Below are 144,179 nucleotides of genomic sequence, written 5' to 3' on the forward strand. Positions count from 1 at the left end.
TCTGTTTAAGGTCTGTTAATGTATCTCATTGCAAGAGGAATACATTCAAACCAACCCTGCCATGGTTTACGTGGCACCATATGAGCTAGCTTCCGGCCCCCCTCTCCGAACCTCTCCGTCCCCTTCCTAGCCACACTGGCTTCCTTGATGCCCCTGTAAAGGACTGGGCCCTCTTCTGTCTCCTGGCCTTTCCGTTTGTTCTTTTTGCAACATTTTATTCACCAAATTTTCATATGACCAGCTCTTTGTCATTTATCAGTGCTAAAGTTACTTCTTTAGAGGCGTTCCTTTCCTTCACTCCTGTCACCCTTGGTTAAAACACCTCACTTCTGTCCTTGGAAGCACTTACCACTATATATTGGGTTGGCCAAAAAGTCCATATGGTTTTTTCCATAAAATAAAAGGCACATTTTTCATTTTCACCATTAACTTTATTGACTTGGATGTTTTGAGTATGCTGGCTAACTCCCATGTGGTAGAACATCTGTTAATTGTTCTCAATTAATGTCTCATTTTGATTGCTATCAACTTCAACTGCTCTACCCAACTGTGGAACACCATCCAGCAAGAAATCTCCAGCATGAAACTTCACAAACCACTTCTGACACGTTCAATCAGTCACAGCACCTTCTCCAAATACTTCACAAATCTTTTTTTTGCTTTTCAGTTGCATTTTTACCTTTCTTGAAATAATAATGCACAATATGCCAAACATGTTTTTCTTCTATTTTCACTATTAAAATAGCTACACAAAAATTCGTTAATTTTGATAGGCTTTTTTTTTTCATGCACACTTATATGACAGCTGTCACAATACAATTTAACAAAAGTGTTTCAAATGAAGTTAAAGACAACTAAGTGCTACTAGAGCCAGCTAACAGAAAAAAGGAAACAAAGTTTTTGGCCAACCCAATAAAATTATCTCATCCATTTGTTGGCATACTCTGCATCTTTCACAGGCAGAATGAAAACTCCCTGAAGGAGGAAACTATCTCCTTCACTACTGAAGACCAGCCCAGTGAAGTGCCTAGCAGGTGAGCACCCCGTAAGAATTTGTTGGATGAATTATTTCATTCAATAGCTATTGTTAGAACACCTCCGATGTGCCACATACTGTTCTAAGTTCTTGACATAATCTGTGAGCAAAGTAGAACAGAAATTCCTGCCCTCAGAGAGCTAATATTTTAGCAGGGAATGGGCAATAACCAGGACATAGTAGGTAAAAATGCAGTGTTTTGTTTAAAGATGGTAAATGTTGCATGGAATTTAAGTTTCTGGGTGAGAACTTAGGATCTTCTCCAGGCCTCATCCTTTTGTGCAGTAAAGTAGAAAAGGCATTTGCTTTGCAGACACTTGAAATCCTGGCTTCTAGCGACGAACTAGGACATTCTGAGCAATTCACCTCTTTGCGGCTCAGCTCCTTCATCTGTAAAATAGAATAGTACCCACCTCACAAGACTGTGTGAGGAATAAATTAATACAGATAAAACACTATCTCATCCCTTCCCAGCCACCCACCCTTGCCCTATTATTCCAAGGGAAGGAGGGCATATGGGACTAGCTTATTCTCCCTCTCTGCACCCTTAACATGCGTGGAAAAAAATCAACTCAACTTTCCTGAAAGTACTCAGCACATCCTTACTGAATAAATACATAGTAAAACAAGTGTATGGGTAATTTAAAAGCACACAAAGAACCAAAACCAATGCTACTTTTACTCAGAAACAATGCTTTTTAAGACAGAGTAGGACATCTCCACCTTTGTTAAGTAATAATCTTCCATCTTTCTCATTTCTTAAGGTAATCTCATTTTTACAGACCCCTATTGATAACAATGAAAGGATCTGCTGCCCATTTAACCTTTGTTATATATCAAAATAAAACTACAGAGGTAATTATTTTATAGGAGGATAAAACATTTATTTAACTGGAAACACTAATGTTTATTTTCATCATGCTGAAGTGTGTGGTTACAAACAGTTTCCAATAAAACACTATTTATAATAAGCAAAAAATAAGTTAATACATTGTAAACTTACATACAATTTCATCAGTTAACAGGTTTAAGAACAAACAAGCCATTTTAAGACTTTGGAGCTACATTTAGTAGAAAACTGCAAACACTCAAATCTTATCAACCCCAAGTAAGACACCAAAGGACTAATCAAGACTCCTTCAAACCAATGACACAAATACATGTTTATTTTTGGTTACAGTCCCCTGCTATGCACAAGACCATTGGAATGCTGGAACAATTACACGTCTGAAAACGGCACGAAGCAAAGCAAGGAGATAACATGCCAGCCTTACAGAAGCTGTCTTGAAAGTGCAAACTTTGCATTTTCTCTTCCTGAACCACTAGGGAAAGAACGGGTACCTCAGACGACACGGCAGGGTCACGAGCATGCTTTCTACACCACACCGGTGGGACATTGACTTGAACCAGGTCTCCATGCCTTTGAAGATACCTCGGGTCCTCAACAGTGAACAGGTTTCAACTAAATATAGTGCAAATCAAATACCGAGGAGCCACACGACAGAACAGAGGCCGCCCTAGGTCGACCTGCCGTTTCTCCACCTGGCACCACACGACACGGGACAGATTGGCACACGGGAACCACCTCTTCTATCTAGGTTTTGATATGGAAGGCGGTGCGGCGCAGCGAATGCAGGGCCACCACGCAGCAGCCCCGGAGCAGGGCTCCGATGTTGTAGACGGGATCTGTCCCCCCTCTCTGAGTACTGAATGCCCACAGAACGGTGGGGACCACGGGGGCAGCCACGGCCAGGAGATCCACCAGGAAACTGTGGCTCCAGTACTGCCGCCCGACGGCCCCCCGGGCCAGCGGGATGATGCCGTCCAACCTTTCTTCTGCGGCGCCTGCAAAATCCAGCTCTCGCATGAGGCGGTTTGCAGGAGCTTGCGTTTCCACCGTGGTGTACGGGGTCTCCACGGGAGACAAAAGGATGGCTGAGTTTGGATTCCTTGGAGTTAAATCAACCACTAACGCGGAGAGGGACTCCAGGAAGCTCCCTGTGGAGTCGGCCACAGACTCCTCCGGGGACGCTGAGCTCGAGGGACAGGGGCCCTGGAGCTGGAGCACATACTGAACGAGCTCGGAGACCGCAGGGCTGTAGGGAACCACGTCGGTCTGCACGGCCCGCTCCACCACCTCGCCGCCCTCCTCCGGGCCCGCCGCCAGGGGGCGCCCCTCCAGGCCCTTCGCCCCCGCGGGCGGGCGCAGCAGCTCCACGGGGCCCGCCTCCGTGGTGGTGGCTGTCACCAGCTCATCCAACGAATCTGTGCCGTCGGCCACGCTCTCCCCCGCCAGCAGCTCGCTGTCGGCCGCTTCCTCCGTGGCCTGCCCTTCCAGGGACAGCCCACCTGCCATCTTGCCAAAAGGGGCGCTTCGGGTGAAGCTCTTCTCTGGGGAGTCGCACGGGAGGTCCAGGCAGAGCTCATCCCTCAGGGAGCCGCTGTGCGCCATCTCCATGCTCTGAAGGAGGGACTCCAGCTTCTTGTTTTGAATGTTTATGTCCACGAAGTATTTCTGAATGCCTTTGTCTTTATCGGCCAGGCTGCTCCTCATGGTTTCGATGACTTGCTTGAGCTGCTTGATCTCTTTCCTGGCTTCCTTGAGGGCCAGCTGGGCCTCCACCCGGTGGCACTCTTCTTCAATCCAGTCTTCTCTCATCCGGGCCAGCTGGGACTTCAGCTCCACAATTTCCGTTTCCCTGCAGTGAGAAGACGAGCAAGGCTGAGAAACAGGTCAGCTCCGGCCAGGTGGCAAGCCGCTCTGACGCAGAGCCAGGAGCCCACCCCCTCCCCTTGAAACACACAGGCCAAATCGGTTTTGACATTTTTTTTTTCTTTCGCAGGTATTAGCCATGAATGCCCTCCACCCCAACTGTAAAATGGCTCAAATAATCATGGTAGAGTCAGAATACAAAACACTACTATTGTGTTTGCTTTGTTTTGTTTTTTGAGTGCTCACTACATGTCAGACATTGCATTAAGTACGTTACAAGCTTTATACTCTATTCATTACTTAATATTTGAAATTTTCTTATTAGGACACATTAGAGTCTCAGCTTTTATCACCGTAGCCGACCCTTTTATATACTTAGACTTTGTGGAAGCAAAGTTCATTTCACTTTTAATCACCTATCTAAGAAAGCAGAATTGTTCTGATCATACTTCAATGATAACTTTTGTTTAAGTCATATAACTCTACATATTGCAAGGACTTTGTGATATGTTGATTATTCTATCTCTTCTTAGGTAAGATGATAGTTGGTCCATCCTACACTGAAGAGAATAGATCCTCTTTTCTTATATCTTTCACAGGACTCTATTTCAAGATCTTAGTTGGAAAATTTTCCTTACATATAATTTCTCCCTATGTCCTCATATTCTCCGTAGATAGGTAGACCAGGAAGTCAGGGTCCTTGTATGTACGAAGAGATGTTAGTGTCACTACTTTAAGTTCAGGCTTGAATATTCTCTAGATTCACTGCCTTCATACCCCCCTCCCACGGCTGCTCGAACCCTCCCATGGTTTCCTCAAATCCTAAACCAAAGATGTCCACAGAGTACGGTCTGACAGCAACCTTACCCTGGGTTCACGGCTACCCTGGTCAGAGCTCTGCTTGGCCATCCTAAAGTGTTCCAGGGAAAACCATCAAGCAGAGAATCTGGGCTGCTCCAAGACGCCAAAGGTCTTCTCTCCAAGGTAGGATCTCTTAAGCATGGGGCTGCTTTGTTTTGTTCTGTTTTGACCTTAGTACTTGGCCAAGAATAACGAACCTCTTCCTTCGGCACAGAAATAGCTTGCAGGGATCACAGCGCACACAGCCAGCCCCTCTCTCACAGAAATAAACAGAGGTTAATAGAGGCTCACTGTGTGTGACCCATTCTGCGGGAAGTGTGGCTTGTTCGTCTCAGTGTTCCTGCCATTTAAAAATAGTCAGGCACACACCCAGCTCCTCACATCAAAGTGGCACACACCCAGAAAAAGCAGGCGGTCCCCTCCACCCTGTGTGTGCGTGTGTAGGGGGGAGTGTCCTCTCAACGCCTCAAACAGCCAACTCTTTTGAGAGAACTGATTTATGAAATAAGAAAATGAAATAAAATCACACTTCTTCTTTTCTATTTTTCTAGAGTGTGGTTTCATATTTCATTTTATAGGAAGGAAAAAATTGTCCTAAACCACCCAATGCCAGGACTGTGGGTTCACCTCTCATGGAGCCGGCGCTCAGACTCCTTCAGCTTGGTCTTCAGGTGTCTCACCGTCACCTCTTTCTGCTGCAGAGGAGTCAAGTACTGCTCTGGATTTGGGGGCTTGACACCATGGTTTTCACCACAGGACATGTACCTTCCAGACCGCCTGAAAAGGACAAGTCATGAAATGTTACTTTTTGCCCCATTTCTTTTTGTGTGAAAAGAGACGTGAAGGTGCAGAGAATAGCTGGAGAAGACATAGCAGCAGTGGGTTGGGGTCTTAAACCTCAGCCGCATGTGACCTCACTGTGCACGGGGACAGAAATACACCTGCCAGTCTCAGGATGTTCATTACTTGGAAAATCGGGGTGCTGTTTGTGGAGGGCGACAGGGGAGAAGGATTCTCCGTGGCTTCCCAATGGCCTCACACAGAAGAATGCACAATTGTCCGTGGGCCTGCCTGTCAGCTCAGAGTAACACGCTCTTATGTGAAAGGACAATGAGTGGGGGCAGGGAGGGAAGGGAGCGAGATGACCTAACTTTCCACACAATGTGCCCTTAAGATCCCGATTGTTATTAGTTGAATTCAGATTGTTCTGGAATCAGTCCCCGGAGTGAGTGTGCTGATTCGGTGGAAAGTTTCCTCCTTCTGACGGGAGTGAGGCTACACTATTCTCCCCAGAGTGTGTTTTGTAAGAGAGGGGCCCCATGTTCTGCAACAACACCCCCCCCCAACCCCCAGCTGGAATCCAGCCCCCCTCAGCCCGGCCCGGGAGACGGGCTTCCCTCCAGTGAGAGCACTGACTGATGGAACAGGACACCCGGAGGCACAGGGCTGAAGAGGGAAGGCTGGCAGCTTCTTCCCTGACTCTGGACCCCACCCAAGCCACTGCACTCGCCCTGTTCCCGCTGCCCCTGCGCTCCGTCCAAGATGGCCCAAGTCCAGTTCCCAGTCCCCTTGTCGTAGCCTGTTTGGATGTGCAGTTCCTTCTTTCTGCCTCCTTGATCCCTCCCACCCCCCCACCACCAAGGACTAACTAATTCCTTACTTGACCTTCAAATCTCATTTCAATTTTACCTTCTCAGCAAGACCTCCTCTGATCCCTCCAGACGTGAGAGGGACCACCTGACCACCTTTTACATATGCATATACTTGCAGAATCATCTTAACGTGTGTTTTAAAAACTTTATTGATTGACTGATTTTAGAGAGTGAACGGGGGCGGGGGGAGAGAGAGATTGATTTGCTTTTCCACTTATTTATGCATTCATTGGTTGTTGATTCTTGTATGTTCCCTGACTGGGGATGAAACCCACAACCTTGGCATATTGGGACAACGCTCTAACCAGCTGAGCTTCCTGGCCAAGGCATCTTAATGTGTTTTTGTCATTAGATGAGTAAGGCCTTTCTTCTTCTCTGGGCGGTACTCACAGGGACCATCACTGTTGTTCACTGCTCTGTTCCCAGCACTTCACACAGTACCTGGCACAACGTGGTACTCAACACACAGCTGGTGTTTGAACAAACACATGAATGACTCCATTTTTCCTCCCTGTCTCGGCACTACTTGCACTGCTGAAACTTACAAAAGACTGCGGCTCGTGTCTTTACTGCAGCAGCCCTTAAAGAATTAGCTGAGTGTGAGAAAGAACAAAGGGTCTTATTGCAGAAGAAGGCAGTGAATCAAGGGTTGCATAACTTTTTTATTTATTTATGTTTTTTAAGAAAACTTGCCAGGTAGGACAAACGAGGAACCATGAATTGAAAGCTCTATCAGTACACACTCACCTCATGACGGGGCTGCAGTCACTTCCTTTGTAAGAGCCGGAGTTGCTGCTACTTGGAGAAGAAGGGGCATAGCTGGGGTGGGTGTTAACAGGGCTCAGCTGATTCCTGCACAGCATGGACAGCAGGTCCTTTTCCCGGGGGGATGGCGGGCTGTTGCCAGGTTTGTGCGATGAAGCTCCGTTGCTCCGCCCATGGGGACCTCGACTGGGGAAAAGCATGAAAAAATGTTCAGCCTCTTGGGGCTACAGGTGCCCAATGCTAATGCTTTACTCCTTAGAGCTAGTTACCACTAAGGGAATCCGACTTACAGAGTGGAAAGAAGCAATATAATTCCTGGTGCAACCTGCCCCGATGCCTTCCTTCCCACCTGTCCGATACTTTTTCTCCTTGTGACGTCAGCACAGGTCATCTCACCTCTGCTGTTCTTTTCAGTGGTTTCTGACCGCAAAGTTTGTTTTGGATTAAACCCAATTGCCCGCGAGAAACACAAACTGTATAAATATTGATTTGGTTTAAGTTCATTTTGGAGGCTGTTGTGAAGGTGTGGTTTTTGTTCCAGGACACCTGTTTCAACTTTAAAGCTTGCGTTTGGTTCCGGTTGGGGTAAGGGAATTGGGGTGGTTCCTTTGGAGGATGGGAGGAAAAAAGGGTTGTCCGTAAAGAAGGAGAAGAAAATAGGACAGATAAACATAGTCTACAGAAATGTATCGAGTCCATAATTTTGACCACCTATTTTTTCCCCTCCCCAATGACTTAGCACTACCTTTACCATTTAACTACTGAAATGTTGGACCAGCCACTTCTTCATTGCCTGCTCTCGTCTTGCCCCCCTAGCAAGAGGCTGACGCTGTGGCTAGAGTGGCCTTTTTGAAATGGGATTTGAAGATCACGGCCGTCCCCAAGGCCACTCACTGTCTCCCCACTGCCTCCACAATAAAGGACAAACTCCTTAACAGGCTCCCATCCCACTGCCCTGCCCTGCCTATCCTCTGCCACTCCTCCCCCAATTCCTGCCTTCCAAATGACAGTTTCCTACTGATCCACGCTCCCCACTATCTTTATATTTTTAAATTGATCATTTTCTCTGCCTAGAATGCTTTCCTTCTGCTCCCTACCCTAAGCCTCGGGGTACCTCCTACTTCGAAACTGGTGGGAACCTGCTCCAAGCAGCCATCTCTGGATTCCTCTTTCTCTAGGTTGGTGTAGGTGCCACTCCTTGATGCTCCCTAATGCCCTGTGCAAACCTGCATCGTGAAGGTTACCACACTGCCCCACAACTGCAGGCCTGCTTGTCTTTCCCACTGGACCAGGGCATGCCGACGGCAGGGACATAGCCTGGTCTGTATCCCCACTGCTGCCCGGCACATGCTAGGTGCTCCTACATGACTGATACCTGAATTAATTGGATTTACGTCTTGGCATGGCTACCTCTCTGGAATTTAGGCAAGTAAGCCACTGAATATATGGGGACATAGAACAACTTCTCCTGTTCTCCTCACACAGTAGACTGTGTGTGAGTGCACTCGATAAGTTGCGAAGGGCAATTCAACCGCAGGGTATTACATTATAGAATAAACTCGTTGGGACTTCCCTGTGAGTCTAGCACCAGAGGAAGCATGTTGAGAATGTCAAAATTACCTAAATAGGATAACAGTTCTGGGTCAGGAAGGTTTCTGGATGATGTTACAAGAAAACAACAGGGAACAAGACACCTTTCACAGAGCAGCCCTACTTTTCGACAATCCCCCCCGACCGCCCGCCCCACGCCATCTAATTATAGCTGCACCCAACTGACACATCTCAATGAGAAACGTGTGTAAGTGGGAATATGAGAGCACATGTGGGCATACTTGGCTCCATAACCACAATTACTTATTGAAAATCAAATGCAGTTTCAACTAGCCATCAATCCAGTGACTCACACATAAATGTAACGTCACCACGTTTGAAAGTTAAAAAGTTCTTTCCTTTTGAAGTCATCCAAATGGACTCTGCCTCCATTTCATGAATAGGGGACACTTTATATAGAACAGATGGGTGGATGGCTTTGTGACAAACCAACTTGAGGAGCTCGGTGGTGGGAGGCCTTGGAGGAGCTGAAAAGGACATGTATCCTGGCTTGGATTCGCTTCTCCGTGCTGCACTGCTAAGTCTGGCACCAACAGACCTATTTCTTAATGTGGCTGTGGGAAATCTGGAGGATTAGCCAGTGCAAGAGAGGAAGTAAAGAGCAATCCCTAATTTTGACCTGGGGGATTCTATTCCGAGTTAACCTTCACCAAGGACCTTGTGTGACCCCAGCCCTATTCCCAATGCTTCATGGACACTGTTTCACTTAATCCTGACCATCATGCTATCTGGCTGCTACAGTTATCATCTCCTTTTCTTATTACATTGGTGTAATCATTCAGTTAAGTAACTTAGGCTCGGGGAGGGGAGGGAAGAAAAACTGGCCCAAGGACACACAGATGAACTGGGAATGAAATTCAGGTCTTTTAATTCTACAGAAATGTCTCCTACTTTACACAAATGGAATACACTGGGGCTTGTAAACAGGTATATTAGGTACTGGCCTTGTATGTGGTTATTACTGGAAGAATTTGCCACTGACTTCTTTAGTGTGGCATGTGCTCTAAGATACAAATTAACCTAGATGTGGATTTCGTAAGAACTCATTTGCTATACAGAATAAAGCAAAAACTCTTAAGCTATTAAATATTACTAAAGTACAATAAAATCTTCAAATATATTTTAGGAAATGAATTATTAGACTGTTTGCAATAACTTTTACGAAAGAAACTACATGCTTAAAAATATCTGTTCTGTTCCTTACATTAGTTTAGTTCAAAAGCTAACACATGTGGGCACAAAGTCATCATGGTTGATGATAAAATATTTTCAAAGTAGAACCAGGGATTCCATATTAGTCACAGCTGTGAACAGGCAAATCCAATGCCACCCTCCTCAGCCCACCCTAAATCCCCTGGTTTGGTGGACAAGAATGAAGTCCACAGAGGGGAGGTAGAATTCTGCTGCCCCCACCCCATTCCTGCAAGCATGAAGATGATACACGGGAAGTGAGAGAAAGGGACAAGTGAAGGGGAAACTTCAGAAGGGGCCCAGGAATTTCTATTCCCCAGCCATTGCCCGATATGCTAGGTAACATTCTTATCAACACCATCATCATCACCATGATCATTGCTATGGGCTGAATTGCGTGCTTCCCTAAATTCATAGGTTGAAGCTCTAACCCCCCCAGTATCTAAGGATGTGACCATATTTGGAAACAGGGCTTTCCAAAAGGAAATGGAGTTAAAATGAGGCTCTTAGGGTGGCCTCTAATCCCGTTTGACTAGTGTCCTTATAAGAAGAGATTTGAACACAGACAGAAGTCTTGGTGAAGAAACGAGACAAGATGGCCATCTAGAAGCTAAGGAGAGAGACCGCGGAAGAAGCCAATCCTGCTGACACCTTGATCTCATACTAATAGTCCCCAAAATTGTGGGACAGTAAATTACTGTTGTTCAAGCCACCTACTCTGTGGTATTTTGTTAGGGCAGCCTTAGCAAACTAGTACGATCATCACAACCATTATCACCACCATCATTACACAGCAGCAGCAGCATGAGGCAGATGTGGCTACTGCCTTATTTCAAGAAGGGGAGACCTAGGCTTGGGCTCTGGGTCTCACACCTAATAAACAATGGATGCTGACCTCGAGTCCAGGTCTCTTGACTCTGAATCTCAAGCTGTTTTACTTTTCACTTCTGTCTGCCTCTGACTAGATAGGGTTTTAGTTAAAGAAAGAGAATCCCTCAGACACATCAGCAGAGTTGGCCTTCTAGAAGAGATCATTTGTAAATCTCTCATGTTTTGTTTTTAAAATCACCTATTAAAAATATTCTCACCAACTCCAACTGTTCTTGTTTTTCCCACCTCCTTTTTACTAAATGTTCCTGCCACCCTTCCTCTCAGGAGCTAATTCTCCACAGAGAAAATTCCTTTATTATAGGAGGAAGGAGCCAATTAAAAAGGTTACAAGCTATTACAGAGTTTGGCATGAACACCGGCCCGTCTAGAGAAGGTGCCCTTGATGCATGGTCCTACAGAACACAAAGATGACATGAAATGCCTGAGCTATTTCATCATAAAAATCTACTCATGGTGCTCTGTGCCCAGGTCAGATTTTTTTTTTTAAGTAAGGATAATAGAACACTGGCTATTTCAGTTTTCCACTTATTAAGCATACATTTCATTTGCACATAATGATATTTAGCTATTTTATGTTTAACACATCAATTTTAAATCACTTAGAGAAATCATCAACTCCAGATTTGAATATTTTCTCTAAGTCACTCAGTATTATTGACATTACTTTGCAATTTAATCATAAACACAAATTCTTTTGAAATGCTTAATAGAATTGGCTTTTTTTTAATGCTTTTTTTCTTTCCTCTCTGTTCTTTGATCCCTTGCACCATGTGTATAGGATACTTTCTTGAATGGATTAGATAAGTGGTTTATTCTCAGAGCGAGCCACATCTGATTTATACAAAGAATGTTTATATTCATGTCCTCTGATCCCAGAGGCACTTTACTTCCAAAATAGATGGTATTTGGAAATAGAAAAATTGTGCTTTTTAACTGTGGACTTCACTCTTTTGTTGTAGATTTGTCTGGCTTCAGCTTTGTTTTTAATAAACTCTACACGGTGGGTCCCAGGCCCACTTGTAAACATCAGCCAAAGCTTCTACTTACCCAAGGGGAATGAGAAATGCTTGCTGACTCCTGGAAATGCAAGATTTTAGAAATAAAACAGTTTTTATCCAGGAAGGGAACTTAAAAAATCATGTAGTCCAACATTTTGTATGCAAATTTGGACACTGTGGCTCAGCACAGTCAAGTGACTTCCCCACAGTCTAAAGACAAATCATCCCCAACTGTCTTGTGGCTCATCCATCGCTTGTTCACTCACGTCTCTGCTCAGAACTTACCCCGTGGCAGAGCTCTCCCAGAACCAGCCTATCTAAAGTACACCGCACACCCCATTACTCTCTTATAGCCATTCCCTGCACGTTCTAAAAATAATTATATCATTTATGTATTTATTGTCTTCCCCTGCTAAAATGAATATAGTTTTCATGGTGTTTTGTTTACTGCCATCTCTCCAGAACCTGTCATAGTAGATGCTCAACAAATACTTGTCAAATAAGCCACTGATGGTAGCGGAGAATCCTATCCCACCCAATGTGAACAGAGGCTCCCATTTCTCCCAGTCTCCTCTCCCCCAATCCAAATAGCATCCGTGGTGACCCTGGTTGATGTTTACTATGCTCCAAACACTGACTTCACACTTTACCAATTGCATTAACCAATTAACCCTAATAATAAACCCTATGAGATGGGTAAGACTACAGCCCTATTTTTTGACAATTACTAAACTAATGTTTATTTTTATTTATTTTTTAAAATATATTTTATTAATTATGGTATTACAGTTGTACCAATTTTTCCCACTTTGCCCCCCTCCACTGAGCACCTCCCACTCCCTCAGGCAACTCCCCCACCATTGTTCATGTCCATTAGTCATGTGTGTAAGTTCTTTGGCTACTCCATTTCCTATACTGTAATTTACATCCCTGTGGCTGTTCTGTCACTACCAATTTGTACTTGTTAATCCCCTCACCTCTTCACGCATTCCTCCACACCCCCCACCCATCTGGCAACCATCCAAATGCTCTCTGTATCCATGATTCTGTCTCTCTTCTTCTTGTTTGCTTAGTTTGATTTTTAGATTCAGTTGCTGATAGATACGTAATTATCGCCATTTTATTGTTCATAGTTTTGATCTTCTATTTTACAGATGAAATAACTGAGGCAGAGAGACGTTAAGCAACTTGCTCAGGGCCTCACAGCCTGCAGGTGAAGCTGGCATTCAAACCAGGTAGCCTGACTCCGGGGCCCCCACACTTAGCTCTTTGGCTCTGTTGACTCTTTCGGTGGTGGCCACTCATGCCTCTGAACTTCATACTTCCTTCACCCGTTCCCCAAGTGAATGTTGGGGTGCCTAGAGGGTCACTACGCTTCTTTCACAAAGATTTTAAACAAGGAAGCTCAGCTGAAGGAATAAAAGGATGAAGCCAAAATCTTCACAGCTAAAAGATAATAGAGACATAAAGAGGAGGTGGGGTGGGAAGTGGGCAACTAGCTTAATACCCAGGTGAGCACACAGGCGAGTGAGGAAGAGAGAGTGGAGTAGACACGGAGCCAAAAGCTGCAAGAGAGATGACATAAGCCACGCCATGTGATCACAGGAGGAAAGGCAGAGAAGAACACTGATTTCAGATCACTAAGAAACAAACAACAGTCGCTCACCGCATAATAATAAAATATGAACGGGCAGTAATGTGGGTGGCTCTAGGGAAACATCAAGTACAGGTGTAAAGCATCTTAATAATTACAGAGCAGGAGACAGTGCCTACTTGCGTGAGGAAGAGGACCGCTTGCTTCCTGCGGCAGACATGTGGACCTCGGGGGCGGAAATGCTGCCAGTGCTACTGGAGGAGCTGAAATCGGCTTCACTACCTGAAAAACAACAGGGGAGACAGGAGGTGAAGGGAAGGAAACTGAGAACACGCCGGCCGGTTCCCCGCCCCACCCCGAGGTCCCTGGCTCCCTGCCTTTGCATCTAACTCAGCAGGTGGCAAGATTCCAGAGCTCCCAGTCTCTTGTCTGTTTTCCCCAAAGCAGGCAAGAGAAGGCGTAAACGCATGGACTTCATTTCATAAACACAGCTTAGAGGCGCAGGAAAGCCGGTCTTCCAGCAGACAGTATGCCAACAGTGACCCACGTGGGGGAGAAATGCACAGGCGCCCCCACCCCCCACCCCCCGCTGCCCCCTGGCCCTGCCGCGCTGTGAGTCTCAGGCTCCCTCAACAACATCAACACACTGGCCCAAACTTGAAGCAAAATGAAAAGTGTGCTTGTCAGTCGCAGAGTAGTTTTTTCAAGAGAGTTTATCTTTGGGTTTCTGAAGTCAAATAGCCAGGCTTGCAGTTGGCACATTAGGGTCTGGAGACAATCACCCGGTGAGAAGCAGCCAGGAAGAAACCTGGGCTCCAGATACCCCTGAGCCAACGCTATCTGCTTATTGACTTTCTCTGGCTGCAGCTGTGGGTTTCCTATAAAAAACAGCCTTAACGAAAAGCAGAAATTAACAATTCCAAACAGAATGAGAAAAGTTTGCAGTGACAGAACCTCTGAATTATAGTAAGTTTGAACTTTTAGTTTTATTTGGGGGGGGGCAGTGGAGAGAGTATTCATTAGTTTACAAAGATCACATTACAATCTTGAGTACAGACTAGAGTTTGCTATGTAATTAGAAACATGTTGTGTGGTAGAATAGTTAATATGAATTTGTTTTCAACAAAAAACTGTAGGTAGTTGTGAAATTGTAATGAAAATAATTCATGGATTTCCTGGGGAAATCAAGGAAGGGGGAAGAGAGAACAAGTGGGAAGAAGAAGCAGAGGATTAAGAATAAAAAGATAAAACTCCATGTGCTTTCAGAAAACAAATCTAGGTGTACAATGTAGTTGGCCTTGCCTCTCAGCTCCTACAGCACAATTCCTGACTCTCCGCTCTAGAACCTAGGCCAGCTCACATTTCTGAGTAGAGGAAAATATGAATGATTTAAATCCCTTGAGTTCCGAACAAGCAGCAAACAATGATTATAATAAAAACTATTTATTGAGTGGCTAGTAGAGTCCAGGGCCTGTAAGAGATGGTTTCTAGTCTTCATATTTTTTAGAGCTTTGTAAAGGCAGACACCAATCTCACTGTTCTACAATTGAGGAGACCAAAGCTGATTTACCCAAAGCTTGTGAGTGAAAAATCCTGCCCAGCACAGAGTCCCTGTGGTACTTCCATGACCCATGCTGTACCCTTAGGAAGGCAGTGCGAAAAGAGCGTCTTGGAAGGGTTCCAGAATAAACTATAGAAGACCATCTCGCCAACTGGCGAGATGAGCCATACTTGCACGATGTGAAGATGTGGCCAGTATGGCCCACTGGGGAACAGATCTTGTCACTGATGGAAACCATCGCATTAGTTTTGCTAAAGGGGAAGGTAAACAACAGCAAGACAGAGAGAGAGAAATCCCTCCCTGGCTTCCAGGACCTCTCAGGAAGTTCAGCCTCTTCTGGGAAAGAGATAAAGAATGATCCCTGAGCACACAGGACAGGACTGAATTTGACTTCCCAGCAGAATTCTGGGAGGATTAGGGTGGCAATTTATCAGGATAGGATGGGCTATTCCTTCTGGATTCCAGAGACTTTGTCTAATGATACAATGAACACTAGAAGATCCCCAGACTTAATTAGTTGCCTCTGAGAAATGCACTGGCTAAACCATAGTATTTACAGTCTCAAGGATTCATGGCTGGTCGTTGTATCTAGTCCTGACAGCCTCATTTAACCAGCCTTTCCGCTAGTAAATTATCAGGTTGGTTATTAAATCATAAACTTGGATGCTTTTCAAAAATAGATGCTGTGGCTACAGCTACCAGGCTTAAGATATTATTTCTGCTCTGGCCAGGTAGCTCAGTGGGTTAGAGTGTTGTCCCAATAACCTAATGTTGCAGGTTTGATCTCCAGTAAGGCCACATAAAGAATCAACCAATGAATGCATAAGTAAGTGGAACAACAAATTGATGTTTCTCTCTCAAATCAATATGTAAAAATTTTTTTAAAATTTCCTAATGTAAAATTATTACTTTGAAGTGCCCAATTTTCATTCCTTAAAAGATACACAGTAGCCATCAATCATAATTTAACTGTTTGCATACAAATGGAAATTCTTAAAGAGAAACAGACAATTGCTGAGAATTCACTCTTCCCTCATGATGCCTTTGATCTGCGGTAATTATGTTCTCTGTACTGAAGGGACAACTTTGTTCTGCACTTTATTGCTTCTGGAACTAAACATATCGACTCATGTATTTTCAGGGCCTAAGATCACTGTGTTCCTGCGCTTTTCAAACCTATATTCTGCACATTTGAGAGAGATTAGAAGGCTCATTCAGGATACCCAGGAGATGCATTCAGGACTATTTGAGTAAAAGGACAGTGAAAAATATATATGCCACTTCTTGACTATTTCAGTGTATGATTTGAAAAAATGTAAACTGTTTCCAGTTTGGTTAATGCAATGTAAAGTCAATGCACTCTATTTAAGGGATACACAGAAAAGTCAGTTTTACTACATCATCTGATCTACTCTCCCCAGTTACTAGGCAAGTTAACTAAAGAGAAGACTGGAGACTTGAAAACCCCCATTTATGTCTTAGCTGACAACAATGACACAGGAAGGAGAGGTGCTCTTTATTCACTTCCTTTAAACAGTGAATGCAATGAGGTTAGTGTTGTGGGTGCTGTAGTTCAATGCTTTTTTTGGGTTACTAAAAATCACACAAAGACAGTACCTAACCTAAAAATACAGGCCCTGAGTCAGACAGTGGGGTTCAAATCCCACCTCTGCTGCTTATTCGGTAGAGCACATTAGGTGTGTTACTTCACCTCTCTGTGCCTCAGTTTCTTAATTGTGAAGGGGTTAAAAAAACAACTTCTATTATACTATACATTTCCTTTGTAGATAATTTAGAAAATAGCAACAGCCCAGACGGAAAAATGTAGTCTATCAATTCCATCACCCCCCAAAAAAACCCACAAAAAACCGCCCAAAACGATAGTTAACCTTTGGATACAACTATTCAGACTTCATACTTAATGCATTATCATGTAACCTAATTGTTTTTCCTTTAACATGTGAGCATCTTTAAAGCATACCACATTTTGTTTCATTAAATCAATGCCTGTGTAGGCTTTTTCCAATCTTCCTACTATTAGTAACAAACACTAGGTACCAGAAACCATCCGAAGCATCTTCTCCATATTAAATCATTCATTCCTCATGACAGAACGGACCCTATGAGGTAGGGACAATTATCATCCCCTCTTACAGATAAAGGCAGGGAAGTTGAGTGACACAAACAAGGTGACACAACTACTAAGAAGTGGAATCAAGTTTGGGGCCCAGGCCTTCTGACCGCAGGGTCTATGTTCTTAAACACAGGCTTGATGTTCAATGGGTATCTTTGAGCATACAAATTTATATCCTTGTCTGCTTATTTCTTTAGAAAAAATTCCTAAAAGTAGAATTTTTAAGTCAAAAAATATGCTCAATTTAAATACCTTTACTATTTCAATATCATTAAACATTAAAGATGTTTTCTATTTTAATATTTAGTAATTGCCCCATTTGCCTGTATGTAGATACACAACTGGGTGTCTCTGATGTCTCAGAGGACTTGACAATACTTGGATGTTGAAGAGTCATGCTTGAAAAGCTGAGAGGAATTTAAAATATGCGTATCCAATTCATCCGCATTCATGCTGTCTTTGTTCCTTATCAATATTGTCTTCCATCAACGGCTGTGGTTGGTGGAGCAGGATTCCAGGACTGAGCAGGCAGGATGAGCTTGACCTTTAAGACACCTTGTGGTGCTAGTTCTGGTGCCTGAGCGTCCTGCAGCCAAAGGCGTTTTCCAACCATAAGCTATGCTCACCAGCCTCCAGAAATTCTGGTGGTTTTTCATTTGGTAGGCTTGCTGGATTCTGTTGAGGGGTGTTACTTTATTCATGGTGCTGATACTAAGCATTCTCTCCATGTGATGGAAAGTCCAGGAATTAAAGAAGGAAAAATGGAAACAAAAAGAATATGTGCAAAAACTGACTTATTTTTTTAAAATACACTGCCTGCGATGTGGTCTCTCAGGACGTTATTAATTTTGCCTGCTTTCAGGATCCTGTGGAGCCCTCATACATCAGTACACCACGGGCCTCTAAGAACAGACCGATCCTGATGTCTACAATGCTGAATGGAGCCATTCTAACCAGAGACCGATGCACCCCAAATCCTTCTCTATCCTTAGGGTGTCACTGCAAAGCTATCAGATTAATTCAGGTTGGCCACCTGTATCCCCACCTCAAATAGAGGCAGCAAATTAAAAAAGAAAAAAAAAACCCCAAAAGCCAGCCCCTCATCCCTTCATCCTCTCGTTCCCTGTCCCCACACACAGATACACAGATCTTTTATTTAAAGGTCTCTAGGGAGGAAAGATGAGCCATTTTCAGTGAAGCCAAGCAGAGCTATCAGGGAGCAGCTGGGGCAGTGGACAGATGTAATTATACAAGACACTATAAAAGATGCTACTCCACAAAGCGGATTCAGAGCTGACCCTTAGCTGCAAAGCTCTGGGGTGCGGGCAGCCAAGGAATCCAAAAAATGCTTCACAGGCCAGACAGGACTTTTGTTTTAGATTTTGCCAACTATTCCTTGAACCTGCTATAGGTGTTTATCTCAGAATGGGACTATTTGATCAAAAAGCCAATCAATTGATTAAAAAAATATAGAGAGCTATTCTTAAATGTCAAGAGAAGTCTTCCTGAAAATTGTAAATGTCACTTCTGTTTATAGCATAATTTCAGAAAAGATTTATTTTCGTTCTGATTGATGTGCAATGAATGAATGGAGTGGCCATAAACATAAAAGTATATATGTATATAAAAACATATATAATACATACATTTAAAAACAAAAAAGAAGTTCAAATTTAAAGTATTTAGAAGTGAATAATATTGTATTGCTAAATCTACATAAAAATAAAACTACTTATGGAAAAATACCAGTCAAAATATTATAAATAGAAAGAAATTATTTACAACATATGACAGGTATAGGGCTAACCTCCATAATTCACCAAAAGCTTATACAAATTTGAGGAAAAAATAGCCTAATAGAAAAATGGGCAAAGGACATGAACAGGCAGATGAAAGAAAAACTAAAAGAAGAAACAACAAATGACCAATATACATGAAAAGCCATACAATTTCACTTATAACATTAAAATGTAAATGAAAGGATTTTTTTTTCCATCAGATTGGCAAAAAAGAAACAAGCCCAGTTTGCTAATACTGGTTCTGTGAAGGGTCTGGGGAAACCCCCTCGTAAGAATTAGTAAGAGTGAATGGAAGCGACATGCGTAAAAAGAAAGCTGCGCTGCCTGGATTCACCCTGCACAGAGGCGTGCAAAGGGACTGCCTAACTGTCCATCCGGAAGGATTCTGTAATCAAGTAAAGGAGTGACATGAACCTGTGCGCGCTGAGTGAAAAGATCCAAAAACATCTAGAAAATCAGTAATTAGTTAAGAAAAATAATGGGCATGGCATGTGTGCTTTTGTGTAAACAAATCTAAAGGTATCATATAACCAGCTCTATGCTTTTCTGGAGGGATTAAAAAAGATCTGTTAATAGTGATTTCTCTTGGGAATGGGGCAGTGAGGTTATAGAGAGACTCTTCATTTTATATCTTTCGGAACCATTTGGCTTTTCTAACCATGTGCATTTACTCTTATTATAAAAATTATAAATAGGAGTCCAGTGTAATTATGATTAGTTTCTTCTTTTAAAAAAAAATCTGAAGTTTTGAAAGTAAAGATGTTCTATAATAAAAATAACTACACCATCTAATGTAGTAGGAAGAGGGCTTTGGAGTCAAGCCACATGGGTTTGAATCATGGCTCTTTTCTCTGTGGAGCCTGAGCAAGTTACTTACTCTCTCTCTCTCTGCCTTAGTTTCCTTATCAGTAAAATGGGGATGAAGATATTAATAGTAAGTACTGTGAAGGGATTGTGGGAATTAGGTGAAACATGAAAAAGAAAATTAGAACAGTGCCTGGAAAATAGCAGACCCTAAATATATGTTAGCTTTTACCATTTCTAGCTAAAATCATGGGTTTGATAGCTAAAGGGCACTTCCTACCCCACAGTAGGAAATACCTTATCCTACTTAAGTTATACATTTTTATAAACACTCTTTACAAAAGGTTGTTTTCCCTCAGCCATTCTGTAGTGGAGACCACATTTCTATTTTTCACTCTGTGTGTGTGCATGCAATAGACTACGTCCAAAGATCTATGGTCCTAAAGGAAACTTCCCAAGGACTCTCCTAAAAATCTCTAGAATTGCCCTGGCTGGTGTGACTCAGTGGACTGAGCACTGGCCTGGGAACCGAAAAGTCGCCAGTTCGATTCCCAGTCAGGCTGCAGGCCAGGTCCACAGTTGGGGCCATGCGAGAGGCAACCAATTGCACATTGATGTTTCTCTCCCTTTCTCCCTCCCTTGCTCTCTCTATAAAATAAATAAATAAAACTTTTAAAAAATCTCCAGAGTCAGAGAGGCCCTGGGCAAATGCACACAGATTTATATCAACGCCATCCTAGCAGAAGCCAGTCCCCGAAGCCCAGTAGCTCTGAACTTCTGAGAAAGGGAGGGAGCTTTGGAGAGGAGGCGCAAGAAGGCCAGCCAGGGGCAAAGACCGCTCCACCTAGTCCACTCCTTTATCTTGAACTGGCTCAACCACCTGTCCTGGCAGAGATATAGGTAAACCACCTGCTGAGAAAGAAAACAGATGAAAGAAGTGATAAAGAAGTTGTAAAGGAATTGCAAGAAAGGAGGAGGAAGTGTAAATCTCTGATGGGGCGAAAGTGTATGAATTTCCCACAGGGACCCAAGATACATTTAGTTTTCCTCTGTTTCACTCCCAGGGGAAATTAATATGGTGGGTGCATTGGCCAGTGTTAGTAGAGCACAAAGGAGAGAATGGGCACTGTTTGACTTTGCGAATGACCACCTAACCTCCCTGGGCCTGCTTTCTTCATTAGGAATAAATAAGTATGTGGCTCTGTCAATTTACCAGAAATGGCCAAGAGGAGAAAGCTAAAGAAGAGATCAATCAGTTCAACCAGAGGCCTATAAGACACCTCTAAAGTTCTCCAGGGCCCCTGGCATGCACTACTCAGTATCACCAGAAGGGGGTGCCAGCTTGTAAATTCACACACTCACAATGTCAACCTAAAGAAGGCGGAGCCCGCCTCTACCTCTCACTAGTTAATGTGTTCTTGGCCAAGTGTTTTTAACCTCTCTAAGTCTTAGTTCTCTCATTTATGTATTACACATGTATATGCGCATGCATATATATGTACATGTGTCCATTTTTAGAGGTTAACTTATTATTTCATGAGAATCTATTGAGCACCTGCCATGCGCTTGACAGGTTCATAAACATTAATCTTATAATTAATATTAATAACACAATGATTCCTAAACCTTACTGTGCCTAGGATCACCTGGGAAGTTGAATAACAGTGCAGATTTCCTGGCAACACTCACGGAAGTTCCAGTTCAGAAGGCCTAGGAGGAACTCAGGAATCTGCATTTTAAATAATTTTTAATAATTGTCAGGAGGAGCACTCCTAAGATAAGAGCACCTGGCCATCCTTCTCTGGGTCCAGTCATTTCCTCAGTGGGAAGTAAAACGTGAGTGAGCAGAGGCTAACGGACATAGGCAACCAAGAAAAAGTTCATTTATAGGCCAAGCACACAGGAGCGAAGAGTTTCATTATAGAGTAACCTGTCTCCTCACAGCTTGCCGGGAACATTTTTACCTGGGCCAAATGCATTTTCAGAGGATTAGCAGGGAAATGAGGACACAGAGAAGGCATAAGTTGTTCAAAACTGGGCAGTTCCAGTCACACTCCTGTGCAAAAACGTTGGTGTGTAAAGCGTGTAGGAGACTTGGCAGTTCATTCGTGATTGGAAAGTCCTCCCAATCCTGTTTGAAAGAGAAGGGGCCCCTACTTTAGAGTTGGGAATCTCAACCACCATTTGTTGGAAAGAAACACCTCTCAATCCAGCCTGCTCTCCCTCTGGGTTATCCCAGCAGCCCTAACATGCTGCCTTTGGTGTGGTCCATGTGTCCATGGCTGATGTGCGCAGTGGCACCAAAGGAGCCTGCATCATCTCCCACACTGAATCAGCTTCGGGCGTAAGACTTTCAGCAGCTTAGCTAGAAGGGAGCCCTGCCCCCGGCCGCCCTTCATTGAGTACATCAGGGAAGGGTTCCACCCACAGTGTCCATGAACTTCATGCACATTGATTATTTTAGGGCCCTGGTAATAGCGCAAGGCAAAACACCCTGAAGAATTCTCCAGACTCTCACACGTTCTTTCTCCTTGATTTCTTGCTGAATATCCTGTACTAAACTGAATTTTGGCCCCTTTAAAAAGCTAGCTGGAGAGCCTACTGCTTCTATTTAAAGAGAAGTGTTTATCCAGTGTTTACCAAAATGAGGTGCCTGACCTCACTTTGTCAGGCAAGAAAACGTAAATCAGGGAAGAGCAGCAGTCGAGGCGCAATGGGGGGTTCAAAGCAAGGGTGTCACTGTGAGGGTGTTAATAGGAGGGAGGAGGTGATGGGGGTGGCAGAGAGAAGTGGAGACTGAGATGCCGCCAACATCTAAAAGTCAGGGCACAGCTAGGATCCGTCTGTGACTTTAAGTACAGATCGTAAGGGAGAAGGAAAGGATGGGCCTCCTTGGAAGTCACCTCTTATTCCATTTTCCTCAGTGACGTGGTGCTGTCTGCAAGCAGTTCGAGACCACAAATGGAACAAAACACCCACTTGTGAGGAAAAAGATGACATAATTTACAACTCACCGCAGAGACATGCAACGAGGGCTCTAAAACACCGTTTTTAAAACTCTCACTTCTGTCCCTAAGTACAGCTTTGTAAATAGTCTCTGAGGCCTAACAGCCTTGACTGCCTCTCTCCGTCCCCGTCACCACCATGTGACAGCCTCCAGGGCACAGCGTGCACATCTGCTGTCCACACACAGGCTCCTTCCCACCCTTGGCAGCCGCACCAGGTGTCACGGTCCACAACCTACACTCAAGGGGGTCCCCAGCTGCTCACTCCCGCGACGTCCTCAGCAGCAGCATTGACCTTCACCTTCACTCCACTTAGCCGTCGGCCAGCCGAGTTCCATCCCTGGACCCTGCCAGCACTCGGCCACGCTCCACTTCTCGCATCTGACATCCTTTCGCCACTCGTCACAAAGCCGGAGCACTGACGCTAACTTACACCTGCCTCCTCCTCCTGTTCACCATTCTCCTGCTTTCTGTTTTACAAAGAATGGCCACATCTATATGTATTCCTAGAAAGTGGATTTGCTTTCTGCTTTTTAAAAAAGAACAGGTTATCATGATATGCATAAAATCTTTGGGGATGATTTCCACTCAAAATAACATTGCGAAAATTCTCCACATAACTGCGGTGCATCCATCTGACTGCTATATAATATTTCATTTGTAGGACTTATACCATAATTTATTCCTTCATTCTCCTGATAGTGAGAAAATAAATTGGGTTTCTTGTAGTTACTCATGTAGCTAGATTTTCCATTCTGATAAACATCTATTTGCATTTCCAGAGGCACAAGTGTCCTTAAGGAAAAAAAAATGAAAAGAGGAAGTCCACTTTTATATAATGTTTTCTGAAGGGAAAAAGAAGTGCTCTGTGGTTCACCTGTCCTCACACTCCTTTCCCTGTCATTGTGACGGACAATCAGTGTTAAAGGCAAAACCAGCATCTCTGCGTTAACCCATCTCAGGTTTAGGATCCAACATGCCTACCGTGACCCTTGGTACCAGTGTTGTTCTGGCCCAGAGTAGCCCTAAAAGATTAGGAAGAACCTGATGTCCTTTGGGTTTGGCTTGGGTCACTCATGGCCTTTCCCCGTAGCTTTGGCAATGAGACCAGCTGACCCAGACTTACCAAATTATGCTGAGGGGGACAAAAAAACCCTGTCCTAGGGCGGGAAGGATAGGGGACAAGTGGCTGCATCCTTGTGAATGTGCGCCAGTGCTTCACGCAGCCCAGAACTTGGTTAAGCACCTGGTTATAAGGCCACACTCTGCAGTGCAGTCACAAGTAAGGGAAATACCTGAGTTTTAAAACAGGCCCTGCTGTTTCAGAGAAGGGGACGCAACTGTGTAAAAGTCTGTGTTAGAGAGAAAGTGCCCTGCTTGAGAAAAGTGAAAGCCAAAGTCAGTATTTCTATCTCTGGATTAGCACCTAAGCATCTAGGCATCAGATCTGATGTTTGGTGCTTCAGAACATCCTGTGAACTTAAATAAGTAGGTCTGTGGAGCAGGTCAGGCAATTACAGGGTAGGTTTTAAACCATCCACTGCTCCTAAACTCACCCGCCATCTTCTCATTCCTCTAAGACAGTCGTTGGCTAAGGGTGGCCCTAAGTGAGCATCATTGGTCCCACCTGGGAACCCATTAGACATTCAGGTTCTCAGATCCCACCCGGACCTACAGGGTCAGCAACTCCGAGGCCAGGGCGGGGCTCAGTACTCCGGGTTTTAACACACCGTCAGGATCTAAGGTCTGAGAACCTCTGCTCTGAGACCCTCTCTGATAGAGACCCCTCATCTAGCAGCTCCCTGAACAGCTGCCGCTGAGAAACAGCGTAGGCTTGACTGCGAATTAAAATAAAGCTACCCACCACCATGCACATCGTGGGGGTCCTTGTTACATGTTTCACATTCAAAATGAGTCCATTTCTTCATTTACTTGGCATAATACTGAGGGTTGCTAACCATGCTTCCTCTAACTGACAATCTGTATTTGAAGTTGTGGTCAAAAAGCAAAGTCCTGCCTTGGAGGGTTCTGAGTTCAAATGTCCGATTTTTCATTTAATGACAGTGCGACTCTGGCAAGCGCGTTACCTCTTTAGCCTCAATTTCCTCACTGTAAAAAGAGATCAAAAGAGTGCCTGTCGCATGGGGCCACTGTAAGGACTAAATGACATGATGGGTACTGGTGTAAGTGCGCAATAAATATCCATCATCGTCCTTGGCCCACTTACCCATATGTTTGGTATGTGTTGGTAAACACTAAGTTTCTCTAAGAATTCTTGCATGTGGGCACCACAAACTGTCTGTGGGTTTTTTTTTTTCAATACTGTGTACGTAAAAAGTGCCTGACTAAACTCTTAATACCAGTGATAAACTTATTACGGGTTACCTGGCTTCTCTCAGTATTGGTCAGAAATGGCCTATTATATTCACACACTTTCAATGTGTTTTACATGTATTCTCACTGCATCCTCACATCAAATGCAGGAGAGAAGTGCAATTTTATTCCCATCTTACAGAGGAGAGAAGGAGGGAACAGGTCCCTTGCTCAAGGTTGCACAGCTCGTAAACAGTGTAGCTGGGATGTGAAGGGCCGCCATTTAGGCTTCAGAACTCTCACACCAATAAATGGATTAAAATATGCCTTAGACATTAATAACATACACCTGCATGGAACTTCAACAGCTGGGAAATTCTGGGTTTCCCATAAGAACATGCTTTGGCAGGGGTGCTGCTGAAACCTTTGAAAATTCATTTGCAAGTCGTCTGCAGCAGGGGCCTTCCCAAGATTGTCACCGCTCTGTTCTATGGAGCGTCACTTAGTGAACACAAGTAATTTGTGAACATTGACCGCACTAGCAAGGAGATGCTCTTTTTTTGGCACAGGGACCCTTGAGGCTGAGGTATTCACCTACCTTCAACAGAGATATTGAAATAAAGAACAAACGGATAGTAACCAAAGGGGCGGGGGGAGGGGATAACAGGGAAAGAGGGGAGAGGTCATCCTGGAACCTGTATAAAGGACACATGGACAAAGCCAAAGGCAGGTAGGATGGAGGGTGGGAGGTGGGGATGGGTGGGGCGGTGGCGGGGAGAGTGATGAGGGGAAATGGAGACAATTGTTCTTGAACAACAATTTTGAAAACAATTTTTAAAAAAGATTGAATCTTTACTCTTAAATGAAAAGTTACCATACTGTGAATACCCCTAGAAGTATTGCTATTTTAAAACATCTAACAGAAGGGGCTCTTCATGGTGTTTTTTCTGAGGACCAGAAAACAAGTGTCACCTGAATTCTTTGCTGAAAGTACAGATTCCTGGCTCATACCCCAAGACCTGCTGACCGAAATTTCTTGGGTCATTCCCATAAGCCACATTTTTTACAAATTGCTCAGGGGATCTTTCACGCACACTGAAGTTTGAGAACCACTATAATAAATAGCTCTGGTTTTAAACGTTTAACTATAAATCACAGCCACCGGCTCCAATCTGTCTGTTTAGGAGCTCCGCGATCTGGCTGCTCCCGCGCCTCCTGAACGCTCCGCCCCAGGCCTTCGTCCTCACCCGCAACGCCCCCTAGAATTATGAAACGGCCACACACTCTGTCCCAGCTGCTCGGTGTGGCTCTGTGCACTCCGCCTTCCACTCTGCTCCAGAGCATAAACCTCACTAGATGATTCCCCCACTGACACCCTTTAACGGCAGCCCGTGTCTTTACGATAAAGCCCGAACTCCCTGGCATCGTTTACAAGCCCTTTGTAATCTCTCCTGCCTCCTCCTGCGCGCCCCAGCCCGCAGAACCACCGCGCTTCCTGAAGGCCGCGCACTGCTCTCCAGATGCTCAGTTTTCACACACGCTGTTCCCTCTACCTGGATTATTGTCCTGTCCCTCTGGGCCACGCTAGCTGCTAGCTGTCCTTCAGGTCACAGGTTGGCTTCCACCTTTAATTCCTTCAGGAAGGGAATGAGGTGCCCCTCCTATACGCTCTCACTCACCCACAATATAACAAGCATTTATTACATTGCACTGCAAGGTCTGTTTGCCATGTCCAAGGACACTGTCAGCTCCTTCAGGGACATTGTATCTAGTGTCTAATGCAGCATTTAGCGCGCGCACAGTAGGTGTTGTCCCCTTAAAAGATTTCAAAGCATTAAAGGCCCCTCTGCTCTTGGCATTCAGCAATGGTTCCCAGAAATGCTCTCTACGCACCCGCCTTCCTCTGTCTCTCCCTTTAGGTTGGTTGACAGGCTGCTGCTGCTGGCAATCAGGATAAATATTCCCTCTGCTCGCACCTCCACCCCATACTCCCAAGTTTCTTAAAACTCATTTTCAGACTAAAACTGAACATGCAAAACCCTGGAAAGACCTTCTGTCTCGTTTATCACTGTATTCCCAAAGCCAAGCCCAGTGCCTGGCATACAGCAGACTGAGAAGAATATTAATTGAATGAGGAGAGAAAGGGTACTGAAAGAAATTTCAGATAGGCTTGTGGAAAGAGCACCGCTAATTTTTGAGAAATCACAAAGGAAGGAGGTAGCAGGTTGGAAGTTGACAAAAAAGTACAGGTTCTCAAAGAAGAGAAAATGATAAATTCTGAAGATCACTACTTTGGTGTTCTTGTCCCGTAAAATTGTAGAAAAGCTCCCTTAATGTGGCAGGGAAGCTCAGCAAGAGTTCACTCATGGCCAGATAAGAAAAACAATTTGCACTTCCTTTTCTGACGGAGTTAGACTTGTGGCTGCCACACACATGGCACGTGTGGAATTCAGTGGGCACTCGGTCAAAACACTTATGAGAGTCACACGAACAAGGTTGGCATGTGCACTCGATGACAGCACCGCACTCGACAGCACAGTTCAGTCCCCGAAGGATTAGGACTAATGGATTTAATGGATTGCCTGTCAACCTCGAGGGAAATCTCTGATAACATGTCACCTGGCTCTGTCCTTGTCCTGATCCTGCTTAACATGCTTTATTAATGACATGAATGAAAACATGGAAGGCACGGTGTTGACGGCAGACTGCATACCACACAAGCCTTGAAGGCACAACTAATACAACGAATGACAGGGTCAGAGACTCATGTTACCAGCCCCTGTGGACTAAAAACCAAATCTGTCCAGAGCTCTCCATCTGCTGTGTCCTTTAATCTTTCCTCTCTGAGACATACAGGGTATAAACGTGGAAGCGGAGGTTCTGAGCAGAGAGGAGATGAGCTCGAATCCCAGAACTAGTAACCAGCAGAGCTGGCTTGTCTAACTTGAGAGCCTGCTTTCTTCTCCGCCCACTCTGCTTGGTGCCTCATGATCAGAATTCACAAAGATCTAAGAATTATAAACCATGATGATATTCATGATACTCAATTGAGCCCATTTCAAAGATGTGTTGAACCCTGCATGCACTAAGGCACTGCGTGGGGGCAGGGCCGTGGAGAGGTATAGTTCTGGTGTTCAAGGCTCCTACAAGGAAATGAGCTGCACAAACAACCAGTATACAGGGCAGGACACTAAGGGATCACAGAATAGGAAGAAATACTCTCCGCGAGGGTGAGGGGAAGAGGGCAGGGGATATGGCATGGGCTGATGCCGCCTGAGACGGGCCCTGAGCACCAGGCAGAATATGGCCAAGTGCTGGGGGTGCGGAAGGGAGTGGACGTTAGGGGGAAGGGAAGCCGTGCACTGAAATGTGGAGGGAAAGAACCCCACAGGGAATGTTTAGAATCTACTGAATCCCTTGTTTAGTGACGAGATGAGAAAATGCAGCCAAAAAAGTGAGTCGTACCCAGAGAGCTGAAGAATGTGGACACTATGCTAACACAGCTACACGGAAACACGGAACTCTGTGCTAAGGGCATTTACAGTGAAGGCAAGAGGGGGCCATGACAACATTGGAACAGGGGGGTAACAGGAACAGATGCTCTGTGGAGACACTGAGGCAGCAATGCCCAGAGGAGGGACCGGAGGCTGGCAGGAGAGACAGGCGACTAATACAGTTCGGGGGAGGGAGGCCTGTACCACAAGGGGAAGCCCAGGCCATGGAGCCCCCTGCCACAGAGCTCTTAGATCTACACAATTCACTGCACAGGTTCAAAGTCACTGAAAACCCCAGGTCACTAAAGGTTTTAAAACAGTAAAAGCATGAAGTAAATTCAACACGAAGAAACGCCACATCTTACGTTATACTCTTGACTGCAGTGCTAATGACATAAAGGAACAGCGAGTGAAGATATGTTTTCCATACAAAGAGCGGAAAAACAAAACAGAAATTATCTCCATGAAATGAAAGGAAAAAAAGCTCTCTCATATTGCCTGAGGACTGTGTGAAAAATTGAATAATCGAATCAGAATGGGTTGAGATCCACACTAGATTTACCACTGTGCAATCAATCTTTAATGCAAATATTTTTTATTTGCAAGCACAAATGTCAATAAAATAGAACAAATAAACTGGGGTAAATTCAGGCCATTTCTGGCATCTGTACAGAGCGTCCAAACAAAAGCAAGTGGAGAAATGGAAGGCCTCGTGGGGTTTGTTTTAATTCAGGCATGTGTTCAAGGAACTAACATGAGCATTGGGGAGGAAAGGGAATCATGAAGTCACAGGAAAGCATTTCCAGGAGAAAGCCTGGCAGCACAAGAGAGAATTCTGGATCAGGAGATGGGCTTGCAAGAAAACAGGTGCAAGGCAGGTGGAACAGCTCCCGCCCTCCTGCCCTGGGGACACCTGTTCAAGGCTCGGGGAACCTAGTGCCAGCCCAGGGAGGTGACTTCACCTGGGCTGCTACACGCCCGCTGTGGCATTCCGGAGCTGAGTACTTGTTGAGAGAGACAGGGAGTTCTGCAAACCAGCGGGGCTTCCAGCAGCAAGCTCCTGCATTTCACCTCATGACATTGTTTATCAGTTGAAAACTGAATTCTCCAAGTTCTGAACACAATGTTTCTGAATGTCCCTCTAAAAAAGTTCTCTACTAATCCTTGTGTGCTTTGTAGCACTTAAAAAGAATGGGGCACACCCATGATTCAATTATGCTCTCTACACAAATCTTGCTCTGAATTTCCATGGATTTGCTTAAGGGAGGCTTCCCCAGGATCTCATCTCAAAGCGACATCTGGCACAGAGCAGTCGGTCCCAGGCCAACCCTCTGCTTGTCCAGCTACTCTGCCCCACCCCCCACACAAGTTAACTTTTAAATTGAAGTGTACTCAATGTTCTCTATTCTCTCCGCCCTCCAGTGTTCTACGAAAAAACCAAAGAAGAATGGAAAAGCAAAGCAGGCCATTATAAAAATATGAAGGCCACTCTCTTTAGGACAGCCGGAGGGTTTGTGTGGTGGCAAAATGCAGGGGAGAAGTAGGAAATGGTAGCTTGGAAATCTCTCCAAACAAAGAGTGTGTGGCTAATTTCGGTAGCCTACAAAAAGCACCCCAAAGAGACAAAAGTAACAAGGCTCCAAATGAACAAACCCACTGAATTCCAATCTCCCTGAGCAGGCAGAATCACCAAAATGTCTCCTGGGCTCTGGGGCCCAGCCATTCCCTCCCTTAGCAGGTCTAGCGGGCACCTGCTAAGTTTTAGGCATGGTGCTAACTATGGAAAACACAAAGGCAGAGAAAACACAGCTCCTTGTTTAAACTGTGCATTGCATGCCAACATATTTTTAGCAACACATTCCTAAGGTTGTAAAATTATGTTTAAGTGCAAAGAAATGATAAAACAGATGTTTCAATGTAGTGTTACCTCTTGGGGGAGACAGAGAATAGGAACTGGGGAAGCCCACAGGCAGCTTTGGTGGGGGCGGGGGGGCGGGGGTTGGGCTGGTGATACTTGAGGTGAAATGGGCGATCGCAGTGTTCGCTTTATTATATTGTGTGGTGTGCATATACATCATATAGACTTTTTCTGCATCACATTAGATACATGTTTAAAAAGAAATAAGGGAAGTATCAAAAATGAATTTAAAACAAAAGATAATAAAATGAGAAAGAAAGAGAGGAGCAAATAAACACATGATCCACGTCCTAGAGAGCCTGACATTCTAGTAGAGAAAGGTCATCTAAAAGATAGTTGTTAAATATAACATGGTAACCATAACAAAAGAATTTTTTAAAAGACGTCTAAGTGCGTGGCATTTAAGTTAACAGGAATGGCATGCAATGTTCAGATCCTCAAGGGACTTTTCACTCAAAGACCTGGTTTTACCCATTTTAAGGGTTAACACAGAATTACTTCCTCTGGACAGCTTCCCAGTCCCCCAAAGGCTGGGTTCCCTGGCCCTTCACTGTGCACCCATGGGACCCTGTACTCCCCCCAGAAACATGTCACACAGGTAACAGGGAGCCCCTGTTTTACTATTGTGTCCTGGTGTGTAGCTGCCAGGCACATCATAAATATTTGTTGAAAACAACAAACGAGTATTATTACTGGGTTCAGTTCTGTTAATTGATCTCTGGGACTAAAGAGACAAGGAAGGGTGGAAATGCTAAACTGGAGAATCCCATCCAAAACTCAAAAATGCCCCAGCCTAGCACGGACGAACCCCTTTGTTGCCCCTGGTAAGCTGGGCTCGGCGGGACTCCAGCAGACAGCACCGCCTGCAGACCCCGGACCCTGCTCTGCATGCACTAGCGCTTCTGAGCCTGCGGCTTAGATCCCTCGCTTCTCCCACCACCCAACGGGGGAAAAGCATTGGATGTCAGGCAGTCGCCCTGTATCAGGTTCAGGCCTAGCCTTTCGAGAACAGCCAGGCCCGCCCGTAGTGCCGGCAGAAATCAGATCCTCCTGGCAGAGGTCCGCACAGCCCGCCTATCTCAGCCGCAGGGGTGAGGACAAGAAGCCAAAGACTCAGGAAGATCCAGTTTCTCTGAATAATGCTGCCGCCACACAAGACGAGGGGCATCCTTCCCTCTGGAACTGCCACGAATGCCCTCTGTTGAAAAAGAACTTGACAAACAGAACTGTGAACTGAGAGCTCAAAAGGATATGACCCACAACTCATGACAGCGGCACTCAGTACCTCATAAACACAACAACTCATGCACCGTCAGACCATGCACCTGTATGACAACAACAACGGGAAGGAAGTGGGGCATTATTTTGGCCACAGACCACTAGAGTATGGGTAAAAGGTCACCATGGCAGTGGGGGTGTCGCTAAGAACTTAATTTTTGCCTTGAAACAAGGCTTATTTTATTCTGGGTAGGTTATCTGAGTGATACTGGATTTGAAATCGTGTTTAGCAAAATATATGTAGCATGTATGGGCATACACCGATTGCAAGTTCCTGGCCTCTAGAGGTCGTGTTTTAAATCACATCCTACAAATGTCCTCCCCTGTTTCCTTTCAAGTGAGTTGGTACGGCCCTTGCTGCACATGCCACGGTCTTTCTGGGGCAAACAGATGGAAGGAAGAGAATATGCCAGAAAGAAGAAATGGAAAATGGTATTGAAATTAAAATGAAGCTGCAAAATATAATCTGGGTCAACTCCTCATGTGTTTGAAAGTCAGCACCGGCAGGCTCTGCACATGTGGCATTGGTTTTGTATTTTTCTCGGCTCAGATGTCACGGAGAATTAGTGCAAAAGGAAAAATCCCAGCATGGGGCCTCTTTTTATACAGATTAATCAATCATTTCCCATCTCTTCCTCTCCCATCATCCCCTAAACTTTCAACTTAATGAAACTGCTCTCATTTCAAAATGTCATTACTGACCTCTGAACGGAAATCCTTTCAGGAAAGAAAGTGAGCTTAAAATGTGAAGCTAGATTTTTAATTGTCACATTTTAATTTTGTTATAAATATTAACTGACTTATGCTATGTGACCTAGCCCCTTTTATGGCATATATCTGTTGCGGTGTCCTACATATCTATTGTGTTACTGGCAGCAAAATTAATTGGCAAACATTTCATTATATAAGTGTATAGAGGTTTAGCAAAATCATACAGCCACACATTTCAAAAGAGAAAACCAATTGTGTACCTCACATTTTGTTGGCTACATTTTCATGTACATCAAGTGCCATCACTATCATCAGAATGCCACGCACAGAGTTAGGTTCTTAGTAAGCATTTAATGGGAAATTTGATAGGCTGAATGGAGTCAAACCAAAAAACTATGCATGCTATTAGTGCCAGTCTCTCTGGACTACATGGCATTGCAAAAATGATCATAATAGGTATGGTAATCATAATATAATAGCAGCTAACACATATTGAATGCCATGTGCCATTGGTTAAGTCATTGATTTTCAAAGCAGCCTTACATCACAGGCCCTATTATTATTCCACTATACAGATGAGGAAACAGTTTTAGAGAGGAGTTTGGGTATCTTAAAGTTGGAAAAAAGTGCCATTCTATACTGGTTTTCACAGACAGACACACCGAGGAAGGAAAGTGGGGCCTTGTACTACAAATAAGGTGAAAAACGTCGGGTTGTCATCAGCATTGTTCCCAGGTCTCCAAAACCATGATCTCTACAGAGTTTCTCATGGATCCTTGATCGTCTGCTGGATGGAAATTGTATTTATAAAATATAAAGGCAAGGCTATGACCTAAATTTGACCCCAAGGACACAGTCGGAGCCAGAGCAGTCACTGGTACATTCACATTCTCAAAGGGTGGTACCTTTCCACCACTGCAGGCAATTAAAATTGAGTCATGACTAACAGTTGGAAAACATGACATTATACTGGTTGCCCTTTGCCTGAATGGCCATGAGTACAGAAAATAAATTTACAACCTGGTATAATATTCTGTGCTTACCCTTTTACATGATCCAAATGAATCGCTATTATGCCAATCCAGTACATGGTCTGTTTTTTGTTTAGAGCTGCTAGATGCCAGTTCTCTACTGTGGACCAGCTCAAAATCTAAGTTTTACAGTTTTAAAGTCATTGAACTGGAACTGAGATTACCATATGTATAATCTTCCTTTTGTTTCTACTAATTAGTTGTAATACCACAGGCATTCATCATTTGCTCAGCAGATGAACATCCCTTTAAGATGACTCATGTATTTTACAACATTGCAAACCCAGCCTCTTACGCTCTTGGAATGTACAGTAAAGAGGAAGTGTCAGATCAAATCAGTTAATAAAAGGAGTACTCTTCCACGTTCCAGTTCCGTGGACATGCAGAGTTTCAGAATTTCTACTGGATGCCACACGAGAGAAGGAAATTAAAACTGGCCGGAGAGATGTGCTCTGAATAATTTCCACACACAGTGCATGCAGCTCATCTTTCTGTGGACGGCGGACATGATCACATGGACAGGCTCTCTCCTGATAATAAATACGTCATGTCTTGGCCTACACAGGGGCCCACTGCAAACTACGGGCAGCGCCAATTAGCATTAATTGGGGCTGTGCTCATCTATTCCCATAGCACACCAGTGGCTAAGGCCGGGCTTTGCATTTACAAATGCAGCATGCGCTACTCTGGGTTAGAAGAGCATTCTAAAATATAAGCACCCGTGGTCATTCTTTTTTTCTTTCGGTTTCAAAGTGCACAGACTCACCTATGACAGGGGATATTGACAACAATATATGTGTGTCTCTTTAAGAGTTTAGTTAGCGACTCTGCATTCAGGCTATCTCAAAGGCAGAGGTGAAAATTTGATTTTAAGCTACAGTTTTCGCCTACCACAGCTAACTCTGCACACACACGCACACAAAGAGCATACCCTCTCTGATCCAACATAATTATTTACTTACTGTGACTAATACTACTTACTTAGAAGGTAAGCTCCGTAGACTTTCATGGCAAACACTGCCTCTGCAAACAGCCTCCCACCCAGGCTGGGGTATGTCTTGTGCAGAAATACAGTGTGTGCAGCTCATTGCTCGGTGGAGTACAGTCTCAGAGTGGGGTAGCCATGGAGACCGAGCCTCCTACATGTGCAGGGCAAGGAAGTTACTCTGCTGGGCACCATAGCAACAGGAGGCAGAGGGAAGGCAAGCCAATCAGGGAAGAGCACAGGAGCTTCTCCCTGGTGACTGCAGCATTTCAAATGGAACCAGCGCCCTCATGAATGGACACAAAGCATTTAAAGAAATACCAGATTGTCAAATAGAAGTAAATGCCTACACAACAGTCAAGGCTAATCCTTTGACGATGTTGGAATAAAACACTTAGAATCTTTCTACAATGATTGTATCACAATGGGCAACTAAGAAATTACATCAAAACCCCACATTCCTAAATTTAATGGCAAGCATGTGAGGCTTTGAGGCAAAGGCTTGGTGTACTCCATGAATTCCAGCTATTTAAATATGCAAGGCACTTCACAGTGCTGCCAGGAGGGAGAAGCAGGCGAGATCCACAGTGCCGAAGGGAGAAAATGGAATTGGGGATTCTCTGGGACAATGGTCGACATTTTCCTCCCAAACAGGTTTGCTTAGAGTAAACACATCTATTAAACTTCCGCCAAAGCCCTCCATTATATCAGCATAGTTCTTACAAAGGAGGCATCTGTGACAAAATAGGACCGATGCAGACAAGGTAGCAAGTGGACATCCAAATGCCTTAAAGTTGTTATTTGAAAACTTGCCTCATCGCTCATGTTATAATAGTAATGACAGCGATTATTTATTGAGCACATACTGTATCCCAGGCAAATACTGTCATTACAAACACAGCTTTCTGCCAAATACTGACAGTGATTTTTGCAAAAAAATATAGGACATGCATGTTTACCTCTTAGTGCTCTGCAGTATTTATGTGATGAATACAGTCTGCTATACAGTGAACATATTTTATGATTCTCACAGCAACCCGAAAAGGCTAAGTATTAATTATTCCTCTGTATTATAAAGGAAAAAAAACCATGTCCTTACATCACAAAAGAAACCCTTCCACCCACTAACTCCCCTTCCTGCACTGCTCTGCAGGTGACCTCATCCGTCCTATTCAATGTCTAAATATAAGGTGAGGTACCCTCCTTCCACAATTACCTCCCAGAAAAGAAATCCCTTTATATTAGTGTCTTTCCAAAGTCTCTTATTATAGAGTTCTCTTTATAATTACCTTCTTTGAACAAAGTCCCCGTTTGAAAAAGACACATCAGTCTGAACTGACCTCAATCAGTGCTAAGCCAGTCCGCCTTGAGAGGTCAACTGCTAGGGCTGATTCTTGTGAAGGGGGGCAAGAAAGTGAAAAAGAGATTTTTAATTATTCCTGTGGTATGACTCCTCCAGCCCTTTAAAGACCAATGGTTAAGTTGTAGAGATCACAAAACCCACATCCCCTGCTCACTGAACTCAGGAATGGGGTAGCTCTGGATAGTGAAGGATACTCAGGTGTATCTAGAGAAAAAGAGAAAAACTGGCTGTCCCCATACTATACACGGATGTTGTGATGATCTGCAATGTGTCCTCCAGGGTCCATCTCCATTCTCCCCTTCTTCCATAATAATAGGTGACCAAGATGTCCTGAGATACAATTGGAAATGACATATGCCCCACATCGGTGTCCTCAGTGAGGGGTCCTTTCCCCCCCTCCTTCTGCGTCAATGATGCAGCTGCCGACCAGCCAGGACCACCCAAATACCTATGTGCTGTTCTGCAAGAGACAAATAAACTTCTACTTAGTTTTAACGTCTGTGTTTGGGTGGGTCTCTTTTTACAGTAACTTAACTCTTACCCTCACAGGGCTTGTCTTGAAAATATGCAACAGACATGGATTCAAAACTGCTTTAGAGCAAACAAATTGGTTGGAAGTGAAGATGGTTTGCTCTGGCAAGGGCAGGTAAGTTGAAAAGTAACTCTTGAGATGAGAAAGACAGAATAAATATTTTTATATTAATATGATTAACGAAGTCAATGTTTCTAAATTAAGATAAAGTATAAATATATGTTTAACTAAAATAACAAATAAGAACCCATCAGACATTGGCTATTTCATTCCTCTCTCTAAAGGTTTACTTGAGTTAGCAAATAAAATAAAACATTTTAAATCTCAGGAAAATGGGACACTTTATATTCTGTCCTATACATTGTATCCCTATACAGGGGGGCAAAAGTAGGTTTACAGTTGCATGTGAAACATCAAGTTTATTCTTATATTATTATTATTTATTGTATTATTTTCTATATGCTCAGCTGTAAGCCTACTTTTGCCCACCCTGTACTTTTCTGTTTTCACGGCCTCCTTCCTAAGCCATGTAAATTCAGTGTACCTGCTTCCAATTTCACCTGCTGATAATCCAAGTCCGGAGTCACCAGAAGGATCCCAAACATATGACTTAAATTATGTCTCCTTTTTTTAGTACGTGTGCTGCTGAAGCGAGGACTATGTCTCTCTTCTTAAACCCCCCCACCAATGGATTCCCACCACTCTAACAATACGGACCTCACCTGCTACCACTTTTTGTTTCCAAAGTCACTGCGCCAGCCCCCTCCCTCCTCTAACCCTCCCTAAGTGTGAAGGAATGTGAATGTGGCTGATTAGCTCAAAGGTCATCTCCCAGACACTCTCCAGCCCCTTCCCAGTCACTGTGTGCTCAGCCTTGCCTTGTTCTACTTGTCACTATCTGAACTTTCCCTGTTTGTCTGCCTGCGTATCAGCCATCTCCCCATGTCAAAGGCAGGTATGAGAGCAGTCATCTCATCTGTATTTTCACTCCAGCCGGAATGCTTGGAGCAACAGTGTCAGCGCACAGTACATGCTCGATACATATGTGTTGCGTGAATAAATGCAAGCTAGTCAGTGTACAGCTGGGATTCAAACCTAGGTTTAGCAGAAACCTTAGACGTGGTAAAGTAAGAGGTTTGTTCTTCCTTTAGATGTATAAGGTCTTCCTTTAAACCTTTACATAGTGATCACCTTCCTGCAATGCCACAAACATTGTAGACTTTGCATCTGAGAATGAAACCCCTGAAGCCAGGTTCCTGAGGTGTGGCCTCACTCAGCCACAACCTGCATTCACGTAGCTTATTGCTGCTACAGGCTTAGGTGGCAGAATACTCAACCGAGTTATCCAAATGAACATACTGTGTTGTTCAACACATAACTTTTTGTCAATAACCCCACAATACACCCCAATGCCACACAACAAATTATAGTGGCAAAGAAGACAAAGAGATCAGGGTATTTATCCCTCAGGCTCCTTACCTGTCAGGGAAAGGGCACAGTGTCTTCACCCACAGCCTGGGAGCTCCCTCCATCTGGGTTCTGGGGAGCTCAGCACGTCTCTTGCCCTGAATGACGTGGAACGGGTCCAAGCTGCTACCAGTGCCAAGCATTTCGCCATACCTTGTGGCATCTCCCTAACTAGGCCCCTTTCTTTATATGCAGACAGTCTCTTCAACAAACCCTTCTCAATTAGAAAGAAGATCACATATTTGCAGACTTACAGCCATTGGTTTATGAGCTTGTGTGTAAAAGAAGTTTCCAAGTTTATTTCTTGTACGCTGGCAGTTGATAAATACGTCCAACAACGGTGTGCGGCCCACCGGAGGGTCTGCTCTGTATGACAGACCTATAGGGCTTTGCTCTCACACATTACAACACACAGGAAGCACTGGGCAGGTGCCCAAATCAGTGGCTAGAATACTGAATGTGCAATAAAACTTAGTGAACCCAGGATCTGGATGGCAGTCATCTTTGGGGAGAAGAGGATTATAATTAGGGGAAAACCAGTAATGGACCATTTGGCAGCATTACGTTGACTGGGGGCATCATCAAAGCACAGATGGGAGAAAGGCATGAGCATAAATAAGTAACCCAGCCCCAAAGATAAACACTAAGTCCACTCATTGCCGTTCAGCTTGATTTCACTCGCCTGGTTGGTCTCTGGTGGGGAGAAGTGATGGAACACACAATTACCCACCACAGAACATTCTCTGCTGTATCCTGGGTGAGGTTTCCTTTTCTCAGGGTGAAAGAAGGCTTCAGAGAGCCATTTCAGTATCTAGGCAAAAGCTCTTGTTTAACTTACTAAGTCTAATGATCTTTGTTTGCTAAAGTATTCATGATATGCAGGCAGCACACAAAACATCTTGGCAAGTAAAGAAAGAACTAGTTCCCAAGTAAGTGGGCAACGCCAAAGACCTTAACATTTCTTTGATGTTCACATGCTCCTAGCTTATGGTGCTGATCTGCATCCAAACAGCCTTATGTGTTCAACTTTCTGTATTTCATTGAAGTTACACTAAGGTTCACTGATTTTGTTATCAGCGATAGCCAGCATAATCTACATATGGACTGTATATGCTAATTTATAAAAATTAATCAGAATTGTTAGGGCTACGCAAACATTAAAGGAAGAGAAATGGGGGGTAACAGGGAAAAGAAGGGGTAGGGTCAAGCCAAGAAACATGAATGAACGGCCCATGGACAAAGCCAAAGTGGGGAAGGATGGAGGTGGGAGGTAGGGGTGGGTGGGGCAAGGGAAATTGGTGGTGGTAAAATGGAGACAAATGTATTTGAACAATAAAAAAAAATTAAGAAAAAATAATTTCTGTCTTATGTCAACAGGTCATTCTCAATTTTCACACTCCTCTACTGCAATTAAAATCAATTCTTTGAAGGCAGACTTTACAACCAGTGCAATGGTCAGGAGTTAGGGGCAAGAATACTTACTCTGTTTAAAATCCATTTACAAGTTGTGTGACCTTGGATGAGTTACTTAATGTTTGTATGCCTCTGTTTCCTCATCTATAAATTAGAAGATAATGATATCCCTTTCTAGCACGGGTATTAGGGTAAAATGAGTAAAGTGCTTGCCTGAGACAGTCAATGCTCAATAAATATTAGCTAAAAATATTTTAAATCCAATTTCAGAGTGTTATCCAAGCCCACAAGTATATGTAATATGTCCTTCCAGATATGTTCATAAGGCCTTCAGTCCCCAAAATAGGGCACAGCCTTTATTAGAGGCTGGGCTTTGATGCTGCAATCGCTCTGATAGCAACTACAAGCTACTAGAAAAATACCGTAATGCCTTGCCAAGAATGCAGAAAGTTTCCCCAGAACCCAAATCTTCTCTGTTAGCACTAAAAGTTTAGTTTTTTCTACTCCGTGAAAATACTTCTAAAATACGTCAGACATTTTTCTGCCCTCATCAGACACATCGTTTTCTGCCAGCTTCCCCATCGCAATGACTCTGCTTCTAGAACATTAATTGCTGCACTAGGAGCCACAGAGAACTTAAGTACTTAAATGTGTTTTAGTGGCCTTTGTCTGCTCTTTCATGTTTTCTCGTCTCTTTCCTCATTGTCAACCCATCAGCCGTCAATGTGTGTTCTTGTCACTGTCCTGTAGCGAACATTCCTCCTGATTTATGTGAAGTGGAATAACATGACATGCTAGAGTGTTGTTTCAAATAAACCTAAGTTCGGTGTAAGAGCGTATTAAGGGTTTTCTTGTAAATGAAGAACCCCAAATTTGTGACACATCTGTTTTAGGAGCTACAAATGACCATTTTTAACATTTACTGAGGAATTACGTGTGCCAGTTTCAATGCTGGGCACTTTACATTCATTAGTCTATTTAATCTTTACAACAACCTATTTTACAGATGCTAATCACAAAGTTTCAAGACGAAAACAAGCAGCAGAAGAGTACAGTTATAAAGTGGTGGTATGAAGATTTGAACCTGGTATGCCAGACTCGAGAATCTGTTAGAAAGTGTCCCCTCTTCCCTACTTCTTTTCCCCCAAGTTGGGTGACCTGGGGAGAAGCTGTGTCAACTCTAAGCTCTCAACTCTCCTCCAGGTAGCTCAAGTTATTATAAGAAAGGCCTCCACCAGGTGAGCTGTCTAGCTCTCTGGTTTCACGGGACTTTGAAGTGAAAGTGATGCTTGCGATAGGCACAGCACATCTGTAGGCTATCTGGCTGCATGTGAAAGAACCTCTATCTATTAAGGCAACCAGTGTTGATTAATCACTAACCTAGTTGGTGCCCTTCTGGGTTTTCTAGCAAATGCCTCTGAATGTGGGAAATAGCTTTTTTTAAAGGAACCAATCCTCTGTTGTTGTTGTGAGGTTATTATAGTTCATCTGGCCAGGCCTCCAATTTCAATAGCCTGGATGGTATCTGATGACAAGGGAATACTAACTTAGTTGGAATGCTGACAAACTATCGTGACATCTTTCAAATGCAGATTTCAACATTTCAGTTTCTAAATGTGGATTTTTTTTAAATGAAGTGACCCCAACTGTTTGCTCTTTACCTATCTCCTTAATCAAGGGTGGAGTTGTTTTTTCTTTCACATTTTCTAATTATTTGTTTAAACTGTGTAATTGTTTCCTCTGCTCTGGAGAAAGGATTTAGTGATTGGATTTGTAAAACAATGACACGGAGTCTTTTCCTCCTCTGGGGTGAGATATGGTCCTCCCCAAGTAGTAAGTCAAGCTTAAAGGGAGGCCCAGGAATGCCATTTGATGTACTAGCAGTAATCCAACTAGGCCTTTCCTTTCTGAGTAAAAAAATCTCTTTGGGAAAACTGACTGCAAACTAAATATAGGAGGAGCACCTGGGAAAAGGAATGTTTCTAGCACAGAGTCTTCAAAAAGTTCCCTGTTGGGATACTTTCATTCCTTTCCTTTTCATCGGTACTGTAGGCCGGATTTATCATATGGTATTTTCCTTAAACTATAATAAGCTCTCTAAGAGAAAGGTGACATTGAATTCACCTTGACCACATCTTTCTGATGCTCCTCTCACAGGAAACATAATTCCTTGCACAAATCATACACTCCATTTCTCAGTCAAGTATTTATTGGACATCTAATAATTGTATGGCAGTCACCATAGTAAGCTCCAGAGATTCAACTTCAACGTCTGCTAAACTGACTTGTAGAGAAAAGGAAGACGTAGGGCCATCATCCAACTGGACTGTGGGGATGTTTGCTTTTGCTCTTTGGTGGCAATTTTTAATTAAATCTGCACAGGCATTGATAGCAGCCAAATGACAGAAGGCTTGTGGTCACTGCCTCTAAGAAGTTCCAGGAGGAGCCTGCCTGGCGGCAGGTGGGCTTCATGCTCCGTGTACCACTGCGCCCTGCTGGAAAGGGGTGGGCGTGCAAAGCTTGCCTTCCTCAGCCCTTCCCAGCAGCCTGAGACTCATTTCCCTTTTCCTTCTGCATCAGGTGTAGGCAACATTCTTAGCTCTTTATTCTAACGGCCAAAGGGGCATTTCCATAACTCCTTTCCGAGGTGGATTGCAGTTTTCCAGAATCTAGAACAACAAACCTAAAATTAAATGGGCTCATGTTATTTAATGTTCAAGGGCCCCCAAGCATCTGTCGCAAAGACACTAATTGCCTGCTATTTTAATAAAGTGGTGTTGGTTCTAATGAGATGATTTATTTTTAAAAAAAAGTAGAGCGTGCGCACCAAGACCAGTTTGGGCTGAGGAGAGATGGCCACTTGGGGCTAGAGGAGATGGAACATTTTAACCCGAGAGCAGTGTCTTCCTTGTGGTTAACAGGTTATGTCTCTGCATTTTACAAATTTTGGAGTCATCCAGGGGCCTCATTTCCAGGATTTCCTCTCTTCATATTTATGCAGCTGACAGGTTTATTCTGCTGAAAGTTCGGAGAACTATAGGTCATGATGCAGATTTTTCTAAAAACAAAGAGCTTCTTATACAGAATTGGGTCCCATTCAAATGCCTAAGCAACTGTTTCAGTGATGACATTAGGAATTTTAGGTAACTAAAAACAAAACAAAAACAAACAAGAAAACCTATAGGGGCCCCTTTGATTTTGGTTAAATGCAAATAAATAAAAAGATCACAAGGTCCTACCTGCTTAGGTGATGTGTATATATATGAGCAATGAAATTAGAAGCAGTTGACAAAAGTGGTGTTTCAGACTCTGCCTCTGGAAACAGGTTACTAGGATTCACAAAGCCTGATAGAGGAGACCCATGAAATCTCAGAAATGGAATGCAATATTTTGCATATGCGTATTTTTCTGGATTATGAGTCCATAGCCTTCATGATTCTCAAAAGATTTGAGAATCATAACAGCATTAAGAACAACTGTTCTTTCCCTGGTTGGTGTGGCTCAGTGGATTGAATGCCAGCCTGAGAACCAAAGGGTCACTGGTTCAATTCCCAGTCAGGGCACATGCGGGGGTTGCTGGCCAGGTCCCCAGTGCGGGACATGCAAGAAGCAACCGCACATTGATGTTTCTCTCCCTTTCTCCTTCCCTTTCCCTCTCTCTAAAAATAAATAAACAAAATCTTGAAAAATAAAACAAAAAACAACTGTTCTTGCTTTCTTTCTTCCTTCCTTGTTTCTTTCCTTCCTCTCTTTTTCCTCACTCCCTTTTTCTACTTCTTGTCTGCATCTTCTTCACAAAGACCTAAGGCCTTAAACTTTCTCAGCAAGACAAGTGGCTAATCCTAAGTAGGATCTGGGCCTTGCCAGGTGTGAATTTTGTGTATACATGTAGAGTTTTAAGTCTTACATTAACATGATTATTCTTTGTTGTGATCATCAGGACAAGGACGGTCAATGATAACCTTAACTTCCGTTTAAACTTCGTTTGTTCCCTCTGCACCATACTTGTTTCCTGTTCCACTGTTTACTTGTATGGTAACCACTATAAAAGGATTTTAGAATGAATGGTGGATATTTTGGTGGATAATATGGGGTGGATGACAAAAATGAAATAATTTCTGGTTGCATCCAAATCCTACATTACTTTCATAATGAATCTACTTTTTCTTAGCAATCCATGAAGCTGATACTCATTCCAGCACATTTTATCACCTCCCAGAGTCCACCTTTGTTGTTGAGGTCAGCAAGTGTTGACCGAACCCCCCAAAATGCACTAACCCTGTGTATTAGGAGTGTGACAAAGAGAGGGTGACAGAGCTCCTGCTCTTCAACAGACGTCCCATGTGTTAGAGAAGCAGTTCTGTTGGTGAGTACTCCCAGGTAAAAGGAAAATCAAGAACATTTCTCCAAAGAAGATATATAAATGGCCAATGCGCACATAAAAACACGCTCATCATCATTAGCCACCAGGGAAATGTAAATTAAAAAGCACAATGAAATACGATTTCACACTCACTAGAATGTCTATAATTAAAAAGATAGGCAGTAACAACTGTTAACAGGGATGGACATAGAGAAATCGGAACCATTCATGCACTGCAAAATGGTACAACCATTTTGGAAAACAGTTTGGCATTCCCTCAAAGAGATAAACATGAAGTTACTCTATGGCTCAACAATTTTATTCCTAGACATATGACCAAGAGAAATGAATGCATATTAACATAAGAACATGTACATGAATGTTCATAGCACATTATTAATAATAGCTAAAAAGTAGAAACAACCCAAATGTCCACCAACTGTGAATGGGGAAGCAAAATGTTATTAACACCCAGGCGAGACGTTAATAACAGGGGAAGCTAGCGGTAGTATTGGTGAGAGGGTACCTGGGAACTCTGGATTCTCCACTCAATTTTTCTATAAATCTAAATTTGCTTAAAAAAGTCTTTTAAAATGTGGTATATCAGCATAATAGAATATTACTGAGCCATAAAAAGAACAAAAAGTGCTACATTGAAGAACCTCGAAAACAAGAAGCCAGACTCAAAAGGATGCATATTGTATGATTCCATTTGCGTGAGATGTTCAGAACAGGCAGATCCACAGAGACAAGGACTAGGTAGCGGTTGCCAGGGGCAGGGGGAACGGGAGTGTGTGGAGTGACCGCAAAAGGGTAAGGGTTTCTTTTGGGGGTGATAAAAATGTTCTGGAATTAAACAGTGGTGATGTTTGCACAACCTTTTGAACATACTAAAAACCAATGAATTGTATACTGTAAAGGTGTGAATTTTATGGGATGTGGATTATATCTCATTATTTAAAAGGGATAATTGAGCTGAGGAAGGGAGGCAGTTCTTACATTTGGGTACTGAGGGGAAGGAGTTTTGCCAACCAAAATATGCCTTTTGGAAAAACTGATTATTTTTCAGAACCAAAAGATGCAAGAAGAGCCTTTTTCCTCCCCCACACTTACTTAAAGGAATTCAGATAGAAAAATCTGCTTAAAAAAAGGGAGTCATCACCTTAGCATAATATACTCTAAGTGTGGCAGACAGGGAGAAACCTGCAAAGTCTCTTCGTTAGACTCCGCTCTGTGTCCCATTGTTTCTGGGTGGCTTTGCAAGAATTTGTTTACCAAATATTTGCTCTTTCTTATCCACCTGCAAAGATTGCCTACCTTCCCTCTGCAACCCCAGACCCCTGCCTCCATCTCCTGTCCAGAACGGCATGTAAGCATCAACTGCTTGATTTGTTCAGAGGTCTCATATTCTTAGGGAACCCCCACAGGTACATACGTGGTAAGTCTGGTAATTCTCTCCTCTTAATCTGTCTCATGTCAATTTAATTAATTAGACTAACCAGAAACACTTAGAAGTAGAAGAAAGATTATTTTCCCCCCACTCAGTACACAAGGTGATCCTTTTATTTCTTGTCTACAATGACACAGCATTCTTTACCTCATTGCCTCTATCCTAAGTATTGACGGTACCCGACACCCTTTTACAATATCCATCTTTCTCTTTCATGAGCTGTCTTCCCCACTGTGTATCATCCCCTTTCTTTTTTATATGATCCCAAAGCAATGGACTATTAACAAATTCATCATGACTAACATTTATCAGGAGTCTAGGAAAGAGGGGATTTCTTTTTCACACAGTATAAACTTTGCTCTGAGACTACAAGACACTGTCCTTGGTTGCCTAAAATGCAGGATGAAGAATAATCCATTAAGACATGCTGTGCACATCAATTATTCAGGAAGAACAAAAGCAGACAGAGATGGAAGAGGACACAGGACCTTCCAGTGGAAAAGGACACCCAACCAAGCCATGGCTCCATTGAAATAAAGCTGTCTGCGGCTCCTTGCACAATAATGTCACCACCAAACAAAAATTAGAAGACAAATGAGGATGCATGCAAGCTACTAATCTGTCTTTTCAGGCTCATAAATATGTAGAGTATAACTGTGGATGTTAAAGAAAATAACGCAATGCAGAGGTCTCTCACAATGCCAATGCTCACGTCCTTTTACTTTGAAGTTACAGCTTCAGTTTTACTAAGACTATATTTGCTCATTTATTGTATATATTTCTGAGATACAAAATATTTATGTATATATTGCAAATTCTGAGAACTGGCCTTTTCTAATGTTCACGGCATCCCATCCAATACAATAATGATCTCCATTTCATCTCAGAGCTTTTAATATTTTGTAATTCTTGAACATCTACATACACATATAACATCATCTTCAAATTTCAATCTTTAAAAACAAACAAAATAACTAGGTTAGCAAGCATGCCCAACCCTAAAGATCTGCATCAAGATAACCTGCTCTTTTCATAATTTGTGGGCACTTTAGATGATACCGAGTAACTTCTTAATATAATTTAGGCTGGAATTAACCAGAGAGTTTAAATGTCTTTTAGATCATCCAGTTTACATTTCTTCTACTTGGCTCTGTCTTTGTAATGCATGCATGTCACTATAATTAATTTTTAACAACCAGTACAGAAAATATTCCACTTTGTCCCCACCTCCTTTTTAAAAAAACAGATGTTTCTGGGTAGTGGGTACAGCATTAGTGTTCCCTGTCTTGATATACAGGCGTCTCAACTTCAAATGTGAAATCACCCCCATCACACCCTGCTGATAACATGAATATAAATGCCTTTACCTGGCTTTACAAGGCCTGACTTGGGCTCCTTCTTGTATCGCACTGACTGGATACTTCCCTCACCAACCATTCTAACTGTGCATTTCTTTCTGGTAAAGTCTTCATCACTTCCAGGGGGAAAGCCAACAGGACTGTTCCCCGTGTCCGAGGGTGTCTTCACAGGAGACACTGACTGGCTGCTAGGACAGCCTGTGTCATCTGTAAGATAAGAACCAAGACACTTTTAGTGAGGAGGAGGAAATCACTGAGGGCTGGGAGAAGCGTGCAGTGAGTCACACACATGCGTTCACACACATGCACTCCATTTATCAACCCCCAGGTTAACGCCTGTGAATAACTTTCCTTTTATTTTCCATATTTTGGCCAATCATTTTAACAGAGAAAACAGCAACTATCAAAAACAAAAAAAAAACCCACCCATATTTTAAGGCAAAACCTTATAAGCTTCTTGGATCACAAATATTTCTATAACATTCATGTTGTCAAAAGCTAAAGGTTTGTCTGTTTTGACACATTAGGTAGTTTCCTTTTGGGTCATAACTGTCCATGGATTATTGATGAGGTTAGTAATAAACAGTTCACCACAGCAACTCAAATCATTAATAGGAACCCTTCAGAGGTGTCTGTGTTAGCAAAAAAAGGTACTTCAGTATTATTGACCACATCCAGTTTCTGATAACTTACTTGTCCCATCATTTCATTAACAGGGTGACAGATAAGACAACTGGTCAGAGGAGTTCAAGGAAGCATTGAGAAATGAACCTGTTTTATTATACACACCCAACCCAAAATACACCCATCAGATATCTTGCTGTCTGGAATAAACAAATGAAATGAAAATGATACTCAAATTAGAAATAGTCTCGTTATTAACTTTCAAGTTTCAGATAATTACCACAATCATTATTATAAATTAATATGCATATGCCTTCACCAGAGTGGGTCAGTTGGTTGGAGCATCCTCTGCAGACTGAAAGGTCATGAGTTCAGTTCTCAGTCAGGGCACATACCCAGGTTGCGGGTTCGATCCCAATCAGGGTGTGTGTGAGAAGGCACCAACCAATATTTCTCTCTCTCATTGAAGTTTCTCCCTGTCTCTCTCTTTCTCCCTCTCTTTTTCCCTTTCTCCTCCCTTCCTGTCTCTAAAAGCAATGAAAAAATGTCCTTTGGTCAGGATAAAAACATGTATATCTATCTATCTATCTGTATATCTACATCTATATCTATATCTATATATATAATCAAGTGACCTGTGTAGACGCTTACTAAGCAAATAGGAATGTTGTATCACTGGTTCCTATAAGTGCTTTCCATATTAAATATTTATGATGATGGTTGGTTACTTCATTTATACTTTGATGAGAAAAACTATATGGGAATTTAATGCAGATCAATATTACTTAAAAGTATGTCCACTCAAACTAATCAATTAGTGGTAACTTTCATTACTAAATATATCTTTGTTATACAAAAATATTTTAATGCAGAGTTACCCTAGAAACTAGGTAGACAGAAAACTATGAATAGACATTTAGTATGAATAACTTTTAGAGAACTATTCAATTTTCATGAATATTAAAGGAACTAAAAATAATTTGCCATCTATAAAAGACTACCTTAAAACTTGATAGATTGAATAAAGACAAGAATAGAACTAGGCCTAAATAAAATATAATGATTGTCTGAATTTAGAATCCATCTAAAAAAGAACTGCCATTGCTTCATTTTGGGTCTTTATTGCAATTTTTATTATGAAATATCCCAGTTCCTGAAACAAGTGAACTTGACACTGGTAAAATGACTTATTTCTCCTAATACCCTCTTTTGCCTTTGGACACATTAGTGTACACAGGACCGCGAGAGTCCGTTTCCAGAAGTGAATGGTACTTAGCGCATTGCTCATGCACTGTCTTTGCTGCTCTGTTAATGAAAGGTGCTGTGTCTCCCTGAACTCCTGAAGAAGCTGGCCCTGAGCTATAGGGGGATGGGAATCCCTCTTAGCTTCTACTGCTCAGTGGTTCCATCACTTATCATCCCTGTCTTTCTCTTATATTTGCATGTCTCATGCTTCACCCCCCAAAAATCAGAGCTCCTCTCTAAAGGCGCAAAGTTGCTAATTACTCGGACACATCCGCCCGCTTTGACAAGGTTCAGCAGGTCTGCACACCACCTCAGGCGTCTCTCTCTCTTCATTCCGGCCCCAAAGCAGATAAACACCCCTGAATGAAGTCCAATCATTCAAAATTACCTCTTGTTTTCAAAACCATTCCCTTATGAGTCAGTTCCATAAAATCCTTTGTTTGAAAGCGAGATGGTCCAAATAAATAAAAGTCCATGCTTCAGACTCTCCACCCTAAAAGTAACTGTTTTTCTTGAAAACTCTCTGACTCAAAGGGACTACGTTAACATTTTCCAGTACTGAGAAACACTGTTGAAATTATACTTTAAATAAAGAGGAAGCAAATGTGATTTGTTTGGTTCTATTATCATTTTGCTAAAGTTAAATAATAAAGAAGATGTGCATACACCTTTTCGGTACTAGTAATTTTGAAGATTAAGTACAGGGGTCTTATTAAAAATGGAGGACTGAAATTATTTACAGTGGTAGCAGTTTAGGGAAGGCAGGGGCAATTTTTTACCTGGAGTGTGTGCCTCACCTGTCACTAATATGTAGAGCCAGTATCTCCAGGGACCGATATTGAGGAGATGAATTCCTAAATAAAATTTTAACTTTTGTTACCTCACACAGCATTTGAACCACTACATAAACTAATGTTCACCCAGCATTTCTTACCTGTCTAATATTTTGCTACATATTGAAGGAAAACAACAGGAACATAAGACATGACCTTTCGTTGGTTAAACACATATGGATCCAGCCTTGGCACTGCGCCAGCTGACAGGCATTCTACCCAGTCCCCATACTGATGGAACTTAAATATAAGCCAAAATGCAACTGGCAAGCCTATTAAGGCAAATCCATGTCCATGAAAATCTGTGAGTTATCAGGGAAGCTGGGACATGTGCCTGTTTTGTCTAATGGGACTAACACTAACAAAGGAGTCTCGTTTTGGAAAGGGTGGGGCTGTTCATTTTCCTACTCCAGAGAGTACCTTCAAGCTATACAGAGTAAGACCAGAGCAAAGGCAACGGAACTTCACTTGCTGAAGAGCCATCTCGTCCCCCATGGCACCCAAGGTATTTTCTTCTGTGCAACACTTGACGACATGGCGATTTTTTTTCAGCAAGTCACGTTTAATGCCCCTTCTCTGCTCTCCCCCTTCTCTCTTCTTCCTCCTCCTCCTTTTTACTTCATGGTCCCAGTTGGAAACAGATCATCGGTCCAAAGAAAGATAATTCCCCTTTCCAAAATTCTATGTGAGATATTCTTTGTTCACATTTACTCCAAGATTCTAAGAAAAGTAAAGACAATTTATGTTCTTTGGCTGTTCATGTCCAGTCTTACTAGGCACCAACCTACATGTGGACCAAGCACTTGTTAGTGAGATTTACTTACTAAGCCTGCTCTGGTTAACCCTTTGAGTATGCCTTCTGTTTCCTTCTGCTACCTTGATTCCTGAATCTCTCCTGTGGAATCCATAGATTTATAAATACAATATTTATCATTATAGTTTTTATTAATATAATAAATTATACTTAGTATAAAAAATTATCAATGACAGAAACTTCTAGCATGATACCATGAGGAAACTCTTTCTGGGCAGGAAATGGCAAAAATTCTGAATGATTTGCTCCACAAGTGTGGGTGTTTCAAATTTGCAGAAGAATACCAGAGAAAAGTAAGAACATTCATCTTGGTTTCAGCATAAGGGAAGCTTTGGTCCAAGGACTTTAGGAAGAGGCTGTAGAAGGCTGTTTGCATTGGAGAGAAAGGAGTTTTTCTCTTAAAACACAAAGAAACGCACCTGTGCACACACAGGCTCACACGCCAGCTCTTACACTGTTGAGTTTTTACACTTCTTTCTCTATTCTTCATGGTAAATATAGCTCCATCACACACACACACACACACACACACACACACACACACACACACACCCCCAGAACCCTGTTCCATGTTTTACTCAGTGTGTGATCCATTTTAAAATATAGGAGGATTTCTTCATGGGGTCAACAATTTCAAATCCCACTTACAGGGGCACAGGATGGCCATGGCGAAACTCAGGTAACAGTGACCCTCAGTAAAGGCCACATCTAAATGATCACCATCTACAAAGAAGGAGACTCATTTTCATGTCCCCCTTGATTTACATTAAGGAATAGGTTCTTCTGTTGTTGTCCTTGTTCATTTGCTTTGAACCTGTCAAAACACAGGATTGAAAAAAGTAGAAAGAATGTTCCCAGACCTGGGAATCCCCAGAAATTGAGGCCTAACTAAAGTGCTGTAAGAACTATACTTACTAACTGGTTTCCAAATTGTTGTTAAGGAGAAAAAATTTAAAGTTCATAAAGAAAAATGGGAGAAATCAATTACAATTTTGTAGCCTTGGATTTGTTATAAAATGGTTTATTTATTTTTCCTCTTTGCATACATTATAGCTCTTTGAAAATATGGGAGATAATTAATAATTATCCACTTAACAACTCTAAAAAAAGCGTGTATAACTATCTTTTAAAATAATTTGAATCTTATTTTAAATTCACTAAAGGAACTTACTAATAAAGAGAATCTGCTGGGGTTGTTAAACTTTTAACTTAATATTTTTATTATAAAAGTAATAATTCATTATGGAAAATCTGGAATGCAGAAAAGTACAAAAAGCTAAGGAAAAAAATAAAGACATGTATTTTCCTCTAATTATACTACCAAGAAGAAATATTTAACAATTTGGCATAGTTCTATTGATCTTTTCTTAAATATGTGTGGTTGATCTGGTTGCTTAGTTTTTGTTTTGTTAAAATTTCAACATAATTATAGACAGTTTCATTACTCTGTTACTGAAAATTTTTCCCTGGAACTTGTTGGGCTAGGAAAGAAGCTATTAAAGACTAACAAGAGCCAGCTCAAAAGGGTCCCAGTTGGCCAAAGAGGGAAGAATTTAAGCATGAAAAATAATAATAAATGCAACTGACTGATAACTATTGGATATTCTTAAAAATCTATGAGTTCACAGTCATACAAAAAAGCCAAACTAAACATGGATACCCCTTTCACCCGCAAGAATTCCAACCTACTGGAAATCACTGGGAGTGACCCAGGACCAATTCTTTCCGTTGATATCTGACAATTAAAAGGAAAGAAAAATTAGCATATACTCTAGTTATAAAAATTGTTCTTATACAAACTATATTTCAGTATATTGATATAAAATTCTTCCTGAAAGAGCATGTACTTCTTTGTGTTAAAAGAAAAACTCCTTCCTTCCTTAATGAAGGATGGAATCATACAAATAAAAAAGTTATTATTTTGTAGTTATTTCTAATTAAATTATCTAGGCAACAAGCATAAGTGATACAGTAGAAGGATCAGTGCCCATGAAGTATTCCGAGCATCACCAGTAGTCGGACAACAGAAATGTACCTTCTGACTGGATGAGAGATGAAGCACACAGCACTCTCCATAAAGTATTCTTGCCACAAAAAATTACCCCTGAATCTATTCAACTTTTAAAGCTACTGTCTACTTTATAAAATAATATGAAGAACAGAGGCATGAGTTAAATTAAGGCTTGGCAAAGCGCAGCCCGCAGGCCAACCCTAGTTTGCAGCCTGCGTGTATCAACAAGATATTACTGGACACAGCCATGCCCCATCCTTACAGGACGTTTACTGTGGCCTTCAAGTTCACAATGGCAGAGCTGGACAACAACTGTGACAGATCATCTGGCCTGCAAAGGCGAAAATATTCACTATCTGGTCATGTACAGAAGTTGGTTGGCCTCTGGGTTAAATGATACCATGAGGAAGCAAACAGGCACTCTGAGGCAATTGGGGCTATTTCAATGTTCTCTGTCATACCAAGCAATTATGGTAATTGCGTTAGTAGTGAAAATGGCACTATGATTATGTAAGAAAATGTCCATTTTTTAAAAGAAATGACTGCATACTGAGGTACGTAGGTAGACACAGGATGACATGATGTCTGGAGATTTGCTTTAGAATGCTTCAGCAAAATAAGAAAAGGAAAGAAAAAGGGATTAGATGTAGCAAATGTGGTAGTATCTTGTTATTGCTTAGTCTGGATAAAGTAAGTAAGGAGCATATTGGGGTTCACTGCAGTATTCTCTCTGCTTTTAAGTACATTTTACAAAGTTTGAAAATATTTTATTATTTTCTCAAAATCACTAAATGAGTAACTTTAAAATAGATATGAACATAGCATTTTAAAAAATCAATTCCTTCTGAGATATTTAGGTTGTTTCTAACTTTCTCAATTGTTATTAAATTGCTTTAATAACATCTTTACAGATAAATATTTGGTCAAATTTTGGATTATCTTAAATAATTTATCTCTAAAATTAGTGGAGTTACTAGATCTTCCAAGTAGTTTGACAAAACTTACTTATTATGAGAGTATCTCATTTATCAAATTATTGCCAGTATTGAATACTATTTTTGCTTGCATTTTTGCCAATAATGGAAAATGTATTTCTGATGTTTTGGTTTGCATGAATTTAGTTGTCAGGGAGGCTTACTGTCTTTCATATGTTCATAGGCCCTTCTACTTCTTCTACGAATTGTTCATGTCCTTTGACAATTTTTCTATTACAGTGATTAAGGATTTCTTATTGACCTGTAAGACATCCTTATGTATGAAAGGCATTAACCCTTTGTAATATCTCATCCAGTTTGTTGTTTGCTTTTCACTTTATGGTTTTATTTTCATTTTTTTATTTCTAGTTGTCAAATCTGTCCATACTTTTTTGTGTTTCCTTCTAATGTTTTAATGTTTAGACTGTTTTTCTTTACTCCAAAATCATTTAAATATTTAGTTATTCTTTATTCTATACTTTTATATGTTTTCATTTAAGTTCTTTTGGATTCATTTTAAAATGTAATATCAGTTTAGATGGTAACATTATTTTTTTTTTACATTTTTAAAGAAATTTTTCTCCCCATATTACTGTGCAGTGTTTTACTGATAAAGAAGGCAGTGAATATTTTTTGCAAAATGAACATAAATATCTATATATATTTTTAAATCTACATTTTAAAATACTAGGATTGTCCGAAGTGGGTGTTACATAATTTTCTAACGTTTAGCTGAAGTGCCTGACCACCAGGGCTACGAAACACATTTGGTGGCAATTATGATGACTAAGTCCCTATTTCCCTTCCTTGTACCAGTTACGTACAAAACACTAGGTTCTAAAGATTACAAATAAAATATTTCTTCAAAATCAAAGAAACATCTCTAATGCTTTTGGGTCTAAACTTTTCAATTTAAGTCTCAGAGCTCATTGCTGAACTAAACAATTCCAGAAGACATAATTTAAAAAAAACAGCAGGCGGAGGAAAATGTGGTTTTATGCCATAATGTCTTGAAACATTCAGTTATGGTTTGATGCTATTCAATGTTAAGTTGCATATTTGGAGGAAAAATCATTGTTATTTTAGGGAAACATTACTTAAAACTATGGAAATTTAGTAGGCTCTCATGAATGACAGAAGTGTTTACAGACTACTTATTCATCCACTCAACTACTTATTGAGTATCTACTATGTGCCAGATACTGCTATGGGTGTTATTATTCTTACTGCTCTGGGAACTGACAGTTTTTAAGATAGTCTTACAAAGACAAATAAAATGCTACATCTTAAACTCATTGTTAATCTGAACCCTGCGGAACACCATAAACCATTCAAATGCACTGAAATGGGGTTAAGAAGAGTATTCAAATGCATTGAATATAGGTAAGTTAAGAAAAGCAACACTTACTAAGTAGTTACCATGTGACAAGAACACTTCTTCTTATCATTTAATTTAATAATATTTTATAGGTGGGAAAACTGAGACCCAGAGAGATTAAGAATTTCAGTCACATATCTACTGAATAATTGACTCAAGATTCAAACTCAGGTTGGTCAAACCTTTATAAAGTCCTTGTTTTTCTAACTACCACAAGCTAGCTGTTTTCTAAATTTTTCTACATGTTTGTTCCAAGAGGAAACAGCAGCAATTCTGGGAATACTCAAATTAAAAACAGACAAAGGAAGCTGTTAAAAAGGAGCCATCCCATAATAAGCAGACCACAAACATCTGAGGCAAGAAACTCTTTCTAGATGTTTCCAGTTTTCCAATATTCCTGCTTTAACACAATAAGCATATAATGATTGCCATTTAAATAATTTTGCATTCTAGGTTTCCAATAGAAAATTTGAACTTCTATTCCTTTATTTAATTTTAGCATCTTTTTGGAGAATTCGCAAGTCTACAAGGCTCTACACTAATTTTGTTTCAATATTATACAATGTAATACAATATAACACTACCTAATTGCCAATGTTGAAGTGTAAGACTCATTCACCTATCTATCCATCTATCCGTCCGTCCATCTAGCCATCCATCTATCCTTTCCACAAATAATTACTGCTTTCCTATGTGTGCCAAGTAATGTTCTTCATATTAGAAACATAGTAATGATCAAGACTCTAAGATCCTTGTCCTCAAAGAGTTCACATTCCAGTGGTGGAGAGAGACAGTTAATGAACACATAAAGAAATATAGAGATGATATTTTGATTGTGATGTACTGTTAATGAATCAAACTGGGTGATATTATAAATACTAACTAGGTGGGAGATGGGAAGGTAAGGTACTTCATTACACAGATTGTCAAGGAAGGCTCTGAAGAGGTCATTTGAGCTGAGAGCAAAGTATGATAAGAAACCAGTCATGGAAAAGACAGGGGAAAGAACTCCAGAGAGTGGGAACAACAAGGAATTTGGTGCACTGAAAAAAACTGAAAGGAGTCCAGGAAGGCTGATGGGGAGAAAAGGGTTGATGGTGAGGCTGAACGGAGGCAGAAGCCTGAGTACGTACAGGATTGTGGGCCAGGGATCCAGAGTGTATTTTAAGTGTAGTGGAAGTCATAGAGTGCACTAAGCAGGAGATGGCAACAGTTTGGTCTGTGGAGAAGAGGCTATATTAGCGATGATATATCTAGCTAATATTTACTGAGTGCCTACTAAGTACCAGGCATGTTCTAAACACTTAATACAAACCTTAATCAATTTAGCCTAACATCCTCTTGAGACTGGCACAAATACCATCCTGCTGTGCAGAGGACTGTAATGCTAGCACTAGCGTTGCAGCCACCTGCTGAGGTCTCAGGCAGCAGGTGGTAGAGCCAGGATATGAATCAAACTGGCTAAGAGCAGAAGCAAATAAAGCCATGAGGAGGCCGCTGCCATAGCAGAAATGTGAGATGATGGTGGTGCGACTGGGGGAGCAGTACTGAAAACTGAGAGAAGTGGATGGATTTGGGACCGACTGTGAAAAAAACAATCGAAATCATTAATTGACGGCAGTGAAAAATAGGAAGGGATGAAGAACGTCTTCTAAATTCTTTGCTTAAACAACAAGGAATATGGTGGTCGTTTCTGAGTTGGAGGAAAATGTGTGTGCAGGGGGTAAAGTCAACTTGTTTTTGATGTGAAATCTGAGGCACGAGTTATCCACCAATTGGGAGATACCAAATAAGCAGCTGGATCTGTGAGTCTGATGCTCCAAGGAGCCGCTGGGGAGCTTTGCCATCCTCCAGGCGAGGGAATTACACAACGGTGAGCCCTTGGGGAGGGCTGGCGGGGAAGAGGGCTGAGGACGGTGACCGGGGGGCGTTATGACACTGTGGGGACAAGGAGGTGGGTGAAGCCTACAAAGCTGGCTCGGCAGTGCCCTGAGAGGCAGGAGGATCTCTAAGAGGGGTGGGACCAGAGGGGCCAAGTAGAAAAACCTTTCCCAAGACAGGAGTTTGTTCAGTTATGTTGAGCGCTGCTGAGAAGTCGAGGAAAATGAAGGCAGACAAGAGAACCTCAGATCTGCCAATGCCGTCACTCATCTGCTTAACAAGGGAGGGTTGGAGACGGGATTTTGGAGAAGTTTTGCTGTGAAAGGGAGCAGAGAAATAAGATGGTCAGGTACAGGCTGGTGAGGGGCCAAAGGGAGCTTCTTCTTTTCGAAAGATGCGTATACTGGAGCCCATGTGTGTGCAGAGAGAAATGTGCATCTGTGTGCTGATGGCAATTCAAACAAAGCACCTCTACTAAGCCATGCGGCTGACATCTATACAAATACAGTGCAGGGTGAAGTAATTAATGAATGTCTCCTTGGTTTCTTAGAGACAAAATAATCATTTCACATACAAACATTCCTGAGATTTCTGAGCTATTTTGAAACTTAGTGCTCCCATAAAAGTCATTCGGGTGCAGCACCCCCAATCCCCAGCCCCCCACCGGCAGTAAAAGAGGAAGTAAAATCAAATGAAGTGAGGCAGCTCTCCATTTCTTGCTGGAACTCAGTGTTCTCGCTGAAACAAGAATCTCTCCTTGGTTTTCTACCAAGCACTAGTCAGGTTGCTTGATTTGCATTATCAGCCAAAGGAGAAAGAATGTGTACAGGAAAAACTATCTTGGTCCAACTATGTAATACAGCATGAGTAAGGAACTACCTCGTTTGGGGGAGGGAGGTGCTGATGCTGCATTTGGGAAAGAGGATGGCTCTGTTTTTGCCACAGGTGAGCCCTGCATGAGTGGGGGGCAAGCTTTCATTTCTCTTGCTCTTTCTTTCATAGAATGTGACCTTTCCCATATAAACATGTTACCAATACTTTTGACTTTCTTTCTCCTTAGCAGTATTTGCAGTTTCCAATCCATGCCTTTTCAAAGACTCAGTTTTTTATTTGTCTTTTGCTTGTTTTGTTTGGCAGGAGGAACTGCAGGAGAGGGAGAGGCAGGGAGAACTGGAGAGACAGGAAGGAAAGAAAAGAGAGACAAAGACAGACACCAAAAAGCTCTCTCTCATTCTCCTAAAAACGTTACAACAAGAAAACTCCAAACCACTCTAAGGACACCTGAGTTACAGTTAGCTTCCTTATAGCAATGTAAATATTCCCTTCTATTTTTTCTCACTTTAAGTATCTGAAGATAGTAATGGTCAAGATGGCTAAAAACAGAAGAACGCTAAGGAAAAAACAATGCTCATTACAGTCTGTGGAATTGCTACGTTTGTGTTTTTTCTATTTGCCTTTTACATAATATATATGTATCATGGCATTTCCTTCTTTTTTTTCAGAAAAGAACAAAGAAAAGAGAGGGAGAAAGAGGGAAAGAGGGAATACACTCAGCAGCAGCCTAGTTCCAGTGACATTCATGAAATAAACTTCTGCATTTTGAAAGTTAGCATCATAGGCTAACTGTCCATCCACAGACGAATGGCTGAGTAAGTGGTGGCCTTCTGAAGAGTGGGACAAGCATTGTCACAGCAATGGATGGGGGACCGCCATGCACTGTACGCAATGACAGGTACAAGGACTGCCCACAACACACATTCCTGGACAGGAGTCTTATCAGTACTATTCATCTCTCTAGTCACCCCTACAATTGGTCCCTTGCCCACAACAGGTGCTCAGTAAGTATTTACTTAACAGATGAACAGCAAGGATCGCTTTAACATAGCACAACCTCACTTTGGCAAAAAGCAAAACAGACTAAATCCTACAAATGTGATGACCTCCACGCTAAAGTATGCGTTTGCCCATTTCTATTACATTTAAATAAAAAATATATGATAACAAGCATTAAAGAACACACCTCCGAATAAATAGAAGGGTAGGCTAGGATCCGCCGGGCCTCCAGAATTCTGAGGAATAGTGCAGCACCTAAGAGGAAGCCTACCTGCACGGCCACGCTCACCAAAGCGGAGAGAACAAGAACTGAGGCTGCCAGGAATGGGGAAGCCCAGGAAAACTCAGCAGAGGGAAAGAGTGGAAGCACATGTTTCTACAGGATGGGCATGAGCGCTGGAGGGGCTCACCTGATGCGTTCTGGTGTCACCGGGACGCGGTCAACCTGCAATGACTGGCCGCTCAGAGCCAGGTAGCGGAACCCCGGGTGTGACAGTGGAGCGCCGGGACTTGACGCAGGCTGTGCAGTTGTGTGAGAAGCAGCTGGGCCAGGGGTCTCTCTCTGCTCTGGCAGAGGAGGGGCTAGATTGTGAGCAGCAGGAGAGGTTTGGGGCAGTGACTGGGCCCACAAGCCAGCAGAGCCACTTGACAACGCAGGCTCGCCCAGGAGTCTGGCAAACCTGAAGTGCCCGAGCCTCCGCCCCCACCCCAGTGGGAGGAGACTGGCGCTTCCTCCGAGTGCAAGGCATGTGGGTGGAAGATGGGGAGTGGCTAGTGTCAGGTTAGAGTCCTGGGAGAGTGGGTATGTGGCTCTGTGCTAAATTTCTTGACTTTTAACTGGGCTGCTGCTTTTTCTCACTGTTTTCAAGTGCCAACTCTTTAGTGGTGCATTTTCTGATTTTGTTAGCAAGACCTTTCTCTTTTAGCCACCCACCACACGGAGGGGCATGGTTCTATGATGGAGACTATTATTTTTTGCTTGACAGGAACTTCTCAGGACAGGAATATTTCCTTTATTTAATAAGCCTATTAAATTGAGTACTGGGTATGGTTCTAAGCTGTTTTATTTCCCCAACTATAGGATTTCTGCTCTCAACTGATTTTATTAAATGAATGAAAATACATCACTTGTCCCAGTCTCATAACTATGCCTTCTCCCAAATTCCCATAACTGTTACGATTTGGGTATGATGCAGGTAACTATATTGTTCCTGCTTTCATGGAGCTTATAATCAGTCAGTCAGTCAGTCTGTCTACTGGGGAAATGGGTAATTAAATATGAAATTTTAAAACCAGGTCATGTGGTATGATGGAGGAAGCATAAAGAAGGGACACTAACCCAGACTTTGAAATGTATCCTTCAGCTGCCTACCCTAATCTATAAATACACTTACCTATATAGGTGACCTTTGAATAATATGGGTTTGGACTGTTTGGCTCCACTTTTACACTTTTTCCCCCCAATAAATATACAGACAGCCCTCCATTATCCCGGCTTTTCTTCCATCCGCAGATTCAACCGAACTCGGATCAAAAACAGTGTTTTGGACCCATGCTTGGGAATCCACACGTGTGAGGAGCTGAGTGTATGCATTGTTCTAGACTATTTTATTTAAAGGACTTGATCTTCCGTGGATTCTGGTATCTGAGGTGGGGTCTTGGGACCAATGTCCTGCAGATACAGAGGGATTGCTACAGTTAAGTTTTGGGGAAGTCATAAGTTATACACGGAATTTCAACTGCATGGGGGTTGGTGCCCCTAACTCCTGTGCTGTTGTTCAAGGGTTGACTGTATTCACATCCAGCCTTTCTTTTCTTCCTTCTATGTCTTTTTCGGTCTACTCTAGTCTTGTTACAAAGTTATCTCCTCTCTACTGTTTTCAGTATCTTTCTCTCTGTTTCTTTCTTCTTGCGTACTTTCCCCCAGCCTAAAAACCCTATCAAAATACCTTTCATTTGAAAAACACCATATCTTTACTATACATGCAGCACTTTAAAATTATTCATTGATTCCAGAGAGAGAGAGAGAAAGAGGGAGAGACAGAGAGAGAGAGGAAGGAAGAAGGGGAAGGGGGAAAGAGAGACGGAGATGGAGAAACAGAGACAGAGAGATGGAGAGAGAAATGGACAGAGAGACAGACAGACAGAGACATAGAGAGAGAAACACTGATGGGTTGCCTTCTGTATGTGCCCCAATGGGGACTGAATCTGCAACATAGGTATGTGCCCTGATCTGGAATCAAACTTGCAACCTTTTGGTTCATGGGGTGATGCTACAACCAACTGAGCCACACCGGCTGGGCTCAACACTTATTTTTATTTTATATTCTATTTTCTCTTTCCCCTCTCACTTAGGCTTTTTTTTTTTTAAGAGCTATCTACACTCTATTTGTCACCTCCCATTCAGGTCTCCACAGGATGCAATTTGGATTCCATCCCCATAATTCTCGGGGACTATTTCTGGCTAAGATCCCTGATAACCTAGTGGTCTTCTCTCTGAGTACTTCTCAGTGCACAGCTAATCCTGCAGTGACCTCTGAACCTACTGGCAACTTTCTTCTTGTAAGTCTTCCCTGGAGATTGGAGACACTGTCGCTCCTGGCTTCTCTCCTTCTTCTCCGAGTGCTCGTTCTCAGGTGACTTGGCTTCCTTATCCTGCCTCCTCTTGCTTTGTCTCAGAGTTCCAGCCTTGGCATGATCTTTATGCATTGCACGGACTCCTTTAACTTAGCTACCAATGTCTCTGACTTCTCTTCATGCCAGACCTTTACCTTTACCTCTACCTCAAAGGCAACAAAACCTAATCTGAGCTCCTCAACCCGACTCAATGTCCTTCTCCCCAGCCCTGATACTTCATTACTGCTCATCCAGTGGGAGCTTAGACACAATCCTTTTCCCTTCCACTTACAATTGGTAGCCAAGACCTGTATGCTCCAGCCCCTCATCCTCATATTCATCAGTTCATCAGTCTTCACGAGACTGCTGCAATGGCCTTCAAACCAGGCGGCTCCCCAGCATCAGTTCCTGCCCTTCCCATCCACTGTCCAACACATAATCAGAAAGAATTTTCAAAATTAAAAATCTGGTCGTGACTCTTCTCTGCTGAAAACCCTTCATTGGCTTGGCACGATCTTTATGAATTGCACAATGGCAGCCCATGAGCCGTATCTCGCTATTTATGTCTGCTACTTTGCCTACAGATTTCATTAAAAAGTTGAGTTTTTAAAATTCTGAACAGTACTAGAAGGTCCTCTGAATACCATCCAGTTCTAAGGTCCCCACCCCCATTGTCACCTACCCAGGCAGCCTCACTCTTTACATTACTACTCTGTAGTTCCTGCGTGGAGCCTCGATCTCATCGATCAAGGTCTTAGCACAGCACACAAAGCCTCTCCCAACTGGACCTGTCCACCTTGCTAATCTCATGTCATGCTTTTAACTCAGGTCCACCGATGCCAAGGCTCATGTTTATTCACACCACCACACTAATTAATGGTACTGCTTTGAATCCTTGGGCTTATGAAACACGAGAGGCCAATGTGATAATCAATGGAGCAACAAACTCAAATTACAATGAAGGAGTGTGTGTGGAGTGAGTATGAGTAAAAGAGACAGGGAAACAAAACAAGAGGTAAAGAGAGGCGTGCGGGGATCACATCTAAAGAGTTGCTCTCCATTTATGTTGGTGCCAGGGTTAGGACAGTAAAAAGATAGATTTTCCCGATCCCTGTGTTTTATTCATTTTTGTAGCCTTGGCACAGTTCCTGATCCTTAGCAGGTATTACATAAAGGACTATTGGACAATACATTGGTGTGGAAGTCTGCAAAACACTGAATGTCTTGCTCCTCCCAGGCCAGTTTCTCTCTCTTTTGTTGTCACTCTCAGCGTATCCACTGGCTGGGTAGGGCACACGCATGGTGTGCCCGGTATGCCCACTTTCAGTGTTCCCCAAGCCATCCTAGTGCCAAAGAAAGGAAATGCAAAAGGATAAAACCATGGCATGAAATAGTAAATCCAGAGAGAGAGCACTACATAGGAGAATACAGGAAGAAAATGTTTTCTCCTCCCCTTTACTTTTCTACCATTTAAACACAAATTAAATCCATTATGTAGATAGAAACAATATTATTGCTAGAACTAATGGCATAGGAATAGTAAATAAACAGTGAGAAGCTATAATTTCCAAGGAATGTGCAGGCCTTTTCCCTGTCCTCTGCCATGACTTTAAACAGCCCAGCTTGCCACCACCTCCACCACCTTGACCCTCATTCATCTGGTGATGCCACTTTGGAAACATCCCTCACATTTCTCATACAAAATCCCCCCACACACAGACCACAAAGCAGTGAGGCTGGCTTCAGCTGCCTTAAGAGTCATCTGGAAAACCTGTAAATACAGATTCCTAGGCCCTCTCATTCTGAGATGATAAGGTGGGGACAAGGCATCCATGCTTTAAACACATTTTCCTGAGGATTCCATGCTCTGAAATTGAGAAATATTGTCATAAAGATGAGTGTTTGAGAACATAAAAGATGTTCACATTGAGTTCCATAATTTGCTTTCAGGCATGGTCCAATTCCATCATGCGTACTTTCACATCACTGGTGCTAAGTATTTTTTGTAAATTAAATGTCAAGAAAATTTTGCTCTTGTCCTCCGAATTGCCATTACCACATCTTCACAGAAATAGTGCCTGTATACCCTTCATTTGTAACCTATTTTATTAGGTACTTATTTCTGTGACCGAGGCAGCCAAGCACCTGAAATATATATTATGCAACTGTGCCTAACTCCTATCCTCATTAAAATGACACTGAAGTTGTAGGGTCTTTATTTATTTTTTTTCTTCACAGCAGGTTGGCAGTCATTCAATTATGCTGTAATTTGGTATTGCAGCTCACTTCACTTTAAGCAGTTCATCTCAATTCTGTTCACTATGTTCAAAGGCTTACTCGATCCAGATGCCAAGTTTCCTCCACTGGACAAAAGCAGAGCAGAAACATTTCTACTTGTCAGGGCCTGGTAAATTTTTGGAGGCATTGTCATGCCCTGCAGAGCACTAGTCAGGTTGTAATTTGCCTTAATTGTTCCTCCCACAAACAGCAACAATGGTTACCTCTAGGTCGTAGGCACTCAAAGAAGGGTTTCTTCATAGCCCTTCTTTGAGTACCTATGGTGATAAAAACCAAAGCACTTTCTGCAAACACCTCACTCAGGATTAGACTGAAAAGACTCGTAGATTCTGACCATTGCATGTATTGACAGAGTACAGAGTTTTTAATGGGTTAAGTCACAAACTTGCCTGTGTATCTGTGTGTGCAGATTAGAAACATGGAAATAACTCAGAGAAATCGCTGGTCTCCCATAAAACAACCAGTGTTCTATACGCATAATTTGTTCCACCTGCCATGTTTACAAGGCACCCCAAGGAGAGTTAGCTTAAAATCCAGCCATCCATCTGCCTCCCAGTTCTAAGGGGCAATTATTGCCTCAACTAAGCAAAGAGGAATGCCCAGCATGCTGCTAACCACATCAGGTGACTGAGGTATGTGACTGACTTACTCACCCTGGTCATCAGCTTTTCTAATAGTGGCTGGAGTCCTGGTCTGATGACAAACACAATTAACTACCAACAAAAAAAAAAGTTGGGGGAGGGGAAAGGACAGAGACCTAGATGCAGTGGGCCACAACCAGGACATGAATCGTAAACATGGGTTTTATCACTTCTCATGAGCATGTTAAAACAAGAAAGACGGGCTGGGGGTTTGGGAAAGAAAAGACAGGAAGACGTTATGCCAAAACATTGGTTAAAAAAATGATTACAAATACGAGGGGAGACATGAAAGCAGGTGTTTTGTTACTATGAGTTGTACTTCCTTATGTACTCTCTTTTTTAAAGAGAGTGTTAGTTAATACTTACTAATAACATACGTTTCATTTGCTATGCACACAAAATAGGGCCTGGCCTCCCATGTGTACAGCTTAACTGTACCTAACTAAGTTCACAGTGGCTAACATGAATGCAAACTGTACAGAATAGCCTTGAACAGGAGAACGATGTTGCAGTACATTGCCAAAAAAATGCATATCGTCAAAGAAATTCTGCTAATAAGAAGCTATTAAAAGAAGAGCTCTTTGGGGACACACCCCAAATGAATTGCAAAAGGTCACATACAACTGCTTCCTGAAATGAGATAGATACAACATACAAATTAGCATCAAGAATATCAAGTCATTAACTGTTCCTTGTTGAGGCTCCCATGGGAAGGAAGGCAGAAGGCAGAGGGAAGGAATGGAGAAAAATAAAAATGGATGGGTCACTTTGAAACAGTTTCCAGATTTTAATTTCACAGATCAGTATAATTAAAAGAAAAAAAAATGAGGGTGGGGTAGAAAACGAAACCATTATCATGATTTTTTTTTGTTATAATACAAATGATAGGAAAGCCAGACTCTTAAACTAGAGTGCAATCCTTTCTATTAAGTAAATTTAACTTTGTGTAAACTCACCACATTATCCTTCTTCTAATAACTTAATATCTTAGAACATATGATGCTCTTCACAATTAACGCCTTTGATTTGGAGAAAGAGTCTCTATGTTGCAGTTCTTAAAAATGTAATTTTCAAATTAAATTGCATCTTCCTGTAGCATTTCACTTCCAGATTGTAAGAATCCCCCGAACTCTGCATGCCCCCTTCCACATTAGTGAACGTGGTGATTATAAAGAAGACAGGCTAATGCAGAATGATCACTGTCAGGTTATGAGGCTATGGCAGTAACAGACACCACCAAATAATTTTAGTTTCATTCTAGAAAAAGATGGTTTTTGTAGTATTTGCATGTACCATGGTCTCTGACTTAACTGCCATGATTAAGCAACTGACACACATTCTGGCTTTAGTGTTAAAGCGGTTGGATTAAACTGGTTCCCCCTGCTGGTCGGACTCTTTTGCATTTTTTACCGCACTGCCTGCAGCTGCAAAGCTCCCCACAGTACCAGCCCATTTATTTCCCATCCACCGACTGACCTCCTAAAGCATCATTAACACGCCCCCAAAGGCCTTGCTCCTGTCAATTTCAGTCAGCACAGCACTCAGAGTCATCGTGGGGTTTGTCAGGGCTCTGCAGGAAAGGCAAGCAAAGGAGGGAAAGGCACCAACTGAAACCTTGGGGAGTCACCAGCATGGGAGGATGAGGCCCGGGAACAGAGGGGATCCCACCAGGATACAGGATACAAAGCTAAAGCTGGAAAGGCAGGTCTATAGACACCCATCGTTAGATGCTTCTGCCACTCAATTCTCAGCTAGTAAATGGCAGGAGGATCAATATCTACCTTCGATTTTCATGTACAGCATTATGGCCTTAGTGGAGATGGGTCTTCTGGGAAGGAGTGGTAATCCAAAGGATGGGTCTTGGAGGGAATGATTCATGACCCACAGCAATAATTTTATTGGTTTGACAAATACATTTTCTAAAACCTATTTGGAGACTCTTTTGTTTGGACCAACTTTTTCTTTTTTTCTGATAGCACTGCTCACCCTGAAGTCAGTTTGAGAAAATGATTATGTGGAGAGAATATCTGTAATAAATGTGGACCCGAGTTATGTAAACAAAGCCATGTCAGTTTGAAACGATATCCCCTGGGTTCATCCACACGCCACCAGAGTGATTCCTGAGCTCCAAATGGAGTGAGAGTAAACAGCATTACACTCTGCAAATACGACTCCAGTTTCTCAGGATCGTAACTGCTCCCGCTTGTCAGTTCTCTTGTTTTCTTCCTTATCAAGCAAACCATCAGTGCACTTACATTGTAAACTAGATTCGTATCATTCCAATAGTGATAAGTATTAAAATATAACAATTTCACAGAATTTCTTCAGAACCAAGCAGATAATCTAAGTCTTTACAGAGGAAAAAAAATAAGCAATAGGCAGCACAGTTTTTCTAATATACAGGTTATAGATGAAATTATTTTGTGAAAATAGATAATAAATCCAAATTCCCATTTTAAAAATCCCTGAAAAATGTAGTTTACCAATATGAGATATAATGAAATAGTGTAGCCTCCTAAATTAGGGTATTAATCACAGCATCTTGATTCATATGTCCCTTCTCCTAATGGGTTAATCTTTAATTCATTTTCCCTAAATAAGTTCTAAAAATTATCCACTCTGAAACATTCTTCATTAATCATAAGACAGTCACTCATTAAAGTTTTACCCACATTTCTAATACTTCTCAAAGAATTCAAACCCTTCTAAGTTATATGCTTCAATGAGTAATCATAACAGCTTCTGTCAAGTGATAATGGTGGCACCTTCCAGAACGATGAAGAGATTTGTCCTTTTACCAAATATGCTCAGAACTTTAAGCAAACTTCCTTAATCATGTGCCAGGGCTCGCATCCCTAGATCATCATACGAAGAACAATCCTTTGTTAAGCATTTCTATAAGCCACACACTGAGCTAGAAGCTGTATTTAGGTACGTGGTCTCATTCAACTTCACAGCAACTCTGCCAGGTGGGTGTTATCCCATTTTATGGATGTGATAACTGAGGCTTAAGGAGGTTAAGCAACTTGCCCATGGTCACACTGTTTGTAAATGGTGACAAAGCGAGGGATTCCAGTTTAGGTTTGGAAGATCGCAAAGCCTGTCCTCTAACCCTTTATCAAAACTCCAAGGCCAGTCCTGGGATAAAAACCTTGGTCTTAAGATTTAGGAGTTGCTTTCCCTTTGGGGATTCCATAAATAGCAGTCCACAGGCTTACCAAGGTTGTTAGTATAAAATGCAAGCTAATATGTTTTCCAGATATTTAACCAAAAAATACAATTTTAAACAGTCCTAGAAACAAGAAGTTAGCATTTACATTGCAAATTATACACGAGAATAACATAAAAACAGTTATGAAATTCCATTGGGCCAAACCATACAAAACAGCTGTCTTTGTAGGTCAAACAGCCAAAAAGGTGCGATTTTGGACAATTGATCCTAATAACAGAACTCTAGTTCTAGGCACCCAGGGCACAGGCCAGGTCTGTTCACAATGTACCTGTCATGCACACACTTCATACTGTACCTGAACAGAAGCTGTTGCTGCTAATGGTCCTCGCTGAGCGCCCAGAGCTGCTGTGGTTGAACTCTCTGCTCTCTTCCTCGGAGAAGGGAGACTCGGAGGCCGGGGACACTTTGTGCTGTTGCTGGGGCAGGTGGGGCCGAAGGATCAAACGGGGGATTCTGCTTCGGGAAAGCTCCTTCTCATGATGCTGCACCCTCTGCTCCTTCTCCAATGGGACATCAAAAAGAAAACAGAATGAAATTTGTTTCCCCCTCTGAGCGCCAGGCTGTTTCTTCTGGGCTCAGTTTCTAAGAAATCACATTTCTGAAGAGGGAATCTTCACAGAGTGGCGCTTATATCAGTTGCTAAAATGAACTCCAAAACTCTTCCACTGAGCTAACCCTTCTAACCTACCGAAGGGCACACACTTGAGCAAGGATGTGCACACACACACACACACACACTACCATACACTCTTCCCCCCTGGCAGGAAGGCATTCTACACTCCCTAGCCATTCTGACTCACCTTCTCACTCGGGCTTTTCCTCTCATGTTCAAGCTTTATTACTCTCTGCACACTATTTGATTTCCCCTAGACTTCCATTTTGCTGTCCCTGAATTAGCGGTGACAGTCGGACTTCTATTTGCCTATCTCCTCACAAAGCAGACCCCAGACCTGAAACAATTCTCTTCTGATAGATCACACAGCCTTATCTTTCAAATCCCTCCTCTTCCCACCAGGATCTTAATTATTCATTAATATCCTGGTACACAAGGCTAGTTGCCAACAGAAAAGCAAACAAAAATCCAATACCTGGTAAGATGGCTCCACGTTTTACATCATGTTTAGCTTTTGTTTTCCTTACAGAATACCCATGAGAAGAGATTTTTCTGTCTCTTAAAAAAACAGCATTAAATTACAGAGGGCCATGCCTTGGTTTAAAAAAAAAAAAGCATACAAAGCAATAGCTTGGCGATGTTTTTCCAATTTTAAAGTGCTTTCCCAACCATTATCTCATTCGATCCTTATAACCCAGGCCACAGAGAGAACACTAATTTATGTCCCTATTTACAGATGAGAAAACTGAGGCTGAAAGAGGTAATTAAAGATAGTTAGCTAACACAGCATATCATCTAGAAGCAGAACCGGGCCTGAAGTCTACAGCTTTTTGGAGTCACCTCCACCATGCCTTATTAAAATGGATTCCGAGGAGGAGCTCTTTGCAAAAAAAAAAAAAAAAAAAAAAAAAAAAACAACTCTCTCCAACCTCTGCAACTGAAAACGGGCTTTTGGATTAGGTAACAACCACTATTTCAAAACATGACCTCCTGCTCCTTTCCACGCTGCTTACCAGGAAGGGTCGCTGCCAAAGTAAACACCTCCAGGAGGCCCGCACAGTGCAGGAATTGAAGGGAAAGCCCAGCCGCGGGAACTCCTGAGGTCGAGCAGGCGTCCAGCCTGCCCAGGGGCGAGAGCCGCACCCAGTCTCTGGATGTGTTCTGCACATCAGTCACCCAGCAGGTATCACACGTCAGCCACTCCGCCTAGCACACTGCAGACCCTGAACCAATGCTGGCTCGCTGACATGCTGGAGTCCTTATTTCTCAGTCAGCGATACATCAAATGGTTTTTAATCACATCACACACACAGGACAGCAATTGAGAGCTAGATCCCAAATGCCCAGTGTCGGCAGATGGGATTAACCCTCCAAAGACAACCTTTCTCATCCTGTCAACCTCCCAAGTCTGTTCCTCTAGTGTCACCCACCCATCTCATCACCTGAGCAGATGTCCCTCTATCTCCGCATCATCCCACCACCCCCTTGTCCTCGTTTATCCTGACTCTAAATGTCACCCCTCCAGCTCGCACCTGGCTGCTTCTCGCCCGGTAGTGGCTACCTTCCCTCTCCCTCCGGCACCCAGGGGCACTGCGACCCGCGTCCACACGACGTGCCCTCCTTACCTTGGTCTCTCGAAGGGGTCCCATCGCGCTGCTGCCCGCCCGCTCCTCGCGCCGCCGCGGCCGCCGTCCAGGAAGAGGCACCTGCGTGCACCGGGGCGAGGAGACGGCGCTGAGCCGGAGCTGGGCGCGGGGGGCGGCTGCTGCGGGGCCGACGCGCCGCCGCCACTGCCGCCGTTCGCGCTCAGCTCCGAAGGCGCGCCCGGCCGCCCCGCCCCGGCCGGACACGTGGTGCCGCTGCCGCCACCCGCGGCCGCCCCCGGGGCGCCTCCCCTCCCCCAGCCTCCCTCACCTGCCGGTCCCCGCGCAGATCGTCCGCGCCTCGGTTCGCCCCGCCCGCCCGATTTCGCCACTGGCACGTCCCCCACCAGTGCCGCGCGTCCCTCCTTCTCTGCGGGTCTGGACCCGAAGCGGGCAGGGGAGGCTCAGAACATCCCGCATCTGGGAGGGGCCTGACGCCCTTTTCTGGGCACCCTATATTGGGTTTGAAGGCTGTGCACGTCGGATGGCAGAGCTGAGAAAAGCTGCGACGTCACTGAGAGCCAAAATGGAGAAGGGGAAAGTTTTTCCCTCGCGGCCCCTCCCTGCACACAGCTCCCCACAATTAACTCGCTCGAGAGAGACAGGGCGGGTCCCCCTCCACCCTGACCCCAACCAAGCCAATGCTGCAGGGCTGACACAGCTTCTGGGTTCCCCGATCTCAAAGGCTGCGATTCCCGTTGGGGAATTTGCACGAGAAGGTCCTTGGGTTGTCAGCACAGCGCCGCCGGCAAAGGACTGCGAGGCCATTCCCGATGGATCAGGGAGCCGGGCTGCCCAGGGCCAGAGCAGCCCTTTCTCCAGCTCTGCCCTCAGCTGCAGGGGAAGGAGCCCCGGCGCGCGGCTATAGGAAGGACCCTGCCTTTGAACTCAGAAAGCCAGGCTTCAGGCACCACTCCAGTCCCTTCAAGCTGAGTACCTTTATCCCTAAAATTCTTGACCAATTTCCAATAAATGACATCTGAACCTTGTCCTTTCTGAACTTCACGTTTATCCTCGTGAAACTGAGGGATAATAATTATAATATCTACCCGAAAGTTTAGCTGTGAGGATTGGACACAGAAAACAAAAGAGCTGTACCCAACGGCTAGAACAGAACTGCAAAGGGCAGGTAAGCCACCTCCAGGCTATCCATCCCGTATTTGCGCAGGCCTCTTTTATGACTGGCAGAAAAATGATTGTGAGGCAGGCATATTTGTTCAAAAAAGCCCCAAAACCCTTCCAACTGAGGCCTTAGAATAGGGACCATCAGCCGGATCATGGGTCTTGATTTATTGTTACACTTGGTATACTTAAATCTCATGGGGTGATGGAACTCAACACGTATTACTTAGATGCCATTTGTTCAGAATTGGAGAGTATTCTAAGGAGCAGCGTGGGTGGGAAACAGTCTGCCGGTACATCCAAGTGTCTGCCCTACATTTGAAGACTAGGATCCCTAATAATCGTATTTGAATCTCCAACCTCCCCATTTTTCTGCCCTCCAAACAACATTTTTCTCAGTCCCCAACTGTCAAGTCTACAAAGGAGTCTAGAGAGAGCCTGAAGTTAGAGAATCGATGGAATCAATTCGCCTTTTTCCTATACCTCCAAAGAAATTTTGCTCCATACACCTTCATGCCTTTTCAATCTATTTAATTCTCTTAAGCAGTGAGGTTGACAATCTGAGAATTCTTTATTTGGGGGGAAGGGGTGATTAAGTAATACTTTCTATACCCATAGTTGTTTCAGATATAGACTTTAGGAAAGTGATGGTCCACCATGATTCCTACAGTTTATTATTTTCAAAATTCTGAACTGGAGGACCTACACTGTTATATAGGAATGAACTGTTAAGGTAATAAGGTGCTTCTGAGTTTCCTACTGAGAACTGAAAATTTAGTTTGGGGGTCTAATAGCAGAAACATCTTCCACTGAGCTATCTACTTCAGAACCTCAGAATCATTCTTGACTTCTCCCTCCTACGGTCCCCACATAGCAGGAAACACCAACAGATCTCCACACTATCCTAGTAATAATGTCTTGAATCTGATTACTTCTGTCTACTGATCGACTGCGTTATCTTTATTTAAACTCTCCACCATAAACATCCTGGATTATTACAACAGTGGCCCAATTAAAGTTGTCTTGTTTCCAGTTTTGCCTCTAATGCCTTTCTCTCCAGTTTTTCAATTTTTCTATAGGGTCTTTCTGAAAAGCCAAATCAAGACATGCTTCTTCACTAAAACCAGTTAATGATTTCCCAGCTGTCCTCCAACTATTCTGCAAACTCCTTAATGTGGCCCAAAGGTGTTTCATGACCTAGTCTTGTTTACCTCTCCCATCTCACCTCTTGTCACTCCTCCCTCTCCTATCGGGTACCCTGCCCCTTTTCCTTCCTCCTTCACTACCCCCTCCCTCCACAAATGGATCCCCCTCAAACTATAGAATCTTCAGTGCTCTGGAGTTATCTGCTCTCTTTCCCCCTAGGCTGTTGTTGTGCACTCTGGTCCCTTCGACCAGATCATCTCTTGTACCCCACCCACGCATCCTCCTCAACTGCGAAAGATACATTAAGTTTCATTTTCGAGGCAGCTTCTTCCAGGAAACCTTCCCAGGTCCCCCAAGAAGGGTCAGATTCCCCCATTACGCACTTCTAGAACACCTGTGTTTAATTTACGCCAGGAGCGCTGTTACGCTCTTGTATCAGAATTCCCTATTTATTTGTCCACCTTCACCAGAGATCTCTTCACCAGGGATAGTAGGGTGTGCTTAGTACGGGTCCTGTCTACACAGCAGGCACTCAATATATAACAGTCAAATGAATGAATGCATGAATGAGTGAATTCTATTACCCCATATGGAGCCCATCGGTACAGGATAAAGAACACTGACACAACTTCTGTCCTGAAAATGACTCAGGGAAAGCTGCCTCCATTATGTCTTTGTATTTGATGATGGGGTGTATGCCTAAAAATCCAACATGTGTTCAATGAAAGCTTTTACTGCAGAAGTGCAGGCAGTGAGAGGCTGTGTGGTAGAGGCTCCCTGTTGTCACCATAGCAACCCTGCGGAGGGAAAGGCTGATGATTTAATGTTCAAATGCCTCTTAGCTCCGGACTTTTGGAACCCAAGCCTGTTTTTCCACCATTCTAAAATGCAAGTTTTACAAATGATAGTATCTATGTTGCCTTTAATTTCATTCAAGTGTTTCTTATGTAATTAAGAGAAGTGTCTTACAATGTTTAGATTATACCATCAAAGAGATATAATCTAATATGGTCTATTATATTCATCTTTCATCTGCTTTAAAATATTCCCATGTATCATTTTTCAGTTTCTACTTACATACTTCTTTTATGGTCTGGTTTTGTAATTTTGTGGCTTTTCCTTTAGAAATGAATGTCATGCTGGTTTTTAGAAAATATCAGCTGCTTTAGAAGGCTAGAACCCTTCAAGATTATAAACAGCATCCCTGCCCAGGCCTGGGAAGGAACAGGGTATTGAATACTGAGGGGAAAAGAGTGCGTCTATATAATTATGCCTCCAAATCTGGTATAAGTTATTTCATTCTGTGTTTATGTGAAATTTGTAATTAAATGATTCATACCTTTCATTAGCCCACAACTTGATATTTTTAGAGCTCTTTCACATACACAATCTTATTTGAGCCTCACAAAAATCCTGTGAAGCATATGGGACCAATCCTTGAAACCAGATAAGTGATAAAGGATTGGTTTTTATGGCTAGAAGCCCCTGCCCCCAACCAGACTGCAAACTTCACAGAAAAGACAATACAAATACACTGCCAAAGAGACAACCTCTGCACCATACGACCGAGACACATCATGGTCCCCACATCCGCTCTTCCTCGCAGCTCACCTGAGTATGCTGGGGGCTGTCTGGGACTCAGTCAGGGCTGACAAAGCACCATCTCCTAATCCTATCAGCTGTGTGAGCCAGAGCTGCCGTCTGTCTCAGTGACCCGATGTTTGGTGATCTGCACAGCAACAAGGAGCAGCTGACGTGCTTTACAACACGTCATGGTCATGAAGAAACAGAACTGCATTCTGGGGCATCTTGGGATTTTTCTGTGGTGGGGTGCAGACCTTTTTTTTTTTTTTACCAGGGATAGAGCTGCCCGTTTTCCTGTAACAGCGTGTGTGAGCGATCAACCCTCCTTGTATTGTATGTGTGTTATTGTTGCTATGTGTGGATTTTGATGTGAAACTGTAGTGAGTAGAATTCCACAAGGTCACCCCCTGACAAGGGGGCCCAGAGAGGAGCTGGGGTGGAGAGGGGAGTGGGTAACCTGAAGCAAGGCCTGTTTGAACACTCATTGGGTTTGCAGTGAGTCAATTATCTATGCTTGGCAAATGAGTTTGCAGTCAGCGGCATCTCTCAGATAAAGAACAGGAGGAATCAAGGGCAAGTCCACGTGAGGAGGCAGAGGTTGGGGGAACTCTAAAGATTGGTAAGGGTACAGACTTCTGCTTGCCTGATGGGGGAGCAGACATGAGGTATCGTCCCAGAATGCCATCTGCTCTTTATGGCTTTTGTTCATTTGTGAGAATGGGGGAAGACATAAGTATGATGATTGTATTGAGCAAATTGGGGCCACATGGTTGGATAAATAGGTGTTGACTTATTTGGATGGATTAGAATGACTGAAATTCAGATGCTCTGGAAAGTATGAATGCAAAGGTTGCCATCCAGATAGGAGAAATTGAGTTTTGACATTTGCCTAACAAAATGCTTCAACTGACTGGAGAGGGATGCATGGGTCTTACAGACTTACCGAAAGGGCAAAAGGTGTTATCTGTAAGTAGGCATGGGAAATCCTAAATCAGGGGCTTAACTATGAGCCTGAGAGGAAAGCACCTTCCTTTCCCTAGAGACCAAGAGACCAGAAAGTAGGAGAAGGACAGGGTGGGGGTGGGCGGGGGGGAAGCTGCCTGAACCCAGCAGGGAGCTCCCAGGAGAGAAGATGAGGAATGAAGGCCAAGAGTCTACTCAGATGTTGTAGGGGCAGGACAGGTAGGCCACGTTACAGACTCAGTGGGATTCATTCAGCATCCACAGCGGTCTAGGCTTAGACGAGAAGTGTACAAACTGGGTTCCCAGAAAGCAGATCTGTGACTAGATTTGAGTTACATTAAAAAAAAAGAATCTTTTCGTCATTATCTCATTCATTTACACGATTCTGTATTTGTTTTCCCTTCTGCTCTCTGGTGAATATGCTTTTGAGTTTTTTAAGGAAAAATTTTGCCCTTATTTCTGCTAAAATATGGAGAGGGAGAAAGAGGAGGCTTTCCAGGTTGCCTACTCAAAGGACAAGGGCAGTGCTTACTGCACAGCGGAGCACAGAGCCCCTAGAGGCCAACTGCTGTAATGGCAGCTACAGAAGCCCAGGGGAAACCTTGAAGTACCGCCCCAGCTGGACAGACTGATGGCGGGGTGATGGGGGGCCTGCGGATGCAACCCTTGCATTTGTGGAACGGAAGGCAGTTTTGATGACTACTTTATTCCTCCTCGTAGGCCAGTCCTGTGAACTATTTTCCTTCACCACCTGAAATATAGTAAATATAGCCCTTGCTGTACAGTTGTAGCTCCTCTCCAACCCAGTGCAGAAAAATAAATTCAGAATTTAGGAATCTGGCCTATGTTCTTTTGTCTGTTCATGTGTCTTCTCTAGCTATTTATTGAGTGCTGGTTAACCAAAAAGTTTTTTTTTAAAGCCTTTTTTAAATAAAGATAGCTTTAACATTCTCTTTTTAGAGGTATTAAAACTGCATCATCAAAATGTTGGAAAATAAGAGAAAAAATATTACTTATCATTTCATTGCCCTAATATCAATTACCCATATTCCTTCTGTTAGTGTTTTTGTGTATCTTTGCTTACAGGCTTATCTTTCACTACAGCACCATTAACATGAGAATAAATTTTTAAGTTACATATGGCGTCGGGGGTCTCTGGGCCTGAACACATCTGGCTGTTCCCGGAAGGCTGTGGGAGGCTCCCATGCCCATTGTTTTCCCAGAGGTTACCACACTGTCTGTCCTCTGAGTGGGGACTGACTCACTCTTCTTAGTCCTCCTCACCACTGCTGTCACGGTGCTGGGGCTGCTGCTGAAACCCCAGAGCTCAAGGAGAGCTTCCCGGGTCCCTGGCCCTGGTGACAACTGGATCAGCCAAAAGTTTCAGGGAAAGCCGCCAGTATGATGATGGAGAGTTAGCAAATTCAAGGCTGAAGAAATCATCTCAACTCAGAGGCTACTGTCTTGCATAACGCAGAGCTGGTTCAAGGGAGAGCAAGGAAGTGAAACGAGCATCCTAAAGTCTGCAAAGAGATCTGTGATGACCAAATGTAGTTCAGTGAAGGCCATGGGTTCTCAAGTCCCACAGGACTGGAGAGTCTTTTTGTACCTCTTTCTGATTGTGCAGACTTAGGGAAGTTGTTTAACCCCTCTAGGACCCAGCATGGGATAAGTGCATGTTAGTTAAAAGAAGGAAGGAAACAAGCAAGCTGAGTTTGCACTAGTTAATGCCTTTGGGCAAATGAACTTCTCTGATCCTCATTTTTCTCATCTATTAAATGGGTTTAATAACAGTAATTAGTTCATAATACTGATGTAAGGATCAGATAAGAATATATGCATAGCCTACCAATTATATCTGGCATATGGTCAGAATTACTATTTGTCCTTTCTCCCTCAGGATCAACCACCATTGCTGCCTCCTGCTCACTTGTTTCACATTCTCCTCTCCCTGAAGATTTTCACTATAACTTTTATTAAAGGGAAACTATAAGCTTTTCTCAGATGACTTATGAACTATAAATAAACTGAATTTCTTATTAGAAAAGATATTGACAGGACTTTCCTTCCCAAAGGTAGATTAAAGAGATAAAAGGCATGATAAACGGCCTCATCCCTCCCTCACTTCCTTCCTTCCTTCCTTCCTTCCTTCCTTCCTTCCTTCCTTCCTTCCTTCCTTCCTTCCTTCTTTCCTTTGCTTATCAATGTTTACTTTGGTCCTATTCTGAACCAGGCTCTGGTTCCAGAGGATTCATAGATGAACAGTGTTAGCTGTCTGTAAGTATCTCAGAGTTTAACAGAGGTGGGGGCATGACCATCAGCTATTTTACTACTCACTAAGTTAGTACCATTACAGATGAATGTCCTCAGGGCTTGCTAATTTCTGAATTAGACTGGGACTTGAAGCTTCCAACGGTGAGTTTTTAGGTGAATTTTGAAGGATAAATAGGTCGTATTCATATTTGGGCTCCTTCAGAGTTCCTTTCTCTTTATCTCTCCCCTTCCTTCCCCCACTCCCAAATCTTTTTTTTTTTCACTTTGAGAGCCTTCTGCCGCCCTACATACTAGTCCATACTATATATTTTTAAATTTTATTGTTTAAAGTTTACATTCCATATTATTTTGTATTAGTTTCAGTTATACAGCATAGTGGTTAGACAATCATATACTTTACAAAGTGTTCCCCCGATAGGTCCACAATAGATCAATGCAGAGAGAATCTTTATTGTATGACTATAATCTTCTGGAAGAAAGGTATTTTGTCACAGATTTTTAAATACCTAGCACAACACAAAGCACAGTACCAGCTACCTCAATCAATAGTTTGTTAATTAGCAGTATTATTTAAAATTTCAAGAACATTTTGTTATACTGCCACCTATTGGTTCATCAGTGAATTTTTCTGCTGACAGGTAAAGTCTCATGGTTTTCAACAGTCTTCCTAACAAACCTTAACAGTGCCTTTATTCAAACTTTTAGAACACGTTAAAAGTTTAAGGATACACATCACTTAACGTCAATAAACATAATCAATATTCAGAGCATATGGGATAATGAGCAGGTGCTTTGCGATCTGATAGACAATGCTTCCCAACTCTGCTTTTCTCTTCACCTGCTGAGCCACTGGAGACAAGCCAAGGTAAATCATATCTGTAAATCATATGGTAAGTCACACTCAGATAGTCCATACCTTATCTATTCAGCTTTCTCCTGAAACTATATAAGTGTATAACATAATACACTTATGTTATGAAAGATAAAGCCATATTAAAGATATAATAAACATGGAAGCTGTGTTAGCTTTTAGGCTTGTAACGTGAGTTGAAGAGCAATTCAAAAGAATATTTTAATGATCAAGTGAAATAATGACTGACGAACTGGTGTAAGTTGAAAAGCTTCTGTCAGAGAAAATACAAACATTTCATCCTATTTATTATCAAATATTAATATTAGCTTCATTATTTTATTGGACTCACTTCTTTTGAGTGAAAATTCGAAGAATTCTCTTTGAAAAAGTATTCCTGTATATTTCACTGCATGCCCACAGAAAAGATAAAATACTGCCATTTGCGACAATATGGATGGACTTTGAGAATATTATGCTAAGTGAAATAAGTCAGTCAGAAAGAGCTAAGAACCATATGATTCCATTCATATGTGGGATATATAAAACTGAAACTCAAAGAAACAAACAACAGTATAATGGCTACCAGAAGAAGGGGGCTATAGAGTTAGTAAGGGGTGAAGGGAATCAAATATATGGTGACAGGAGGTGATTTGACTTTGGGTGGTGGGCACACACTGCAATATACAGATCATGTAACAGAGAAATGTACACTTGAAATCTACATAATCTTATTAACCAATGTCACCCCAATAAATTTAATTTAAAAAGAAAAACAAAATTCTAGATAAGAATTTATTATTAAAGACACTGCCATATATATTTTTAAGTATTCATATGGTTGCATTGCTATGCTTTTAAGTGTTATAATAAACTTAGGAAAATGCAATATTTTCAAATGTATATAAAATTTAGGTAGCTCTATTTTAAAGACTTATGATTTATAATGAATAATTACTTGGGCAAGAGAACATTACAACTCCAACACTACAAAATCTTTTTAAATATACTTGAGAACAGCCAAGTTCCTAATGCTTGAGATATAAGTATAGAAGTAGGAGTTTGTTAAAACCAATGTGTTATGCTTCACATAGTAAAACACCTGTAATTTTTGCATATAAATTACTTTTTTTTCTGCCCACACTATTGTCAGTGGTCCTCTCTACAGAACTCTGAGTTCAGAAATACCTCTATAGATAAGACTGTGAAATGCTGCAAATAAGAAATAAATATAGAACTAAGAATTTTCTGTTTTTCACTTTTGGCTTTTAATGATGCAATAATGAATATCTGAAAAATATTGTTTTAGAATATGAAGGTGATTCATCGTAACACATTGGAGCTAATGCAAGTAATAATTAAATGATTTCTGTAATGGTTACCTACGGATTGCCTTACAGAGTTAAATTTTTACTGCTGCAAATTTTATCCTGTGAATTTCCAACTTTTTACAAATAGGTGATTTTACTCATTCAACAAATATTAATCAAGTTCTTCCTGCTATGTACCAAGAACTCTGGTGAGTACTGGGAGAAATTTTAAGAAGTTTGCCTTGGGAATTAGAATAGGTGTGATTTTTAAAAATTTTACTTTGTGCCTTTGCACAGCACCTTAAGCAATATTTGGACTGGTATGAGATCAATTAGCATAAGGTTAGAATGATGGACTCCACCTGCATATTAAGCCATGAGCGTCTTTTTGGGCAATTTGTAAATAATAAAATTAAACTATGATCACTTTTAACACTTAAAGGGTAATGACACAACTCATTCAATACTAATACTTCAATTTCTAGCTTTAAACTCTATTTTAAGATAAACCAAGAATAAAAATACAGAAATAAACATGAGCAAAGAATCCTTTTTTGTGAATACAGAACAAATGCTGTATTTTTTTTCTTTATGATTAAGAAACAAGGTCAAGCGAAAATCAAGCAAGCCTTTTCCCCCTTGGCTGAATCCCCTGAATTCCTTTTCCACAGAGCACTGCTGTTTCTATAAACATTAAAAACTAAACAGACATGCAACAACCCCTTAATGGTACGAAATGTACTCACTTCATTTTATTTTGCCCTAATAGCTCTATTATTACACTTTACAACAGAGCAGTCACTTCTCCATCATTATTTTTGATGATGATTTACAGAGGGGGTACAAGCAGAAAATTCTATCTTTTTTTTTTTTTTTACCAGAAAGAATATAGTTCTCCTTCAGAACTGAGGTTTTCTGATGGTCCTTTGCCAAAAAAGTAATTTGCCTGTTCTGGTGAGCTTTAATTAAAAAAAGAAAAAAGAAAAAAGGAAAAAAGGATAGTAGTTGTGTATTCCTGGCTTTGGGCCTTCCATAAAAATGTGCATTAGATATTCAAGCTCTTTCTTAAGCACCCTGTTCCTGCAACCTGATTTCATCCTTTCCTTTCCACTGTTGCCATTGAAACTGGAAATGACTGTAGAATACAAATCATATGATAAATATTTGCGAATTTTTCGTTGTAGTTTTTCAGCATTTCTGCCAAATGTATTGCCTAGAGAGCTGTGCGAGGCTTTTCAATCTGAAACCTTTGAGTGATCCCATTCTCTAGCCAACTGGGGAGCATCCGCATGATTTATTTGTAGCAGCCCTTCACAGGGATTAATAAACATCTCAAGTTCCCAGACTGCATATTCTCTTAAGGCTTGCTTATCTGTTGGCCATATATTTATATTCAATGATTTTAAACACTAGGATGCTTCTTTATGGAGACCCTCAAAATGTGATACCTGCAGTTTTGAATTGCATTCGTATAAATAAGGACTCTTTCCCTAAAATATTTAATCACAATTCTACCCCCGCCCCCCAACTTAATCTGATCTCACTGAAAGATGCGACCTTTGGGTTCCTTTCTGCCCTCGCCAGTAAATCACTGAGTGCACCATACAAGGTCCCTTTCTTGATGCTCTTGAGGGGACAGCAGCGCTTCTCAAGAAGTGATGTGGCCAAGAGCCCATTGCACTGTCCTCCTGGAAGACACTGCCATTTGGAGAGTAGGTCTAGTGTCTCAGTGACAAGTACAAGATGTAGGACAAATTTTAGGCTAGTTAACATCCTCATTTGCAGGCCTGGTTTTCGCACTGACTGACCATGCTTTTAAAACGAGGCACTAGCAGAGGAAGTACATGAAAGAGGGCTTTGCTTGTCCTGTCTTTATGCTATAACCAGTGCATTCCATCTGCTTTCCTCAGTGTTGTGAAATGGTCCTCGGCAAACTCTACTAAGGTTTTTAATTTGCAAAAAAGAGGACGGTTGGATATATGTTACACAGAGAAGTGTGGTAAAAAATGCCAACAAGCGAGTGTTTTCAATGCGTCCACAGTTGCTAGCTCTCTAAATGGTGGCTAAGACAAGGTACTGAAATTAAGAATACATTTCCTGCTTGAGCAGGTGAGAAGCTTCTTTCTTCATTTGGAGCTTAGAGTGGATGCTGTTACCCATTAAACCAATATGCTTATCATTTATGTCCGCTCCAAACTCTGAGACTCTGTTAAGGATTACATTCTTCAAACCTTCTGCTTTCAACTACCTGGCTTCCTTAAACTCAGTAATTTAATATTTGGCAAAGCTCTCTTACCCACATAGAACGTATATATCATTCTGAGGTCACTAGCACTTGTGTTTTCAGATCCATTAATGAGGATAGAAAAGTACTGAGATGGCTGAACAGTGATCATAGATCACGTTTGACTTTTCCAGTGACGTGGGCGGGCCTTCTATTTACCCTCAGAAAGGCAGTCTTGCCCCAGCTCTACTCCACAGTGAATGTCTAGTTGGGCAAGGAGAGAAAAGTAGCCAAGGGAATCTCCAGTTTGGCCGGTGTGGAGACAGCAACAAGCCACTTGGCAATCTGCTGCTTCTTGTTTGCCTCAGCACCTACAGTTCTACTCCTGATTGGCAAACCGAAGGTCTCCAGTGTAACAGGGTAGCGGCCTTTCAAAGCTGAGCACTCTTTGTTGCATTTCACCCTCCATGTGTTTATTTACATTGTCCTTTCTCAACAAGCAGCTCACGGTGACATTGACAAAAGCGGCACTATATTCTACAGTGACCCAATTTGGATTTTTTTCTTTTGTACACAGAGAACAATACATTTTACCAACCACAGCCCCGTCACCGGGTTGTTAGGAGCTCTTCATCTGCCTTCATTCTTTTAACTCTTCCCTCACTGAGCAGCATTCTGTCGTTCCCTCTACTCCTGTTTTCCCACTTAGTTTTTTCCCCTTTCTTCCAGCTCTTAAAGCTCTTTTGAAAGTCCCATGTAAATAGGTGTCATCTGGTGAGCTGTTAGTATGAGAAAGGAAAAATATGTGTTTCCTCTTATTAGTTTTAGAAATAGAGATGGGTATTTTTATAAAACTGTTAATTGAGTCAGTTTTTAAAAAAATTATGTTAAGATCCTAAGTACATTTGTCATGTAAAAATATAAATGCTGCATGGAAAAGGACAGAAAAATTAGTTTTACTTCTGTATCAAACAATGTGTATGAATCAAGCAGCCAATAAGCCAATTAGCTAGACAGCCGTGATGAAATGACTCTAAAATATACTTAATTATAAGCCACCTTCTGACTTTTCCATTTGACTATACTTATCTTAATGAGAAAATATACAGAAAGAAATCTTTCCACATTGATGTCAAATTTTAAGTAAAACCAGCACCATATTTTTATTTATAAATCAAAAAAAGCCCTTTTTCCTATTTGTTAAGGGAGGATATTGGTTCACGCTTATTTATAAATTATTTAATTTTTTTCCATTTACCATCATAGTGAATGGCTTCCATCAGCACATGGTAAAAATTACAAGGTATTTTAAGGTAATTAGAATTAATTATTTTTATATATTGGAAAGATGAGTATATCACAAACTTTCTGGACTATGTCAGTATTGTGTCTTATCTCAAATAATCCAGTTTGGGTCCTTAGTTGTCTGTTATCTTAATACTCACCATTTTTCAAAGCTAAGAGTTATTTTCTATGGCACAAATAAGAATATATTTCCAAGTGTAGTGGGGCCAGCCTGCGTAACCATTTGTATGATTACTATCTGCCCAAGCATACGAAAACTTTTCATTCAAGGCTAAATAAAACAAGTAATTAACAAGAGAAGATAGGAATTAAAAATAAATCACATGCAATAGTCTAAATAAAAAGAAATAAGGCACATTAATTAATATTTTCTACTCATTTGACAAGGACTAAGAAATATTTCTGACATTATCATTTGACTCTAATCTCCAAATTATTTCTCACTTAGCAAATGTTATTGAGTACATATCTGACTCTGATATGACCTTTATTTTTGACAAATAAAGGGGAGGTACTCATTCCACAGTGAGTAGAGTTGGAAAAGACATGAATTTCTGAGTATTACCAAAGGAAACTCTGGACACATTGAGAGAACATATATCTGCCCAGGTACAAACTTATAGTGGCTTACTCTGGAAAGACTACAAAATTCTAGATATCATATCTCAGTAATTATAAGATAAAACAGAGAGGGCTGAAGATACAATGATTAAAATGAAAGAGAAAAACTGGAATGGTTAAAAAAAAAAGTAGTGAGAATATTGCATGAGGAGACTAAATCTACAAGGTTACTAATCTGAAAAGGAAAGGGCTGAGTGAGTTTTGGACAGAAGTGTGTACACCATACGATGTATAGATACAGTGATCTCAGACTTCTCCACTCAGCAAATGCTGGAATATGAGTATTGAGGAAGTGCCTTCTGACCCTTGAGAAAGTTAGGACAAAGCCAGCGTTCTCCGAGTGCAGAGGGGTTTCCTTGGCAGGGTGGAGAACAACTAAAGAAATGGTTGGGTGTGGAAAGGAAATGCTAGAGTGGCAATTTGTAAATTAAAAATTACAGTATCTGACATATGGAATGAAGCCATTGCCATAATTGAGCTCACATCAGATGTCTGGCGCCACCTGTGCAAATGCAATGGGAATGAGAGATTCGTACTGCAGGCTTAGACTACGGTGTACTTTTAAAGACACCACTGTCTTCTTGTAACAGTGCAGTTTGCAAGAATTCTTGCAGGATTTCTTAGGGCCCTAAATAGTTTAATCTGGATTGAGAACTTCTAAATAGCCATTTGGTATACAGCATTTCCCAGCCCTTTTTGACAGTGGAGCGCATTTTTTTCCTCTACACAGTTCACAGGATTGAGTTCCTAGCAACACTCTTTGAGGTGTAACGCACACACTCTCTTGTGCCTTTTTGTCTCTCAATTAGAGCTGTTACATAAATCTTATAGAGATGAGTTAGGTCCTTGAATGGTGTCATTGATCACAATTAAAATATTTCTGGTGGCTTGGATAATACCGAATAGTTCAAATTCAACAAAATGAAGAAATGGCTTTAAAAAGTGCCCTGCAAAAGAACTACAGATTGAGGTTCATATTCATAGTGCAAAGAGATGCAAATCAGAAAATGACAGAGCTGCCCCTTCTCTCAGTATGAATTCTTTATTAGGTATATTGTTGTGAAAACAGTAGAAAACAAGTTACATAGACTAGGGGTGAATGCTCAAGAATTGTGTTATATTAAAGGTGTGTGATCAAAGATGTTTGTAGAACACTGGTCTGGGGCCACAGAAGATAAAATTCCAACATGCATGCTTATCAAATTCATTACCACCAAGAAGTAATAGCTACTGAAATAACTTCAATCTTGATATCTTTGCTGTGTTCTCTTCTCTTGAGAACCACTGACCTCTCTGTAACGTTTACTGTTAAATGTAGGGCTCCCCCTGGTCCGGGCTGAGGTCTTCCATCTCCAAATTTCACCTGGACTTGTCTACTTGGAAATACTGTTGTCCCAAACCCAAACTTTACTTTAAATATAAGTCATTATTTCCTATTCCCCCCAAATTAGCAACTCATCCCAAACGTCTCTGTCACCCTTATTTCTTTAAAACATGTCAGGTAGGACTGCATCGAAGCTCGGAGCATGGGATTTGGATCTAGGTTGCCTGGATTAAAAGTTCTGCTCAACTGTGACTTTGGACAAGGTCCATTTCCTCTATGAATTTGTTTCCTATTTGATAAAATGGGAAAATATTAGTACTAACATCGATAAACACATCATGAAACTCAGAAAAGTTCATGCAAAGTACACAAAACACTGTAAGGCAAAGAACAAATGCTCAAAAACTTTAGCTAGTATTATTTTTCTCTATGCTCAAAACCCTGAGGTCATTTTTGGTGATCTCAGCCATGTCTTTTAATTTCCTGTTTCCAGTCAGTCACCAAGTTCTGTCTATTCTCGTTTCAAAAGCTGCTCCTGGTCTAGTGCGTGGTCGCAGCCCTGGAGAGAAAGGCATCTTTCCAACTCAGGCTGAAGCCAACAGCCTCTCCTCATCTTGAATCTATTTCTGGATTGGGCTGTATGAGTCTAATGTTACCATAGGACTCATCTTGTGGACCCTTTCCTCAAAAATCTGTATGGGCTCTCTTGACATCTACTGGAACATAATGTAAAGCATGCCTCTGGCATTAATAACCTTCAAAGTTGGCTGTCCTTTTTGCAACCTTCCTTGGTAACTCCAACCAGCTTTCAATTCCCATTTCTGAACTGGAGTCTATGTGCCACAGAACTTAGCATTCAGTCTCCATTTGTTTTCTAGTAAGCTGTTGCCTTTTCCTCTCAGTCCTGAAGGAAGAGGAAGTATTTCTTTTACTTCCTCTTCACCATCCCAAAGCACCTGTCCCCAAACATCATAAACAGATTGTAAACCCACACAGATAGTAAACAGATTTTCAAGTGATGAAAATATTTTACAATATAGAAAAAGTCATGAATAATATGTACCCTGGGTTAAGGGAAACTTAGGTTCTGAGATATACTCTTGACTTTGGAGAAATAAAGAAAACAACGACTCAATGTTTCAACACAATGTTTCATGCCACTGTCAGGGAGTCTGTGATTATACCAGGCACCAGAAATATAGTAAGGCATAAAATACAGTCTCTTCTGTCTCCTTCAATCGGGTCTTACTTGGGGCAGGGGCAGGGTGTCAAGCTTATAAAAACATAGAAATAAGCAACGGAATTGGGGCAGAGACAGGACTGACTTTGACAGGGACGATAAAGGATACAATGACAGGATAGTCACCAGCCTGGGAAAAGATCAAAATTCAAAACTCGAAACTCGAAGTACAGTTTTCACTGAACGCATGTTGCTTTCGCACCATCATAAAATGGAAAAACCTAAGTTTAATTATCTTAAGTCAGGGACCATTTGTATTCTAATTTTTATTAGCCAATGCACGTGTGTATAATAATTACGAATCAATTAGGCTTTTGAATTTGGTCACTGAGTGCATAATTTTGAAAGGAATGAATTGCAGTTAACATATCACCAAACCAATATTTGATAAAGGTTTTTTTTTTTGGTTTTGTTTTAAATGGTGTCATTGATCACAATTAAAATATTTCTGGTGGTCCTTTATTACTCATCTTTGTCTTTCCTTCTCCCTAGTACACTTTTTATTTTGAGTTCTATCTTTTGCTCTTATTTTCTAGTCTTCTGTTTGACCCCAGATTATATTCCCAGTGACTTTATCCCTTTTGCCTGTAAAGAGATGTCAAAGGTATCTATCTGTTGGCATTGTTTAGCGTTGCTGTACTTTTCCGTACTGAACAGGTGGCAGGTTGTTCCCCTACTTGTACCAGTAATTAGAGTTTAAATTTTAAAGTATTGTGTAATGATAAAAACTATGGGATTTAGCCTACTTTAATGTCCAATTAGTATTGCTATTATCATTAACAAGACTAATACACATGTAGAATACTTATTGTACACATATGATCGTTTATTATATTAAACTAAATCAACAGGCAATTAGTAATTTTGCACAGTGTCAACCAAGATGATTTCTGGCTTTAAAAAATGACATACAGCATATGTTAGGAAAGAAGAAATAAAACTTTGAAAATTTAAGTAGATATATAAGATTTAAATAACAGCTCTAGTCGAGAGACAAAAAGGCACAAGAGAGTATGTGCTGATTAATGGTATGTGCGTTACACCTCAAAGAGTGTTGCTAGGATCTCAATCCTGTGAAATGTTTAGAGGAAAAAAATGCGCTCCACTGTCAAAAAGGGCTGGGAAATGCTGTGTACCAAATGGCTATTTAGAAGTTCTCAATCCAGATTAAACCATTTAGGGCCCTAAGAAATCTGCAGGAAAGAGACCAACTTAACTGTGTTTATCCTAGTGTTTCCCTAACATAACTCTGGCAGTGCTGGTGTTAGAAGCAGCACACTTTGAGAAAGGCAGGTACAGGGAACTGACTAAGTGCTAAAGAGTTGAGAAATGAGAAGAGACCACTTTCTATTGGAGAAAACCATTATTAAGGAGAGATAGGTGGAGTGAGATGTTGGAAGGCTGAAGTGGAGATGAGTTAGGTGTCCCAGGCAAAGGGTGTCGCAGGCAAAGGGGACACCGTGAGTGAAAAGACACAGAGGAGAGGGCAGGGAGGTTTGGAAGAACCTGTTGGGGGGAATCACAAGGTTCCTACAGGGCAGAAATGGGAAAATGTAGAAACATCAATATTACATAAATGGGGAAATGTTAACATTATGTATATGATGCTGTGTAATAGAATGATTAGGAAACTGTATTCTTATGTGTTTAATTTCTTAAATTCTTTTTTGATCACAAAAGTGTTTACTTAATTAAAATTGAATGGTCTAGGCCAGCACTGTCCAATAAAAATAATGAGCTATGAATGTACTTTTAAAATTTTCAAGCAGCAACATTAAAAAAAGTAAAAAGAAACAGATTAACTTAACAATATATTTTATTCAAGCCAACATAACCAAAATTTATCATATCAACAAGTAATCAATATAAAAATTATTCCTGAAATTTTTCTTTTAGCCAAACTTCAAAAGCTAGGGTTTTTTGACATTTGTAATACATCTAACACTACACTATTAGACATAAACTGGTTGGTCAAAACAGTCAATTTGGATATTTTCTAGTAATATTAACTATGATTGAATGTTTTAAACTGTTTAAATGGCTAAGACATATTTACTTTACTGGTTTTAGAAATATATATTTTATTTTTATCCATATTTAAATTAGGCAAATCTGGTATTATTATAGATTAAAAGAAAAATGCTTCATTTTCCCTTCAGACCAGCTAACTAACATAAATAAATAACCTTCTCACTCTTTTTTTTGGCTCTTTTTTAACCATTAATAAGTTAAGAAAAGTTCATAGATTTGTGGCCGTTAAACACAAAGGCTCTATTACATACACCACTGATTTGTAACGATGTACACGTTCTGCGAAACTATTTTTCAGATTTAAAAAATTTTAAATGATTCTTCAGGCTGGTGCAGTTTCTTCGCACTTCATCACGTTTCTAAATAAGTGATCATGTAACTAAAGATTTCATGTCCTGAAGGCATTGTACCAATACTTCCAAATGCTTCTATTCACACTTCCCAGTTTTGGATCCATTTAAGGCCATATTGGGGGAGGCAAAAACGAGAAACCTGCTCTTGTTTTCATTTCCTACAAATTCTCTCTACTGAGAGCTTGTACATTTCTAGCTTAGTTTCCAAAGCTCATTTACTACCCGTCAGAGTCTGAGTGAACATGGCACGTTCTTTAAATAAAAGCTCTGGAAAATCTGCTGCTTTAGAAACGGGAGATGGGCGCCAAGGCAACTGCCGTGCTTCTGAGCAGAGCACTCTTCTCTAAAGGGCATGGGCTAGGAATGAAAACACCCCAAACACAACATAGTCTTTGAAAGTTCATGGCTTTATTCCAGGGTTTCTGAACATCAGTACTATTAACATGTTGGGCTGGATAATTCTTTGTTGTGGGGGCTGTCCTGTGCATTGCAGGGTGTTTCACAGCATCTCTAGCCTCTACTCACTGGATGCCAGTAGCTTCTCCTCCGCAACCCCCAGGTCTTAACAATTCAAAAGTACCCCCAGACATCGCCAAATGTCCCTTAGGGGAGAAAATTGCCCCTAATTGAAAACCACTGCTCTATTCACGTTCTGAAAATCATATATGTACAAATATAGTATGAGATCTAGTTGTACAGTACACACCCATTAATATTAATATCTACATCTGCCTTTCCTAAGAGCTTGCAGCCTTTGAAAAATGGATTAGATTCCTACACTATTCTCTTGTGTCCTGCCTTCTCAATTTCCAAGATTTTGTTTTACGTTGCCCTCTAATTTAAATACCCCACTCCATTTTTACCTGAGCTTGGCATACTATAATGATAATGTCGACTTCCATACATAATTATTACATGCAACAGAGAGTGAAAAGCTGGAGCAGCTTCAAACCCCTTAGATATATTTCAAAGTTGTTTATCGAAATTGTTTTTATAATGACCTGTACCCCCTGAAAAAGCAAGGAAGGCACTGAAGCTTCGCCATCAATTTGGTGTCTTTCAATAGTACTGCAAGGAAGATGCAGTAATTCATGTTTTAAATTGTACTTAACACCTTTTCCAATACATAAAACTCCTCAAAGTACGGTTTATATGTCTCTTTCCATTTTAACACAGTTCAGAAATACAGCATCTCATACCTAGTATAGCCTATTCTTTGTCATATGTAAAGCTTGGAGAATTTAAAAATAGTGAAAGCGTATTCCATGTGTGTAGGCTTATACATTTATTTTGAAATGACCATAAAGGCAGACATGTCTTATGAGGACAAGGACAGGGTAATTTCTTAGAGGCAGCACCTCGGACAATGTATATAAACTATTTGTTCTCTACTACCCTCTGGTGGTTTGTTTTAAAAGAAAGTAATTTTTTTTTTCAAATACCTTAAAGAACCATTACTGTAATCACTGATAATGTCAACAGTTACCATTTATTGATAAACACCATCATAGGCTTAATGAAAATTCTCTCATTTAACCCTTAACAGTTGCTTGAGGTGGGTTTTAAGGAAGCCGAATCTCAAAGTGTTGAAGTAAGTTGTCCAAACTGATGTGTCTGGTAGAAATGACATTCAAATTCATACCTTTGTTACATCCAGGCTTAAGTTCATTGTGTGTGTCCCTGTTTCCTGGGCAACTCCTACTGAGCGCTGCTGGCCTGACTACATGAGCCTTGTAACTTGAAGAGGCTAATGGACTTTTTGGCAAAACAGTGGAGCCTTGTCATATTCTCATTTAAATGAATCAGATTCAACTATTCAATCTGAGAGACACTGAAAGAGAAAGGGGGGGCGGGAGAGAGAGAGGGAGAGAGAGAGAGAGCGATTTTAATAGCATAGGCAGTTTTCATCTTAGGCCTCGGAGTTACAGTGAAATGGGAGATGGGAGTCTATTGTTTCTTTAGTTTTCATGTCTCACTGAACCATGTGTTTCTAGTGTTTAAAGATACAAATATTTTTATACAAGAGTTCTGACTATAAACCAACATGTTCAACCTCTGATATATAACTAACAGAAAGTGACTTATTCTGATGCTATAAGAAAACCGACTAGTGAATTTATGGCCAAATTAAAGAATTTTCAAAGATGAACGGAACTTTTTATTATTGCTGTTTACTTTGCATGCTTTCTTTTTTACCTTTTTAAAATTATATTTTATTGATTATGCTATTACAGTTGTCCTGATTTTCACCTTTTGCACCACCCTGCCCCCGCCCAGTAACCACCAACCCTTCCGGCAATCCCCCCCTTGTTCATGTCCGTGGGTCATGCGTGCAAGTTCTTTGGCTACTTCATTTCCTATACTGTACGTTATATCCCCATGGCTATTATGTGCCTGCCAATTTGTATTTCTTAATCCCTCACTTCTTCACCCATATCTCCCACACCCATCTCCCACCGGCAGCCATCAAAGCGCTCTCTCTATCCATGATTCTGTCCCTGTTCTTTGTATCTGCCTAATTTGATTTTTAGATTCAATTGTTGATAGGTTTGTATTTTTTGCCATTTTGTTGCTCATAGTTTTGGCCTTCTTTAAAGCCTCAACCCAGCACGCAATGTGACTCTATCGCCTTTGTACACATGTATGCATGCGACAAGGATAGGGGTAAGAGGTGAGTTCAAGGGGGAGGTCACTCCACATTTTTCTAACAAGGAAAATGAAACTCAAAAAACATATTTTTTATGGTATCATTTAAAATAACAAAACAGTATGTTGCTCTTTCAGACCATTGCTGCCAAAGACGACTATATTTTAGAGGTTCTCCAAAAGGTTTCAATTCAGGCTGAGCCAGGCAACACTGAAAGGTTGGACAGTCCTTCAAAAGAGTTACAGTGAAAAAGATTATGCTGCTAATTCAAGCTCAGTAATTTATAACTTGAAATCCTCTTAATTTTTATGTATGTATTTCATGACAAATAGTAAATATGTATACTTTATTTAATTACATTAGATTTTTAGGTACAAATGGACTGAAATTCATCCACATGTCAAATGTTTGAGTGTCTATGAAAGGGAGACATTGAAAATAAAACAAAAGTTTACCAGGCAGTGTACCAGGCAGTGCAGGCTCATTTGCCAGACTTATTTACTGATTAATTGCTTATTTAATTACTGAAGCAACTGATCTATGAGACTGAAGATATTTATTGGCCCTGGCATAAATACCTATAAAATTGATTGAGTAAATTACATTTATAGAGTATGATTATATGAAACATATCAATGTGTTGAATTCCAAGTTGAAAGCATCTTATTTCTGATGTCATATCAAGTGAAATTTTATTCAAACACCATGTTTTAATTTCTGGAGTGTAAGTTATAGAGTCTACCAATGAAAAACTTCTTTAGGTTGATTCTTTTCCCACTTCTTTTCCTGCCCAAGAAAATGCAAGGCAGCCAGAAGCTATTATTCATAACAGAAAAAAAAACCCCATATCCTCTGATTTTATAGTTTCCAGTTGAAGGGTATTTATTCATTAGCTTAAAGAAGTGCTTATGCTTTAAGTGCAGCTGTCTTTGTACAAGCATTATTGACTGAGTCTGGGTCCTAGCTCAGGGAAAAATTGGGAAATCCATACATGTAATGCAGTCCAAAGCACTTTAATCCCTCCATAACTGATGAATGCTCATCATAGGTATATTTATTGTCAGTTTAAATGTGGACTTTGGCCAAATAAAGGAAAGGTTAGTGATAATAACAGAATTATGAACAGAACACTAATATATAAGTTAACTTCCATGATGTAGAAATTAGCTTCTGTTATTGGATATTACCAACACAAATATACATGCATCACTATACCAATAAAAATATACACACCGAGAACAAGAAGGTAAAATTCTACTTTAAGGAAAATTTTAAAATCAGACTTCTCATATATATAAAAGGAAAAGTCCAGAAAAACACAACATAAATATTACCTTTTATATTTTAGTTTTACAAATCATTTTTATGTATAATAGCTCATTTAAATTCAAACTTCCTCTTGACCCTTACTATACTATTTTTAAAAGATTTATTTATTAATTGATTCATTGATTCATTGATTCATTGATTCATTCATTCATTTTTAGACAGAGTGAAAGGGAGGGACAAAGAGAGGGAGAGAAACATCAATGTGTGGTTGCCCCTCACGCACCCCCTACTGGAGACCTGGCCCATAACCCAAACATGTGCCCTGACTGGGAATCAAACCAGCAACACTTTGGTTCATAGGCTGGCACTCAATCCACTGAGACACATCAGCCAGGGCACCTTACTAAACTATTTTTAAAGAGCTTATTGTGTAATTATTTTTTTGGTTTTGTGGATACTATTGAACAAAGATATAAATGGTGGTCCACATCTACATCAATGTTTAAATATATTTTTAAATTAAGTTTTTAGTTAAATAATGTTTGTCTTATCTCTGCCAGGATATCAGTGTTTACCAAACAACCCTGATTCCTTCCTTTTTTCCTTTCTTTCACTCCTTCCCCTTCTTTCATACATTATATTATTCTGAAAATAACATAGTTATAGAATCTACACCTTTTTTTAAAAGAAGTGATTGAGACAACACCTCTCAAATTATAAATCTTCTAGATGAAGCTATTTGCTCTTTGTAATTTATAGCATAGTAATTAGGTATGAAAATCCTGACTTCAAATGATGTGTCATCTTGGTTTTTCCTATCTTTTAGATAGAGTGAACTCAAACTTATATGCAGAAAACCATTCTTTACAGTAAAGTCATATTAAGCTCAAGACAAATTTTATTTCAGATTTCTCAGATTTTCTCTTATTATGGGTGTGACATAGTGTTTTCTTAAAAAGAGAGGAAGGCTATGTGAGTGCATATTTCATAAGCTTTATATTCATTATTCATACCATTAGAGACAGAAGGAACACATATGTATGGAGCATTCTCTCAGATGTGTCCTCTGAGAAGCACACTCAGCCTCATCCTCAAAGGGTCCCTTCAGCGGGGACTAGAGGGCAGCTCACGAGATGGCAGAATGCGTTCATCAGCTGTATTCTTACAGCAATATTCCAGTGGGTCCCAAGTCCCATTGGAATTTAATTTTTGGCCACATGAATTAGGTCAGTAGCACTTTATTCTAAAATAATTTGAGTGATTACAACATTTGAAAAATTTCAAACTATATGTCCTATGTGTTTCGCTCTATGTGTTTCAGAAATACTACTTTCTGATATATGAACATGAAACAATCTCTACTTCAATTTTGGGAGTGTTCATGTCACTTATTTATTTACTTATATAAATTAGATTCATGTTTCTTATAAGAATGTACAGCTGATTTAGGCCTATAAGTTAATTGAGATGCACTGAAGATGCTGTGGTACTTAATAAATATTTAATTATAAAAACGAGGATAGCATGTTTCTTCCCTACTTGAATTCAAAAGGAGTTACTAGTAAAAATATTTTTGAAAAACTCATTTATGAAGCCTCCATGAACTAGTAAATTGGGTGTTAAAATGTACTATGTAATTTAAGAACAGGAATGAAAACCTTTTTCCTTAATATTAAATTTGTTTTCCCTGATCCATCTGTACACTTTCAGTAATAAATAACAAGTTACAAAAAACAAGGAAATAAAAATAAATTTGAGATAACTTCTTCCCGTATCTCACTTCTGCACAGATTTAATGTAGATTCACAGTTGTTATCTCAGGAAAACATTTGCTGAAATTAATAAACTAAGTTCTCACATAATTATAACTATTAGAAAGAATGTATCAAGTGCTAGACATTTTAAGGTTGTTGTGCATTTAACAAACTGTAGCTGAACAACTTAGAATTTGGGGTCTCAATATTAATAGCAACTGTCTAACTCCAACTTTACAATATAGCACATACTGTATTTTGCTGTGTATAATGTGTACCCATCTTTTGAGTGCATTATACATGGGATTATTATACCCATTATCATATCCATGGTATGGAATCATTATACCCATGTATAATGCGCATTCTTATTTTTCCCTCAAAAATTTGGGCAAAAAAGTGAACATTATACGTAGCAAAATACGGTATTTTATACACAAAATATGGGATGGGGCAAAAGTAGGCTTACAGTTGTTTGCATGGAAAATAATACAATAATTAATAAATAATAATACAATAATAAACTTCATGTTTTGTATAGTCACAATGGCAAGCCAACTTTTGGCACACCTTATATAAGTTAGCAAGAATCCAACTGAAATAGAAAAAGTAAATAATTTCGGGAATTGAGATAGCTTGATGTCCAGGAATTGAATGATTAAAAATGACTTAAATGTTTTCTTAATAAATTGAGCTGTGGACATGGCACCCAAGAGGGAATGAGATTTTCTGTGTCATTAAGAAGGTGTCAGTTTGCAATTCAGTGGATTGCTTTGGTGGGTAATCAGTTGTTGTCAACATTTTGTTAAGGAAGATAAAGAAAAAATAGAGCTAGAAATATTTATTTAGTTGGATAGAGGCAAGTGCTAGACATGAGTTAAGATTTGAGTTGGAAGCCTTTTAAAGAACTGTGTCAATAAATGACAATGGTTGTTCACAAAAGTAAAAGAATTTATGACACTTTAAAACTCATATGTGCAAATTAATTTCTGGAAACTTTTCAGTTAAAAAATATGAGAGAACTCAAATAATTTTGAATGTTTCCTGCAGTATATTTGCCACTATTACTAAAATAAAGATGTATTTTAATCATTTTGTTTTCCTTATTTTAACATTTAGGCAAATTAATAAACCTTGCTTTTTCTTCATTTCTTAGATATTGTACTTTGAATTCCTTTAATTATTGCTAAGTAAATTACAAAGACATACATATCAGATTCCAGGCAAAGCTTTGAACTTATCCAGTTCCAAAAACAACAGAGAAACCAATATAATATATGGGACATAGTTTTTCCATACCCAATGCCTGAAGGTTAACCTGGGATATTTTAATGTTAAAATAAATAAACTGAAAAAGGAAGGGGAAAACTAACTTAGATGAAGTATCAGTTGTGTGCCAGGCACTAGGCCAGACATTTAATATGTATTATGCCATTGATCCTTCAGTAACATTCTTAGTAAGGTAGTAAATCTAGGCTTTTTTTTGTAGATGAGGAAGCTTGCTTGGGTATATCCCAAACTATGGGCTGAGATGGGCCTCAGAAAACAGAGAAATGTGATAAACATTGCTGAATGACTCAAACACTATTTTTTATATTTAGTTATAGATATATTGAGATTTGGAAAAGTAAAATGAAACGCTTTTTAAATTTTATTTTTCCATACCTGACTCCAAGTACACCAGCATTTAGATAAAGAATCTTGCTTTATAGTCTCAAAGATAAATACACTAGCCGCTCTATGAATTTTATCCATTATGCCCTGTAACTTAAACTGTTATATCAACCTTGATACCTCCTTAATTCTCTCAAAAGTGGATAAATCACTAGTATCTAATATTGCTTCCTGGAGTAGAGAGGAGTCATTTCAAAGGCCTTAAAAATTATGCAGAGAGATCATTCTTCTAAGTCAATGGTTCTCAACTTTGACTAAATCTTAGAATTACCTAGGAAACTAAAATATATTAATGCCTGGGCCCAGCATGTGATTCTAATGTGCAGCTAAAGTTGAAAAACATTGTTCTTAGTTTCCATCCATACTAGTGGCATTATTCTTTTTGCAACGGCTTGGCTGTTGTAACCACATGACTTCAAATAAGATGATCTTTGGGGCACTAGGTGGGTGTGAGGAATTAGGGACAGCACAAGAATGACAGCTCTTAACATTATTAAAATGAGAAACGCAGAGACTAACAATAATCACCATCACTTTGGGGCAGATGTCTGAACTTTGACAAAAACAGTGTAAGACTTAACCTTTTCTCCCTTACTAAGGTGGGAGTTTAATGGTGTCTACTCAAAGACAAAGAAAACTGGAACCTAAAAGAAAACAGGTATATTTAAATCCAGTTTCTCCCGCAAAAGTCTCCATCAAGTTGTAAATTAGACTATTAAATTCACGGCACCTCTTTTTGAAAACCTACTTACTAGAGAGTTTAGCATGAATAGTATAGCCCTTCTACTTAACAGCACATAGGACTCTTTCATCCTAATTTGTGACAGCTCCCAACCAGGAGAGCACGTATAAGAACTCAGTCAACTGCTACCTAGCTAGCAGGTGTAGGAATGGCTACATGCCAGTGTAGTTAGCAGTTGTCTCCTGTCACCAGATCAGAGATACTCAGTGAGGAACACAGGGAGTAGATCTGAATGGCTAGATCAAAGAAAAGCCTACATTCTACCAAAGTGAAAAATTAGGGTTACTTTTTACAATACATGATTTGTCATTTTTTTCAGGAATCATAAATCAGACAGAGCAAATTCTTTGCTAGTTCAATACTCGCTTGGAAACTGAAATTTTTTCAGATCCCTTCCAACTCCCCAAATTAGGCTGTCTGGGAAAATCAGCAACATTTTCCAAATGCAGTTTTGTTCACCACATATTCCTTAATATTTTCATGATAAATTCTTGACAAAAATATACCCCCTCCTCCTCAGGAAAACAAATATTCCTCCCTCATCATCACAAGCAAACTTACCTATTGGCAAGGAGAAGTAATCAAAAAGCACCAGCTCAGGCAAATATAAAGAGCTCTATGAGGTTTTAGCTCTGGCGCTGAAGGATGGAGACATTTAAATGAACCCGAGCCAGAAGGCTGAGGCTACCCTCTGGAGGGAAGCCAGAGAAATCTGCATTGGTGGGCAGAGCTTCCTGATGCCTCCCTTTGTTCTAAGTAGGATGCTAACGCTAATACCGCAGCCTGAAGTCTTGTTTGCTCAGGGAACATGGATGCAGTCTGGCAAAGCTTCCAGCTGGAACATCCTAATGGGGAAAAAATAAGTCCCAAACATGGAACCTCCTTGTGCACTAGTAAAGCAAGCCAGGCAATGAACATGCAAATCTGAACCGATGGAAATTTGTGATCACATTAATGTTATCCCATCCCCTTTGAAAGATGTATTTGAGACACTGAGAAAAGGAATTTTCCACTTCTTGTAAATGACCATTAAGGAAGTAGTGTGTATCTTTAAGTTTTTTTCACCTCTTTCTTCTCCCTGGTGTGCAAAAATTTTCATTGGCAGGCAAAAGCAGGCAGTGCATCAAGAGGAAGAAATTCCTTAGGGCAGAGAAATATGGATGAAGGCATAGCATAATGGAATAGAAAGGCTATAAAAAAAACAAAGCCATAAGAGAAAAGCCTAACAGTGTAATTTATTCATGTGTTAAGATGCCATGTTTTAAAGTACAGAAAAAGTTTAATTTCAAATTATTTTAATGCTGTTTTGGGAAATAAAACAAATTGACAACTGTTGAATATTACTGCTGGTCTATCGCAGGAAATCAAGTGTAGGAGTATAATTATGAAAATTCCCAAGCTGTAGTTCAAACAGATTAAAAACAAGTATTTGTCAATTCAGCCTCCTTGCTGCACATTATTCAAGTACACAAACTTGTAATGTGTGCAAATCTTCCTGTTATGCTGGTTATAAAGCTGAACAATACACTCATTCCTAAGTCAATATTTGTACCCTTATGAGCCATTAACTGAAAATAAAATATCAATCCTTTTCCCCTCTCTGCCAGACCCTGCAGTGGGACCATTCACAGCCAGCCGGTTTCAGCACCATGGACAGAACACTCAGCCTTACCCTTGGGGCCACTGGAAAATGTTCCCCTGAGGTTAAAATGTAAGAAATAACTTTACAGTAGCCGTCTTCCATTTTAATATGTTTTAAGGTCCACATGAATGCTAAAGAATGTTCAGCTTGATAATATCAAGTTTACATTTTCAAACCCCTTCTATCTTAGGGAAAAACACAATGGCCCCTTTAAAGACAAGCATCGCTGTGATAAATGCATTTAAGTGTCATTAGGTTTAATGGCTCCTGCTCACTCAGACTGTTATGCCATACCTTTTCAAGTTAATTTAATGCACATTAATGGTGCAAAATTGATGAAATTATGAACTGAGTTTCCCTGGGCACAAGTTAGAACCAAGGAAGATGGAAAAAGGAAGAAGACAGGTCAATCTTACCTTTCACCCCATTTTTCATTTGTGCTGCAAAAGATGTCAGCCCTGCCCTTGGGAAGGAAATGCTTACTGTTAGTAAGTTGAACTTAAATTGACTTTTATGGTTTTAAACTCAGGTAAGTGTCATTGGTTGGGTCACCAAAGATTTGCAGTTTTCTTCAGGGAGTAAGAACATATGTGCAGTTCTGAGGTTAAATTAATATTTTATTCCATAATTTCAGAGAAGGAGATAACTTGTCACTTCCTTCCCTTTCTGAATTCATCTCACAGATTCAAGATCATAGGGGTCATTCAAGATATTATTTTATAATCTCTCCCTCACATCACTACCATGTAGTATACAAAATAGTGTTTAATCAATGTAAAATGAGTTAAATATTATGATAATACTATAATTATTAATGTGAAAAATTTTTACATCCAAGATTCTGGTCCCAGAAACACTTGATATACCAAAATACTCATTCACAGTATCAGGAAGACTAGAATCTAACTTTGAGTTATGATTTGCTATAACATTAAGAATGAGAAAAATATTCATTATGTTTGCAGAAAGAAAAGTACAAGCTCACTACTTGTTGCAGTTCATTTAATGCTGATGGGTGACTGAGAGAACACAGAACTTTGTAGCTACTGTTTTGCTTCTCTATCAAGCAAAATTATCTCCACACTAAAAAGGTTAGCTCAGACCAGGTAAGGTTACTAACTTCTTCTAAGGCATTTAGTTCACTTGACAGATAAATTCCACCCTGGAGGTAAGGAGAGATGCCAAGAGGTTAGATATCTAGCAGAATTAATATAGAAGTCTGCATTTCAAAAATTAGGAGAGTCTCTAAAGCAATAATAAGACTAAAATGAAATATTAGGCAATATTCTGGCAAAAAAAATAAAAAAGATGGTTTCTGAGCACTTAGAAAAACAGAAAGTGAGATACTTAGAGATCAGCTTGGGCTCCTTCTTTAACAGCTATGAGTAAGGCTATTAAATCTGAGACATGGTTAGGACATAAGTCACCAACTTTGAAGACTACTTAGTCCAGATAATTAACATGCATGAACTAAGTGGCACAGGTACGCTATTAAGTGGAATGACAATGAGCACTGTAAACAGAAGAGACTGGACCCATAGACTACTGCTCAGCTGTAATGTAATTATTTATTTTCCCAGGGCAGTGTAAATCTTGAAATCTTGTTTTTTTTATATTTTTACATAAATCCTCTTTTTAATCATTTACAGATGACATTCAACATTAGTTTCAGGTGTACACTATAGTGATTAGACATTTATGTAAGTTACAAAGTGATCCCTCTGGTAAGTCTAGTACCCATCTGGTCCCATATATTTATTGCAATATTATTGACTATATTCCCTATGCTGGGGAATTTTTCAAAAATATACTTTAATAAATAAAAATACATTAAAATATATTGATTATGCTATTACGGTTGTCTCAATTTCCCCCTTTGCCCCCCTCCACCCAAGTACCCCCTTCCCTCCAGCAATCCCCCCTTAGTTCATGTCCATGGCCATGCATTTAAGTTTTTTGGCTTCCCCATTCCTTATACTATCCTTAACATTCCCCCTGTCTATTTTGTACCTACCAATTTATGCTTCTTAATTGCTATACCTTCTCCCCCATTATCCCCCCTTCCCCCTCCTAGCTGATAATCCTCCAAATGATCTCCATATCTATGATTCTGTTCCTCTTCTGCTTGCTTGGTTTTTTTAGATTCAGTTGTCAATAGTTGTGAATTTGTTGCTGTTTTAATGTTCATAGTGTTGATCTTTTTCTTAAAAAAGTCCCTTCAACATTTCATGTAATAATGGCTTGTTGATGATGAACTCCTTCAGTTTACCGTACTGGGGAGCACTTTATCCGACCTTCAATTCTAAATGATAGCTTTGCTGGATAAAGTAACCTAGGTTGTAGGCTCTTGCTTTTCATTACTTTGAATACTTCTTGCCAGTCCCTTCTTGCCTACAAAGTTCCTTTTGAGAAGTCAGCTCATAGTCTTATGGAAACTCCTTTGCAGGTAACTCTTTGCTTTTCTCTTGTTGCTTTTAAGATTCTCTCTTTATCTTTAACTTTTGGCATTTTAATTATAGCGTCTCTTGCTGTGGTCCTTTTTAGGTCCAACTTGTGCTTCTTTCACTTATATGTCTATTTCCTTTGCCAACTTAAGGAAGTTTTCTTTCACTATTTTTTCAAGTAAATTTTCAATTTCTTGCTCTTGCTCTTCCTTTTCTCCTTCTGGCACCCCTATATTCAGATGCTGGTAAGTGTGGTGATGTTCCAGAGGGTCCTTATGCTAGTCTCATTTTTTAAAATTCTTTTTTCTTCTTGCTGTTCTGGTTGAATGCTTATTTCTTCCTTATGTTCCAAATTGTTGATTTGAATCTTAGTGTTCTCCCTTACACCGATAGTTCCCTGTAGATTTTTCTTCATTTCACTTAGTGTAATCTTCATTTCTTCCTTTATATTGTAGCTGCACTCAATGAGTTCTTTGAGCATCCTGATCACCAGTGTTTTGAACTCTGCATCTGATAGGTTGGTTATTTCCATTTTGTTTAGTTTTTTCTGGGGTTTTGTTCTGTTTTCATTTGTGCCATATTTCTTTGTCTCCTCAAATTGGCAGCCTCCCTGTGTTTTTTACGTGTATTAGGTAGAGCTACTTTGACTCCCGTCTTAGTAGTGTAGCCTATTATAGAAAAGGCACCTGTAAACTGTGTGGGGCAGAGCCTTAGGTAATCACCTGGGCGGGGCAACGTGCTTCACCGCTTTGTGGTTCTATGTGGGGGGAGAGTTCAGAGAGGGGACAATGCCACTCCCTGGCTTCTGGAAGTTTGCCCCGAACTCACCCAATTTCCAGTCACTTCATCCACTTCCTGTATGTGACTGGTGCCCTTCCAGCCATTGCCCTGGTGCTGAATCCCAGACTGGGTGGGTTTGCATATGTTCTAAGACTTTGTGGGCCCTTTATATGGAATCTCCTGAAAATCTGTCAGTTTCTTCCACAGCCCCAACCCCCGCCCCCCCCACCGCCAGCCCTTGTTTTTACAGCCATAAGTTATGGGGATTTATGTTCCTGGCACTGGAACCCTGGGCTGTGCGGTCTGGCCAGGGGCTAGGATCACTTGTCCCAAGGTATCCCTCCTGATTTTTATCCACCGCACGTGAATGTGGGACCAACCTTTCCACTGCCTCCTCTCCACGCCACACTGCATCTCCATGCCTCTCCATCCAGCTCCATGACTCCACCCCTCCCACACCTGGTAAATGTGACTTCTTTAAATCCTTGGTTGTCAGACTTCCATACAACTCAGTTCTCAAGGGTCTGGGTATTATTTGTTTTGATTACTAGTTGTAATTCTTTCTGTGGTTGTGCGAGGAGGAGAAGCATGTCTATCTATACCTCTGTCTTGACCAGAAGTCTGGGGAATCTTTTTGATTAAAGAAATTTAACTGTACTTTTTATTAATGAATACACTCCTGATTTTTAAAACAAAATAAAGTACATCAGCAGACAGGATCTGACCTATCCACTGCCAGCTTGGGTTACGAGGAGAAGCAGATGGACCTCAGTGAGGCATCTGGTAAAGTTTCACATGAAACCATTATTGAGAATCTCTGGATGAGTGGTAATAGAGACATTTCAATTAGGAAAGTTCAAATTTAATCTTAATATAAGGATAATTGGATCTTTCCACTGATGAAATAGACTGTTTTTACACTAACTAGAAGTATTCACCTTATTCACAATTTGGTAATTCACAAGAGTATATGCTTTAAAAAAAAACACACACCCAGAGCTGGATTTGGAATTTGATGCTAACCTTTTCTCATAAATGGGAATATACTTATAAGTATATATACCTGTCTTCTTTTATTCATTTATTTGAAAATATTTATTAAAAACCTACTATCATCAAGCATTGCTCTAGGTACTGGGAATAAAATAGGAATTAAAATCTCCGCTTTTACGGAGCTTGTATTTTACTTTGTCTCCAGTTTGGACATTAAGTTAAATAAGCACTCTATGAACATGTCTCTTTGTGTGCTAACTTCATTCTGGAATTTTCCTATGCATTCAGCACAGGACATGAAATTACTATGGGTGAAAAGCACATTATACATTGACAAATGGGTGTTGTTAGCTAATACATTTATTCATTCATTTAAACTTTATTTCTAAAATATTTCACACCTACTATCCTGCTGGGGCAAAATGCTAAACCGGATGGGTTACAGAGTCCACAGGTACAACCTGGAATATATGGTCATACTCTATATGCACCAACATGCTAAATACTTTGGTGACTCAGCAGCCCAAACATCCTACATTACCTTTGATTAGCCTTTCACAAACTTAAATTAGAGGATGAAATCATCTGCTATCTGACAATGGTTCTTCAACATCAGTGTCTCTCCCCCTACTGAAAAACACCTTGCTTTGTTTATAAATCCCATCATGCTTTGGCAGACTGTAATTCAAAATGAGGTGGCAAATATAGTCAAGTCTCTTGATAGACTATGGATGAATCTATTCTAAACCAGTTTCTTGCTTTTATGTTTACATTGGTAACTGTGATAAAAAATTATATAAAAAATTACAATGTATTAAAAATAACTCCATATGATTTTGTAAATAACATATTTTTAAAACCAAAGGGTCAAAAATAACTGGGGATATAGGTCATGACTGAATTTATGACTCATTGATTCAGTCATAGTCAAAGAATTAACATCCTTTTCTTTCAAATCTGAATTTGCTGGTAGGTAGGTCTAGAAAGATATTTTTTCAATTGTCCAAAAGGCATGTCAATATTTCTTGAGAACCAAAGTTAAAAACAAAGCAACAGATCATTTTAATGCTCTACAATAGATTAAATTAAAAAACAATCACAGCCCTCAAGAATTCCTTTGTAAACCACATGTTGTTATAGGAAAATGTATTTTAGCTCCCCTTTTTTAATGAAGAAACTTTCTCAATGAAGTTCAATGGTATTAAAAGTCATTTTGGAGGCAGCAGAAACACAATGAGTAAAATTTCCTTGAAAGCATTTTAAAGACTGCTGTTAGGGTCTTTCCATACTATCTTTTCCGACACAGTTTTTTAAAAATTTACTTTGAGAATGTAAAGCTTTTCTTGTCCATGAATTCTGTTCAGTGGGATTTCTACACCAAACCAACTGCCATAGACAGTGGCTCCCACCCCTCCGTATCGATAGTTCTGCTTCCCATGGTTTTTAGTTACCCATGACAGTCACGATGGGAAAATACTAAATTTCCCCAACCAGCAACATCCATCCTGATATCCAACCATCACCCAGAGCAGGCGCTCCTCCTTCTGGCATAGTCAGAAGGTCAGTAGTAGCCTAACACTACATCACAATGCCTCCATCACTCACCGCACTTCATATCATCAAGTACGCACTGTACCGTCTCACATCGTAGGAAAGGTGAGTACAGTATAAGATATTTTGAGAGAGACCACAAATAACTTTTATAGTATATTGCTATAACTGTTCTATTTCATTAATGTTTATTATTATTAATCTCTTACTGTGCTTGATTTATAAATTAAACCATCATCACAGGTGTGTATGTATAGGAAAAAAACATAGTACATGCAGGGATCGGTACTATGAGCGGTTTTAGGCACCCGCCGCTGGGGATCTTGGAACATACCCCCACGGATAAGGGGGGAAGTGCTGTGGTTTAAGCAAAAGGAGTTAACATCCTCTGAGGGAAAAAAAAGACTTAAAAAAGCCCACATTCATACAACTTGGTGATAAAGCCTGGGAGACAACTTGATTAATCATTACCATAAATGATAGACATGAAAACCAAATATAGCTTCTCGCTTCTACAGAGCTAAATAGGCTTGCTGAGATGCTCCACTCTGACAGATTAATTTTAGGAATATTTTATAATTTTAAAGATTAATGAAAAAATTTTTTGTAGGAGGAATAAAAGGTAATTTCTCAAATGGCTACGAGGATGTGGCGGAACCCGGCTCTCTCGCCCCTTGACCACTGACCCGGGGCCACGGCGGAGGAGCTGGGCTCGCCGCCGCCACTGCGGCCGCAGGGCCTACCAAAGCTCTGCCTTGCACTGCGGTCCTGCTGTGCGTGCTGCGTCGCCGGCGCCACGCGGGATAATTTTAGGTTGTTTGTGGATATCTCTTTGAAAGACATATATTTATTTTTATATATTTGGAGACATGTAATTCATGTACAAAATCTGATATTTCATGGATCATTCCTTATGTAAAGGCTAAGTAAAAAAAACCAGTGTCAGTTTTAATAATAACAGGTAAATAGTAGTACAAGTTGTATATTTAGACAGTAAGATTGTGATGTATGGGAGAGTAACTGGAGTTCTGGAAATAGTGCTTTCTCCATTGGAGAAGGATGTTTCTTTGGTCAGAAGTGTGTACACAAGAACTTTCCTTTCCTTTGCCAGGGCCTGCAAGCACTCAGTCTATAGGACCACGGGAACTTGAGCTTTCTGTCTCCTTCAGGAATGCATTTTAGGTGCTTTGAGGCTTCTGCTGTTGGTGGCCAACCCCCAAAAAGAAACACCCCAAAGTAGGTGAGGATAGCTCTAAAAATGCACATGACTTTTTAGCTATGTCATTAACTTAATTTACATTCCTGATTTCTCTCAAAGAGAGCTGTCTTTGTGAACATCAGCTTCTTTCTAGAGAAAGCCTATCTTCTCTCATCACTTCTGTCCATGATAGCTCTCTCTTTAATCACCTGAAATACCGAAAACCTTCTGCTGAGAAAAGGAAGACCAATTGTAGACCTAAGACCTCCATATTGTCATGCAGAAAAAAGAAAGAAAGAAAGACACCAGGCTGCTATTTTTAGCACAATAACTATTCAAAGGGGACTCTTAATCCCTGTTTTCCAAAATTTTAATCATTTTAAATTAATATCTATTGCTAAGCTGCTGTTTAGTAACTCCAGAATACACTGGTAGTTCATGAGAAGTAATACAACGTAGAGTCCTCTGGAGACTTTGGACCAGCCACGTCTTTGGGGAGACCTACAGAGGTTTTCTTTTTGGAGACCATCATCCTTGTATTGAACCTCCCTTATCAAAAGGCACCATTCCTGAGGACAACCAGTAAAGGGAGATCCCAAACCGACTGCCTGGACAACCTTACCTGTTGGAAGGAGGAGTCCAGCCCAGCCACCTCAAAAACCAATCAGGGACACTGCCCCTTGGTTCCCTCTGTTGAGAGTCCCCATTTTTCTATGACCTCCTTCAGTGGGTCACCTGAGCTTCCTGGACTCCCACCACCACCCTCCGCCCTTTACGTTAGGGTCCCGGGTCCCCAGAGGGTCCATCCCCGCGTTCAATGAACTGCAGAGGGTCCGTCGCCCTCCCATGCCCGCGGGCACTGACAGCAGAACCCTCAGTCTCCTGGTCTTACCCTTTCTCTGCCAGAAGAGCCCCATTGCGCCGTCCAGGAGGAGGCATCTCCGCGCGCCCAGGTCGCCGAGGCTCGTCTGGGCCGGGAGCGGGTGCCAACGCGACCTGGCGCTGCCGCGGGTGTGCGCACCGGCTCTGGGAGCGGGACGAGGCCCGCTCCGCCCGCGATAGCCCGGGCCGGACACGTGGTGCCTTCGCTGCCCGCGCGCTCGAGACTGGGCGGCCCCTCGGGCCTCGCAGCTTCCCGGCCACGGCCTGGGCTGCGAACCAAGTGGAGAGGAGGGCGGGGGACCAAACGGACGTCTCCGGTAGGCGGGGCGCAGCAACGCGGGCCCGGAGAGGGCCACGCGCGGCGGGGGCGGGGGTCCTGCTGCCCGAGCTCGGGACCTGCGGGACCTGCAGGCTCAGGCCTGTCCGCCGGGCTTGTGCGGCTAGTGCCGCAGGCTCGGTTTCCCGCAGCCACTTGGGGCGGGGCGGCGCACTGCGGTAGCGCCGGTTCCCAACGTTGGCGGTGACGGGGCGGGGCGGGGGGGGGGGCGGTCTGCGTTGACAACTAGGGGCCGTCGCGGGCCTAAGGCCCGAGTCGGCCTCGTGGTCCTCACGGTCCCCGCTTTGGAGGTGCAAGTGCAAACCACTGAAAAGGCGCACCGTGAACCTGAGATGCGCATTAGTCCAGTCGCTCCCTGGGAAAATTCCTTTCGCTTCCGCAGCCTGTCTGGGAGTAGCTGAGAAGAGAAGGCTCCAAACGGGGGAGGAAGGCTTACCCATAGTCACAAGTTTTTCCGACTTTACCAGTGACCTTGGGTGTCTGGTCTAAATAAAGTGTCTTTATCCGAATTTCCTGATCCCCGGGATAAGCGTGGCCATTCACTGTCCTGCTCTCAGGAGGCCATAGTGATTGGATTTTAAAAACTAAATAAAATGCTCCAGCCGTTTTGAATAACAAGTACAATAGAGATATAATTTGCCTTGAATTTACGTAAGGCTGAAAGAAACCTCAGGACTGGGAAGGAAACCCAATTTGTGAGTCCAAATACAGAAGAATCCATCAGCCATACTACCTGCTATTTTGGAAAAGTAGGTTTTTCAAGAGATTGATGGAAAGGTACCTTGTTCCCTCAGAACTGCCAGAGCCCCAGGGAGCCCCATCCAGAGCATTCAGCTTAACTAAGGGGCTTCATGATGAAACTGGCTGCCTTGTCCTGGCCCACGCAGAACTTGGGGTCAGTGGGCAGCCACCATGGTGGTTCTTCCAGGAGCGTTTCTTGGTATGTTATTTGCTTACTCTTAATTTAATTTTCATTTTACCCCTGAAAAGAGCTTTCTCTACAGTGACTGCTTCTGGGGAATAGCATCACCGCCCTGGCCCTGACGCCCTTCTTCCCTGGTTCCCCTTCTTACCTATTCGTTACAGTTTAGCACATACGATCAGCTTAAAGTAAAACAAGCCTGTGTGTATGTGTGTGAGAACTTCGCAGTGCAAAATTTATATAATTGAAGCCTACCAGGCTCACATAACTTGAAACATAGTAAATCCATGAAGCATTTTATTCTGTTGTCCAGCTCATTTTCCTCTTGTCACCTCTTCTCCTACTTCTCTCTGGTGTTTTCTAAGTCTTGGAAACCCCTTTCTCCATTAAAAATGCAGATTAATATCATCATGGAACCTCATCACAACAAAAATGGTTCTTTTGCCACATGTTGATGCTACTACAGATTAGTGTATAGTTTGCTCTGCCCAACCAGTAAGTTCAAGCTTCTTTGAACCATCAACAGAGATAAATTCACTCCTTTGGCTTCTTGTCAAAACTGCTGTCGGCACCAGCATCTCCACCAGCCAGGCTCGTGGTCTCTTGGGACTGTGTCTTAGGAATTAGGTTTTCTCTCTTTTCTCCATAATCCAGGTTTAATACCCTCTGCATCAGATATTTCTGGATTATTTTCTTTGAATCTCTCCTAGTTTTTAATAAGATTGTTAGGACGCTAAAAAAGCAAATGTGTAAAATGTCCATGCCATGGAAATGTAAACCTGATGGCTTAGTGTTTGCTGTCTCATGCCCTTGCAAGTTTACAGCTTCCTTTAAAACACATTCCCACCTATTTGGAAGGCAAGATAATTAGGTTTTTGTTCTGATGTCTTCAGAGCATTTAGGAGTGTGTGTTTGTGTTTGTATGTGTGTGTTGCGATGAGGTAAGGTGGGGTGGGGTGAGTAGGGGGCTGGTAAATTGAAGGAGAGGGAAGGGTGATAGTCTATTAATGTGGAGTTCCTGACTGGGAAGTGTAAAGTGCACTAGAAGATGGGAAGAGAAGAAGGAAAAATCCCGATAGGAATGGTTTTCATCAGAGTGGGCGCAGTGCTGGCTTCTGTTGAATAGTAAGAGACAATTGTCCCTACGAGCTTAGTTTTTTACTCATTGTCAATATACATCCTCCACAATGCACCTTCTATAAAATGACCTTGTGAAATTAAGAATACAATAAACATCTTTAGATGACTATCGGAGCACAAACCACTAAACACAAAATTTTCTGGCCATACTGCAAAAATACAGTGTACTTGTAGAAACTGTTGCAAAATTCACATTAAAGTTTAAACCGGGAGGTTTATAGAATCTTCAACATGGAAGGAACTTTAAAAGATTACCTAATGCAGCCTTCGAGATGTCACATCTATCATGCTTCCTCAGTTCTTGGGTTCTTTGTTTCTTTCTGTTTAGCACCCAGTTTCTTCTCAAAACTCTTATTTTCAAATCAGGGCTCACTCCTCATGGCTAACAACAAATTCTTTTTCCAACTTACCACTTGTTTCTTCCTAGATTTTTGATTTGAATCAGACTAGAGAAAATTTTCTTTAGATGTCTCTAGACTTGAGAATAATGTTGAATAACCAGCTCACAAATAGAAGGGTTCAAATGACACCCAGAAGGCACATGGTCCTATAAAAAACCCAAAATTAGAGGAAAACAAATTTAATTAAAGTGATTGTAAAGAAATGCCAGCTTTCCTCTTCTGAGGCTAAAGTGCAATATCCGGTGTGAAGAATATTTGTTTAGTATTTCACTGCTTTTATTAAAATACGTAGATCTAGTGCCTGTCTGTAGTTAGTTTATTCATTCAACAATATTTACCCAGAACTATATTCCAAACCTATCTTGTTTTTCCTTTCCTCTTTTCCTTTCTTTACAGCTTCTTTGTTAAAGTATGATTGATTAGATTGATATATGCTCCTCCATGTTTCCATGATGGGGAGGAGTTCATATTTGTTGAGTGTATACTATGTACCAATTTATACCATCTAATTTAATTACTACATTTTTATTTTTTGTTTTTTTCTTTTAAATTATATTCAGTTGATTATGGTATTATAGTTGTCCCAATTTTTCCCACTTTACCCCCCTCCACCCAACACCCCCACTCCCTCAGGCAATCCCCACACATTTGTTCATGTCCACGGGTCATGTGTGTAAGTTCTTTGGATACTCCATTTCATATACTGTACTTTACATCTCCATGGCTATTTTGTGACTACCAATTTGCACTTCTTAATACCCTCACCTTTCACCCATTCCCCCAAACTCCCCTCCCATCTGACAACTATCAAAACCCTCCCTGTATCCATGATTCTGATTCTGCTCTTCTTGTTTGCTTACTTTGTTCTTTAGATCCAGTTGTTGATGGATATGTATTTATTGCCATTTTATTGTTCATAGTTTTGATCTTCTTTCTCTTAAATAAGTCCTTTTAATGTTTCATAAAATTTGGTGATGGTTAATTCCTTTAGTTTTTTCTTGTCTGGGAAGTTCTTCATCCGCCCTTCAATTCTAAATTATAGCTTTGCTGGGTAGGGTAATATTGGCTGTAAGTCCTTGCTTTTCATGACTTTGAATATTTCTTGCCAATCCCTTCTAGCCTGCAAAATTTCCTTTGAGAAATTATCTGACAGTCTTATGGGAACTACCCTGTAGGTAACTAACTGCTTTTCTCTTGCTGCTTGTATGATTCTCTCTTTGTCTTTAATCTTTGGCATTTTAATTATGATGTGTCTTGGTGTGGGCCTCTTTGGGTTCATCTTGTTTGAGACTCTCTTTGCTTCCTGGACTTGCATGTCTATTTCCTTCACCAAATTAGGAATTATTTTTTATTTTTCATTATTTTTTCAAATAACTTTCCAAGTTCTTGCTCTTTCCCTTCTCCTTCTAGCATTCCTATGATGTGAATGTTGGGATACTTGAAGTTGTCCCAGAGGCTCCTTACACTATCCTCATTTTTTAAAAATATTTTTTCTTCTTGTTGTCTGATTGGTTGTTTTTTGTTTCTTTATGTTCCATATTATTGCTTTGATTCTCAGCTTCATCCATTCAACTGTTGATTCCCTATAAATTGTCCTTTATTTATATTAGTATATTCTTCATTTCTGCCTGGGTCTTTTTTATGCTGTTGTGGTACTTATTAAGTTCCTTGAGCATCCTTATAACCAGTGTTTTGAATTGTGCATCTGATAAATTGCTCATTTCCATTTTGTTTCATTCCTTTTCTGGAGTTTTGATCTGCTCTTTCATTTGGACCTTGTTTCTTTGTCTCCTCATTTTGACAGCCTCCCTGTGTTTGTTTCTATATATGAGGTAGAGCTGCTGTGATTCCCTGTCTTGGTAGAGTGGCCTAATATAGTAGGTATTCTGTAGGGTTGAATGGCACAGCCTCCCCTATCACCCTAGCTAGGTACTCAAGGTGTGTCCTTTGTGTGAAATGAGTATATCCTCTTGTAGTTTTGATTTGATTGCTGTTGGAAGGTCAATTACAGCAATTTACCCAGACCAATCAGTTACAAGGACAGGCTGTGACCACTGATCACCAACTTCCACCCTCCAAGGAGGATCAGCTCTACAGGGACAGGATAGTGGTGCTCTGACATGGTCTGTAGCTCTTCACTGGGTCTGCAGGCTCTGGGGTTTCTCTGGTGGTGTAGTCAGCCACCACCTGTGTTCTGCATGGTCACCCAGCATGAGTTACAAAGCAATCTGCAGATGACTACTACTTGTGCTGGGCTTGAGATTTCCCAGGTGAAGGCAAACTGCAGTACAAATCTGGCTGCTGCTAGTGCTGGGCCTGGGGCTGCTTAGGCAAAAGTACAGGGGCTGGGGTCTCACTGAAGCTGGTTGTTGCTTGTTTGAGAGGATTTAGGAAGATATAAAGCCTGAGGCAACACCAACCATTCACATGGAAAAGCCACTGTTAACAGCTTGGGTGGGCCATAAGTTGGATAGGACAGAGCCTCAGAGATTTTCCAGGGTGGAACAAACCATGGGAGCCAGGCTGAGGGAGTCTCAGATACAGTCCCCACCGGCTGACTCTGTGGCTCTGTTTGGGGAGGGCTCAGAGAAGGAATAGCCTCTGCCTGCCTTTCTGTCTGGGAGAATGCTGTCCTCCAGCTCTTGCCCTGATGCCAGACACTTCAGTTCCTCCCTGTATGCCACTGGTGCCTTTCAAGCTACTATCCTGAAGCAGAAGCTCAGAGGGACAGAGTCTGAGTAAGTCCATGTGCAGCTTCTTTAAGAGACACTGCTTGGGACTCCAATAGTTCCTTTCACTGACTCAAACTCCACTGGTTTTTTATAGCCAGAATTTGTGGGGGCTTATCTTCCTGGCACTGGAGCCCTGGGTTGGTGTGGGGCTGGGACCCCTCACTCTCAAGATATCCCCCTCAAATTTTTATCCACCACATGTGGGTTGAGACTAACCTCTTTCATATCTCCACTTCTCCTACCAGTCTAAATGGATGCAGTTTCTTTAATTCAGGAGTTGTTGGACTTCCATTCAACGCGATTCTGATGGTTCTGAAAGATGGTTGTTCTGTAGTTTGGTTGTAATTTGATGTGGTTTTGTGAGGAGGTGAGCCCTATTTACCTATGCCCCCATCTTGACTGGAAGTAATTATTACCCTTTTTTAAAAAGTAGTTATTCATACTATATTTCACAGATGACAGAAAGGAGGGCCATGACTTATTTACAATCATAAAGCTAGCAAATGGTGGAGTGGGGATTTAAACCCAAATATTTCTGATTTTTCTGTATTACTATTCACTGTGCAGACTTTGTCACATGAATAGGTTTTAAGCCAAGAGATTTTTTTTTTTAAAGTGGACACTTCATTCTCAATTGTAAAAAGCTTTCTTGGTAATGCTGCTGTGGTGGTTGAAAACAATGTCTTTACTCAAAAAGAACAAGGCAGATGGGAGACATACGAGATGCTGCTGCACGGTGGACAGGGAGGAGATTTGGTCCTCTCTCATCCTCTCTACTCAAATGTGCCAAAAGCTTTCTCTTTTGTGATAGAATCTAATCAGAACACTTGGGAAGACTGGAAAACCGTGGTTGAATCTCTTAAACCACACATATCATGGTGAATATTTATTGAAAAAATATCCTAGAGAAAGATTATTTATTATCATTCTTGGGTTTATGCCATGATTCCAAAAATAGTTCAAATATTATCCTGGCCAACAACTTTTATTCATAATGAACTGGCTTAATGAAAAGAGGTACATGGTAAATTGGGGCAACTCATGTATCCTTCTGAGCCTGTAGTCCTTTATCTGTAAAACAGAATTCATTGGCAAATTTTAGAAAAGTTGGAAGTATCAAGAAAATAATGAAAACATAAGTGCTTTCAGAACTGTAACTAGGTATACATTATTCAATAGTATATAACAATAAAAGCTAAATAGAAATCACTATTTAGTAAATTTACTGATTTAGTGATTTACTGATTTAGTAAATCAGTAAATTGAGTGGAAAAGGAATATTTTATAATTCATGTACACTTCGATCACAGTCATGAAGTTTTTGCATTAAGTAGAAAATTTATAGATTATTTCATTTCCTCCATTTTATAAATGAAGAAACAAATGTCCAGAGAAAGTTAATTGTCTACAGTCACATCATATCCTTAAGAATATTGTTGAAGATTCTAAAATAAGAAAGTGTTACCATGGAAGTAGGGAGAGTCAGTCAATAAATATTTATTGGATGCCTACAGTATATCAGGTATTGTTTTAGATGCTGAGAATACAGTGGTGAACAAAACATATACCATTTCTGCTCTCCAAGATCTGATATTCTAAAGGAGGAAGCCAGATAAAAGGTACGTGAACAAACAAGGCCCTTCAGGCACTAAAAGTGTTCTAAAGAAGTTGAAACAGACAGCATGGCGTTGACGCGTAGGTCTTTGGTCTGAACCACTGGGTGGGTGGGAGTGCAGTTTACTTCAATGGGACTGGATTGCAATTGTGGCGCTGGCTGGGATGGGAATAGGAGAACTGAGTAGTTTTGTTTTGGTCATGTGAACTGTCAAATAACAATCAGGCATCCAAATGGAGCTGTAGAGTAGAAATCTGAGCTCAGAGGAGAGGTCCAGGCAGGAGACAAATATCTGAGTGTCTTCATCACTCAGGCAGCTTTCAAGCCACAAGATAATTTTGAAAAAGTGGATAATTTATTCTTAAATGTAAAAAGTTTTCTTTGGTCAGTTTGTTGTGTTGGTTCAAAGGAGGGTGGTTCAAACATGTCTTAGTTTGTCCCCTCAAACTAAAGCCACCCGAAGCTGCTCAGCCACAGTCTAGCAGACCATCACCATAGCAACAGAATCTTGTCAAAGGGGATGGGTAATCTTTTCTCATTTTGAGGCTTCAGTCATGTTTGCCATTTTGAAATGAAGGTGTTCGTGCCCACAGTGTTATTCCTTTTATTAAGGTCCAAATGTGTGCCTGAAATGCATCTCAGAACGGCAGAAATGGACATTTATTAGTGCATTATATGTCAAATAACCCCACCTCCTAAATTGAACGTAGTTGATAATGGCTTCATATTCATATTTTTAAGATATATGTGTAAAGCAATCATTCAGTTTATATTTTCTTAACTAAATTATCTCGACAGCCTATTTTTTGCTCATCTTTTAATTTTTATTGTGTGTTAGAAAATTTATTTTTCATTGCTTTCTCAGTCATCTTTTTATGAGTACTCTGGTAACAGTTGCTATATTATGCCAAAGGAAATAGTCCTTGGATAAAATTTTTTTTTAATTTTGAGGGAGAAATAATGAGGCCAGAGATTACTGATCTCAGGGTGAGTGGTTCTCAAGGTGAATTCTGTGGTCAAAAAAGCCTCCTATGCCCCCAAATATCCAGGTTTTACAGTGACTTACTGTTCTACCTTTAGAGAGAAATCTCTTAGTCCAGCACTTTATTATCCTTGTAGTTCTATTTTATTTTGTACAGTAAGTATTTTACTGTACAAATTATATAAGCAAATTATAGGAAATTTAGAAACACAGAAAAATACCAAGAAGAAAAAAAGTAATTTGTAATCTCCCACTGAAAAATCAGTACTAATAATATTTGTGTATATAGTCTCCCTATATAACTTTTAAAATAAAAAAGAAACATACTGAGTATACTATCTTGTTAAATAATATATTTTTTTCATCACAAATATGGAAAATTTAGAAAATATATAAATGCAAAAAACTCAGAAAAATAAAAATTACTTATTATCTGATTCTCTGAGGTAACAATTATTATAAATTTTCCTGCATTTTTTCCATGGCTATATGTATTTTATGTGTACACATGTATATGATACAGGAGTATGTGTGTGTGTGTGTGTGTGTGTATAATTTGTTTAAAATGGGATTGTCTATTTTACAACTTGATTTTTCCACAGAACATCATATGTAATTTTATCAATTGTTGAAAATTCTGCTACACAATTATTTTAACATCTTTATAGGATGACATCATGTGGCTGCATGATACAGTTGTCTGCTAATATATAGATATTCCTACACAGTGTCATGGTTTCATGCACAGGAGTAAATAGGTTCATATCAAATTAAAATGAATGTCTTTAACAATTTTATGTAAGGTAAATCAAGATAGTAAGGCTCTCAAGGTCATTGTTAAGGGGAAATTAAACAAAAGAGCAAGTTTCTAAAATTTGTGTATGAAAGTTTCTAAACTATAGATATGAAAGGATCAGCTTACTGATGATGCGCATATGAAGATAGGGGTGTGATGAGCTCATTTGTAGGCCAATTATAGTAATCAAGCTTGTTTAAAGGCACTGAACAATGTTGAAGCACCAGTGTATACGTTGCACAGTGTGGTTATGTACACTTACATAGATGTAGACATAGGAACACATACAGATGTAGGTACACACCATTATCACTAAATTGTTGAGGGTTATGGAATTACTGTTGATAGTTTACAGAATATTTAATATTGGCACTGATTGCTGAGACCTGGGTAGAGAGAAGAACACCCTAGGTATTCATCCTTTTAGAGAGCACCAGGGACCAGTAAAGCAGGTCCCTACATTTTATGTAAGCAATGTGCCTCTTTTGGAGGGTTAACAATGCATTTCGTAGTGAAGTTCATGGACCAGTACCACCTAATCAGAAATATTTGGGGCTTGTTAATAATTTAGATTTGTGGAGTCCACTCTAAGCCAAATAAATCAAATTATCAGGTTTAACACACTCCCTGGATGATTTGTATAGAAATCAGATTATTAGGATGATTGAGAATTAATTTAGGGAATTACTTTAAAAATGCCTGTGAGCTCCTCAGCATTAGGGATTTTTTTTTTCTTATTTGTTTTACCTGACACCTCACACAGTGCCTAGCCCATGGGAGGTGATTGTTTTATATTCATCACATTGGCTCTTTGTTTTTAATACTTGTAAATGCTTGCCTTGTACTATAACATTTTTTCTCCAAAATGTTACTGTTTTCAAACAATTCTCATAATCCATGTGACTGTGCCTTGCACGCAGTAGGGACTTAATGAATGTTGATTACATGAAAATGGAAATGAAAGTGTGGTAACACCTAATTGCTCTTACCTCAGAACAGTTGGCTACTGCTAATTATTTGGGGTTCTGCCCTCTGTCCCAGAAATTGGCATTGCGATTGGTATTATTATTATAGTTGGGAAGATGGTATTACACTTTAGTTTCTTCATCTATGCCCTAACCTCCTTGTCTGTTTTCCTTTGGGACCAACTCCATCCTTTTTTAATTCTCTTCTACTGGTTCCTCCACCTTAGTGGATAAACATGCTCAAGTGTTTTCTGTATTTAAAACTGCTATTTCCATGTCTACTATGACCACTACCACTACCATCTCCACCGCCATCATCACTTACACAGCCACCTCCACTGCCACCAGCGTCTCCGCCACCACCTTCACCCCCTCCGGGACCACCACTACATCTTCACCATCTCCTCTGCTACCTCCTCCACCACCTCTGCTATCGTCCCCACCATCGCCAAATCCACAGCAAAACCTTCCTGTAAGTCTCCTTCCTTCCAAATCAGGTATGACATCTCTCTATTTCACAGACAACCTTCTTGAAAGGCTAGTATTCATTTGCTTTTTCCTCTTTGTCTCCATCACTTGCTTTTTAGCCAGCTACAGCCTGGTTTGTATTCTCATAACTGCACTGAAATGATTTGAAAAAAACTCACTACTTACTCTGAAGATGATATTTCCCCATTCAGTGGACCCTTTGATCCTTGACTTGCTAGACCTCTTGATTCTGGTTTTCATTTCCTTCTTAAAATAATCTCTTCCTTTGGGTTTTGTAGTACTAAAACCTCTTTTTGCCTCCCCGTTTTCTGTCCTCTGCTTTTCAGTCTTCTCTAAGGTCCCACCATCATCCAGTTACTCCTTAAATGTGGGTGAGTTTTAGGCTGTCTGCTGCACTCACAAACGTTAGTCAACTCTCTGTGTAACCTCTCATGCTCAGGTCCCACATCCAGTGAGGAAGCGCAAGGCAGGTCTCCGTGACTGAGGAAGAAGACTTGGGCAGAGAGGTAAAAGTTTGTAATAGCTGCCAAGGGAACTGAGAAAGGGAGCTAAGGCTTGCTGGGTAGGGCATGGAGCCCAAATGAAGTTGCCGATCTTAAATTTGTGGTGCCTGGAAACCACTCAGTTGTACATTTTTTCCAGTATCCTAAGAAGACACAAAAAAAAAAGTTATTAGGTGGAAACGTTGCTAGAAAAGGAGACCAAATCCATAAATAAATTTCTTTACAGACTTCACTGGGTCTGTTCCCTAAACTGATATCATATCCTCAAATAGTTGAGAGGGTGTGGTTATCTAAAAAACAATGACCTCTAAACACTTACGTAGTTAAGTCAGCACATTCTGCTTGTTTTGTATGTTAACTCTTTATTCTATGCCCTTGATGTGGTCTTTATAGACTTTCTTAAGATGAATTTTTAACACCAAATCCTGAAATAGATAAAGTAAGTTTGTTGTAAACATTTGGAGTTGTGCCTGTTCCCCATCAAGCGGGCTCCCCTGTGTTTTCAGGACTGGGTCTAAACCAGGTTATTTTTAATCAGATCCTTATTTGACCATGCATGGGTCATTGCACAGCTGAATTCATGCTATTTGGTTTTCTATTTCATCTTGCTTTTTCTGTTGCAGATCCTTGTATACATTACTTAAAATCATTTCAAGTCACAGACTATTATATTTTGAATAGAATCCAGATGTTTTAACATTAGAGGTCCCTTGCCTATCTCTCCAACCTCAACTTTCCATTTTTCCTAACCTCATAACATATGCTCCAGCCATGTTGAGTTACTTCCAAGTCCTCAAACGTGCCATGTCCTCTCTGGCCATCTTGCTCTCGCATATGCTATTCATTCACAGGAGATTACTTTCTCCCCTAACTAATTCCTGTGAATTCTTTAAAGCTTCACATTGGGAACTCTTCCCTAACACCGTAATGTTAACCGTACCCTAGGACTTAATGCATTGTATTGTAACAGTTACATTTTTGTTGTTCCTGCTAGACAGTAAGATCCTCAGAGACTGTGTTTTCATTCTGATGTAACCAGTGCCTAGCAAGGGGCTTGAATCGAAGGCATTTAATAATTGTTTGGTTGAATGAGTGAGAGAATGAATGAAATTATTTCCCATGTTCCATTTTTCTTTTTAAATCACATTATTCTGACATGTTTTCAGTTATGTTTCATAGTTTCTTGAATATAAAATCATGTTTTAGTAATATTTAATATGAATATTGTTTCTCAGTGGTTTTGCATCTTTGTAGTTGTCCAGCATTATTCATCAGTGATCTTGAGCTATATCTGCTCCCATAAGCTTTACCTCCTGCATTTTTATGCATTTTATTGATTCCAGCTACAGACATAGAAGGAGGTATATAAGAAGCTTCCTCCCAGGGACTAAAAATTTCCTTAGAATCAACTCTTCTTTTGGCTGTTGCCTGACATCTGTTCTTTTTTTTGTTTCGTTTTGGGGTTTTTTTGTTGTTGTTGCTCCTCTTTCTTGTAAATCACCTGGTCCCTGCTGAACTCCCTGGGCTTTTGACCATCTGCCTTGCCTTCCACACTTGCACATCCTTAGTTCATCTGTGCCTCTTGTCTTGCACTCACCGCCTGCTGTTTGCAGGCACTGATTTTTACTTTTTTTCCTGGTTTCTGACTGACCCACACCCCTTGACCTCTGACTCATTTGTATTTTTGAATTATGGACTAACCAATATGGTGGTGGTTCATCTCTTCACCTAGATCCCCTCCTCTGAATATGCCATGGCTTTCAGGGCTCAGAGGCTTGCCTTATAGTACCTTTAGCTACAGGCCTGGCTCTGTCTTCTGAACAAGAATGGTGTTCCTAGTTCTGCAAGCTCCTAGAAGCCATAACTATGTCTCAGCAGCCTTTGTACTGCTTGCATCACCTAGCACAGTCCTTTGCACATAGAAGATATACTAAATTTTGGTGAATAAATGAATGACTCAATGAATTAAATGCAGAATCAAATGGGACAACATGTGAAAACAGCTTGTAAATTATAAAATGCTGTATAAATAATAAGGGTAACCATTATTTTTAGTGTTAAGGGTAACTTTTTAAATTTTTTTTGAATTATGAGGGCATTCAGAAAGATACAAGATCAGAAGTGTGAATTTCCAAAAAGTAAACCAACCCCAGAATAAAAACAAAATATTACCAACATCCCAAAAGTTCCTTTGATGCCCCCTCTCAGTCCCTTCTCCCTCGGAGGTAATCACTCTTCTGGTTTTTGGCACTTAGATGCATTTTGCCTGTTTTTGAATTTCATAGGGTTGAATCATACCAAATATATTTTTTTGTGTCTTATTTCTGCTTAACATTAAGTTTGAGAGAACCATTTATGTTTTTGGATGTAACAGTAGTTTGTTCACTCTCATTGCTATGCAGCACCCCCTTGTACCAATATGTTTCAATTGATTTATTCTTTCAACTACTGAGGGACTTTAGGTTGTTCTCCATGTGGGGCTATTACAAATGGTACAATAATATTCTTCTGCAGGTCTTATGGTGAAGATGTGCACATATTCCTGTTTTATGTGTACCTAGGGGAGGAATTGCTCCAGGGTATAAATTCAGTTTTAGTTAATGATATGAAACTGTGTAATGCTTCCAAAAATGCATACCTAGTTACGCTCCCATGAGCAGCATATGGCCATTCCAGCTGCTCTTCATCTTGGGTAAGACTTACAGTCTGGCTTTGCCATCTTAGCCTTGCTGGTGGTATGTGGTGGTATCATCGATACAATGTGTTTAATTTACGTTCCTGTGAGGAAGACCTTTTTTTTAATTGGTCCTTTGGATGCTCTCTTTTATGGTCTGTCCGGGACATTGTTTAATGGGGTTTCTTCCTTTTTAAAAATTCTGTAAGACTTTTTACAGGTAAGAACCCATATAGTATGGATATGGGTTCTTTGTCAGATACTGGTGTTATAGACATCTTCCAGGTAAATAATTTTAATCTGCAATTCATTCAGAGTGAAGCCACTCCAGAAGCACTGACTCCTGGGGGTGTCAACCTGGTGTCCAGTAGAATCCCTGAGTAGGTTTTACAAGATACCAGGGCGAGGGCCTCCTTCCTGAACGACTAAATCTGCCTGGCCCTGCGTATTGCCCAACCTCGCATCCCCAGTGCCTAATAAGCAGTATTGCTCAGGTTGACACAGATATTTAAACTTTAATCTTTAGTTCAAGCTTCATTCTTTCACCAAACTATATACACTTTAATTTGAATACAGTGTCTCATATGATTAAGGTAAACTACCCAGTTTATAGGACTTGATAAACAAAAATAAAAATTTATCATCACATGTTTACCCTTTATTCAGGATGTAATAAACTTTCTGATAGAATGTTTAATGATAGTCTCGTATAAAAATGAAAGTCACTTAAAATTACTTTTTATCTTATTGCTCATAAAACGAGGACGTGATTTAAACCATTTTTAAGGGAGATTATGTGATTTTACATTTTAGCAAAAGAGGTTTATTGTTCAAAATAAGTTGGGGCGAATCAGTATGTTGTTCTGGAGAGGCAAAGGGTAGAAATTAACAGGCTGAAGCTTGTGGCTCTTGATTAAGAACACGTAGAGAGAGCTGCCCAGCCAGGCATAGACTCCTTTAGGGAGGCCTGGAGGACCCTTTATCATGAGTAATTGCATGTAGTTTGAATTTCCATTGGGATGGAAATTTCCACGGGGGCGGGGGGAGAGGAGGGGACAGATCTCGTGACCTCTAACAGAGACTTGCAGCTTTAAATTTTACGTATTTTCACAATGTAAGACCCTGATACAATGCAAGCTGTTCTTCCCCTGGAGGTGGGTTCCTCCCAACCCCATTCCCCTCGCTATCCTTGTTCTGGGTCCAGAGCACACCCTGAAAAGTTTGGGAAGTCACCCTTGAAGGGAATTTTTGCCAAAAAGGTACTTTACTGTCCTGGTGTTAGCAGAACGGTTCTTATTACACTTCCTTCTGTCTTTAGGATTAATTCTTGCTCTATATTTTTAGGGACTCCTACCTCCCTCAGCTAGATTCAAGATGTTCTGTGAAATGGAAATGTAGCTGAGCAGAAAGTGAGATTGACAGTGAGAATCCTCAGTCTGCCATTTACACAGGATAATTTGTTCCACATTAAATATAAAAAGCTCTGCCTGATGGTTGCATTATAACCAGTGGGGTGTCTTGTCAACCAATGTGTTGAGGAACAGGATTCTACAACTCACGCTTTTCAGTAATTATTGCCTGTAAGTGAGAACATCCAGGCATGTTAAATGAGACTTAGTTCGTGACTGTATGGTGGATCAGCTGAAAGGATTTTAGACAGTTGCGTCCATCTGGCCCTCTGTTCTAGAAGCCGTACGTGACAGCGAGTGAATCTGTCCTTAGAAGTTGGAGAGAGGACCATGTGAATGACTGGATGCCTGGCTATAGTTATTCACATTTCCTGACTCATTTGCCACCCAACACGCCGGCTTGAAAATGCAGGGCTCAGGGCTGGCCTGCCTCTAACACACAGATATTTCTAGGGAGTTACTGACTCCAGCGTGCGCTAAATCTGAAGCTTAAAATTCTCAGGCTGAAATCCTCATTGAAACTCTCGCTTAGCTTCTTAGCTTGCATTTCCAAGTGTTGTATGAGATTTGTTAGGCAGTGTCCAGTGTCACTATGTTAGGAAGTGAGCTACGCCTGAATTTCCAGGGTATGTCCTGAAGTAATGGGCATATGTGCCAGTCCCTAGGAGTGTAGAAGTTTTGGTACAAAGTAACATGACATTTCTAGTTTCTAATATATGGAGTGTGTATCTACAACAGGGAAATTATGCCAGTTCTGGTAGTAACTCAAGCAGCATGTCAAGCAAGGTTGGGCCTAAATTTTCACACGTTTGTATATACAGAATTATATACAGAACTGTCATATACAGTAAAAGGAACCATTTGAAGAGCTTATTTAATATCGCCTTGGGAACATTTGGGGGATTCCAGGGCAAATCTCATTATTTTGGTAAACAGATAGCCAAGGTGTGTGGTCCTTAAGCACTATAGGAATCTAGGACCTTACTACAGAGGACCTTTGAATGGGGACAGAACGCTGCTTGATGTGACTATTCAGTTAAAAAATTCCGTTGGTTATAGTTGTCTTTGTGAATCCTTGAGTCTATGGTAAAATTTTACTCCATAGCTATGCCCAGATCCATTCAAGGATTAACCACAATTTTTGAAAAATCTTTTAAAAAGTACTTATTAGTTTACACAGGTAATATATGAGTTCATTCTTGTGGGAACAATTCAAACAGTGAAGAACTATTTTCAGGATTAAAGAGTTAGTCTCCTTTTATTCCTGCTCTAATTCCACCCCAAATGACCTCATCCTACATACAGTCATCATTAGTAGATTATCTATTTATGATCTTTTTAATGTACTTACATTCACACAAATGGACACATACAATACAGAGTTTAGCAAATATTAAAGAAATCAGAGTATGTTTTAAAAAAATTTGCTATCTGCTTTTTTATTGAAAATAATTTAATTGTGTTTAAACCAGAGACCATCAGGATTTGGGATGCCTCCTTGTTTACAAACCAGGAATTGGAGTTTCTCAAAGGTCTCCCTCACCTGTGACCCAGATTGCACTATTTTGTTTTATCCCTCCTCCCGCATTGTCCTTTCCATTGTCTCACAGTCCAGCTGCAACGGGAGGAAGAGTATTCCACTCAGAGCAACAATTTAGAAAGCCTCGTTTGTGTCTTCAGATGAAAGGATACATAAGGTTTTTGAACCAACAGGGTGAAAAATGGAAACCCTAACAAGTATCTCGATTAAGAGCTAAACATGCACACCTAGGCTTCTGAGGCAGCAAGGGAAATTTGTCGTAGCCACGGAGTTACAAATGGGATAATTGCCAAGAGAAATGGATCCATCTCACCTATTATCCCTTATTTGTTGCAGATTCTAGCGGCTTCCCCAACCCGTCCTTTAGGACCACTTGACAACCAAACAGAAGGCAGAGTTCTTCCCTGCAATAGCGGAGCTTGATTGCTTACAATCTTCCACCCCCAGGGGTTCTCACCCCCCACCTTGATTAGGAGAAATGGCCCCCTGCTTGTGCTGTCAAGACTCCCAGGCTGCACAGCGAAGCGGGGAGAAATCTCATTTTGGAGACAGGCATTTTCTGTGAACTCTATTAAGCAACAAAGCAGTCAGGCTTTCACGGGGGGTCACATGTCCAGGACTTAATCACCAACTTCTTGGGTGCAATAGAAGGTCCCTGCCGGAGTCCACTCTTCCCACGTTCGTCAACGTGATTATTTCATGATAACAGCTTTCTCGAGGGAGTCGGAGATGCTTTCTGCACATTTTAATGAGCCTGTCATCCTGCCTCAATTTTTTCCCCTTAGTCTTTATTTCTTTTCTGATTCTTTCATGTTGTGAGCCGCATGCAATTGGAAGACCAAGAGGACAGAGATTGTAAATGGCATCCAGCATTGGTGAAAATCCATCGCCTTCCCTTTTTGAAATATAGCAATATTGCATTTTCTTGATTTAACAGGGTTAAAAGTACTTTATATCTATGTTTTGAGGGAAAAATTATAATTGGTCATGGAATTTCAGTATGTTCCTACATTAAAAAATATATATTTTTCATGAAGAATTGAACTTTAAGTACAGTTTTAATAATGAGCATTATAGCAAACACCGTGTATAATAAAAGATTTCAGAATCCTATCCAAATACAGGTTTCTATATTTCTGTTTTTACTAGAATTTATTTTAAAAGACTAGATAATCTATTAGTAGAAACAGTGCTGGCTTTCCCTGCAAACATTTTTTTATTTTCAGGTGTTACTAATTTAACAACAAATACTGAATTTGGGAATCATAAAAATGTGGATTTTATGTTTAAGCACAGGAAAGAAATAGATAAGTTATGATTAAAGTGCTTGATTTCATTTCTGTTATTCATACTATTCTGTAATTCTTAAACTTGTACTTAATTTTTGATATGCTTAATAATTTTTTTCTCACACCAGAGTTTGATTTTTATAACTAAATTTACCCTAGGATTTACTATAAAAGGATAGTCGAATAGGATTTGATTTTATAAATAAGTTTACCTTGAGATTTACCATGTAAGGACTGGAGATTAGGGTATATTTTAATGAATTTCAACTACCCATTGATGACTTTTTATTCTAATCTTTTCAGGTGGCTTTTGGTAATGAATGGTGTCTGTGACTAATGCTCCCTGTAGCTTCACCTCTTTAAATTAATCTGGCTCTTTATCCTTTGTAAACATAGGTACGATCTGCTTCAATCAGATTTCCTGAAAACAAAGGAAAGTATTCCTCATCTTTCCCAGGAGATTTACAAATGATATGCATTGAACTTATTCAGTTGGATTAATGTGATTATTTTTGTGTGTGTATGCGAAAGGGCACAGATTGCTTAATAACATAAGAGGAAAGGGAGATGACTATTCGCTCCCAGCTTCCTTGCATCTGGACCTGGGGAGAAGGTGCCTGTGAGCTAAGAAACCTTGCGGCTGCTGACTCCAAGCCTTTCCTTAGAAACGGTGCTCTGCCTGCCTCTGGAAACGAGGTACACGCTCCAGCTCAGACAAAGAAGATGATGTGTTGGCTCACCTTCACTCACACCTGATTTTCTAGTAGTGATGAGGGACTTGTGGGCACAGGCCCCCGGCTGGCCCCCAGGGTGGCAGAACCCAGGCCTAGGTGTTCAGCCAGTTGGCTGAGGGAAGGGTGCCCCCGCTGTCGGGGTCTGGGCGTGGGTCCTTGGGGCTTCCTCTCACACACCTCCCTGGTGAGTGTTGTAGCCTGTTGGAGCTTCTATAACAAAATATTACAGATTGGGTGGCTTGCAACCAACAGAAATTTATTTCTCACTTTCTAGAGTCTGGGAAGTCCAAGACCAAGTTTCCAGCAGGGGGCCATTCTGGTGAGAAACCTCTTTCTGGTACATAGTGATGGGGGAACTGGAGGGTTGGAAAATTTTAGTTTCAGGTAAGAGTTAATAAGCCGAGTAGTGAATGCATGTAAAATGCTATTGTTTCAGAGCCTCAAGTACAGCCCACCCTGACTCCAGGGGACCACAAGCAAGTCAACCTTTGTGCTCCGGAAGAGACCACAAGTGATCAAGGTGGCGTTTGAGCCTTTGTGTTCCAGGGAGAGACACCTGCCACCCACGACGCAGATAAAGAAAATCACCCAAGACACAGCACACTGGACACAGGGCCTAGATAAAAAAATCACCAGTCAACTGGTGAAAGGATATTAGGGAAAAGCTGCCAGACTGCAGCTTTTATCTGCTTAACCTCTTCCTTGAATTCCAAATCCTTTATCTGCACTTTTTCCCCCTAGAATTTCAAATCCCTTACCTACACTTTTTTCTCCTTATACAAAAGCTGGATTAGAAGGAAATGTAGACGGCCTGTTAGCGTATATAACCCACCATCTTTGCAGATCACCAGCCATCTGAATAAAGAGCCCATAAAGATTCAATCCCAGTCTCTATTTATTGGTTCTGGAAGTGACAGGTAGCATGAATGCCAACTTTTCAGTTTCAATAGCAGACACTTTCTTGCTGTGTCCTCACACAGCAGGAGAAACAAGGGATCTCTATGGGTCTCATGAGAATGCTAGTCCCATTCACGAATGGCCCACCCGCATGACCTAACCACCTGCCGAAGGCCCCACTGCCTGATACCGTAACCTTGGGGAGTAAGATTCAACGTATGAACTTTGGGGGACACAAACTTCCAGACCATAACATTGTGCTTCCTTCCTCTGCCCTCTCCTTACAGCTGGGGTCCCAAAACACCTTCCTTCATTTCCCCCTCTTTTTATGGTACATAAACTCCCTGATAATTTCACCAAAGCCATGGTTTTGGTCATCTCCTGATGACTCTTTAAAAAATACATCACCAGCCCCAACCCCCTCCCAAGATGCCTACTCTGTTGGGTATTTTCATTGGAATACAACGTTGTTCCTCAAAAACCATCAAGTCCCGAGATGAACTAATTATCTTTATTCTCAAACTTGCCTTCCTCTGTGTTTCTTATCTGAGAGGGTGATACCATCCGATCGCCCAAAATGAGCCATAATGGATTCTTCCCTCTTGTTACATCCCACATTCCAGGTCACTAAGTTCTATGCATTTCATTTCCTAATGATATCTCAGATTCCTCTCTGTTTTCCACAACCACTTCTACTACATTAGATACATTAGTGAATTTCTTTATTATTTTGTGGAGGAGGAAAGTGAGTGGATTGGGAGATAAGCATTTTCGCAGACACACTACAAACTTTTTGTGGGCTGGGTAAGACACCGAACACACTAGTGTCACTATCTTTCTTCTTCCTGTATAGCTTTTGTGAATTATAATTTTAAAAGAATTTCCATTAATTTGAATTTAATGACTAGCCATTTGCTTATTTATAGTATGTTCTTTGCATCAACATATTGTTTCACTAACATTTATATGAGTGTCCTTTTATGCACATTCTTACCAACTCTAAAAATGATCTGTTTTTAACAAGCTGATGGGCAAAAAGTTATATTGTTCATTCTCTTGAAGTTATGTTTTCATAATGATCAATAACTTCTAACATTTTCATACATTTTATTATTCCTTTCCATTTATTATGTGAATTACCTGGTCTCATGAATTTCTCATGATAATATAATAAAATCTAAATACTATTTCCATTGAGTTGGAAGAGGTCTTTATGTAGAGCATATGAACCTTTTCTGGGATGATGGTGTGTGTGTAGCATTTATTTTCCTTTGACTTTGCCAATTGCCACTTGCCTTGCCTTCTAATGCTTTGTCATTCAGAAATAATGTGTGCGTAGTTAGTATTCAGTCCCCTGGTCTTTTCGAGCATATCTCCACAGCGTTGTCTAAGCGGTCTCTCTCCCATAGTCTCCCTGCCCTTCCTTCTGGACTCCATGTGGTTCCAGAGGTATCTTATCTTTTCACAGCACAGATCAGCCCTGTTACTTTTTCCACATTGACTGTAGTACCGCAAAGTGATCTGGGACCTCTGACTCAGTGTTGCTCACCCCTGCCAGTTCCCAGAGCTTGTGAGAGAGTCTTTGTGCACAGGCCTCTTTGTCTGGGATGCCTTTCCCCTTCCCTATCCTCTTGGGGAATTCCTACTTATCATTCCAGGCTCCAGCACACTATTACTCCTTTCTTTATGCCATCATGCAGAGTATATTCCTCATCTTGCAGCGTTTGCCCATTTTTTGCTGTAGCAACATACCTGTAGTCTTATTTAATAGCTTTCTTTATTATATACCCATTCTCAATTTAAATAAAACTAATAAAAAATTTTTACATCTCTGCTGTAAATAGAGGATGCAGGGTTAATTGCAATAGAGAGAAGATCATAAAAATAAAAGCATAACTGCTACAAAAACCTTATTATGCCCCACATAAAATCTTCTTGTGCGTCAACACACACTAACTTGCGGAAAGCACTGCTCAATTGTATCACTTACCAAATTACCCAAAGGTAGACCTTTAAAGAGAGAGTTTCTGGAGCAGATTTACGGACCATTGCGCAATTGGAGCTTATAAAAGAGGCATACATTTGTTAACGAGTTTAAACGTGTCCTTAGATAAACACATTTTTCCTAGTTATTGTCACAGTAAGAAATGGAACAAGTCTTGGTTGACTATCTCGTTTTTAAACAGCACTATGAAAAGCTTTACAAGTGTTTCTTAGTGCATTTTTTCCTATGGCCTCTGTCTTAATTCAAGAGGGAAAGTATTAAACACAGATAAAAGGAAATGAGACCAGCAGGGCAGTGAAAATGGGATGTTGTGTCTCGGGGGACAGGTGTTGTTACAGAAAACTCTGTCAGGCTAAGTTTGTGTGATCATATGCTAGGATGAGTATGACCATAGAACAAAATGCAGTAGAATATTTAGATTTGGGAATGGTCAAGGACTATTGCTGGGCTAGATTTAATCACGTGCATCATTTGACTTTGCCACTCTATATTAACCAAAATCTCAAAGGGATCCTTTATTTATCTTAAAAGTTTAAATATACAATTCACATTACTTTTTAGTATTTTCTCTTTTTTTCTTTTCATCTCTAGGTGCTGATTTGCACATTATAATAGATATGCAGTAGAAATACTCTATGTTTGGATGTTGTGATTATTTGATTTGTTAGGAATAAGTCAACAAAGAAGCCGAACATTTAATAAGTTGAAAGCTAGAAACAAAGAAAATTGTTATTTAAAACTTTTCAAGTTTGTTACCCTTCTCATCCTAAGATTATACAGTACCAGTTTCTACTAAATGCATAAAAGTACTGCCAATCCTAGGAAATCCAGAGAGAATAGTAAGCATTAACTACTACTATAAAAATAGAACTTCGTGACCAGTAATGAAGGGGTATATATTTCCTACATTACTCTGAAATGTATAATTTTAGTTGTTCCTTTTCAAACTACAACCGGATACAAAAAATGTCTTTTATTCAGAAAGGATGTTATTAAGTTTTCCTTAAAAAAAATGCAGCTGTGCACTGGCAGTTCTCAAAAATGGACCCAAAGATAAAAGTAATAGCTTATTAACATGATTCTATATTTTAATGAGATGAAATCCTACTGTTTAATTCTTTACCCTTCATGCTGATTTTATCACCATTCACCATTGGTGATCTTAGGCTGGGGAAAAGCATATAGTTTAGACTAAGCTGAAATTGCACTCATGAGTTTGTGAGCTTTGGGGCTGATAATGGCTGTCCTTTGTCCTGTTATTCTACGTGTGATCTCGGTATTTTTCTACACCTTTAGCTGAAGGTGGAGATCACATGCCAGTGAAGTTCCTGTTCCTTTAGTGAAATCCATCTGACATCTTCAGCAGCTGGGGTTGTGTCGAGTTTCACGTGACTGCTCATGCAGAAGTCAGTGGGGAAGCTTCAGGGTGTCATAATTTCTGTCCCCCAAATTATACACAACAGTGTTTTTTTTTCCTATAAAGGGGATTCCATAGCTTCCAGAAGATTCCACAAAAGTCAAATAATTTTTAAAAGGTTGAAACTGCTCCTGTAATATCTCATTTTGTTGTAATTTGTAGTCTTAGGTAACAACTGTCTCCACATTATATAGATTCTAAACCTCTTTATGGTGAGATTGGTAAAATCTCTTTTTTTCCTAATATTATGGTACAATATACACAGCATAATATTTATCTTTTTAACCATTTGTAATTGCATAATTTAGCGGTATTAAATATATATACCCTGGTGTGTAACTATCTTCACTAACTGTACCCAAAATATTTTATCACCTACAACAAAAATTCTGTACCCATTAAACAATAACCCCCACATCCCTCTTCATCCCAGCCCCTGATAACATCTATCCTACTTTTTGTCTCTATGAATTTGCCTATTCTAGGTAACTCATAGATGAAAGCATACAATATTTGTCTTCTTCTATCTGGCTTATTTCACTAAGCATAATATTTTCAAGGTTTATCAATGTTGTAGCATATATCAAAATTTCATCCCTTTTTATGGCTGAATAATATTGTATTATGTGTATATACCACATTCTGTGATCCATTCTTCTGTTGATGAACATTTGGGTTATTTCCTCCATTTGCTAATGGAAATATAGTCGCTATGAACATTGGTATACACATGTCTGTTAGTTTCTTTTTTTCACTATCAAAAAGAATTTTTGCCACATAACTATTCAAAGTCAGTTGTTATTCCCTAATCAGTTCTATGTACATAATCTTCTGATAAGAATCCACCATGGGGTAATCTCCATGATCACCCCATTTTCAAATTACAAGTACCTCTCCCCTGTTCTTGAGTATGAAACACTTGGAAACAAAATCCATCAAAGGAAAATATAGTTTCTTTTTAATTATCAGGAGTATAAATCTCATAGTTCCTGTTCTCTTTCAACATTCATGACCCATATAGAATTTTCTACTTTCATAAACAAGATATTCTAAGCATCATTTCTATAGAACAATTTCCAGAATTTACTTTGCAAATTACTTGAAGTGGCACCTGTCACCAAAGAACAGGGATAGAAAATAAGGACATGTCATGCTCCTCATGGAAATGATTATTCCAGACACGATGCTAATTTGCCAACCCTGAAAAAGTCAGTTTCGTTTATAAAGACCTTGACATATCCACAGAATTGAGAATTTTAAGTAAATATCATGAGCTTGTATTTGATGGTCCCTGGGGAAATTGCTTAATACAAGTTCTCTGAAGCCCTTCACCCTCAGAAATCATATTAAAATGATGACATTATCAAGGTGTTGGAGGATGGGAGACAAAAAAAAAATTGAACTCGTATTTATAGTGGGAGCTCAGACTGCGGATCATTTTCACAGATATTTTATCCTTTCCCTTATACTCATTCTATGTCCATGAGGGAGGCTAGAGAGAGAATAGACATACTGGAGCCCTTTGAGACTCCTAGTTAATTATCCTAACTAATGTGGTAGATGTTGCCAGCTAATGGGAATGGAAATCAAGTAATCTCGGGACCTGCAATGCCCACATCAGCTCTTTGCCTCCCTGCTGCAGATTTGCTGTAGATTAGCTCTGATTCAAGGTTTGCCTCTTCTTCTGAAGAACAATGGATACACAAAATCAAAGGTTTCAAAGATGTCTGTACTCACATCTTTGAATTCCATCTGCATCTTTGCCAACTGGATTTCTGGATCCCAAATGAAGTGTTTAGGGACCGTGAGCAATGCGTTTGGAGCCAGGGAGCACTGGTTCAGAGGGCCCCTGTGTAGGAGTCAGGCCAATTTGGACCTGATTTTAGAGCTGTAAGTCTTTAGATAAGTCACTTAAAGATCCTGAGCTTCAGTTTCTTCATGTATAATATGTTTTTAATAACACCCCACATGATTGTTATTAGGCCTACAGAGAATAATGTTTGTACACTTCTCTCATTATTTAATGGCTGCTTTGTTCTCATCAAAATTGTAGGTGCTCTGAAGACATGTTATCTGTAGTTGGAACAACAGCCAGGTGAACGTTACCTGTGTTCTGAGTTATCATTCAGATTACTCCAGGGCTCTCTCAGCCGCATCAAATCTCAGCCCGCCCCACCTTTAATTCTTCCTCCAAAAATATAATGGGATAATTAATTACTAAATAGAAGTTTGATTATATTACTTTCCTACTTGAAATATAACAGTATTATCACCATCAGAAGGAACTATGTTGACTTCTTAGAATATCATTCTAGCAAAATTTGACTCCTGCGAAATTTTAGTCATTTTTCCTGCTCCTCCCATCTTAATTGTCCTCAGGTACAATAAAGTGTATGAGTTGCACACATGCCGTTTTCTCTTTCACAGCCCCTGTCTTCTTTTTCAGGATAACATGCACTCTGCCTTGCTGGGCAGACTCGAATGTTACTTCTTCTAGAGGTTTTCCTTGCAGCTGCCATACTGTCACTGTGCATTTACCTGACTGCAATGGATGCACAGCTCTGACTCCCAGAGATCGAGAACTGTCTTTTATTTTATTTTTTTGGTATGAAAATGCTGAACACCATTCCTGGCCTTTACCAGTTTCCAACTAATATTTATTGACTTGATGAGTAAATGCATGTTAGTCCTTTGAAAGTAAATGGCATGTCTTCCCATGCCTCATCCCTGAACTTTTTCTCATCCTCACCAAGCCACGGACACAAATTTAGTTACCCTATGAAAGTACCGCAGTGGACTCAGTACTGAGCACTGAGCACAATAGTATAAGTAGACCTTCATTTAAACATGTCCTTATGAAGTTTAGAATACCACAGATAGACCAAAGATCTTAAAAACCAAAGAGAAGACAGGTTATCTATGTAAGACAATGTAATAAAAGTGGCAAAGTAGAAAAGAGATGGAAGATGGTGGGAGAAAGATAGGGAAAAATTTACAAGGGTATGTTCTTGATTATATATAAATATATATCACCTACTTTTATAAGCCAGACAACTGTGATGTATTCCTATCAAGAGATGAACACATGGTCTCTTCTCTCATGGAGCTTAAATTCATAATGTACAGGAAATAGTCTACAGATACTGTTTAAAGTTGAAAGGTCAAGAAAAAGAGGCTTAAGCAGATTATAAATAGCATATTCATAATAAAATAACGAAAGATGCGATTCATGGGTGTAGGGAGGGAAGATTGGTGGGAGCCGGTGCAAAACGTTAGCTTTTACAGCTTTTATAGTGAGGCACCAGTAAATAATGTTTAAACCACTTATTTTTATCCAGGAATAAAGAATAAATTGTATATTATTTGGGGTTCAAGGGAACCACCGGAAGGATGAAAATCAGAAATGGTAGTGAGGCCGGACATGGAAGTAAGTTTTTTTTTTTATCTCTGTCTTCCTGAATGATTTGAATGTGTATACATTACTCTTCTAAAAAACCATGAAAGTTCAAAAAACAAAACAAATGCTTTGCAGTGCAAGTCCTTTGATTACTTAACATTAATTTTTTTTTTTCAGTTTCATCTCCCGCTGCTCCTCTCAATAATCAATAGTGTATTCATTATTATGTGATTGTTACTGTGCTCTAAACTTTGCATTAATAATCAAGACTTCTCACAGCCACTTTATGAGACAGCTCTTAGGGTCTTCACTGTATTAGTTTCCTATGGTTGCTATAACAAATGATCACAACTGGATGGCTTGAAACAATAGATCTCTATTCCCCCAAAGTTCTGGAGGCCAGAAACCCATAATTGGTATCACTGGGGTTGACATCAACCAGGGTGAACGCCAACTAGCAACACTCCTTCTGGAGGCTTTCGGGGAGAATCCATGCCTGGCCTTGTCCAACTTCTGGTGCCTCCTGGCATTCCTTGAGGTGCAGTTATCTTACTCCAAACTCCAAACTTTGTGGTCACAGTGACCTCACCTCTTCTGTGTCAAATCCTCCTCTGCCTCCCTCGCATAAGGATATAAAAGTTGCATTTCAGTCCCACCTGGATAATCTCCCCATTTCAAAAATTTTAACTTAATCATATCTGCAAAGACTTTGCCATATAAAGTAATAATCAGGGAAGTTCAGGGATTAGGCCTTGGATATTTTGGGAGGCAGGAGGAGGGGAGTGCTTTTCAGTCCTCCCTACCACATCTACATATATGGAAATGAAGGGATTAAGTTCACTTCCCAAGGACAAACAGGCATTAAGCTGCAGAGTCTGAAATTGAGCCTTTGTCTAATTGATATTGAATTCTGTCTGTCCTTTTTCTTTCCTCCCACTATCCCTAAATAACAAACAATACTCTAACTGGGGTGTCCAACCTGTAGCCCGCGGGCCACATGCAGCCCAGGGTGGCTGGGAATGCGGCTCAACACAAAATCGTACATTTACTTAAAACATCATGAGATTTTTTTTTCTGTGTGTGTGATTCCGTGTCACAATATATTTTATGTGCAGCTCAAGACAACTCTTTCATCCAGTGTGGCCCCAAAGAAGTCTGGACGCCCCTGCAAGACATTGACATTTCTGTTTTACTCTGTGTCAAGGTTAAATGTAAAACCCTTAGGTTTAGGATTCAGAAGGCAGGCAATAACCGGGAGAAGTTACTGATGACACAGCCACACTAATCCAGAGGTTCTCGCAAAGGTTGCATTTAATCCCTTCATCGTTGAAGCAGGCAGCGAGGCCCTGAGAAGACAGATGGCGACACACTCCTCACGGGGCCGTGCCAGCGTCTCATTCTTTTGGCTGCCGCCGGCTCGCAGCTTGCACGTCAGGCACCTCTGCCGGCAGCCTTTCCTTCTGCCTGCGAGGTGCATTGCAGTCTCCAAAACCCAATCCAGTGTCCTCTTTTGGAGACGCGGGGAGGTGGGCGCTCCAGCTCAGGGGTGGTGTGGTGACACCACTTTTGTTTTTATGCTAGAATTTCTAAGGGACAGAGGACTACAGCAGCAAGAAGTGTTAGCTCCATTGGCTTTTATTTAAACACAAACAACTTTTTATATTACTCCCTTTTCAGGTATGAACATGCTTTCCCCTTTTCAAAACTGTTTCTCAAAAACATTATGTTCAAAACCAAGTTTTATGTAAACACGTGCACAATATTTCTTAAGAACAATGTATTTGTATTTAACAAAGAGGGATGAAATCACTTTGCCAAAACAAGCTCACTTGAGGGAAATGTTGAATCTCCTTCAAAATTACTTAAATGACAAGAGTCACAATTGTACACAATCAAACAGTGAGCATGTACACAGGACAGTCCTTCCTTAGTGGTAACCACTGATTGGGAACACATTTTGGCTGCTTGCTTTTCAAAATTAACAATGAGCCCCATGTTTACTGGTCAGAACCCATAAAAAATTGTACAGTATTTCAAAATATGGCTATATAATACTGTAATTTATTTACTCTCTTATTGAACATTTTAAATGTTGCTTCCTTATTATTAACACAATGTTGTAAGGAGCATTATTTTACATGAAGCTTGAATATTTGACTTCAGTGTATTCCAACAGCTTGATAAATCCTTCCTCTCTTCCTCCCTCCCTCCTTCCCTCCCTCCCTCCCTCCCTCCCTCCTTCCTTTCCTTCCTTCCTTCTTTCCTTCCTTCCTTTGTTTTTCCTTCTTTCTTTCTACAATGTTAGACATTTAAAATCTAATATAGAAAATGTTACAAAGACTCTTTTCTTATATTGCTTTATATTTCTGTAGGGCACATGCTTTATGGAAACATTTAAATAAGATGAACTACAGGATTGAAACACATGAGCATTTTTAAGATTCTTGCAAAAGGAACCATGCTATTTTGGGGAAAACTTTTTACCAATTTACATTCTCAGTTTCACTGCATCTGTGTTGTCTTTTAATACATTCAAAAGAGAGGAAGAGAGAAAGAAAGGAAGGAGAGAGGGAAAGAGGGGATGGGAGAGGGAGAGAGAGAAAGAGAAAGAAAGAAAGGAAGAAAGGAAGGACAGAAGGAAAGGAAAGAAAAAAAAAAGTGAGGTGTCCAGGATTGGATCAATCCTGCTCTCTTGTGGTGTATCTTAAAATTGCAGGGCATGGGTTTTAGTTTCTGTTTTTTGTTTTGTCTTCCTCTCCCAAGCGCTTATTTTTAGACTGCTTTGGCACAATGCTGTTCTCTGTCAGCCACCAATCTTTTCAAATAGAATGCATGGACCTGATTATTAATTTTGCATAGTCAAAGAATAGTAATGGTTTGGGCTTGAAGTTCACAGCAATAACAACATCAACAACAAAAAACCCTATAACAGATCAATATGGAAGTAGGCAAATGCTTGTTCTCTTGATTAGGGAATTGTTGGAATCGCCTGGGAAGTGATCTTCTAAAGAGCATGGTACTTCAATGATGATTTAAAGGGGGAAGAATATGTGATTGAAGACTGAGGGTTTTGTTTTTTTTTAAAAAAAAAATCTAGAAGCAACAGTAAGAATTGTTTAACCCAGTTATTGTACTTTACAAGTGAGGGAATGGAGGGTCAGGGTGATGAACTGGCTTTCCCAAATAAAAGAGCCAGGAAATCATCCAGAACCTGTGGGGGCCTGGCCAGCCCTGGCTCTTTCTACCGTAACCCATGGCCTTTCCATTAGGGTTCTCCTTCATTTGTGAACACCTAATGAGAAAATATGCAGGGCGTACTTTGAGAAATACTCAGTACAAACACAAGGAAATGGAATTATTAGGTGACACAGAAGAAAGCCAGTGTAACTGGTATTGGTGGCATAAATCAATCTGCTTAACATCATTGATATTGTGGAACTCAAAAGGCTCTTCAAAAAATCCAGTTCAGTCCACTCAATTTCCTGGTAGACTAAATGCATCTGAAGTAATATGCACAAATTAGTACTGTGCTGAATGCAGCAGTGGTGTGAAACTATAAAATAAATAATCATTGTCATTGCATGGTTGGCTCTCTCCTAAGGGTTTTACATATATTCATTCTTTCAGTTCTCGCAACAACCCTGTGATGTAGAACCTATTTTTGATATCATGTTAAAGATGAGGAACTGGACACCTAGAGAGCTTAAGTAACCTGTTGTCATCACACAGCTGTGAACTGTAGAGCCAGGATTTGACTCCGGGCAACCTGGTTCTGCCATGTGAGCCCTTCATATCTCCCTAAACTGTAATGGTTCATTTAGTACTCAGGCTAGAAGGCTGTTTTCTGACTATATACAAGACGCAGTACCTTCTCTGTTATGTCTGTCTCTATCTTATGAGGAAAGAGGAGAAGGTCTCGCCAGATTTTTAAGACAAGTAACAATGACTTTACTGAGAGTCCATATCGTAGTAACTGTTCCAACGGATGAATATTTAACGTGTTTTCTACTTAGTCTTAGTAGTGGAGAAAGAGATATGCCAGTGACCTTTTTCTCCTCAATAGCAAAGGGAGTACAGTCATTCAAAAGTATCTGCTGAGTGTGTTTTTAGTACAAGGTCTGAGTAACCTTGCCAGACAAGGCAGATGAGGTCCCTGCCCTCAAGATGCTTACAGTCTAAAGGAGAAAAGGGTAATAATCAACTGATCAAAAGGGCAAATGCCATAATTGCTCTAAAAAGGATATATGAGTATATCTGCATGATCCATCTTAATATGAAAGATTGGGTAAAGATTTCTGAAGAAGTATTATTTCAGGAGGGAGAGCATTTCAGGGGCAGGGGATAGTGTCAAAGGAAGGAATAGACCCCATTAGGGAACCAAAAGAAGACGACTATGGCTTAAGCACTGAAGAACAGGAAGAAGATGAGATGAAGTGTAGGTGATGGACAAATCATACAAAGTTGTGGTTGTTGTAGATTGAATGGTTTTGTTCTTTCTCTCCAGGGCACTGGGGAATAACGCAAGGGCTTCAGGAGGGTGTGTGTGTTTCAATCTGGCTGTGGTCTGAAGAGTGGGTTGGAAAGACTTGGTGAGAGTGCGGCTAGAAGGTGCCCTTCCAGTAGTGGATGGAGCGATAATGTTTTGGGTCAAAGTAGAGGCAATGCAGAAAAGCAAATAGATTTAATAGATATGTAGAAGGTAAACTGGATAAAACTTGGTCAAGGATCAGATAGGGGAGATAAAAGGAGACTGTCGAGGAGGAGCAGGGTTTTTGGAATGCAGCTCAAGGGAAGGTGACCCTGTTCATTGAAATAAGGAATATTGGAAGGGTGCAGAGGTCAGATCGCAGAGCTCCTGTTTAGAATTCAGGTGGTAAATCCAAGGAAGTAGTTGGACTTGTGAAACTATAGCTTAAAAGACAGAACAAGGGATAAAATCTTTAGAGTCATTGAAGGAAAAAATGTCAAGGAAGAGATTGCTTAGGGAGAGAGAGCATAGTTATAAGAATATCTTGATGATTCTGGGAGAACTTGAACATTTAATGGCCAGATAAGAAAGGTAAGCTTGCACAGGAAACAGGAGTTGAAAGGTAGAGAGAACCTAAGGAGGTGGCGTCCCAGATGCTGTGGGAACAACCTGTTCCAAAGGAGGGGAGTAATCAGCTCCAGCAAATATGCTAAAAGGCCATGAAAGGTAAGGCTGAAAATGTCCATTGGATTTAGCCACATGGAAGTCTTAGAGGATCTGAGCAAGAAAGTTGCAGTATTATTGTAGGGGGTGATGAAAACCAGATTGTGTTAAAGAGGAGGTGAGTAAATGGAGATAGGAGAGTGGAAAAGTTACTGAATTAGTCAAGGTTCTCCAGAGAAACAGAACCAATGTTTGTCTGTTTAAAAGAATTGGGTCATGCAAGTGTAGCGGTTGGCAAGTCTGGAGGCCCGCAGGCGAGTCAGCTGGAAAGGGGGAACCCATGGTCAACTTCCATGCAAAACCTGGCAGACTTGAGACCCAGGAAAAGCTGACACGTCAGTTAGAGTCCAAAGGCTGGAAAAAACCTAATGTCCCAGCTCAGAAGCAGTCAGGCAAGTGGAATTCTTTCTTGTTCATGGGTGGGTCACTCTCTTCTGTTCTGTTTTGGTCTCCAACCGACTGGCTGTGGCCCAGCCACATTAGGGAGGGCTGTGTGCTTCCCTGGTTTTACCTATTACTCTCATCTCAAAACACCCAGTCAAGCATGCCTAGAATAATGTTGGACCAAATATCTGGGCACCCCATGACCCAGTCATGCTGACACATAAAATTAACCATCACAATAGCTGCTGAGAGGTCAAATAAGAGAAAGGAGACTGAACAGTATCCACCAGATTAATTGACAGGGTAGAGAAATGGAGACAAAAGTCATGTCACAGATGTCGAAAGAGTGAATGCAAGGTAATGACCTACAGGTGTTTCATCTGGGGAGTTTTGCTGTGAAGGAGAGGAAGGTGAGGATGTCAGAGTTAGAAGTGAGCTTGAAGAATTCTTTCCTCCTCTCCCTCCTTCCCTCCTCCCCCCTCCTTCCCTCCCTCCTTCCCTCTCTCCCTTCTTTCCTTCTCTTTCAGTCTTTATCTCTTAATGGCAGAATTAAAATATTTTGAAGAGAAATATCAACCAAAGATAAAAGGGTAATGAATATTGTAAAGTTATTGAAAACACAGAAGGGGATGAGATCCTCATCTTCCTAACAAATTTTAAATCATAACCCTAACTGGGAATATTTGGGACTCTCATTCTAACACTACTTTCATTGTTTTCAGGATTTTCATTATTGCCGCCATTAACATCAGCAAGAGCATTTATGAATTTCGAAATGGCATTAGGTGCTTTCAGAAGAAAAAACTTTTGCCTCTACCTGCTCTGTCTGGAACCCTGGCTGCTGGGGATACTTCAGCCTGGCCTGCTTTAGACAGTATGCGCACATACACACAAGAAGTACAGGGTTTTTTTGTTCATCTGGGAAAATTTCGGTTTTCATTTTACTTACCAAGCTGATGCCATGTTCAGGAATAATGAAGATAATAAAAATCCATTCTGAAGATGCTATAATTTAAAATAGGCAGAGTTGAATGACTCTGCCTATTTAAGACAGTTAAAGGTATTGTATTATGTACTTGCAAGTTGCTAAAAGACTAGATTTAAATGTTCTCACTACACACACATACACTCATAATGAAAATTATGTGAGGTGATGGAGATGTTAACTAACCCTACTGTGGTGATCTTTTTAATATATATAAAATATTTATATTTATAAATATTTATATATAAATATATTTAATATATTATATATTAATTATAAATATATAATATATTAATATATTTAATATATATTAAATCATCACACTGTATACACTAAATGTACATAATATTACTTGTCAATAATATCTTGATAAAGCTGAGAAACAAAAACCAAAGTAAATGTTAATGAATCTTTGTGCTTAATACTCAACATATGTATAAATGGTAAAAATTTGTCTGCATTTTGTTTAAGCTTTTCGCTTTCAACATTTATTGAAGAAGTATTTATGGAGCATGTACCAGGTGCTAGCACTGTGCCTGGCACTAGAAATAGAACGGTGAACAAGCAACACTTTTTGCTTTCAAAGGATTTACAGTCTGGTGTGCCTAAGATAAATATAGATGAGTGAAGAAGTGTCTTGGAAGTCGTAGGCATAATTCACGTTGAGGACCTGGTGCTTCATAGAGCATGTAGAAGGGGCTCTGATCTTGGAGGGACTGAGAAGGCCTCTCAAGCTATAATTTGGAAGTTGAGACCTGAAAATGACTGGAATCCAGATGAAGGAAACACGTTGAGGGAAGGGAACTTGTACAGAGGAAAAGACCTGGCCAATGGACTGTGGGGGAAATAAAATTTGGTGCATTGAGTGTCGCATTGAGCTGACTTTTATGGCTGTAGCACGGAGTGCAAGGGGGAAGTAGCAAGAAATGTGGATGAAGCAAGCAGGGATGATAGTTCTGGAAGGTCAAGGCAAAGACAGTAGCAACAATTCTATAGTGTTTTCCTGAGCCAGGTTTATGCATAATAATGCATTAATTCTTATAAAATAAGAGAATTATAATAAAAATAGAAAATTTTCTCTTTGATAAATAATTAAAAGTGTATTTTGCAATATCATTGTCTCCACAAAATAGATGAGGAAGCTCAGTGAGGTGAAGTATTTTCCCAAAGTCACACTCTTACCTAGTTAGGCCAGTTTTTACTGTCATTAACCTGTGACAATTTTTAAGTTGTGTACACTATTCAAGAAAAATTATACGCTAGAACAATTTATGTGCTTCCGTTACGTACTTGCAAGTTGCTAAAGAAACCATTCCTTCTAAAGAAACTCTCACTTCTTCAACTAGGATAATTATCAACCCTTCATTGTCATTGCATACGTTACCCATGTGTCTGCCTCCTGTATTTCAAGGATTCCATTCCTCTAATATGCATGGCCCATATCCATGCCTGCGTCTGCTCTCCCTGCACCTTACCTCTCCGCTTCACCTACTGCCAGAGCCGTGCACAGCCTCCGACCAACCCCCCTCTTTTCTTCTTCCAAGCACCATTGATCCAAGTAAAGCGGTATCATGGGCCAGAGAAGCTCTGGAAATCTAGGAGTGAAAGATAACATATGCCACAGAAGATACACCAATTCCATCTGTAAGGTGGGCGTTGGCACTCTCTAAATGTATCTGCCGTTCGTTCCCTGTCTCCACCACGAATTCTCACTGGCCTTGTCCCTTTGCAGCTTCTTGAGCGCCTTCAGTCTCAGGTGACTCTCTCTCTGTTCTTGTATACACCTTCCAATTCCTGTGGCTTTTTTTTTTAAAAATTCAGAATGGTAGCAATTTAGCTCCCTCCAACTCTAAGCAAAGCTCTGGGTCTATCTTTGTAGGCCCAGAAAGGACACATGGGCCCTGCTCAACAAAGGGTCATCTACTTTAGTTTTTGTTCCCCAGCTTTATCAAGATATAATCGACAAATTATATTGTGTACATTTAGGGTATACAACATGATAATTTGAACTACATATATATTGTAAGAAGATCACCACAGTAGGATTAGTTAACATCACCATCACCTCACATAATTTTCATTGTGAATGTATGTGTGTGTAGTGAGAACATTTAAATCTAGTCTTTAAGCAACTTGCAAATATGGTTAACTATAGTCACTGTGATATAGGTTAGATCCCAAAACTTTTTTATCTTATAACTGGAATCAGTACCCTTTGACCAACATATCCCTATTTCCTTCACAGTCAAACCCACGTCAACCAGCATTCGTTTTACTCTCTATTTCTATGACTTCAGCTATTTTAGATTCCACACATAAGATCATATCGCATTTGTCTTTCCCTGTCTGACTTATTTCGCTGAGCATAATGCCCTTAAGGTCCATCCATGTTGTCACAAAGGGCAGGATATTTCGTTCTTTTTAAGAAGTGAATATTCCATTTTTTATCCATTTATTACCCATTCATCTATGTCTTGACTACTGTGAATACTGCTGCCATGAACCTGGGGGTGCCTCTTTGAAATCCTGTGTCATTTCTTTTTGATAAATAATTAAAAGTGGGATCGCAAAATCATATTGTAGTTGTACTTTGACGTTTTTAGAGACCTCTGTAACCCAGGAAGCTCCCACCCCAGGACGGGGGAACAATGGTGTTTTTAACAGCACAGAAAAGGCACGTGTTATTCCCCTGAGCTCACAGTCAATTCTTCAAGTCCTGCTTATGGTATAGAACACTGTAGTTAACCAAGTCATTCTCAGTTAGTAGATTGGGAAGCAGAGGGACAAAAGATTCGTTCTACATCACAAAGAAAATGAGCAGCCATGCCAGTGTTAAGATTTTGCTCAGCCTGGGGTAAACTATTTAAATTCTGTTGAATACTCTTGAGAATTAAGTTTCTACACGCCTACTTGTTTTTGGTCTCAAAAGAAACTTATCTATGAATACAATTATGGGATGCAGCTCATGAATAAAAAAGTGAGAAGGTTCATTTTCCAGTTATTTTTTTATCTCATTGCTATTCAGCTTAAGAGAGATGAGGGAGCAAGGATTTCAGACTAATTCTGATGGAACAGTTTGAATAATGCAGGTCATGGATGCATTACTCTCCGGGAACACTTTCATGGAATCCTTTCTAAAGCAGATTTTAAACAGTGTCCTCAAGGATTTACCTCCAGATTTTTTTAAAAAGTACACTTAATCATTCTGTTGTGGGGGATTTTTTTTCCATTATCATTTGATGTTAGCCACATAAATGGCTTTCACTGATGGCTGAGCATGGGAGTCTATCTCATCTACCCAGAAGCCTGGTGCACGAAAATCTGAATCTAGTTCACAATGTCTAGCGATTGAGACGACTCTGAAGGTCATGAGCACATGGCTCCCTGCCATGGCTATCAAAATCTCCAAGTATCCCATACCACATGCTTCCCATTCAGGCTCTTCAGCGTTGTTCCTGGGTTTCATTACCTCGGCCAAGAGGCAGGCAGGAGTGGGAAAGCTCCCCTGTAAAGTCCACTTTTAGTCTGAGTAAGGCTATCTTGCATTCCTTTGTAACTAGCATATGAAAAATAGCATTCTGACTTTATGGTAAAATAATGAGGAAAAATGTATAATCTATTACCACAAGGTGAGTACAAATAGTTGAACGATGAGTTTTCTGTTTCATTATTTGGCCTCTCTTAGTTCAGAATTTCACTGTTGGAAGAGACTGAGTATTTGAGAAGCAAAAGCCCTGTTTTTCCCTCTTTCACGGGGATTGCTGCCACTTAAAATGGACTTTTTTGGTGTCTTCCTTTTTTCTCCAGGGCCAAGAGTTAGGCTGCAGGAGGGAGAGCAGTAGTTTTAGAGACATTCTGGTTATTTACTTGTCATCTCTAGGCTTTGTATTATTCAGATTCTTGATTTATTCTCCTTTTACCTTTTCTGTTTTATTTTATTTCTATTTTGGGGCCTAATATTCTTGCTTTAAAGACTACCATGAAAGCAGGCAATTACTGTGAGAGAGTAGGAGAAAAGTGTACTAAAACTCTTGATCGGAATAGGTCTTTCCTCAAGATCCCTCAGCCTTATCTCCTATATCTTTTAAAGAATTTTTTTTTCCCTATAAAGGTACATTTCTCTTTCTCTGTGTTTGACTATGTGTTCTGGCCAGGTGTGTGACCTTGGACAAGAAACCAAACGTGGCTAGGGCAAATTTTCCTCAACTATAAAATGAGAACATGGTTGCTATGTGCCAAGAGACTCTGAGGCTTGAATGAGGCAACATGTATGGAGTTCTTTGTGAACCATGAAGCCTTTTATAGATGCGTATAAAGTTTTAATGACCTGCCTACTCTACTCTCTAACAAATATACTGAAAGCTATGGGGGGGGGGAACAGAGTTTTGTGACACCCCCAATATAGTTATTTGAGGATATTGATGATTTTAAGATGGTATTTTTTAATAAATGAAAGACTGGAGAAGAGTCTTTTACTTTCTACTTGCCTAAAAGAATTCAGATAGGAAAAGCTGCTTAAAAGAAAGGCACTATCACATTAATATGATCTCAATTAAATGCGGCAGATGGAGGGAATCTGCAAAGTCTGGTTGTTAGATTCCCCTCTTTGTCTCATTGTTTCTGGGTGGCCTGGCAAGAATTTGTTTACCACATATACCACGTGTTTGTGCTTTCTTGTCCACCTGTGAACAGCCTACTTTTCCTTCGAAGTCCCAGACCCCTGCCTCCTCTCCTTAGTCCGGAGCCTCACGTGCCTGATTTGTCCAGGGGTCCCACATTCTTAGGGAACTCCCATGTGTACATATGTGATACGTTCAGTTATTTTCTCCTGTTTATCCAACTCATGTCAATTTGATTATTAGAGCAGCCAGAAGACCTTAGAAGGGTAAGAGTAAAATTATTTTTCCTCCCCCACAGCTATCTTCAGAGAAAATAAACTTGATTTTTCTGAAACTAAATGCCATTGAGTTTTGAATTCATCATTCCTTGATCGCGCACATACTTACCAAGCCTCTATTCTGTGCCGGGCCCTATGCTCAGCCCTGAGGTACGGCCACCCACTGGATCTTGCCTGTTTACTCTCCCAGATTCACCCTCCAGCCTTTTCTCCTTTGCTCTGTGCCTCCGGAGACTGATCTGTAGAAGCTGCTGGCTTCCTTTGGGTTCACTTCCAGGGAAGCCACAGCAGGTGATCTGAGAGGTGGAGGAGAGGAGAGTGGAGACATTTCTTCTCCCAGCCCCCTTCTGACGGGGGGCCACGGACCTCAACGCTGCAGGCCCCTACTCTTGTTCGGTGGTCCTCTCTACACAACCTCTCTATTTTCTGGTTCTGGAAATGCTTCTCTTGTGCCCACCAGACCTAGGAGGGACAACAGCAGGCCCCCTGTTAGTAGTCCTTGAATGTTGTGTTGTCCCCGTGCATAGAAATCACGCAATAGTCAATTGTAAAGAGTCCCTTATTAAACTTCTTCCAATTACTCATTTGTTTCCAATCAGGGCTGTGCTTGGTTTAAGCAAGAAACTAAACATGGGAGACCTCGCTGTCAAGAGCAGAAATTCTAGAGGGGGAAGACAGGTAACTAACAATTAAACAACATTACCTAAATCCATAATAGTGACATTATATTTGTGAAAAAAACAAAACGTTTCATTTTCCAGAAAGAAACTAGTGGGTTAGATGTGGTACAGCATTAGATAGGATAACAGGGAAAACATTTTAAAGGAGGTATTATGCACCTTTGACACTGGAGGGGTGAGTCCCTAGTGGGGACTCCAGCCTGGAGCCAAGGGGGCTCTTGGCTTCACTCAGGAAAGAATTCAAGATGCCAGCCAGACAAGAGGTTAAAGTGGGAAAGCAGGTTTTTATTGATCAGAAAGGACAAGCAGGAAAAGCCACTCCTTAGGCAGAATGGTAGACTCTTCTCACATAAAAAGGAAGAGAAACCCAACCGTCTCTAGAGGCTGAGCTTATATCTGTTGGTAGTTTTTAAAGAAAGTTTCTGGTATGGGGAAATAGAGAGTAGAAAAAGGTTGAAATAAAATTTAACCTTTACAAGGTATAATTTGTGGCCTTGCATTTTCCCTTTATGGTGTGGGGACATCATAAGGCATGGGTGAGTAGCTATTAATCAATTTTTGCAGGAATTTCCTTTGTCTGGAGGCTCCTCATGATCCTCTTGTGTTTCTGGTCAGCCGAGTTCCATGTCAGGCAGCACGTGGCAGGCCCGTGACTTAGCTTTGAGTAACTTTCATTGATTTGGATAGTTCCCATGCCCCTCCCCTGTATTACCTTGAGATCTGATTGATGAAGTGATGAGGGAGAACAGTGGCAGGTAGAGGAAAATCGCCAGTACAAAGGCCTTGGGGTAGGAATGAGAAGAGAACAAAGTACACAGAGAAGGTCTGGGCAGCTGGACAGCGGGAACTCAGGGTGCAGGGGTGGGGGGTAAGGAAGGCCTGAGAGGGGCCCGGGGTCATAGTGCCCAACCCCACAGTCGTGTGAACGTGGCCCTCTGCAGGTCGGGT

General features: G+C 40.8%; 1 protein-coding gene across 7 annotated transcripts; it reads right to left on the reverse strand.

Moving 5' to 3' along the window:
• Positions 1–1,793: 1,793 nt before the first annotated feature.
• On the reverse strand, positions 1,794–72,943 carry SYBU (syntabulin). 7 transcript variants are annotated; one of them, XM_054590410.1, is made up of 8 exons: positions 72,807–72,943; positions 68,910–68,990; positions 66,967–67,168; positions 46,301–46,498; positions 13,492–13,594; positions 7,010–7,213; positions 5,238–5,387; positions 1,796–3,735 (listed from the first exon to the last, which is right to left on the reverse strand). In XM_054590410.1, the coding sequence occupies exons 2-8, from the start codon at positions 68,931–68,933 to the stop codon at positions 2,631–2,633; spliced, it is 1,986 nt and encodes a 661-aa protein (XP_054446385.1). In that variant the 5' UTR covers positions 68,934–68,990; positions 72,807–72,943; the 3' UTR covers positions 1,796–2,630. The 7 variants fall into 7 exon arrangements, with proteins under 7 accessions (XP_054446386.1, XP_054446381.1, XP_054446380.1 ...); XM_054590408.1 differs by having other exon boundaries at positions 66,967–67,171; XM_054590406.1 differs by lacking the exons at positions 68,910–68,990; positions 72,807–72,943 and adding an exon at positions 68,298–68,456 and having other exon boundaries at positions 1,795–3,735.
• Between the last annotated feature and the right edge of the window lie 71,236 nt (positions 72,944–144,179).

Source organism: Pteronotus mesoamericanus, unplaced genomic scaffold (assembly GCF_021234165.1).
Source record: "Pteronotus mesoamericanus isolate MK-2021 breed Mesoamerican mustached bat unplaced genomic scaffold, CSHL_Meso_final scaffold_174, whole genome shotgun sequence".
Lineage (NCBI taxonomy): Eukaryota > Metazoa > Chordata > Mammalia > Chiroptera > Mormoopidae > Pteronotus > Pteronotus mesoamericanus.

Bases quoted from the DNA above. Each gene is read 5' to 3' on its own strand.
- SYBU (XM_054590405.1), bottom strand. From the start codon at position 68,453: ATGTGCAGAACACATCCAGAGACTGGGTGCGGCTCTCGCCCCTGGGCA. The intron at 67,172-68,297 runs GTAAGCAGCGTG...GTCCCATTGGAG, and splicing joins TTTGGCAGCGACCCTTCCTG to AAGGAGCAGAGGGTGCAGCA. The intron at 3,736-5,237 runs GTGAACCCACAG...TTCTCACTGCAG, and splicing joins GAGCGCCGGCTCCATGAGAG to GGAAACGGAAATTGTGGAGC.